At 41.2% G+C, this 104,821-nt stretch overlaps 9 protein-coding genes and 1 long non-coding RNA gene across 14 annotated transcripts; 3 read left to right on the top strand and 7 right to left on the bottom strand.

Annotated features, from left to right (window-relative positions):
• Positions 1 to 1,771: 1,771 nt before the first annotated feature.
• LOC113016336 (granzyme K-like) lies at positions 1,772 to 4,094 on the top strand. Its single transcript, XM_026159100.1, has 5 exons — positions 1,772 to 1,852; positions 1,987 to 2,128; positions 2,744 to 2,882; positions 3,137 to 3,406; positions 3,519 to 4,094. Exons 1-5 carry the CDS (start codon positions 1,789 to 1,791, stop codon positions 3,666 to 3,668), a joined length of 765 nt encoding a protein of 254 aa, XP_026014885.1. The 5' UTR covers positions 1,772 to 1,788; the 3' UTR covers positions 3,669 to 4,094.
• Positions 4,095 to 7,149: 3,055 nt separating this feature from the next.
• Positions 7,150 to 10,768, bottom strand: LOC113016315 (uncharacterized). The gene is made up of 3 exons (XR_003271211.1): positions 10,515 to 10,768; positions 9,808 to 9,870; positions 7,150 to 7,957 (listed from the first exon to the last, which is right to left on the bottom strand). It is a non-coding gene; the product is annotated as an uncharacterized LOC113016315 (long non-coding RNA).
• An 18,387-nt stretch (positions 10,769 to 29,155) lies between these two features.
• On the bottom strand, positions 29,156 to 30,480 carry LOC113016423 (trypsin-like). Its single transcript, XM_026159251.1, has 5 exons — positions 30,360 to 30,480; positions 30,131 to 30,281; positions 29,901 to 30,033; positions 29,515 to 29,772; positions 29,156 to 29,417 (listed from the first exon to the last, which is right to left on the bottom strand). Exons 1-5 carry the CDS (start codon positions 30,415 to 30,417, stop codon positions 29,250 to 29,252), a joined length of 768 nt encoding a protein of 255 aa, XP_026015036.1. The 5' UTR covers positions 30,418 to 30,480; the 3' UTR covers positions 29,156 to 29,249.
• A 9,684-nt stretch (positions 30,481 to 40,164) lies between these two features.
• LOC113016348 (granzyme B(G,H)-like) lies at positions 40,165 to 41,362 on the bottom strand. The gene is made up of 5 exons (XM_026159118.1): positions 41,283 to 41,362; positions 41,044 to 41,194; positions 40,820 to 40,952; positions 40,406 to 40,660; positions 40,165 to 40,299 (listed from the first exon to the last, which is right to left on the bottom strand). The coding sequence occupies exons 1-5, from the start codon at positions 41,338 to 41,340 to the stop codon at positions 40,165 to 40,167; spliced, it is 732 nt and encodes a 243-aa protein (XP_026014903.1). The 5' UTR covers positions 41,341 to 41,362.
• Positions 41,363 to 43,393: 2,031 nt separating this feature from the next.
• LOC113015845 (mast cell protease 2-like) lies at positions 43,394 to 44,837 on the bottom strand. The gene is made up of 5 exons (XM_026158199.1): positions 44,764 to 44,837; positions 44,545 to 44,685; positions 44,332 to 44,447; positions 44,030 to 44,214; positions 43,394 to 43,474 (listed from the first exon to the last, which is right to left on the bottom strand). The coding sequence occupies exons 1-5, from the start codon at positions 44,835 to 44,837 to the stop codon at positions 43,394 to 43,396; spliced, it is 597 nt and encodes a 198-aa protein (XP_026013984.1).
• A 4,758-nt stretch (positions 44,838 to 49,595) lies between these two features.
• LOC113016276 (granzyme B(G,H)-like) lies at positions 49,596 to 55,594 on the bottom strand. The gene is made up of 5 exons (XM_026158984.1): positions 54,906 to 55,594; positions 50,568 to 50,718; positions 50,338 to 50,467; positions 49,884 to 50,138; positions 49,596 to 49,778 (listed from the first exon to the last, which is right to left on the bottom strand). Exons 1-5 carry the CDS (start codon positions 54,961 to 54,963, stop codon positions 49,611 to 49,613), a joined length of 762 nt encoding a protein of 253 aa, XP_026014769.1. The 5' UTR covers positions 54,964 to 55,594; the 3' UTR covers positions 49,596 to 49,610.
• Positions 55,595 to 56,273: 679 nt separating this feature from the next.
• LOC113016912 (galectin-3-binding protein B-like) lies at positions 56,274 to 61,388 on the top strand. Of its 3 annotated transcripts, none has more exons than XM_026160101.1 (6): positions 56,274 to 56,494; positions 57,456 to 57,528; positions 58,498 to 58,689; positions 58,775 to 58,906; positions 59,019 to 59,289; positions 59,362 to 61,388. In XM_026160101.1, exons 2-6 carry the CDS (start codon positions 57,471 to 57,473, stop codon positions 60,383 to 60,385), a joined length of 1,677 nt encoding a protein of 558 aa, XP_026015886.1. In that variant the 5' UTR covers positions 56,274 to 56,494; positions 57,456 to 57,470; the 3' UTR covers positions 60,386 to 61,388. The 3 variants fall into 3 exon arrangements, with proteins under 3 accessions (XP_026015886.1, XP_026015884.1, XP_026015885.1); XM_026160099.1 differs by lacking the exon at positions 56,274 to 56,494 and adding an exon at positions 56,864 to 57,161; XM_026160100.1 differs by lacking the exon at positions 56,274 to 56,494 and having other exon boundaries at positions 56,864 to 57,528.
• A 649-nt stretch (positions 61,389 to 62,037) lies between these two features.
• On the top strand, positions 62,038 to 70,984 carry mpnd (MPN domain containing). Its single transcript, XM_026159700.1, has 13 exons — positions 62,038 to 62,708; positions 63,061 to 63,263; positions 63,363 to 63,584; positions 66,501 to 66,600; positions 66,678 to 66,756; positions 66,838 to 66,934; positions 67,019 to 67,091; positions 67,181 to 67,257; positions 68,690 to 68,858; positions 69,321 to 69,391; positions 69,734 to 69,823; positions 69,915 to 70,007; positions 70,078 to 70,984. The coding sequence occupies exons 1-13, from the start codon at positions 62,705 to 62,707 to the stop codon at positions 70,162 to 70,164; spliced, it is 1,365 nt and encodes a 454-aa protein (XP_026015485.1). The 5' UTR covers positions 62,038 to 62,704; the 3' UTR covers positions 70,165 to 70,984.
• A 983-nt stretch (positions 70,985 to 71,967) lies between these two features.
• On the bottom strand, positions 71,968 to 89,665 carry sh3gl1b (SH3-domain GRB2-like 1b). 2 transcript variants are annotated; one of them, XM_026159291.1, is made up of 10 exons: positions 89,283 to 89,665; positions 83,435 to 83,503; positions 78,252 to 78,324; positions 78,024 to 78,167; positions 77,694 to 77,827; positions 77,341 to 77,499; positions 76,609 to 76,712; positions 76,375 to 76,508; positions 75,780 to 75,872; positions 71,968 to 74,379 (listed from the first exon to the last, which is right to left on the bottom strand). In XM_026159291.1, exons 1-10 carry the CDS (start codon positions 89,325 to 89,327, stop codon positions 74,186 to 74,188), a joined length of 1,149 nt encoding a protein of 382 aa, XP_026015076.1. In that variant the 5' UTR covers positions 89,328 to 89,665; the 3' UTR covers positions 71,968 to 74,185. The 2 variants fall into 2 exon arrangements, with proteins under 2 accessions (XP_026015076.1, XP_026015077.1); XM_026159292.1 differs by lacking the exon at positions 75,780 to 75,872 and having other exon boundaries at positions 89,283 to 89,663.
• A 1,761-nt stretch (positions 89,666 to 91,426) lies between these two features.
• rorca (RAR-related orphan receptor C a) lies at positions 91,427 to 103,172 on the bottom strand. 2 transcript variants are annotated; one of them, XM_026159054.1, is made up of 10 exons: positions 102,843 to 103,172; positions 97,966 to 98,051; positions 97,717 to 97,858; positions 97,159 to 97,599; positions 96,931 to 97,052; positions 96,138 to 96,270; positions 95,702 to 95,809; positions 95,421 to 95,531; positions 94,569 to 94,681; positions 91,427 to 94,446 (listed from the first exon to the last, which is right to left on the bottom strand). In XM_026159054.1, exons 1-10 carry the CDS (start codon positions 102,847 to 102,849, stop codon positions 94,285 to 94,287), a joined length of 1,425 nt encoding a protein of 474 aa, XP_026014839.1. In that variant the 5' UTR covers positions 102,850 to 103,172; the 3' UTR covers positions 91,427 to 94,284. The 2 variants fall into 2 exon arrangements, with proteins under 2 accessions (XP_026014839.1, XP_026014840.1); XM_026159055.1 differs by lacking the exon at positions 102,843 to 103,172 and adding an exon at positions 101,859 to 102,810.
• Positions 103,173 to 104,821: the final 1,649 nt, after the last annotated feature.

Below are 104,821 nucleotides of genomic sequence, written 5' to 3' on the forward strand. Positions count from 1 at the left end.
ATGAGGCTATACGACATGCATCATAGACCACAGAGTATTTGGTGATTAGAAATCATTGATATACATCACCTCTGGTGTTCTGCACAGAGGCCATGTGCTGCACTGAATTCTCATGGGCTTTTTTGCCACGTATAGTTTTACCAAGAAATTGTGGTAGCGTATGCAATGCCATACTCTCTGCAAACATATAGCTCAAAAAGTGTCGAATGAATTCTGTTAAAATGTTGTAGGGGTGTAGAGCGGGGTCATCTTAACAAAGCATTAAAATCTGGCTCACATCCACCGTTGACCGTCTTCAAGGTCAACTTCAAGATTTATTGGTGGAAAACTGAAAAAGAAGCCTTTTAAAATTAAAAGTGCTTAAAAGTAAAAGTGTGGTGTGTATTGTCGACATATAGAAAGGAACACATAAAGACTTAAGGATTTTTCTGGAAACCACACAGCTCCCCTGTGACAGAGGAAGATCGTGACAAAGGAGACTGAGACAATGGCCGTGTTCCAAAATCGCCTCCTATCTCCTATTAATGGCTGTGCCTCATGTTATCTGTCTGAGCTGCTACACCCTTATGTCCTGCCTCATTCTCTCAGGTCAGCAGACCAGATGCTTTTGCTCGTTCCAAACACTCAACGTAAGCACAGAGGTAGGAATAAAGTGCTGCAGTTTGCAGTGCTTCTTACCAAAATAATCCAGTGTAAACTCGGGTTTCAGTCCAGTGGTAATCTCTGAAAATAGGCAGTTCTGATAAGTGAGAGGAGGCTGAAGGAAAATCAGTATATTTTGATATAATGTTACCGTGCCACATGCGTGTGCCAACATTCAGGCATTAATCTAACACAGTAACAGTATTAATTACAGATTCAGCAGAGAGAAGCTGCTCGCTGTGTGCGCACTGCTGAGAAAAAGAAGCTGAGCTCGGTTTATTTCTGCTCTGTTTCATGAAAACTGTGTTAGTGAGGAGCAAAGAGTGGGCTCACCGACACACTCGGCATGAAGACTGAGTGAAGAGTTTCAATACAGAGAGTTCTCTCTCGTTCTGATAACATCTCGCCTCCGAAAAATAAACTCTTCTATTAGCAGCTATTACAGCCATCGCAGGCTGAATACAGGATTTTTTTTCCATGTTAAATTTTGTGCAACTTGCAAGAAACTTTGTGTCATAGACTTTTCAATTCACATTTGCCTGACTCATTTAAATATTCTCCACCTGAAAGTAAAACTCTTATAAATACTTCTGCTCTCAGCTTTCAGTCACCGACTCTTCAGCCTTTTCAGTGAATCCAACAGGTTATTAATGTCTCAAAATCTTTTAAGTCTCAAAATCTCAACCTCTCAAAATCACTGTAAATCAGACACAGCCGTCACAGATATTTTAGAGCTAATAATCAATCAAATATCTTTGCTTTTATGATCCTAACCTCATTGTGTCACTGACACTCAATATTCACATTAAACCACTAGGTGGTGATCTCTGATATATTTTGTGGGCACTGTGTGGCTTCAACCCAGTTCACAGTAATACTGGTAAAACTACAAAATTAATGATGATTATTAAAAAGCACATATGATTAACATGTGAGCAAATTGGCAAATTATATTTTTTAGTTTCAAAACTACTGATGATTGTTATAACACATTAAGAACACTACTGGCTGTGTGTGTGTGTGTGTGTGTGTGTGTGTGTGTGTGTGTGTGTGTGTGTGTGTGTGTGTGTCTGCTCAGCGTATAAAGCTGTGCATAACAGTGGACTTCAGTGAATTCAACATTCGCTCAGCGAGAGTTGAGACAACATGTTCTGCCGGAGGAATTTCAGTGTTTTCATCTTGTTCATGCTTCTTTCCATCATCCAGTCAGGTGAATGATGTTTTGTACTTTAATTTACATTACTGATATCTCTCAGTTGGTGTAGGATGTGTGCTCACTCATCTGTTCTTGACTTAAAAATCTGCTGATTTTCTTATGTGACTGGATTTTTTTTTTTGTTTTAGGTCATGGTTCTGAGATTATTGGAGGGAAGGAAGTTAAGCCACACTCACTGCCCTTCATGGCTTATTTGACAAGTAAGAAATCTATGTGTGGGGGGACATTAATCCACCCACAATGGGTCCTGACAGCTGCTCACTGCACTGGGTAAGAACCCGAGGTTCACTTTTCCTAAATTTCCAAATCAAAATATTGCAGTATTTATTTTTAACAGAAGATGTGAAGTGTAATGCTAACTGATATTTTTTCTTACCCAGAGCGTAACTCCTCCTGACAGGCAGGGGCTGCACTAAAATGTTTCATGCTTTTATAAGAACACAACTTTTAAACCTTTCACCTTGAAAATGACATACTACAGTTGTCTTTACTCATTGTGATGTCAAAGGATCTTGTAGTGAAAAAATAGTAAGTGTGTTGTACAGCTCTCTCTCCATGCTTTGACCTTGGGTGCTAACAGTGAAGGTCAAGGTCAAATGCATAGCCAAACTAGGTACTCATGTCCCCTAAGATGTTTGAAGATGATCCATAAACAATTGTGGGCAATTTCAAGTTTGATGTGGCTTTGACCTGATTTTCACCAACATGAAATCAGCTTTAGTTGTTATTTGTGTCTGACATCACACAACGCTTGAAAACTAGCAAACAGACAAACAAACACAAAGAACCGATTACATCCTGCCCTCCTTCAAGTAGAGAAAAATACACTCCTGACCTTTTGATGTAAGTGAAGTGTCATCACTACACTGAGTTTTTCTTTTGCAGAATGAGCAAGGCGATCCTGGGAGCGCACTCCATCGCCAAAGAGGAAAAAGAGTGGAGGCAGGTCCGAGAGGTTGAGAAACGTTTTGCTCATCCTAACTATTTCAATCATATTGTGGGCAATGACCTCATGCTGCTCAAGGTAAGCTGAAAATTCAGTGTCCAGTAGCCGGTCAAGCAAATATACAACAATGAAAATAAGTTTGTTTCTACCTGATAAAGTGCATTTCTGGGTATGTTTATACATGTTTCAATAATTCGCTCCAACTATTTCCCATTTTCCAAACAAAATATATGAATTATTAAGTAGTGACCCAGACTTTATCACAGTGGCAAGTCTGTAGCATATAGATAGTCACTGTCAAAATGTAACATTTCTTTTCAACTCTTTCTCAGCTTAAGGAACCAGTAAATACAACCAAGTCAGTAAAATGGCTCCAGTTGGGCAAAATTGTCAAAGACCCTGCAGATGGCACCACGTGTCTGGTTGCTGGATGGGGAATAACTGAAGAGAACCGCACCTCGGATGTTCTCAAGTCTGTCCGCGTGACTGTGATTGGCAGACATAAGTGTAACTCTTGTGAATATTACAACTACGCACCTTTAATCACCAGTGACATGGTATGTGCTGGTTCAAAGGGCAAAAAAGCAGCGGATACCTGTCAAGTAAGTATGAAGAATGTATATGAGCATGTAATCATTGAGCTCAGCACCATTTTGACGTTTTGACACCTGTAAGTGAGAAAAAAGGTCTACAGTGCATATGTACTTGCTGCAGGGGGATTCCGGAGGCCCACTGCTGTGCGGCTTTCAGCTGGTTGGAGTTACTTCTTTTGGAGCCGGTTGTGGGGACATTTACAAGCCTGGAGTCTACTCGTTTCTCTCAAAGAGGCAACTCAAGTGGATCAAAGAAACTATGAAGTCTTAAAAGTCATCAGGCATCAGTCCACATAAACTAGGCTAGATGACAATGTTTTATGCTTTTATGATGTTTAATCGGCTGAGCTATCACTTCATACCTTTCACTTGACCAGCATCATTTTATTATCTCATTGATTATGTTATATTTTATGGAATCTTTGTCACTGCTGGCTTGCTCTAATCGTTACAGACTGTGCACATAGCAGCCTGTGGTTAGTCTGTTTATGCACACACAAAAGTAAAACAACAGTGAGACTGTCCAGTCTGTCCCCCAGACACATTCACTATGTCCAGTAAATGAATATGAGGATTTTGAACAGATTTTTTCACAAAGATAAATTTTTAAATATGTTTTCTTGTTTAGTTTTGTTCAGTATTTGTACTTGACACATCCCCTCCCTGCCAAAAGACAAAACAAAAAACAAAATTGATACAAAACAATATTTTACTTTACTTTTACTTTCTGCTTTTCCTACTTTCTAATAAAGCTGAAGTAAAGATATCTTTCCTTCTGTCTGTGTCTTATTTTTTGTACTGTAATTCTCTCAAAGTGTCATGTTTTTACAGTAACTTCTAATTCTCACATCACTAAATCTTAATCTTAATTTAAGAAATCTTGATCAAAAATTGGTAATCAGTCCTTCATTTTTAACCAAATTAAATGTCTTTTAAGCCTAAAAAGGCAGTAAGGCCACATTCTTGATTTGTTCTTTGTCAAACGAGCCCTTTGTGGCTTATTTATTTACATATTTGATGAGGTAAAAATCATTTTGCTTCTCTTACATTTTCAAATAAAATATAGCAGTGTTTTTTTTATCACACTGTCTCATAGGTAATACATTGTGTGATTGTGTGTTTTTTTAAATTGCGATCATAAAAAAACCCCACATAATTAATTTGATTTAACATTTCACAGAATTAACAGGTGCATCAATGATATAATGTTACCATTAATACCGTTACACCAAAATATTTTGCTTTATAGCCTCAAGGTTTTGTCTGGCATCACTGGTTAAGCACTAGCCTGGTTTTCCTCCTATTTTTCTGAAAGAAGATTTTCTGTTAGGGTAAACAAGTTCTCTAGCACTGCTTCTCTAACCTGTGGGGTTCCACAAAGTTCAGTCCTTGGTCTATTGTTTTTGTTTTTTACATGCTACCTTCAGCATTATTCCATTCTTTTGTTTCTTATTTCCATGCCAATGATATTCTGCTGCTTATGTCTTTTAAGCCTTGTCAGCTGGATACACCTTAGTTGATTGTTTATTCGAGATTTGTGGCTGGCTCTCCAATAACTGCTTTGTTTTAAACTCCAATAACACCAAGGTCGTGATAATAGCTGCTCCCGATATACATTCAAGAATCAGTCAAGTGATTACTTTGTTTGGAGCTTGGACGTCTGTGCGTTGTCATAAAATAATACATAAACTAATTTAAGTCTATTAGCAGCATCCAACCAATCATCCAGTTTTTTTATCTAATAAATGCTCATTTGACTTCTCACTTGTTGGTGAGAAGTTGGTAGATTGGATCTGGCTGGTTTACGCTTTTTTATCAGTAAGTAATGTAAAAAAAATATTGATTTTTAGATCTGGTGCAACAGCACGTGCACTAAATATGTTTCCTTCTCTCCTTCATTTCTTTATTTTAACCATTTTTCTTGTCTCACACTTAATAAATACATTTCAGAAATTAGAGCTTTTGATTATTTAATTATCTACAATTGAAGAAGTCAGATGCAAGTCCATGATACTGTTCTTAGGAACTGTTTGATTTGGCCAGTTGTCACTATCTTCAGATCCTGTAGCAAATTGAATGAACCACAGAAACCACAATTTCCAGATAAGATTTAAACTTCAGAGCACTTCCTCAGACTCACGATTATGAAACTTAGCTGTATTTAGACAGTTACCCCATTTCACCATCCTCAGAAGTTTATTGATTAAACCTGATTAAAAATGAAATGTCATCCATATTAATAAGGCTCATGAAACTGTAGACAAGATGGAAACTGAATAGCTGTTAATTGTAAAACTTTGTCTGATATTTATTTATTGCCCCACTGGTCCAATAATTAACACATTGCTTAATATTGACTTTATATTCTCAGTTTGATAGCATAATGGTGGAGTACGATGCTAATAGATGGAATAGTTAAAAGGTTTTTGCTAGGTTCTGATTATGTGTGTAAAAACATTGTCCCTTCAGTCGTAAGTATATTTCAGTCATTATAGAACTGCACTTGTGTTTTACCAAAGAAAGCAATATTTAAAAAAAAAAAATGTATTGACAGCGATTTAACAGCACAAGTACAATCCCAGGGTGTCAAAGCAAATCTTTAATTAAGTAAGATTTAACAAGTCTTTTTTCCTGAGAATCGTGTTGATCCAGTAAAGTTGTTTTGAAATATCTGCATTGTACCATCTCCACCCCAATGTTCTGTGTATTTCCTCAGTGCTCCCTGTATTTCCTACTTCTGTTCCCAGTTTAGTTCCCTAGTTTCTTAGTTTTTTGGTTTGAGTCCCTAGTTTCTTGTTTTTGGTTTTATTTTCTGTATTAGTGTAAGAGTATTCCCAGTAGTAAAAGCTGCCTTTTTGAATTTATTCCCTCGTGCTTGAGTCCTGCTTTGAGTCCACAGCACCACACTGTGACAGCAGCTTGACCAAATCAATTCATTGAAAATGTATTGCAGTTTCTATTTAAATATTAAAGCAATGAATAAACACTGTTCTCACTTGTGTCTGTAGGTACATGAATAAAATGTGATCATGTAGAGCTTTTACATTTTTTAGGCTTTAAGTCGCTGCTAATATTGAGGATTTAGCAAGTACAGAAGTAATACATTATTTACTAATCAGTTATTTATTACTGAAGATCAATTATTTACTTTATGATTGTAAATAATTATTACATATCCATTCATCCATCCTTATCAGGGACGCTGTCCCAGGTTGCTCTGACATCCTGCTACTGTATGTTGATTATTGTCTTTGGCGCAAATTTGTACAGTGTGTAACTTGGAATCTCTCGGCTGTGGTAGACTCCACATGTAGAGGCTTTATTGTCCATGACAGTTCCTTTTCCTCTTTAACTACCTGAGGAATTCTTGGAGCAGCTCATCTCAGGTGCATGTCTTCCTGATGCATTTGCATCTTAGACTGGGCTTTGAAACTCTCTTATCCTCGCCACGTCTCTTTCCTTTGTTAATAGACTTGTAGGTGCTGGACTTTGGATCATGGTTTTCATGTCGTGACATCATGATCATCTATCTCCTACTGTGGATTATTATTCCAGTTGGGTATATGACAGCTGTGGTGATGCATGCATTAGTGGCTTGGATCTTACTTCTACTGTTTAACTGGCATCAAAGCACTTGCCTTACCTACTGTGTTTGGCTGTGATGGACCTTCGAGCATCTTTGTCATGGTTCCCCCATTTAACACAAAAGAAATCTTTATTATAATCAATTAACTCAATAATCATATAAATAGTAACAACAAAAAGAGACAGCACCGCTGCTTTAATGATAAATCAGACAGGTCAACCCAAAGAGATAGTGACCACTTCAACAAAGAAAACAACTATAAGGCTTCAACAGAAAAAGACAGCAACGCTGCCAATACCCAGGCAGGCCAAACAAACTAATGGAGGCCGCCGTCACTTAAGGGAAACCACCGCTCAGTTAAGATCTACATAAAATCAAATACAGTTGCACCAAATCACTGGTAACACAGAGGCACATGGCTGCACTAAAAACTGTTTACACCTGCTGAAACTGCAATATTAATTAATACAATTAATAAAATTATGTTAAGGGAACAGACTCACTTTTTAGACAATAAATATTTCTGCACTGCAATATAAAATGTTTACCTGTGCAGGTTTTTGTATCCCTGCCATTATATAGAGGCAGGTGGTGGAACAAATCGAGCCAACTTCTTGGCCACCCCAAAGAAAACTGCTAGAAACATTTGGTTTCATTAGTCGTTTACATCCTCTAATTGTACTCAAATACTCAAAAGGGAATGTCTGGCCAGTTGACAGTGCAAATGTTCTTCTGAAGATTGCTGCTATTTCTTCTCTAAGTTGTGCTTCAGACCAGTCAGATGTAAAGGAGATCTTCCCAATAAGGCCATCTTGTGCTAGTTTTGCTCGTGAATCTCCTCTCGGTATGAGAAACGTTGATGTTGAAGACAAGGGCAAGCACACAACATCTTTTGTATAGTGTTTGCAGGTCTTGTTTTTTCTCACAAAATGTGAGCGCGTAGCATGAGCTTGAGGAACTGATGGAAGAGGAACCTGAAATGAATTCAAACACAGATACAGATAGACACCTATGCATTACAATACATCCGTAAGGTTTCTGTTATCTGTTCATTAAAAACAAACAAACAAACTGTAGACTCAGACCATCTTACTATTGTCTACCCATTACACAGAAAACTGAACCTTTTGTATCTTGTAGATTAGCATTTGGTGATTGTTGGTCAAGTTGGTGATTCAGTTCCCAGGTGCTCTAATCTAGAGCTCCCAATGAGTTTATCCGACTATGACTGTGTGCGAATGTTGGACAGAAAAAGTGCTTGTATTAATCTGTGCATGTGAATGGGTAAATGAGATCTGTTGTATAAAGTGCTTTGAGCACTCAATTAGAGTAGCAAAGGCCTGCAATTAGGTCAGTGTGTATTTGGACCCTAACAAGTTTTATTTTGTTGCCCGTTTACTGAAACATATTCCAATCAAAATTATATCATGGACATGATGTGCAGACTAAGCTTTAATTTAGGGTATCCATATTAAAATGATGATGTCATTACCAATTAAGCAGATAAAAGGCCTGGAATTGATTTGAGACGTAGTGTTTGCATTTTGAAAATTTTACTGTGAACAGACAACATGCGGTCAAAGAGAACATAACAGAAAAAAGAAAATTAAGAAATTAATACAGCCACTACAGTGACCATCAAAACGATGAAAAATATTGACGTAAAATTTATTTTGCGACACCACAGAACAAATGATAGCGTATAATATGAAATGATAGATGTTTTCATATCGTCATATCGAACAGCCCTAATACAGAGGGTTCACTGCAAGGTGCAAGCCACTCATAAGCCTCAAGAATAGAAAGGCTAGAATGGACTTAACAAAAAAAAAAAAAAAAAAAAAAAAAAAAACATCTAGTAAAAGCCAGCTAAATTTTGGAAAAACATTCTTTGGACAGATAAAACCAAGATCAACCTCTACCAGAATGATGGCAAGAAAAAAGTATGGAGAAGGGTGGAACGACTCATGATCCAAAGCATACCACATCATCTGTAAAACATGGCAGAGGCAGTGTGATGGTTTGGGCGTGCATGGCTGCCAGTGGCACTGGTAGTGTTTACTGAATATGTGACACGGGACTGAAGCAGCTGAATGTGTTCAGATACATACTTGTCTGCTTAAGTCCAGCTAAAAGTAGTCACATTGATTGGGCAGCATTTAATAATAAAGATGGAAGATGACCCAAAACATACAGTCCAAGCACCCCATGACTTTAATAAAGTAAAGAAATAGAATATTCTTGAATGGCCAAGTCAGTCACTGGATTTTAACCCAATTGAGCATACATTTCAGTTGTTGAAGACTAAATTTAGGACAGAAAGGCCCACAAACAAACAGCAACTGAAAGCCAATGCAGTAAAGGCCTGGCAGAGCCTTAGTAAGGAGGAATGCCAGCATCTGGTGGTGTCCATGACTTCAAGACTTCAGGCTGTCATTGCCAACAAAGGGTTTTGAATAAAGTAATAGAAATTATCATTTTATTTTCAGTTATTTAATTTGTCTAATTACTTTAGAGCCTCTGAAATGATAGGATTGTGTTTACAAATTAATTTTTCCCTCTCACATTTTTATGCATTCATTTAGTCCAACCCACTGAATTAAAACTTAAAGTCTGCACTTCAACTGCATTGGAGTAGTTTCATTTTTAATTCATTCTGGTAATGTACAGAAGCAACATTAGAAAATGTGTCTGTATCCAACTACTTATGAACCTGACTGTATATCAAAACCAGTCAGCTAAGATAAGATAACATACCTTTATTAGTCCCACAAGGGGAAATTTCATGATAAATGAATTAAATGATATGTGTAAGAAGGCCTACCGAGCAGTATGGTATCCCAGTGGAGACGGCAGGTCTACTTGGTCCAGGTGCATTGCTGGATTCCTAAGGAAACATTTACATCAAGAACGACTGTTACCTACCTACCAAATAAATAAATAGAGTTGTATGATGTTCGATCTCTGTCTGCTGCCTACCAAATGAAATAATTGAGGACTAGCTAAGTAATTTAGTAGTGATGGGACGTTCTGTATCGAGGCTTCGGAGCGTGTGTCGAGTAATGGAGGGGGCGTTTCCGCGAAGCGCGTATCGAGGCTTGCTTCATTTATGGGAGGAGCTGAAAATGATGACGTCCGAAGCCTCGCTGCCCGGCTGTACCACGTGACTGGTTCATGAAGCGGTTCGAACTTTGCCGCAAATAATCATTTTCCATACTGCCAGCATAAATATACACAGTATACTGCCATCACTACAATATACATGTTTTACACACTCCTTTTGTTGTTGACATTTACAGGCTGTGTGCAAAATGCCACACTCTTCAAATTCATGCCAGCTATTATTTTTACGTCCAGTAGGTGTCCTGCTAGAGCAAATGAAGCTTCATGAAGCTTCGCGTTGGGGTGAACCAATTGGATGAAAAGCTTCAGTGCTTCATGGGGCTTCATCTGCCCATCACTATAATTTAGCTTTGCTAGTTTTGCTAACACTGCTATCAACCCGTCCAAAATGCTATACAATAAACTTACCAAGTGCTGCGGCGTTTGTGAGGTCGAGGGTGCATTACCGCTGAATCGTTGGATGGCCGACAAAACGGCTCTTCCAATGTTTTCAGCTAAATCGCTGGACATGCTGGTAGGGAATAGTCGAAGCAGCTCATGGCAGTCAAAAGTGACCGTAAGAGGAGCACAAACACAGAACCTGACCGCGACCGGCACACTTTAGCGCGGGAGGTTTTCTTGAAGCTTTTATTTTGGTATTTCCGTTGACCCGTACAATAAATTTGCATATTAGCTAAATATTTAGTTTCCCGTAACATTTAGATTTAACATTTAACATTTAGATTTATATATAACATTTAGATTTAACATTTAACATTTAGATTTAACATTTAACATTTAGATTTATATATAATATTTAGATTTAACATTTAACATTTAGATTTATATATAATATTTAGATTTAACATTTAACATTTAGATTTATATATAACATTTAGATTTAACATTTAACATTTAGATTTATATATAATATTTACATTTAACATTTAACATTTACATTTAAATATAATATTTACATTTAACATTTAACATTTACATTTAAATATAATATTTACATTTAACATTTAGCATTTAGATTTAACATTTAACATTTAGATTTAACATTTAGCATTTAGATTTAACATTTAAAATCCTGTTTTAAATATGAAAAGTTACAAATATTTTAGTAAATGTTGTAAAAAATGACTCGAAAAAACATGTTTTTGTAAGATTTAGAGCTAAATGTGGAAAAATGTTGCTGTTAATTTCGGCATGTTTCAGTTTACAAACGGCGCCCCATAGATGAGCAGCAGGTGTGTCCTAAAGGAGAAGGCAGGGGCAGAGAGAGACAAGGGGAGGGGCAAGAAAGAAGGAGGAGGAGAGGGAGAAGACAACACCACGCCCACACACTCCCACAGCCTCACAGGATGTAACAAGGTACTTGCACCTGTCCTGTATATCTGCTGATCTGCATTCTGGTAGCTCCACTCCTACAGTCTGGATCACCTCCCCTCTCATTGCTATCATTTGGCCACACTTGAATTACATCCTGATAGTGATGGCCAAATGAAGCTTTCCGAAGCACTGAAGCTTGTATTGAAAAACGGTTCATTACTCGAAGCTTTTCAACACAGTCCTCTCCGGTGACATCTGGTGGTGAAAATTTTGAAGAGCAGCTTGAATCTGCAAAATAAAACGGACTGCTCAATTATCACTGCTCACTCAAGAGTGGAGTTCTCTCTGATATTGGGCCACCGTTCTGTTGCTTTGAACATGTAATTGGTTTTGTTTTCTCGATTGGGGGGCTGAAAAAAATGTAATGCGTATCTGCGTAATACATTTTGATCAATAAACTTTCCCTATTTAAACATGCACTATGGTGGCCTTTCTTTGCTCATAACTCCTTGATGTTGGTAAATACAATAAGTGAGCAATATATATAATATACATATGATAATGCACAGCACATTATGGAGTATGCCCCTGCTGTGAAGTCCTGCCTCCATCTACTTGTCGTTTAATCACTGGACAGCTGGACAGGTTCATACAAAATATTAGATTAGGCCAATTGTCCTATACATATTTTTGACCTAGGGGTGGGATTGATTGTGAACTGGAAAGGGAAAATGCTTAGGAAGCTGAGTAGGGCTGCATCGTCACTGATTTGTAGAATCATTTTGATTCGATACAGGATCCGATTCAATTTGATTGGAATCTGGAAAGTTTTGCCTCAGTCAGAAATATTACAAGTCTGATCATTTAACAGTATATATCCATAATTTCGTATCTATTAAAAGAAAGCTGACACATGTGAGACTTAATTAGAGATGTAAACAGAGAGTTATGAAACCTGCAGCTGCAGAAGCCAGCGAAGAAAAAAGAGGCAAACACAGCGCGGACCCGACGACACATCAAAATCTGACTCTGACGCGTCGGGTCCGCGCTCTGTGTTCACGTTTGTATGCAGAATCCGTAAACCTGCTCGCAGTTACTGTTTTAGCTGTATGGTGTTTGACGACATGTTGTGAGGTTTAACCTGAGATGCTGGCGTTTCAGGCATAATAACGTTAATTTACAAATCGACACGGGATTTTAATGAATCAATATCACTTTATTCAATTTAGCATGGATTGTAATCAGAAAAGCGATAATCAAAACCCACCCCTAATCAAGAACTTGCAAAGTAAAAACATGATCAATGTAAGGTAGCCCTTTTGTTATTTACAGTTAAAAAGAGGATTAGTGTTACTGTGCGCTGGCTGAGTCTGTTTCTTTTCTTAGAAATAGTTTCTCCTGCCCTGGAGAAAATCCACTTGCATGGAACAGAAGAGGCTGTGGAGTGCAGGAACTACACTGCAAGTTGGTAGATATGCAGGTATTCCTGGGTCCTGCAGACTATCACCTAAAAACAATAAACAAAATGATTTTCTAAACTGTAGCAATGTCATGTACGTATAGTGTCAAATACATTTTTGTAGTCTTCATCAGCTTTAATTCACATGGAAGTGTTCCTAAAGTCATATGCTGTAATGATATTTACATTATGAAAACATGATTTTGGACATTTCAAGTTTTTCACTTCGGCAGATAAAATGAATTGAGCAAAATCAACTCAAAATATTCCCACACGCCAGAACGTCCTCTCTTCCTCGCTGGCTCCATATCTGTCAGTGGAATGATCACCTCGTCGCTATCTGTCACCATCAACACACTCCACGAATCCCGTGGATGATTCACTTCCTTATATCTGTTTGAATCAGGTACCGAAGCAGTTACGTGCGTAATGAAGCTTCGGACGTCACTGGTCACGTGACTTTTGCCAAACGAAGCAAGCCTCGACACAGTGCTTCTGAACCAGTGTGTTGTTTTTTTCGACACACGCTCCGGAGCGTCAGCTTCAAGCGGGCCATCACTACATCCTGATATCTTCACTGTAGATCGTGGTGAGGTGGATCAGTGACGAGTCGATGTCTTGCTTGCTCTTGGTGTACCACTGGCCATCACCTGGTCTTTACTTTGCAGGCGGTGGTTGATGGCCGATATGAAAATTGGTGACTGAATCTTGAGAAAATAGAAAATGAATCTTTAATTGGCACATGTAATTCCTGCTTTAATAAGTCAGAGGTTAGTTTAGATATATTAAATAATTTTATTTCCATTCATTATTTATGGAACACCAGGACTGACATAATGAATTAATTAAATACATTTATTTTATTTATTTTAAATAAACTGCTAAGCTAATGACAAAAACACAGTTTTTAATCCAATTAACACTTGGTGTCATTTGAGTTCTCACTCATTTCCAGCACATTTGCACATTTAAACTTTTGTAAATAAATGACTTGATTTAGAAAAGTTTAAATGTGCAATAATAAGCAAAACTCTTGTAGCTCTAGTGGTACAGCATGTGTACTGTATAAAAACAAAAGTTGTTGACTTCTCTCCCTTTTTAATTATTTGTGGACCATTTTCATTTGGATGGTGAGGCAGCACGGTGGCACGGTGGTTAGCACTGTTGCCGCACAGCAAGAAGGTCCTGAGTTCAATTCCACCATCAGGCCGGCGTCTTTCTGTGTGGAGTTTGCATGTTCTCCCCGTGTTTGCGTGGGTTCTCTCCGGGTACTCCGGCTTCCTCCCACCGTCCAAAGACATGCAGCTTGTGGGGATAGGTTAATTGGATAATCCAAATTGTCACTAGGAGTGAGTGTGAATGGTTGTCTGTCCCTGTGTGTTGGCCCTGCGACAGACTGGCGACCTGTCCAGGGTGTACCCTGCCTCTCGCCCTATGACAGCTGGGATAGGCTCCAGCGCCCCCCGTGACCCTGAAAAGGATAAGCGAATGGATGGTGAGACACCATCTTGTCTCACATTTGTAAACACATAAAGAGTGTTTTTGTTAAATTTGTTCATCTAAAATTGAAGAAGTCAGATGCAAGTCCATGATACTGTTTCTTGGAACTGCTCGACATGGTCATTTGTCACTATCTTTCTACAGCGAACTAGATGAACGGCAGAAACCACAATTTCCAGATAAGCATCAAACTTCAGTGCACTTCTCTGAACTCACAGTTGTGAAACTTTATTATTTAAAAGAAAATACATTTTTGCAGTTTTTTCAATGTCTAAATTAATGAAATGCAGTCTGTTGCTGTGTAGATGGAGCCTAATTACTCTGCCAAGAAAACCAGAGGTGATGTTTCATAGCGTCTCTTTTTTACAGCCATTACAAGGTGCTGTATCTCCTGTTTCAGTCATTAAGCTGTTCGATAACTCCATCAGCATGGCATTTTTTTTTTATCCACACAGGACATCTAAGCCAAACAGTAAGACCTCCTTGACATCCTAAAAATATTATAACTTTGTCACACATTGCCAGCCCTTATAGTCATAGAACTCCTTTTCACTCTGGTTCATTTCTACTTGTTTTTTGACCCCTTTTTCTGCTGTTACAGGCCCTAACATAGAGGAGGCAGGGTTTATGACCTATACTGCAGCCAGACACCAGGGGGCGATATAGATGTTTTGGCTTCATTTTTGGGGTGCTAGTCGTCCATATTTTCTACAGCCATTAAATGGCACAAGCAAAGAGTCACTAGTGCCATGTGCTCTGTTGATCAGAGGGAAATTAATTTAAAACTGTTAGGATGCTAGAGTCTAATGTTAGCCAGCATAATGTTCACTTACAACATTGTGCTTATGTTTAGCTATTTCTTGTTAGCCTTTTGGAAAGGGGGGGGGGGGGCATATGTCTGATAACTAATCAAAATTAAATAAACCTCTTCCTCTTGGTTTTCTCATGTCAGAACCCTAACTTTGGTTTAGGAGTGAGATGGTGATGAGGAGGAGAGTAGTGGTTGAGGAGGCGGATGAAGAAGATGAGAAAGAAAAAATTAGAGAGAGAAAATTAAAATGTAAAAAATGTAAATGTTCAAAAATTGTTTGAAATTGATTTTGATGATTTTCAAAATTCAAATAACTGATAATTACTTATCTAATGCTGGTATATCAATTTTTTTTTTGTTCATCTTTGTTTATCTACATCAGCAGAAAAGCAATTAAAAAAAAAAGGATTCACTTTCTGTCCTTGATGATTGCTGCAGCCAACACAGCAGAAGATAACTAACAAGAAGGAAGTGATAACTAGTTATTGGACGTGAATGCTAATGGTTATCATGTCCAATAGCAGGCAGCCGAGTGTTGTGTGCATGACATCAGATGCAAAACCTCGATAGGCAAATAGCAGTTCAGTTACAGTAAGTGAACATCAGTAATTCAGTCCAAATTGGTTCTCAAACAAAGCAATTATAAAACAGCTGGTGTAGTTACAATTATCACTGATGTTTCCTATCACTGTGGCTTAATCCAGGGCACATTTTTCTATGCACATATTATATATTTCTATGAATATACAGTGGGGGTCTAAAGGGGTTCTGAATAGTCTCGATAATTTCACACCATTTAAAAAAACATATAAAAGATGAAACTGGAGCTAAAATATCAGAATCTCAGGAGTGGGTCCACACCTCCATACACATTTCTTCCAGCTCTCTGTCTGTGTATGACCAGTCTTTTGCAGCTGAGGTGTAATAAAGAACAAAAGCACTGTTGACCTGCCCAATAATGACACCTCCTTGGTGGCTGAAGCTCAGGGGTTAGAGCAAGTCATCTGCGAAGGTTGGTGGTTCAATCCCTGGGTGCTCCAGTCCACATGCCAAATATCGTTGGGCAAGATACTAACTCCAAGTTGCTCTCCGACGAAGAACATAGAGTATGATTGTTGTAAATGTTGGATAGACACTTACATAGAAAAAGCATATTAAACATTTGTGAATGGGTGAGGCTAACTGTGTAAAGCACCATATAAGAACCAGTCCATTTACCAGAGTCATTCTTTTTCACAAATCTTTTAGCAGCCTTCTTGAAACATATGTTATCAGTATTATTGTTACTATTCATAGTAGTACAACAGTAGAGGTGATGTTAGTATTATTACTGATTATTGTATTATTATTGTTATTTATTGATGTGTCATGTAGCATGACAGATGTTCAATGTGATTACACAGACATTATGTAGGAGCGGATAATGGATAACAGGTACTGATCTTTAGAAAACTATTTCCTTTAACTATCTAACACATTTTAGGGTCGACTTGAAAGAAAGGCAAATATGAAAAGTAAAAGTGAGGTCAGAGGTCAAATGTGACATTTGGATGTAAACTATAATGTGACATTTAGAATTCCCATAGTTTTAAATGGCTCTGTACAGCATTATTATCACTTCAACATTTAAATGTCTATTTACCTTGAAAGAGAGGTCAGAGGTCAAATATGAGATGATATTTTAAATCTTTATTTAAAGATTAAAGACTGTGTCGCCCTCTCTCTGCCGCTCCCTACGCTACTTTCTATGTGCTGACAACAGAGGTGGGAAGTAACAAAGTACAAATACTTACACATGAGCTTCATATGTTTCCATTTTTTCATTTTTTCCAGTATTCATAATTTTGTTTCTGTTAGATTTTTGAGTTTTTGCTGCTTTCAGTCATTTAGACTATCGTGCATTTTTCTTTTTTTATGCCTTGTCACAGAAGTATTTGTTTTGTTCTTTGACCATCAGAGGGAGCCAGGTGTGCATCGGTCTGAGGAGAGCTGCTTATTGAGTCTTCTTACTGTACAGGTCTCTTGTTGTAATCCAGGAAAAGAATCATCCCATGATGGATATGAACATAGGTCATTATTATTATTATTTATTATTGTTATTTCAATTCAATTTAATTCAATTTTATTTATACAGCACCAAATCACAACAACAGTTGCCTCAAGGTGCTTTCAAAGGTCATCAGACAAAAATCAAATTGTAAGTCTTGTATGGAACCAGGCAGCAAAAAATTAGGAACACTCGAAGGCTGTAGGCCAATAATTTATTTTGTGAAAAGAAAAAAGGTGTTACTATCTTAGTGCAATCTTTCAAGTACAAACAAGTTAACTGATAACTAAAAATATGTATATTTAAAGGTTTCCTTTATTTGTTTATCCAAAAGTACAAATAATACTTATAATAGGAGACCAGGCAATTTCTTCTTACAGACATTTCAGCCGCCATCAGTTGGTCAACACTTCTGTCATCAATTCTAGTCTTCAGCCAATAAGCCCCATGACACTTAATTTAAATTTTTTTTTCAGAAAATGCGAAGCATTTGTATGATTTTGTTTGCCTGGACTTCCTTAGAGATTTGTAGACAGACACAGCTCAAATGAACAAAAGACAAACAAACAAAAACAAAACAATTAAATCTCTCCAGACACATGAATCATTTAAATTCATGTACATAGAGTTTCTTGACTAGGTGTTTTAAGTAAATAGTAAGTACTGTGTACCAGCACCAGAAATAACACTTTGTTGTTTTAAATGGCCTAAACTACTGTTATTTAGCTAAGTGTAAATGCAAATAGCACACAAAGTAGAAGACATGAGGTAGCGTAGCTCACTGAGTTCAGCAGGTGTCACGTTGGTGTGTGGATGTGGAGAAGAGAGGACCCAAACGCAGGACCCGCAGGCTGGTGAAGCACTTGGATGGTGTTTATTGTGATGACAGGATGAACAGAACATGAGACTAATGAATGGCTGAACTGGAATCACATGTGGGATTGAGGATGACAAGACAACAAACTGGAGGAATCTAAGGACTTAAATACATAGGATGATGATGATTAGAAACAGGTAAGTACACAGCTGAACTAAATCTGACTAATAACACAGGAAGTAGAACTAAACAAACCGGAAACACGTGGAAAACTAAACTGTGAGAGAGTGTAAACTGAAAATGCTGGGCCAGGAACCCTGACAGCTCCAGAAGCTTGGGTTTAAATCTACCACGACGGGCCGTCATCATCATCGTCATTTTCTTTATAAAGCGCTTTAAAACAACCACAGCTGACACAAAGTGCTGTACACTGGAACATGTACAGCACTTTGCATCAGCCATGCTGCATCTCTTGCTCTTGCTTTCTCTATCTGCATTTCTTCTTCACAGCTCAAACTTCTTTATGTTAAAACCTGCTCGTGTAGGATAGCTGAATACGTTAAAATCCAAGATCATCAGTAGATTATATGACGTGGTATCAACAATAAAACAAAAATAATAAATATGCATGTAATTTGAAAGTTTTAAAAAGTGAAAAAAGGAGAAATATATAACTCAAATTATTTTCAGTGTGGAGCAGTGAAAAGTGATTTTTATATCTGACTACTTAACACAAATGTAGCTTCAGTTCTGCACTTGGGTCATATAGAGCGGTGTTCCAAGTGCAAATGTAATTAGAGAAAAGCTCAAGTTACAACGTTCATATTTACACATTGGTGGGCCAGACAAAAAGTGCTGATGTGCTGCTACTTATTATCATCTGAGGCATATCAGAACACAAATAAGTACAAACTAATGCATAGTATGCGCCTCACAAGAACATGATTTTATCACAGCTTGCAGTAACATCCTTTGATGAATGTGGTTTTGCAACTTTCCAAAACACAGACTTCAAGTTTTAGAATAAACACGGAATATTATATACGCCCCTTTCTTACCAAAAGACTTGAATTTAGACGATAAGTGAGCTACTTCTACTCTTCTGCTTACTGAGAGTCCTTATTTCTGTTTTCTCTGGGTGGACAAAAATGACAGCTTGTTTAGCTCGTACCTTGAAGCAACAAAATGAAACTGGGGTTTAATAGAAAATTAAAAATAGTTTGTTATTTAAACTTTTGTTTGAATCAGCTGCAATGCAGCCCGATACACTCAGATAACATGGGTGGGACTTTCATGCCATCATGGGAACTCTTTAATCTTGGTGTTTTCATATAAGTGCTAAGATGCCTCGACAGATAGAGGCTTATACATGTACAGCCTTATTACTTTGTTGTAAAAATGTCCTAAAATTTTTTAATGAGCATTAAGATTTTTTAACAGTTAAATAAAGTCAGTGTTTGGTGACCACCAGCTTTATGTAACTCAGTTAGCTTCAGTTTTATTTATATAGCACCAAATCAGAACAGCAGTTGTGTCAAGGCGCTTTATAATGTAAGGGAAAGATAATATATGTATAAAAATATAACTCCCTATGAGCAAGCGCTTTGGCAACAGTGGGAAGGAAAAACTTTCAAAACTTCTGGATTAGCTGAACGCTATTCAGGGAGTTTTTAGGACTTCCTGATAATAATGAATTACAGTCTTCTAGCCTAGAAGTAATAAATGCATGAACTAGTTTTTCAGCATCACTAAGAGGCAGGATATTTCTAATTTTAGAAATATTGCACAAATGGAAGAAAGCAGTCCAACATATGTGTTTAATATATTTAATATCCTGGTCAAAATGACTCCAAGGTTCCTCACAGTGTTACTAGAGGCCAAAGTAATGCCATCCAGAGTAAGAATACTTGGTAGTACTAGACCACCATTGTGGGGTTTTTTGTTTGTTTGTTTTGTTTTTTTTTAATTTTTAGACTTATCCATAACATTTTTTTTTAATTAAAAAAGACTGAAGCATTATTTAATGGCAGGACTTCTTTGAGCAGCCTTGTAGGAATGGGGTCTAAAAGGCATGCTGATGGTTGGAGGAAGTAATTACTAAAGTTAACTCAGAAAGATCAATTGGAGAAAAATACTCTAAATGAATATCAATGGTACTGAAAGTAGCTGTGCATAATGTTTTGTCTGTGAGATGGTTATGAGTAATTCTTTCTCCAATGATTAAAATTTTATTTGTGAAGAGGTTCAGAAAGTCATTACTAGTTAATGTTAAAGGAAGATAATAACAACAGTGGGCAATCTTATCACTACATGCTAAACATGTCAACACTTATCTTGACTTCTTTTACCACATCCTTAATTGGAGCAAAGATGTAGCTTAGTCAATCACGCTATCTTTGGTTGCTCTGGAACCTTTTCACTAACTGCATTGCAACACAGTCTGTCACATTAATCTACATTTCGTCCTTCATTTCATCATTTTACATTTTATAAAAAATGAAAATAAATCTGGGTTTTATATGATCAACTTTTGGTGAGTGAATGAATGAATGAATGATCCTGAGAAGATGGCAGGCAAAAGGACAGGCAAGTGAGAACAGTGGGTTGTTTAGGTTTCCACAATTGAGACACAAAGTGAATAAAGTGAATCTTGCCGTGGAGGCCGGCGTCCAGATTACTGAGCTGCAGGTGAGTTGAGCAGTGACTTGACAAGGTTACTGGAGGCACAAAGAAACAAAGAGGAAAAGGTAAGTACGAAGCATAGACATGGAAACATGAAACAGTGAGGCCTGGTTACCACCATCAGGTAGCTGATCAACTGGAGGAGAATAGATGACAACACTGGTCTTCAGTACAGCCTCGCTGATTGCCATCAATGGATAGCAGAAATAGAGAATAGAGAGAGACCTGTGACAGTCTGGTGACTTGTCCAGGGTGTACCCTGCTTCTCACCCTAAGACAGCTGGGATGGGATCCATCTTGATAAGCCGGGGGGGGGGGGGGGGGGGGGGGGGGGGGGGGGGGGTCAGAATGACAGTGTGTAGTATTTCACATCAACTTGAAGTGGTGGCCAAATGTAATCTGACCATACTGAGTCGGAACCTTGTAAGTCTCTCTGCAGCTTCTCTTCTCTTCTTTCATCATCTCTCCAAACCCATCACCAAAGAGGCTGTGTCTGCTCCTAGATCCCCCCCCCCCCCCCCCCCCCCCCCCCCCCCCCCCCCAAAAAAAAAAATAATGAGTAGGGCTGCCACAATTAGTTGACTAGTCAAGTTTACGTTGACTATCAAAATTGTCGACGACTTATTTAAACAGTCAACGTGTCGTTTGAAGCTTTGTAAAATCCTGAAAGACGCAGGGATAAGTAGTAGAATTTAAAAGAGTAACAATGGATTGAAACAGAAGATGGCAGCAATGCATCTACAAGGATGCCAGCTGCCGTTAAACGCAGAAGAAGAAAAAGAAGCAGTCTCCGGTATCGTAGCTGGCGGCCACATTTGTAGGCCGATTACGTTACAGTGACGCAACGAAGACCGTTCAAATTTGAAGACTCTGACAAATACGTCCTCCGTTTCCCCAGAGACCCAGAGATGGGTCGGGTGTATTCTTCATGGCCCAACCTATCCCAGAATTCATAGCGCGACGCAGCCAATTCCAGTTTCCAACAATGGAAACTGGAGTTATATATGACACCTATAACTCTGTCTGTGTCACAAAATAAACTTTTAAGATTTTCTCAGGTGAGGATGTAGCTGTGTAAACTTCAAATATCTGCTCAATTTATCAAAACATTACATATTTGCAAAAGTACCACGGAGTTTTCGGAGACGTCTGTTACCCACCAGCTCGGCGACCGGGAGGTCAAGGCTCACTAGAGCTGGCGAGAACAGCGAACTCCTGGCACATCGTTTTCAAACCCCCCGTGGTCTTTCGCTACTCAGGTTAAACGTGATATATAGGCCACTTTGATAACTTAAAAATTGTATTATTTTTACACAACAGAATAAACGTCTGTGCCTATTAATTAATTCATTAATTAATACCCAAGCTTTTAGGAGAAACCATCTGTTAAACTTGTTCACGGTGGTTAGGAACCATAATACTCCCTCTACAAACGCTTATAGCTGCCTATTTAAATAGTTCAAACACCAAATATACCTTAAACTGTGATTGTAAAACACCTTAATATCACTTCAGAGTTTACATGAATATTAATATTTGAAAATTAGGCTCGCAGCTCAGTCCACTCTAGAATCAGAATCAGAATCAGAATCAGAATGGGGTTTATTGCCAAATGTTGAGCAGGTTTACAACATTAGGAAATTGCTGCGGTGCTTCAGTGCAAACATAGTGTCATAAATAACACTTAAATAGACATGGAAAAAATAGGGATAAGAATTAAAAGTGCTACGTGGAAAGATATGTGCATGAGATATACATGAGATATATACATGAGAGTAAGAATTAAGAGTGCTACGTTGAAAGATATATACATGAGTGCAGGTGGTGATCAGTGCCAAACATGGAATGATGCAGTGACACAGCGTAGGGTCATGTGTTAGTGGCGGGGACAGCCATATGGTTATTGTTCATGTGTCCAACAGCAGAGGGGAAGAAACTGTTCTTATGGCGAGAGGTTCTGGTGCGAATGGACCGGAGCCTCCTGCCTGAGGGGAGCAGGTCAAACAGACTGTGTCCAGGGTGAGAAGGGTCAGCTGAGATCCGAGCTGCACGCCCCAGTGTCCTGGAGGTGTACAGGTCCTGCAAAGATGGGAGTCTGCAGCCAATCACCTTCTCAGCAGAGCGCACAACACGCTGCAGTCTCTGTTTGTCCCTGATAGTGGCTCCAGCGTACCACACGGTGATGGAGGAGGTGAGGATGGACTCGATGATTGCAGTGTAGAACTGCATCATCGTCCGTGTTGGCAGGTTGAATTTCTTCAGCTGCCTCAGGAAGTACATCCTCTGCTGGGCTTTCTTGATGACGGAGGTGATGGTGGGCTCCCACTTCAGGTCCTGGGTGATGGTGGTACCCAGGAAGCGGAATGAGTCCACAGAGGTGATGGGGGTGTCAGTCAGGATGATGGGGGGAGTGGGGCTGTGTGCTTCCTGAAGTCCACAATAATCTCCACTGTCTTCTGGGCATTCAGCACCAGGTTGTTGTGGCTGCACCAGGACACCAGACGTTCAACCTCCCTCCTGTAGGCAGACTCGTCCCCGTCCGAGATGAGTCCAATAACGGTGGTGTCATCTGCAAACTTGATTAGCTTGACAGACTGGTGGGTGGAGGTGCAGCAGTTGGTGTACAGGGAGAAGAGCAGAGGAGAAAGAACACAGCCCTGAGGGGAGCCGGTGCTGATGGTGCGGGAGTCCGAGACATTCTTTCCCAGCCTCACATGCTGCTTCCTGTCCGTCAGGAAGTCAGTGATCCACCGGCAGATGGGATCAGGCACATTCATCTGGGAAAGCTTGTCTCGGAGATGGTCTGGAAGGATGGTGTTGAAGGCAGAGCTGAAGTCCACAAACAGGATCCTGGCGTAGGTTCCTGGGGAGTCCAGATGCTGCAGGATGAAGTGTAGGGCCATGTTGATGGCGTCATCTACAGACCTGTTGGCTCTATATGCAAACTGCAGGGGGTCCAGGAGGGGGGCCGTGAGGGTCCTGAGATGGGAGAGAACTAGGCGCTCAAATGACTTCATGACCACAGATGTCAGAGCCACGGGTCTGTAATCATTTAGTCCAGTGATCCTAGGTTTCTTGGGGACAGGGATTATGGTGGAGGACTTGAAGCAGGCAGGCACATGACATGCCTGCAGTGAGGAGTTGAAAATGCCAGAAAACACTGGGGCCAGCTCGTTTGCACAGTGTCTGAGGGTGGCAGGAGACACGCCGTCTGGGCCGGGAGCTTTCCGAGCATTCAGGTTCTTAAACTGCTTCCTCACATCTGCTTCATGAATATGAAGAGTTGTGGTGGGAGGAGGTGGTGTGAAATCCTCTTTTGTGTGGGGTGAGGAGGGGGGTGTTGTAGGTGAACGGTTTGAAGGTGGTGATGGCTCTATGGAGGGGGGAGAGGTGGGGGAATTAGTGTCCAAAGTGCCTCTATTGTTGGGGCCGTTGGAGGTGTGAAGGCTGCCTGATGGCTCGTCAAAACGACAGTAGAAGTCGTTAAGGGTGTTGGCCAAGAGCAAGTCATCAGTGGAGTGGGGGGTTTTAGGCTTGTAGTTTGTGATATTCCTAAAACCTTTCCACACAGAGGCCGAGTCATTCTCTGAGATCTGCTGCTGCATCTTCTCAGAGTGCTGATGTTTAGCAATGTCCACTTCTTTAGTGAACCTGTACTTGGCCTCTCTGTAGCAGTCCCTGTCTCCGCTTCTGAACGCCTTTCTCTTTTCCAGCCACAGCTTTTTGAGTTTAGGAGTAAACCAGGGTTTGTCATTGTTATAACTCACCCTGGTGCGTGATGGCACAATGCTGTCCTCACAGAAATGGATATAGGAGGTGACAGTGTCCGTAAACTCGTCCAAGCTGTTAGAAGCAGCCTTCATTGTGTCCCAGTCTGTAGACTCCAAACACGTGCGAAGCTCCTCCACAGCCTCGTTGCTCCTCGTTGCTAGCACAGCTGGCTGCCGGCAGAGCCTGCGGGAACGGTGGGGGCGCTCCTCAGCTCTTTTCTGGGTGGGTGGCACAGCTGCCCCTCCTGGTCCTCCCAGGGCTCTCATGCTCTGGGGGCCTCTAGATGTCTGGGGGCTGGATCTCATCCATGCCTGCTTCATGTCTTGGGGGGCAGGGCTATGGCTCCCCACACTATTAGATAGTTAGATGGAGGAACTGTTGGGTTTATCTAAGTACAAACCCTGCTGGAACGTAAGACAACCAACTGCAGCAGCAAAACAAGACACAAGACAGAGCTCTTTGTGTGATCACTCACGAGGGAAGCCGACTAAGGTCAAGCGCTGTTCCCTCCACTTGAACCCAGTCAACCTCGGCCGGACTCCTCGTACAGCTACTTTTACTGACAACAGTGATTACATGAATATGCATAGTTTGTGTGTGTGTGTGTCAAAATATGAGCCTGTGAAAACTGCTCAGTCAGGCCTAACAATGTTTTACTATGTTATCTGCAAAGAGATGAAACTCCCATGATGACCGGTGCCAGGAGCCTCCCGGGAGAATAGTGGGAGTCTTCCTTGCAGCAGCCCAACTAAGACAAAAGACTGTTGTAACTGAACAGATACAGAGTGTGTGTTCCGCCATACCATATATCACCAAACAAGATGCGACCTTCCCATGAACTTAACATGTGTATGAGGTATGCCGAAACAGCAGAAGGGAGGGGAACGTCCTCCCATTTCATGGTACACAGAGTGCACACAGAACCTTAGCAGACCTAAATAAGGATGAGACATTTTATCAACATACAAACGATTATATATCTCTAAGCATAAATGATTATATGTTTCTAAGTGCAAATGACAATCTTAAGCTATCACTCTCATAGGAACCTTTTGAATACAAGCACATTCACGTGCACAGGTGCGTGAGCATCAACTTATCCAGGTTGATGCTGTGGTCTCCCTACTGTGTTGTTCTCTTTTTTCTTGGTTTCTTCTTTTTCTTCCAGCAGGTGATCCAGCGGATTTTTAGTCTCCTTTCTCACTGTCCCTCTTGCCCTCTATTTTTCTTTCCCTCTCCTTTTCTTGAAATTCTCTTCTCTGCGTTTTTCCCTTTCCAGTCCCCCAGTCATGTCTTTTCCATTTGTAATTACTTAAATTTTAAAATAAACAAATAAATAAATACATAAATAATAATAATAATAAAGATCAATCAAGTGAACCGGTATGGATAAGCCATAATGATCCACTTGGAAAAATAAATCCGTTGGGCATTTCTCTTGGCCTTCACACAATAATTCTGATTGCCACAGTGCCGAACGGGACAGGCAAAGAAAAAGAAAAACCCCCAAAACAGAAAAATGCTAACTTGTACTGACACTTTTGGATAATGTGTAATGAACTAAAATGAGTTTCTTAACAAAGCAGATGAAGCAGCTTTCACATACACACTCAGTGATACGATACACTCGTGAATCATCTCAGTAATGAAACCTGCATCTCAGCCGTCATCTTGGTGACTTCTGACCTCTCCTTCAAGGTAACTAGAAACTCTCTGAAGGTTGAAGTGATAATGATGTTATATATGATCATTACTGTCACTGTTTGTATTGAGAACATATAGGCATATACGGAATGATATATAGAAATTCCTGGGAAAGCTGGCCTCTTCTTTAAGGTCAAAAAAGGTCAAACTTTTATAAAATGACTTTTATCTTTAAAAATCTGCTTATAATTCTGCTCCCTTTGTTTGAACTGGAAACATTTAGGAGAAGATACTGGTGTATGGGCTATCACATTTGACCTCTGACCTCACTTTTGTTTTCACCATCCAATGCATCTTCTTCCGGGGCTGAGTCACGGGGGCAGCAGCCTAAGCAGAGAAGCCCAGACCTCCCTCTCCCCAGCCACCTCCTCCAGCTTATCCGGGGGAACACAAAGGCGTTCCCAGGCCAGCTGAGAGATAATCTCTCCAGAAAAGACTATCATATAGAGCCTGCTCCACACACAAGCTGCACAGGCACCTGAGAACTGTCCACCCATCAGTGGAATGGGAAGAAAAAACACAGTCAGTTGAGTGTGATATTAATATTTCTAAATGCCAACCTTTCCCTTAATTAAAGATCTGGGCATTCATTTTTTTTCTTTTTGTTTTGCATATTTTAATCAATATTTTATTGTGTTGTGGTTTGCAGTATCTTGTGTTGTTTCCTTTTAAATTTGTTTATAAGGAAAAATCTGAAAATTTGAATAGTTAAAAGTTGAATTGTAAATAGTTGTTTTTTGTATTTTTTGTATTTTTGTAATTTTTTTTTTACATTTTATGTGGAGTGAATAAATAAAAGAATATTTATATAATAAAAATATATAAATAAAAACACATTTTTTTACATTAGTAGTTCATTTTGTGCATAATTTTATATTGTTGTTGATAATAAATTAATTAAAGCAACCAAACAACCTGAAGAGACTCTGGTCAGCTGGCACTAACAGCATCACTGTAGTTTTGTGAAAACAGGAAGTTGAAGGGATAATGGTGATAGCCTTGAGCTTATCTAACATTCACTTGACAAAAAGTCATTTCTTTCTTTTTTTTCTTCTTTTTTTTCTCTCTTTTTTTTTTCTCTTTTTGTACAGTGGCAGGTTCCATTTTTTCTTTGAGGACTAATATTTAAAGTTGAAATTAAAGCCTAACAGGTAGAAAAGAAGCTGACTGGTCAAAATAAATTGTAAAAATCTATTTTTTAGGACATGATTTATGCATCGATGATTTGCTATTAGAACACTCTCTGGTTAAAGATTTTCACTTATGACTGCAAATCTTTTAACTGTGACTGCAGATGTGTCATGAGGACATTTTGAAATGTCACAGGATGATTGAAGATTTGTTTTTCCAGTCGTTTCATCCTGTACCAGCAGCCTGCACTACAAAGCACCTTCAGCATACCCAGGATGTGTTTCAGATATCTCACTCTGACATCAGCAGTCAGGCTAAACAGTCACACGAAGGTAGGTATCAACTCAGGGTTTATCAATCTAGCTGCGAGCGTGTTCACATCAAAGCGGCGGCGTTGGCAGCATCTGACTAATTACAAACATCAGTGAGTACACAGGAAGCGATGCGGCTGATTCATAAAGGAAACTGGAATATTAGGCACATATGAAGAGGTTAAACTCACTATACAGATGAAAGCAACACAGCTGCTGCAGAATAAGCAACAGTGTGAGAGAGGAAATGTTTATTATCAGAGCTGCATGAATGTGTGTGCTTTCAGGGTTTTGGCCAGTATGACTGGAAAGGACTTACCATATTAATAAAGTCTAGCCAATTTGAAGCCGGTAAGGAAATGCAGCAGAACTGCTGATTGTGTAAATTGATACTCATCAGTGTTACGGCTCTGTCATTAACACACAAGCGAAACTGAGAGATTACATTAAAATGATGTTTAGATGCATGTAGGGCAGCTTTATTGTTTCAGCTGCTGTACCAGTGGTGTTAATGGTCTGAGAGCGGGCATATAAATGTTAAATAAAGTGGTTTCTAATAATCAGTTTCTTGTTGATGCTTTTCTCATTGAAGACTTTAGATGATATTGAAAAACTGATATTGAAAGACTTCAGACCCGCATCCAGCTTCTTCTGGGAATATTGGTGCTATTTTCCAGGGGATTGATCGGTCTGTAGGAGGTGGTTTCGTACCTTCTGGTCTCTTACCCAGAGCGTTATCTGTGGCAGAGTGGGTTAGGTCTGCAGCATAAGTCGCCGTGTTGAACTAGGATCTTAAACCTGAGAAGCCAGGGTTAAACCTGTACTTGCTTCAATAAGCACCTTATTGTACTCCGTGGTCAGGCCTCAGGTGTGTGCACTCTGTGGTTGTTTATGTATTACACAAAGATTCGTTCTATCATCTCTTATTGCTTTGTGAAAATATAGGAAGCAAAGGGTCGCGTCCTCTTAACACTACTGAAGAGAGAAATATTAGCCTCTGTTTCTCTCTCAGGCGTCTGCAGGTTGATGTGAGGATCCTGCCTGAAGCCATCTCATACTCGGAGTGTCTGGGGAGTGAAATTGGCCTCCATCAATGCTCATCCCACTCTGACCTTTCAGCTTCATATTTCTGTACGGGTTTGTGCTGTTTTTTCGCAGATTTTTCTTTTAAGCAGCATACAAAGCTTTAATACTGAAATTTTAAGCAGTTTTTCAGTTATACAGTTGGAATTAGAAGTTCCCCCTGTGCATTGTGTTTTTTTTTATGAGGTAATGTGGTGCTTGCTGCAGTGTTATTACTTTAATTTTCAGTACACTTTTTTTTTTTTGTGTGTGTGTCCCGTTTGGATCTTTAGCCATCAGAATTGTTGTCTTAAGGCCAAGAAAGATGCCAAGCGGACAAAAAGTCATTTCACATAGTATCTGAGTTTCTTGTTTGTTTTGTTAACTCATATGTTTGCAATGACACTGAAATAAAGGAAATGAGACTGCGGCTTGTCAGAAGCATTTTTATTTCCATTTTTTGGTCACGATGACAAAGCAAGCAGAGAAAACAACTTCAAAATGTTTAAGTTTCAGTATGCAAAAGACGAACTTTTACACCAAACTGTTTCTGCCAGTCACAGTTTTGTTGATCCATTGAACGTATTTTGTGATGTCGGTGTAGACGTTGGGCTCCTCTGGGTAATTGCAGATACCATTGTGGTTATAAGAAACAATGCCAACAGCTAACCCTTGACACACCAGAGGTCCCCCAGAATCACCCTGTGAGGAGCAAAGATTTCAATTTTTCTATTTAAAAAAAATGATTCTTTTGTTGATGGAATACAAGTTTAACTTTCAGTGAAAACAGAACACATACCTGACAGAATCCTTTGGGTGTGCCATATCCACCTGCACAGACAACGTTGGCAGGAAGATTACCCCACTGGTCCTTACAGATTTGTTTGTCAATGACAGACACGTCCACCACCATCAGCTCATCAGCAGGTTTATTATCATCAGTTTTAGTTTTTCCCCATCCAGCCACCTGACACACTTGGTTTTCTCGAAGGTGTATTTCTTCAGGTGGAAGCTGAATTGTTCGTACCATGTGGCCTAGATGAGCTTTCTTAGACAACTGGAGACAAACACAATAAAGTAAAAATGCCATTTTTCTTATGATTGCTCTTTTGTTGCAATGTAATTAGAATAATAAGACCGCAAATATGTCATCTAAAACTGTTGTGAACATGAATATGTACTTACTTTAATCAGCATGATGTCATCACCCAGTCCAACACTTTTATAATTTTCATGGATGATTTTTTTTTCAATCCTTATTTTTTGATGATTGCCATTCTTGAGATTGTGGTTGCCGAGAACAACGTATGTGGGGTTGCTGAAGGAGTGATCAATGAAAGGAAATCAATACATTTTCTAAATGCATTTCAGTGACATGAGTTAGAGAGTACAGGAAAAGATGTCTGATTACTCACTATTTATCACAGTGTGCAGCCGAGACTACAAAGTCTTCAGTGATGAGAAATCCTCCACAAACATGTTGACCCATGTTGTTCTGCACAGAGGCCATGTAGTGCATTGAGTTCTCTGGGGCTTTTTCACCATCTATGATATCACTTCCATGTGCTGAAAAAAGGAAATCAAAATGAAGTTACTGTTCCATTAAACAATTGGAGTATAATAACAAAGACTTGCAGTTCTTACCAAGTCGCCCGAGGCATGCCAGAACATGGAGGAGCAGGATTTTTTGCAGACTGAGCATGATGCCAGCAAAAAGGTGAAGTTGTGTTGGCAGGACTGTGAAGTGGAGGTTTTATACAGCAGTTGCTCTGTCAAGTCTGATGATCACATTTTGACTTCTAACCGCATCCTGTCTTTTTGGCACCTGTATTATCTTTACATTATCTTGTTCATCAGTATTACACTACCCCATCATCCTGAAACACATGGGCTGCCTGCCTAAACCTTCAAAAAGCTGGGTTGTTGAAACATTTTGCAACACTGTAAAAATTCAAAGTTAAAACAACAATATCCCACCGGGTTACTGATTTCATATTTGAACCAAGACTAATAACATTATGGTACTTGGCTCATAATCTGTCCACCAGCAATGTAAAAACAGGAAGGAGATGCCTTTTCATTTAGCGCCTCCTTGGGACCATTTCTTCCACTGTGTGAACTGTTTATGGAGCGAGGGTTGCAGGATTTGTCCTGTAGTAGGGCACTACGACTCTTCTGTAGGAGGCATTATTATGGAGCATGGTCTCTTGAAGGAAGAATATGTGAATAGTGCTGTGGCGGTAAAGAGAGTGTCTGAAAGAATCATGAGTTTGAAGTTGGAAATTGAAGACGTGATGCTGAAGTCAGTTGGATGAAGCAGCAAACATCAGTGCAGGTGAAGGGAGCAGAGGCAATGAGGAAGTGTTGATCAGGTGTTGATTAGGTATGGTGTTAAGGAGAGAAATGCTGATGGGGCTGGATTTTGCCAAAAGGATGGAAATGACTGTGTGGTAAACCTCGTGATAAACGAGGAACATGTATAAGAGTGGAGCAAAGTGTAAACATGTGGAGTGCATCTTTGCAGAAGAAACAAAAGATAGTAGACTACTAAGACAGGCCCGTTGTGGCAGGGCAGAGTTATCAGATGACTGTAAAAGTCTAGCTGAAGTGCTAAGGGAAACATGCCATACCATCTGTAAACATGATAGCTCAATAAGTGTCAAATGAATTCTGTTAAAACATTGTAGGGGTGTGAAGCGGGGTCATGTTAACAAGCCATTTAAATTTGGCTCACATCCACCTTTGACCGTCTTCAAGGTCAACTTCAAGATTTATTGGTGGAAACAGAAAAACAGAAAAAGAAGCCTTTTAAGATTAAAAGTGTGGTTTGTATTGTCGACATATTGAAAGGACCGCATAAAGATTTAAGGATTTTTCTGGAAACCACACAAGGGAGGACAGAAAAATCTCCTATTAATGGCTGTGCCCAATGTTATCTGTCTGAGCTGAAGCACCATTATGTCCTGCCTCATTCTTTCAGGTCAGCAGACCAGATGCTTTTGCTCGTTCCAAACACTCAACGTAAGCACAGAGGTAGGAATAAAGTGCTGCAGATTGCAGGCCTTCTGACCAAAATAATCCAGTGTAAGCTCAGGTTTCAGTCCAGTGGTAATCTCTGAAAATAGGCAGTTCTGATAAGTGAGAGGAGGCTGAAGGAAAATCTGTATGTTTTGATATAATGTTACCGTGCCACATGCGTGTGGCAACATTCAGGCATTAATCTAACACAGTAACAGTATTAATTACAGATTCAGCAGAGAGAAGCTGCTCGCTGTGTGCGCACTGCTGAGAAAAAGAAGCTGAGCTCGGTTTATTTCTGCTCTGTTTCATGAAAACTGTGTTAGTGAGGAGCAAAGAGTGGGCTCACCGACACACTCGGCATGAAGACTGAGTGAAGAGTTTCAATACAGAGAGTTCTCTCTCGTTCTGATAACATCTCGCCTCCAAAAAATAAACTCTTCTATTAGCAGCTATTACAGCCATCGCAGGCTGAATACAGGATTTTTTTTCCATGTTAAATTTTGTGCAACTTGCAAGAAACTTTGTGTCATAGACTTTTCAATTCACATTTGCCTGACTCATTTAAATACTCTCCACCTGAAAAATCAAAATCACTGTAAATCAGACACAGCTGTCACAGATATTTAACAATCAATCAAATATCTTTGCTTTTATGATCCTAACCTCATTGTGTCACTGACACTCAATATTCACATTAAACCACTAGGTGGTGATCTCTGATATATTTTGTGGGCACTGTGTGGATTCAACCCAGTTCACAGTAATACTGGTAAAACTACAAAATTAATGATGATTGTTAAAAAGCACATATGATTAACATGTGAGCCAATTGGCAAATTATATTTTTTATTTTCAAAACTACTGATGATTTTTATAACACATTAAGAGCACTTCTGGCTCTGTGTGCGTGTGTGTGTGTGTGTGTGTGTGTGTGTGTGTGTGTGTGTGTGTGTGTGTGCACAGTGTATAAAGCTGTGCATCACAGTGGACTTCAGTGAATTCAACATCCGCTCAGCGAGAAGTGAGACGACATGTTGTGCCGGAGGAATTTCAATGTTTTCATCTTGTTCATGCTTCTTTCCATCATCCAGTCAGATGAATGATGTTTTGTACTTTAATTTACATAACTGATATCTCTCAGTAAATCAGTTGGTGCAGGATGTGTGCTCACTCATCTGTTTTTGACTTAAAAATCTGCTGATTTTCTTATGTGACTGGATATTTTTTGTTGTTTTAGGTCATGGTTCTGAGATGGAAGGAAGGAAGTTAAGCCACACTTGCTGCCCTTCATGGTTTATTTGACAAGTAAGAAATCTATGTGTGGGGGGACATTAATCCACACACAATGGGTCCTGACAGCTGCACACTGCACTGGGTAAGAACCCACTCACTTTTCCTAAATTTCCAAATCAAAATATTGCAGTATTTATTTTTAACATAAGATGTGAAGTGTAATACAGATGGAGATAATTAACATGCCCACAAACTGCTCCAATAATATCTCGATTTAGAGTGAGTACAATATAAATGTTATTGCTGGATTTTCATACAGTGCAAAAATAAATATGATCAATATAAAGCTTTATAAAATTAAGTGATGTGTTTTCTTACCCAGAGCGTAACTCCTCCTGACAGCATATAATCAATAAGCAACAGATTGTAGCCAAAAATATCCTTCTCCCCGTCATTTCTATTTTTGCTCACTCAGTTTGGGATTTGTTCATTCCAGGCTTGTTTTCTCTGTGTCACGGTTTGACAGGCAGACCGTGGGGGTGTAGGGAAGGAGGACCCAGGCGCGGTGCTCTGTGTGCGAACAGTGCATTTATTTACAGTGTATGGTGCAAAACAACAATAAATCCCCGTGTTTCCCAAGACTCCTGTGTCGTGTCCTCCTTGTGCTCTCTGCTCCGTGTCTGCACTACCGGTGCTACCTGCCCTTTGAGCCTCCCACGCTCCTCCTGCGGGAAACAATAGCGGCAGCTGTCAGGACACTTAACAATAGCAGGCATGCACTAAAAGACTAACCCTAAACTAGGTGACTAACGTGGAGTCTCACGCAACGATCCCGCGTCGGTGGGAGCTCCAAGACTCTCCTAAGTAGCTCCCCCGACGAGGCCTGATCAGCAGCAGGTGTGTGGCTTCGTGTGTGGCCAGTCCGCCAGCAGGGCCACACCCACCAGGTCTGAAGGCGCCCGCAGAAACAGATACACACACACACACACACACACACACACACACACACACACACACACACACACACACACACACGTGCAAACAGGGAGAAGGACAGCAACACCAAATATACATACAATAATAATATAATTCATAGCTGCTCGGGATCCTGGGTCGCTCAGACCCAGGACCCTGACACTCTGATCTTTCACACAGCACAGTAAAGAAGTCAAACTGAAGACTTAACACATTTAAGTGATATTATCAAAGTGCAGCTCAGTGCAGCAAACTAGATAAAACACAGAAACCACAGCATTCAGATGAGCTGTTGTTATAGTTACTTTAACAACATTTACGCACATACTCATCTTTCACATCTGTGTTCACATTCAGAACACTTTCACTTATGCTGATGTCTCAGTGACTGTGTGTTTGCACTATTAATCTGACTTCATTTCTGATCTGAACCTGTAGACGGCCTCATAAATATCTTTATAAATACTGTATTACAGTGTGAGTCCGAAACCTTTATTATGTGGTGATTTTCACACAATTTCTTAAACAAACTCGTTCTTCAGTTTCCTGCTCTTAATATCATTTGACTTTTGTAATGTTTACACTTTGCTCCTCGTGTTCCTCCATATTTTTAAATCAGGTGACTTCTCTCGGATGCTTTAAACACAGATGTAATTTGATTACAGAAATATCAGTTGGTATTTTGCATGATAACTCATTTTTTACTCTTACTACTCATCCCAAATTCATTCATAACTTAAATCAAGTTATGAAGCTATTATGTTAAGCCAAACAAGCTATAATATATTATAATAAGCTAGATGCTGTTTTATTTGTATTTTTACAGAATTTTTGGGGTATTTTTGGTACCAAGATGCTTAAAGTGGACATAAACCACTACAAGTATTAAGTCTAATTTACACCATGGAGCCCTACTTTAAAAAAACAACAACCCAAAACTGTCATGCGTGAACTCTGTCTGTGAAGCTGGATTTTCAAAATAAGAGTTTAAAGTTTCCATTTAAAGAGTGTATCACCATCTTGTGGCAGTACAGAATGTGAAGTCACTGGGTTGGTTGGTTGGTTCTTCACTGTTGGTTAGCTCATATGAATCCACCTGTTGGCCGTAATGTTCAGGCATTTTAAGAATGCGTTTTATGAATGAGGACTGTGTGGAGGAGACAGTGTTTGAGTCATGTTCCTTGTAGGGATGGGAACTGATAAGAATTTAGCAATTCTGATTTCATTATCAATTCTCAATGGTTCCTCTTTGAAAGTCACCACTATCGCCAAACATCATATTACGTTCATGCAAATTAATTACATGCTGTTGGTCACATGTTTGTGCATGTTGGAGATATGTGCCCTCTTTGTTGTGAGTAGTTACTTAAAAGAATGAATGTATTACACATATTACGCAAAGCACTTTTTACAGAAGTATTAGCATTAATGAATTACTAGTAAGAAAAAGTAATTCAATAGTTACATTACTTTCACGTTAGTCTGTAAAATGATCTGAAACACACTATCTCATAACCATCATGTCACAAAATTAACCCGAGGCTACAGCCCCACACACCAACACAAATCCCTATCCTGATGAGGACACGTATGATCTTTCTTTTAGTATTTAGGTATGAAGACAACGCCCACATCACAAAGAGAAGATGAAAGCCAGCACAAAGAGACTTTAAAGCAGGGGTGTAAAACTCCAGGCTTCAAGGGCCGGTTTCATGCAGGTTTTAGATATAATCGTGGTTCAACACACTTGAATCAAATAGTTAGTTCATTACCCGCCCTCTGGAGAACTTCAAGACATGTTGAGGAGGTAATTTAGCCATTTATTTGCCTGTGTTGGATCAAGGACACATCTAAAACCTGCAGGTTGAGGCCTGGAGTTGGACACCCCTGTTTTAAAGCGATCATCAACGTGATTCTGCTTTAGAAACATGAACAGGTAGAAATGGAAGCTTCAGCCTGACTGCTCATCAGTTTGTTACCTGTTGAACCTCACATTTCAAGACACAAAACTGAAACCAGCTGATTGCAGTTTAAGTACAAGAACCAATAAATCGGATCGATAGACAAGCAGACTAAGAATGACAAGGAACTGGAACACTGGTTCTCGATTCCCATCCCTAGTTCCTTGGTCAGGTGTACAAAACAAGCCACTCAATCAGCTGGCAGAGCAGATGCTCACAAGATGCAACTAAGTATTTTAGGTAGTATTAAAGTATAATTAATATTTAACCCTGGGGGTAAATTACACTGTGATTTTATTGTAAGGTAAAGACTCTACAGTAATACAGAGAAAACCCTCCAAATCAGATGACCCCCTATGATGAGCAAGCGCTTTGGCAACAGTGGGAAGGAAAAACTCCATTTTAACAGGAAGAAACCTCCAACAGAACAAGGCTGAGGGAAAGGCAGCCAAAGACACGCTGTGGAAGAGAGCCAGAGATTAAATTATAATAAGTATGTTTGCAAATACTTGCACTCTGTGTGATCATCAGCCTTCTTAAAATCTCGGGCACCCCAAATAACACTGGATGAATATTCCTGGAAGAATAATGAATGAGAAACTATTGTTTCTTCACTGTTTTCTTACAATACTGCCAATAACAGCGCTGATTTCCCCCAAGACCTTCAGCCTCTTGTGTAGTTTTCTGTACATTTGTAATATTTTGAAAAACACAAATTAGAGCTTGGAACAGCATGTTCTACGCCTGGGAAGTCAATGAAATTACAATTGTTTAGCTGGGAATCATGAACTTTATTCATTACTGTGCAGTCTGTCTGTGCTTTTTATAAATAACTCTTCTTATATATATCACTATAATCACTTTTGTTCCACATATGTCTCTCTTAGCTCTTCCTTATCAGGAAGAACACTCTATATAAATATCATCTATATACAAATCTATAATCTGTGACATTACATATTTATTTTCCTTTTTGTGTTATGCAAAACAAATGTTTGTCTAACAAGTGAAGAAAGCAGAGGCACTACCTGAAATCTCAGAGAAGTAACAAGGAAATAACAGATTTAGATTTAGATATAAGCTCGAACACTCTGCAGTCATAATTATGATATTATAGTTGGAGTTGGAGCACGTGCAGTATATAATCACTGCATTGGCGGTCCTAGCCTGTTTGGCGCCCTGGGCGAACACTCTCTCAGGCGACTACCCCTAGTCCTAAAGTGTATATTTATTTTCTTACTCTACTTATATTTATTGTTTGTTTCCTTGCACTGCAACTGGAGCCTCGTCGTCTCGTCTCTCTATATACTGGACTGTATGTAGCAGAGATGACAATAAAGTTTACTTTGACTTCAGCAGCGAGCAGGCGCACCGAGGGCTCTCGCACTCACTTTTCGCGTATAGAATTTCGAAAAAACATCGGTGCAAATTATAAGTCTGTATCATAATGTCTGGTGTTTTTGTGTTTGTTGGTTTGTTTTTATTTTGTTGTATTTTGCGAGTTGGTTATTAGATGCTGCTCCAGCCAGCCAGAGCCCTCTCCTCCCTGTGCCGCAAGCAGCAGGCACACCTCGCAAACGGAGGGAGCCCTTACTTCCAGCAAATGGGCGATGGAAAAACGATCGGTGCCTGTACCATTCCCAATAGGCGCTGGCTGATGTCGGGGCAGCATGAGTACGAGCAATTTTATTTATTTTTTGCCGATGCCCGTGATGCCGGCCCCCACCACGATGCCGTATCGTATGCCGTGTATCAGAGCGATCCCACGTCCCTCCTGTTTTTGCGTAATATCCAAAACTCTCTGTTGTTGGTCTGTTGTTATTTATAATGATGTTGTTAATTATTATGATTTGGGAAAGTTATATAGTGATGTTTGTGTAGACGGTGAGAAGTTCAAGGGATCAAAAAATATGTGGTTCCTTATTATAAAGGAAGAGCTCTCAATATGGGATTCATAATGTTTACTTGGGGTCCTATCTCCACCATTTAGGACCCAAATGATGTCAGACTGAGTGAGTGATGACTGTGATGAATTGACTTCACCTGCTGTGATGGTACCTAAGTGGATAATAGAGTATGAGATGTTTGGGGAAAGAAGTTTTGCTCCAAGTATATGTGGATGTATACCATCGTATCTGAATGACTGTGTGAGTACTCAGCAGAGGTTGACATTGTCAGTGAAGGAGACGGTGCAGTGGGAGTGGTTTGTGGCTCAGCTGCAGGGGAGGGGTGGAGAAGTGGGTTTCGGGGTGTGGTGTAGGCGGAAACTGACTCCCACAGCTGTTTTCAATCACCTGGTCATGCCTTTGAGACATATCTATTCAGCAGGCAGGCAGGAATGTAATTTAATTACATTTTATATGATGGATTATGCAGAAAAAGTAGAATTGGGCTGAAAGATCTATCGCTTTATTACCTATTCAGGTTGTAAATCATGCTTTTAAAAAGTAACTAAGTAAATAATTACTTTTGAAAATAAGTAATCAGTAAAGTAACGGGATTACTTTTTGGGGGAAAGTAATCAGTAATTACTTACTGATTACTTTTTTCAAGTAACTTGACCAACAATGCTTATGACCATCACCCAGTTGAACTGCTATTGCACTTTAATTTGTTTTTCTTTTAATTAGAAAACAACTACTTTGAGATTTGTATTCCATTGTCCTCCTGCTGTCAAAAAAAAACAACTATTTAACCTTTGCTCCGAGTACATTTTAAATCAGCTACTTTTTATATTTACTCGAGTACATTTTTAGACAGGTAATTTTACTTGTACTTTAGTAAAATTTCATCAAAGTAATATTACTTTTACTTCAGTAGAATATTTTAATTCTCTTTCAACCTCTGTTCATATCCAGCAATAAGAGCTGTGTTTTTTGGGTTAAAGTCCTGCCTGTAAATCTGCATTGGGGTTGACTCCTGCCGGCTTCACAGACAATTTATGACTCTTTTGGGTTGAATAGAGCTTCTCATATCAATATAATTATATCAACACAATTTAATTATAATGTAGTTGGTAGAATTTGGAGGTTTGGACTCTTTTTTTATAAGTATACTGTGTAATATTATATACTTATTTGCCTTTGTGTTTTAGATTAAGAGTCGATGCTCTACACTCGCAGTTACGAAACTATTACTGTGGTTAGTGGAACTGCACTCACAGAGCTTTTCATCTGTTGAATTATCATTCATACAGAATCTGCAGCATTAATGTGAATTTATTATTCATTATCCTCATCCTAATAAATCTGTACTCCAGCTGTAGTAAGATATAGTGCACATAAATTAAACCTTTTGTGTTGTTGTTTGAGCCTCATTGCCCTGCACTGAAGCTCAGAAGAAGATTTGTATGGGTCTCTGTTGAACCACTAGAACATGCTGTTTCAGTAGATGAAGTTGTTATAATGTTTGATAAAATCTTCCAGCACAGGTGTGTGCAGTATAAAAAAAATCCAAGCCACTGAAAACCAGTTCATTCTACTATTACCCTCAAATCTTATGTCTTTTTGCCAATAATCACCTCTCTCCACAAACATCGGGTGGTGACTTGTGAGAGTGAGGACAAATATTGTGTAATACATTTAAGGTAAAAACAAACATAATCTCCACCGAGCACATGTTGGAGCCGACAGTAAGCCGACAAAATCCTCATATTACTTAAATACCAAAAAGTAGTCATTCCCTGAACCCAGCATGTTTTTGAGCTTTACTGTAGTACGCTTCTGTTCATCATTCATAGAGCAACAAACAAGGAATATAAAAAATGAAATGTTATGAAACATGTTTTCTCATTTTCTGGTAGAAGAATGTGGCTCTACAGTCATTGGCCTGTATCCATGGTAACACCTGCAGACTTAAAATTATATTATGAATATAATTTACCAATTTAAAAAAAAAAAGGTAAAATGATAAAGCTGTACCAGAAGAGCTGTTCAAGTCTGAATTTGATTACTTCTTTTGATATTGAACTTCAGTTTAATTGGAAAAAACTGAATTAAAATTTTGAGAAGCAAAAAAACATACAAGGATGCAAATATGTCTTTCATCACAGGCAAACTGAAGCGTGGTCCACTACAAAGGCAGAAATAATATAAAAAATTCAGCCTTTTGGCTGTTACAGAAAGAAATGACAGATTGAGTGTGGGATACGTTTATATTTTTGTTTTTGGTTAAACAGATGAAAGAATCAGAAATTCTCACATTTCAATAGTGAAAAGAAAAACCTTTTTATTTTAAGTGTTTTACTCAAAAAAATGTTTTCAGAAACACTGACGGTATTTTGAGATGTCCGTATAGACGTTGGGTTTATTGGGGTAATTGCAGTTCCTCTTATAGTTGAAAGAAACAACACCAACAGCAAACCCATGACACACCAGAGGACCACCAAAATCTCCCTGTGAGGAGGAAGAATTTTAATTTATCAGTTTATACTTATTGTGTTTATGTTTTTAAGATATGTGAACATGAAACCTGTTTAAACTGAAAGGACAGAAAACATACCTGACAGAATCCTTTGTTTGTTCCACATCCACCTGCACAGATTACATTGGCAGGAAGACCAGGCCATTGTTCCTTACAGACCCTTGGGTTAATGACAGACACGTTCACCACCCTCAGCTCATCAACAGGTTCACCATTAGTTGTAGTTGTTCCCCATCCAGCCACCTGACACACTTGGTTTTCTTTTAGGTTTATTTCAGCAGGTGGAAGCTGAATTATTTCTACTCCGTGGCCCAGTTTAACTTTCTCAGACAGCTGGAGACACAACATGAAGTAAAAAATATATCTATGTTCTTACGATAGTTTTTTAGATATAATCTGAATAATAAAACCACATAGAATAATCCTTTAATTGTCCCACAAGGGGAAATTACACAACATGTAAAACTGTTGTGAACATGAGCATGTACTTACTTTAATCAGCATGATGTCATTACCCAGTCCAACCTGTTGGTAATTTTCATGGATGATTTTGTTTTCAATCCTTATTTTTTGATGATTGCCGTTCTTGAGATTGTGGTTCCCGAGAACAACGTGTGTGAGGCTCCTGAAAGAGTAATCAATGAGAGGTAATCAATACAATGGCTTTTAATGACATGAGTCAGAGAAGCAGAAGCAGAAGATGTTTGATTACTCACGAGTCATCACAGTTTGCAGCCGAGACTACAAATTCCTCAGTGATGAGAAATCCTCCACAAACATGGTGACCGTTGTAGTCCTGCACAGAGGCCATGTACTGCATCGAGTTCTCTGGGGCTTTTTCTCCATGTATGATGGCAATAACATGTGCTGGAAAAAGTCAAATAAAGCAAACCAAAATGAAGTTAACGTTCCATTAAACGGTCGGAGGACAATAAGAAAGACTTGCAGTTCTTACTGAGTCGTCCGAGACATGCCAGAACATGGAGGAGCAGGATTTTTTGAAGACTGAGCATGATGCCAGCAAAAAAGGTGAAGTTGTGTTGGCAGGACTGTGAAGTGGAGGTTTTACACAGCAGTTGCTCTGTCAAGTCTGATGATCACATTTTGACTTCTAACCGCATCCTGTTTTTTTTTGGGCACCTGTATTATCTTTGCATTATCTTGTTTATCATTATAACACTACACTGTCTTCCTGAAACACATGGGCTGTTTAATGGTTGCGAGTTTCTCTCTCACACCACAACTTTAGTACACCATCAGCACATGCACACAAACCTGCCTAAAAAAATAAGTTTGTTTCCACCTTATAAAGTCCATTTCTGTGTATGTTTATACATGTTTCAATAATTCGCCTCACCTATTTCCCATTTTCCAAAAAAAATATATAAATTATTAAGTAGTGACCCAGACTTTATCACAGTGGCAAGTCTGTAACATATAGATAGTCACTGTCAAAATGTAACATTTCTTTTCAACTCTTTCTCAGCTTAAGGAATCAGTAAATACAACAAAGTCAGTAAAATGGTATGTGCTGGTTCAAATGGCAAAAAAGCAGCGGATACCTGTCAAGTAAGTATGAAGAATGTATATGAGCATGTAATCATTGAGCTCAGCACCCTTTTGACGTTTTGACACCTGTAAGTGAGAAAAAAGGTCTACAGTGCATATGTACTTGCTGCAGGGGGATTCCGGAGGCCCACTGCTGTGCGGCTTTCAGCTGGTTGGAGTTACTTCTTTTGGAGCTGGTTGTGGGGACATTTACAAGCCTGGAGTCTACTCGTTTCTCTCAAAGAGGCAACTCAAGTGGATCAAAGAAACTATGAAGTCTTAAAAGTCATCAGGCATCAGTCCACATAAACTAAGCTAGATGACAATGTTTTATGCTTTTATGATGTTTAATCGGCTGAGCTATCACTTCATACCTTTCACTTGACCAGCATCATTTTATTATCTCATTGATTATGTTATATTTTATGGAATCTTTGTCACTGCTGGCTTGCTCTAATCGTTACAGACTGTGCACATAGCAGCCTGTGGTTAGTCTGTTTATGCACACACAAAAGTAAAACAACAGTGAGACTGTCCAGTCTGTCCCCCAGACACATTCACTATGTCCAGTAAATGAATATGAGGATTTTGAACAGATTTTTTCACAAAGATAAATTTTTAAAATATGTTTTCTTGTTTAGTTTTGTTCAGTATTTGTACTTGACACCACCAAAGACCCCACAAAAAACAAAATTGATACAAAACAATATTTTACTTTACTTTTACTTTCTACTTTTCCTACTTTCTAATAAAGCTGAAGTAAAGATATCTTTCCTTCTGTCTGTCTCTTATTGTTTGTACTGCAATTCTCTCAAAGTGTCATGTTTTTACAGTAACTTCTAAATCTCACATCACTAAATCTTAATCTTAATTTAAAAAATCTTGATCAAAAATTGGTAATCAGTCCTTCATTTTTAACCAAATTAAATGTCTTTTAAGCCTAAAAAGGCAGTCAGGCCACATTCTTGATTTGTTCTTTGTCAAACGAGCCCTTTGTGGCTTATTTATTTACATATTTGACGAGGTAAAAATCACTTTGCTTCTCTTACATTTTCAAATAGAATATAGCAGTGTTTTTTGTTTTTTTTTATCACACTGTCTGATAGGTAATACATTGTGTGATTGTGTGTCTTTTTAAATTGTGATCATAAAAAACACCACACAATTAATGTGATTGAACATTTCACAGATACATATTTATTGTATTGTATTGTATTGTATCTTTATTTCAGACATATACAGAAAAAAAACAATATATACACAAGTACACATACTTGCATTTACAAATACGAATATATATGTAAATACACACACGTATGTGCTCAGAATTATAAACAAGTATTGTATCAAGTCAGTCATTCTGGGATACTGATTTGGTCAGTTAAGTAGAAGAGGGGGTTGTTAATTGCTGCTTTGGTGTTAATACAATTAACAGGTGCCTCAATGAGAAAATGTTACCATTAATACAGTTACACCAAAATATTTTGCAAGGTTTTGTCTGGAATCACTGTTTAAGCGCTATTCTGGTTTTCTTCCTATTTTTCTGAAAGGATATTTCTCTGTCAGGGTGAACAAGTTCTCTAGCACTGCTTCTCTAACCTGTGGGGTTCCACAAAGTTCAGTCCTTGGTCTATTGTTATTTTTCTTTTACATGCTACCTTCAGCATTATTCCATTCTTTTGTTTCTTATTTCCATGCCGATGATATTCTGCTGTTTATGTCTTTTAAGCCTTGTCAGCTGGATACACCTTAGTTGATTGTTTATCCGAGATTTGTGGCTGGCTCTCCAATAATTGCTTTGTTTTAAACTCCAATAACACCAAGGTCGTGATAATAGCTGCTCCTGATATACATTCAAGAATCAGTCAAGTGATTACTTTGTTTTGTTCATCCACTGTTCATTATCTTATTGTAAGATTTGACTCCTCTCTTCATTTAAGGAAAATTTCTAAATTGTAAACTATTGTCTCCTCATTTTAACCAGAGGATTACAGTAATCTACAGGGTGGGCCATTTATATGGATACACCGTAATAACATGGGAATGGTTGGTGATGTTAAAGTCCTGTTTGTGGCACATTAGTATATTTTGAGGGGGCAAACTCCCCCAGATGGGTGGTGACCATGGTGGCCATTTAGAAGTCACCCCACTGACAGACACATCCACATCCACCACCATCAGCTCATCAGCAGGTTTATCATCATCAGTTTCAGTTTTTCCCCATCCAGCCACCTGACACACTTGGTTTTCTTTTAGGTTTATTTCAGCAGGTTGAAACTTAATTGTTTGTACCCCATGGCCTAGATGAGCCTTCTTGGACAACTGGAGACAAACAACATAAAGTAAAAATACCAGTTTTCATATGATTGCTCTTTTGTTGCAATGTAATTAGAATAATAAGACCGCAAATATGTCATGTGAAGCTGTTGTGAACATGAACATGTAGTTACTTTAATCATCATGATGTCCAACACCTTTATAATTTTCATGGATGGTTTTGTTTTCAATCCTTATTTTTTGATGACTGCTATTCTTGAGATTGTGGTTGCCAAGAACGACGTATGTGAGGTTGCTGAAGGAGTGATCAATGAAAGGAAATCAATACATTTTCTAAATGTGTTTCAGTGACATGAGTCAGAGATTACAGCAGAAGATGTTTGATTACTCACTATTTATCACAGTGTGCAGCAGAGACTGCAAAGTCCTCCTTGATGAGAAATCCTCCACAAACATGTTCACCCTTGTTGTTCTGCACAGAGGCCATGTACTGCATCAGGTTTTTGGGTGCTTTTTCACCATGTATGATGTTACTTCCAAAAGAACAAACTAAAGAAAATCTAGTTAACGCCATATTAAATGATCAGAGAATAATAACAAAACTTTCTTACCGAGCTTTTCCAAGGCATGCCAGAAGATGGAGGAGCAGGTTTTTCTGCAGACCATATTGACACATCTGACACATATTTGTGGAATATCAGTTAACTGCTTACTAATTAACCATCAATTATTTAGTAAGTACTTCAGCAAATGTTATCCAGCCCTATCAAAACAGAAGTAAGATCATTAGCAGATTAAAGCTTTGTTGTGTCAGTGTTTCTTCTCCAGTTGTTGCTCATTGAACAGTCACGTCAAACTTCTATCTTCACAGAAATTAAGTCTGGTTTGCTTTCTGCTAATAACTGCTAATACCAGAATATGGTTTTCAGCCAGTAATGCAATATATATAATTTTACTTCTCACTTTCTTCCAGCAGATGACACCAAGTTGATAATTGGGACTTATTTCATATTATTGCAAGCTTCCTTATATGTAATCAGGCCCAGTGCACCCGAGAGTTTCATACTAATATAGCTGGTGGATTAACTTTTGGAGGTTTGGAGGTTTTGGAGGTTTCCATATAAAAAGATGACCTAATGTGCTTTAGTTTTACAGTGTGTTGCATGCATTCTTAAGCAACATCCAATCTTACAACAGAAAGTAAAATCAGTACACAGCATATAATCAATAAGCAACAGATTGTGGCCAAAAATATCCTTCTCCCCGTCATTTCTATTTTTGTTCACTCAGTTTGGGATTTGTTCATTCCAGGCTTGTTTTCTCTGATCTTTCACACAGCACAGTAAAGAAGTCAAACTGAAGACTTAACACATTTAAGTGATATTATCAAAGTGCAGCTCAGTGCAGCAAACTAGATAAAACACAGAAACCACAGCATTCAGATGAGCTGTCATTATAGTTACTTGAAAAACATTTACGCACATACTCATCTTTCACATCTGTGTTCACATTCAGAACACTTTCACTTATGCTGATGTCTCAGTGACTGTGTGTTTGCACTATTAATCTGACTTCATTTCTGATCTGAACCTGTAGACGGCCTCATAAATATCTTTATAAATGCTGTATTACAGTGTGAGTCCGAAACCTTTATTATGTGGTGATTTTCACACAATTTCTTAAACAAACTCGTTCTTCAGTTTCCTGCTCTTAATATCATTTGACTTTTGTAATGTTTACACTTTGCTCCTCGTGTTCCTCCATATTTTTAAATCAGGTGACTTCTCTCGGATGTTTTAAACACAGATGTAATTTTATTACAGAAATATCAGTTGGTATTTTGCATGATAATTCGTTTTTTACTCTTACTACTCATCCCAAATTCATTCATAACTTAAATCAAGTTATGAAGCTATTATGTTAAGCCAAACAAGCTATAATATATTATAATAAGCTAGATGATGCTGTTTTATTTGTATTTTTACAGAATTTTTGGGGTATTTTTGGTACCAAGATGCTTAAAGTGGACATAAACCACTACAAGTATTAAGTCTAATTTACACCATGGAGCCCTACTTTAAAAAAACAACAACCCAAAACTGTCATGCGTGAACTCTGTCTGTGAAGCTGGATTTTCAAAATAAGAGTTTAAAGTTTCCATTTAAAGAGTGTATCACCATCTTGTGGCAGTACAGAATGTGAAGTCACTGGGTTGGTTGGTTGGTTCTTCACTGTTGGTTAGCTCATATGAATCCACCTGTTGGCTGTAATGTTCAGGCATTTTAAGAATGCGTTTTATGAATGAGGACTGTGTGGAGGAGACAGTGTTTGAGTCATGTTCCTTGTAGGGATGGGAACTGATAAGGATTTAGCAATTCTGATTTCATCATCGATTCTCACTGGTTCCTCTTTGAAAGTCACCACTATCGCCAAACATCATATTACGTTCATGCAAATTAATTACATGTTGTTGGTCACATGTTTGTGCATGTTGGAGATATGTGCCCTCTTTGTTGTCAGTCAATATTTAAAAGAATTAATGTATTACACATATTACACAAAGCACTTTTTACAGAAGTATTAGCATTAATGAATTACTAGTAAGAAAAAGTAATTCAATAGTTACATTACTTTCATGTTAATCTGTAAAATGATCTGAAACACACTATCTCATAACCATCATGTAACAAAATTAACCCGAGTCTACAGCCCCACACACCAACACAAATCCCTATCCTGATGAGGACACGTATGATCTTTCTTTTAGTATTTAGGTATGAAGACAACCCCCACATCACAAAGAGAAGATGAAAGCCAGCACAAAGAGACTTTAAAACAGGGGTGTAAAACTCCAGGCTTCAAGGGCCGGTTTCCTACTGTGATGACAGCGGCTATATGTGCAGGTTGGGCCGTGCGCGTTTCATCACGTGAATAAAGGTTTCTTCAGCCAGAACACGCGAGGGCGTGATATCCCATACTTAATGTTGTACCTCATTCCTCTCGTTCAGGGAACAGAAGTTATAGACATAACTATTTGTTTTTAAGCTGTGGGCTGGGGGCCCCCTGGTGGGTCACAAAGGTATTGCAGGCGAACCGCAGTAATAACCAAATTCCGTCTGAGATTTTTAGAAGTGTGTAGAGTTACATATTTATATAAATGTATTTATTTATATAAAAAGTGAATCAAAATTGGTTATAGGAGGTGGTTAATTTAATTGTTGTTCATTACTCTGACCTAAACTTACTGCACATTAGCTTCTAATATTCACTCTGCAGTGGTAGCCACCTTGCATATGACTGCGTAGCATTAACGATTTATTACTAACAGTCTGTGTTGGTAATGCTGTTTAAAAAAAACACATTTAAGGAAAGACATCACTTTCTCTTATTTTTTGATTAGAAAAAAAAATAAGATTGGGTAGGCCTCGTGCGATTTTCTGCTTTTGAAGAGAGTCTGAGCAGTCTCAGCTTTAGGAAAGGCTTATATACATCATTACCTGGTTGTGAATCTTCCTACTCTGAGGATTACCCATAATCCTTTGGCATTACAAGTCCGTGCAGAGGGGCCTTTGAGACAGTAGGTGGTGCCATTGCCCTATTTAACTGTGGGGTTTAACTGTGTTGTATTATGTCCACCTGCACAGATAACACTGGCAGGAAGACCACACCATTGTTCCTCAGGCTTGTGGGTTAATGACAGACACGTACACCACTCTCATTTCAGTCATTCGCCCACCTGCCCATGCACATCCTTTTGTTGCAGGTGTATTTAAGCACACGGAAGCTGAATTGTTTGTGCAGCCTATTTGAACTGGACAACCCTCAGAACCTGCCCAGTGGAGACTGGCAGCCTGAAATTAACCTACATAAGGTGAGTGAAGCTACAACGAAGCAAAAGCCCAAGACAGAGTTCTGCTTTGTCATCAATGCACTTTCGTGACGGTACTTCCTGCAAGCCAATGATGTGACCGACATGAGAGACTGGGTGGCTGCTCTCAACAAGGCCAGCAAGATAACAGTGCCTAAGTCTTGCCCTGCATGTGTGAGGCCTGATGTGACCACAGTGTTAAGTGATGCTCACGCCCGCATGGGATCTATCCCCATGCAGTGAAGTTAGCGGGTGATTCTAAATTCACACAGGAGTGTGAAAGGTTGTCTTTCTCTATGTGATAGTCTTGCAATAGACCAGTGATCTCTGGTGACTTTATTTCCTCATCACTATGTACTCTTTTAATCTTCCTTTTGTCCCAATGACCCTTTATTAAACAGTTTAATTGAAATGACTGAATCAACAAATGTTTCACTCTTGTTGAAATCGAGCTGATAATAAAAAAGATCACAATTGTTACAAAAGGATATGAAATGTCTAATGATATTTTTATTTTTTTATTTCTGGTCACACTTACAGTGCGATCAGAAATTACATTTCAATAATGCAAAAGTAAAACTTAATTAGCTTGTCAGTAGACTGACGGTATTTTGAGATGTCATATAGACGTTGGGCTTATCGGGGTGTTTGCAGTTGTTTTTGTAGTTGAAAGAATCACCACCAACAGTGTTTAACAGAAATGAGGAGCATCATTTGCACAATACACTCCCCGCTCACTTTAAAATACTGTGCATGTGTTGGAATATACATATGCTGCACACAGAACACTACAGATGTACATTTATATGTGTTTCATTTATATTTAAGCGTAGATGACTCTGCAAACTTTGAGAAGACTGTGGTTGGTGATAATCATCTGTTGTTATCTGAAGATGACAAAAAAACAGAGTAGAGTGTATTTACACTGAGTGGGTAATTGTTCCACTGGCTGAAGGGGAAAAACAGTGATTTGTAAATGATTAAACAGCATTAATGAGGATATGATTAAATAACTGCTCATTTTCAAGTGTGTAGATTGTGTGGTATATAATTATTCATTGCAACGTGATGTTTTAAGTATCGCAACGCCAGTTACTTAAAAAATAATAATAGTTGCATTTAAGTAGTGTGTAAGTAATTTTAGGTTGTACCTAAATTTTGAGTACTTGAAAGGAAATACACAAATACTGTAAGTAATTGCTAGTACTGTAGGTCATTTTAATTCATGTGTAATTTATTACTTGTAGAAATCTTATATCATAAGTACAGTATATTTTCAGGACATGGGTCATATGATCAAGTGGATCAACCTCACTGAACTTCCAGGTATTTAACAGGAAAGGACACATTCTACAAATTTTTGATGGTGTTTATTTTTTAATGTAAGTTGGTAAATGAGAACAGTCTTTATCACATTTATATGGGTAGGGTTTTTTTTTTACTGTTTACTGTGTTTTATTGTTATTTTTATTATTTATAATGTTCAAACAAAACAATCATTTAAAAAAAGGAAATCACATATTTAATTCTTTTCATTTTTGACTACACTGACAGAGAATTAATATACAAGCCAAATTTTCAGTGAAGTTTTTACTCCTCATATTTTCTGGATTTCACAATCCTGTTGATCCACTGAAGGTATTTTGAGATGTCTGTATAGATGTTGGGTTTATTGGGGTAACTGCAGTTTTCTTTATAGTTGAAAGAAACAATGCCAACAGCCAACCCGTCGCACACCAGAGGACCACCAGAATCTCCCTGTGAAGAGGAAGAATGTTAATTTACCAGCTTTTATTCCATTTATTTTTAAAAATATATTTGTGATGAAGGAGCCAGTTTACACGGAAAGGACAGAAAACATACCTGACAGAATCCTTTGTCTGTCTCATATCCACCTGCACAGATAACATTGGCAGGAAGACCAGGCCACTGGGGCTCACAGACCTTTCGTTGAATGACAGACACGTCCACCACCCTCAGCTCATCAACAGGTTTACCGTGAGTTTTAGTTGTTCCCCATCCAGCCACCTGACACACTTGGTTTTCTTTTAGGTTTATTTCAGCCTGTGGAAGCTTAATTTTTTCTACACCATGGCCCAGTTTAACTTTCTCAGACAGCTGGAGACACAAAGTAAAAATAGAAATGTCTGTTTCAGTCCAAATCAATTTTATTTATACAGCGCCCAATCACAACAACAGTTCTCTCAACGTGCTTTAATTTGTGAGGTAAAGACGCTAAAATAATATATAAAAAAAATACAATTAGAATAATAAGACCACAAATATGTATCATGTTAAACTGTGAATATGTCCTTACTTTAATCAGCATGATGTCATTACCCAGTCCAACCTGTTGATAATTTTCATGGATGGTTTTGTTTTCAATCTTTATTTTTTGATGACTGCCATTCTTGAGATTGTGGTTGCCGAGAACGACGTGTGTGAGGCTGATGAAGGAGTAATCAGTTAAAGGTAATCAATACATTTTCTAAATGTATTTTAATGACATGAGTCAGAGATTACAGCAGAAGATGTTTGATTACTCACGAGCCATCACAGTGTGCAGCCGACACTACAAAGTCCTCAGTCATGAGAAATCCTCCACAAACACGTTCACCCTTGTTGTTCTGCACAGAGGCCATGTACTGCATCGAGTTCTCTGGGGCTTTTGTACCATGTATGATTTCACTTCCATGTGCTGAAAAGGTCAAATGAAATCAACAAAAATGAAAAAAGTCTAGGGATATTCCAGGTTTGGTGGGCCATGTTGTCTCACATATTATGAGCACAGTTCACAGCAAACTATAGATGAACTGCACTGTGGCCGCTAAAGTGATTCTTTTCCAGATGTGCGCAGTGTGTTGGTGGATTGTGGAGCAGCACCAGCTGAGGAGAGTGTTACAATCTTCTTTTACAGAAGTTGAGGACCAGAGACAGACACACACAGGTGAGACGCTCAGCACTGAGAGTTTTCAGAGCAGCCAGCGTTAACTGGAGCAGTCTTAAACATGAGAGACTATATAGAAAACGTGTCACAGAGCCGAGTGTACAAACCACAAACTTGTTATAGTTTGATCACGGTTATCAGTACAAAAACACATGTAAGAGTGGGTTTGGGTTTCAGAAGGCTGCTGGTTTTCTGGTTTCGTTTTCTTCTTTGTCGGCATTTGCTCTTAGAAGAGAGCAACGCAGAAAATATAAAGTTTAATCACTTTGAGAACTTTTGTAAATGTCCTTTTGTGACTCGTAATGAAATCGTTACAGGACAAAAAGGAACCCTGACAGATAAAACTGGCTTTTATCTTCATGTTCAGCTAAAGAGCAAATGCTAATTTAGATGTGAGTGAAATGATTCAATTCAATTTTATTTATATAGCGCCAAATCACAACAAAAGTCACCTCAAGGTGCTTTATATTGTACAGCAGATACAGACTCCGGTTGGAGTGAGAGAAGGAAGACAGGATAAAATACATGCTGTGGAAGAGAGACAGAGATTAATAACAGATATGATTATTAATCTCTCTTTCTAGTCCCTGTCAGGACTCTTGCTGCAGCATTTTGGATTAGCTGAAGGCTTTTCAGCGAGTTTTTTGGACATCCTGATAATAATGAATTGCAGTAGTCCAGCCAATGATGTGGCTGAAGCTTTTGTAACAACAGCTAAACTCAAAAAACACGAAGCTTAACGTTTAAACCTACAGAAGCAGATGTACAAGTACAATAATGCTGTGTGTGTGTGTGTGTGTGTGTGTGTGTGTGTGTGTGTGTGTGTGTGTGTGTGTGTGTGTGTGTGTGTGTGTGTGTGTGTGTGTGTGTGTGTGAGAGAGTCTGTGTATGTTTGTAACATAAGATTTTTTTCTATATCACCAGACACTTATCTTAATTACTTTTGGAAAAGATACACATTTCTGGGACTATGAAGCTGTTTCACACACACACAGACACACACCCTTACCCTAACTGTAACCTAATTGTAACTCTGACACTAAAACCACATTTTGAGTCCCAAAAATGCCTTCAAACTCGTGGGGACCAGGATTTTGTCCCTATAAGGGCTGTTGGTCCACACAAGTATAGTAAACTTTCCAGTTTTCCCCACAAAGATATGTAAACAAGGTCACACACACACACACACACACACACACACACACACACACGTACACACACACACACACACACACACACACACACACACACACACACACACACACACACGCACGCACACACACGCACACACACACACACACATAATCATTAAAAAGAAGTGTCTGTTTATGTAGAGAAAAGCTTATGTTAAACACACACATATATAGATAGATGTGAAATACCAACATGCTCACTCTCACGGTCTGTTTAAATTCTCAGAAAACTGTATCTGAACCACAGACACCGCTGGTTCTAGATTCGCTGATTCTGGATTCAGATATTCAGACTGAGCTGACAGATAAACACAGTGAGTCTCCGACTGTGAAACACAAACGCTCTCTGAATGAGCCAGAACACAGTAAAGTGTCTCAAGCTGAGCTGGCAGAGCTACACAACATGACCCTAGCACATTTTAAAGGAGCATCAGGACTCATCATGACTCTGATTTCTTAGTAAACTTTGTTAGTAATGTGTTTATTGAAAATGAAGTAATGCAGTAATCTCCAGAGGTGGGAAGTACTATACTTGTGTATTTATATTTATGACAACTTTAAACTCGTACTCTCTACTTTTAATACAAATATCTAGACTTTCTTACATTTCTACAGCAGTTTGAACACAATTGAGGTGAGACATTATTTGACGTCACTGCACGCCGCTGAACATCAAACATCGACCCATAGAAGACTCTCCTGCTGGTGTGTCATCGTCGGTGCTCATCACAAGTAGAGTGAAGAGCACCAAAGTCCTCGGTGTTCACATCACAGAGGACCTGTCCTGGACCAGCAACACCAAATCAGTAAAAAAAGCCCAGCAGAAACTGCACTTCCTGAGACGATTGAAGGTGTGCCTCCCAGAAGCCGTCCTTAACACAGAGGCACCACAGAGAGCGTCCTAACCAGCTGCATCACAGTCTGGTATGGAAACTCCCACACGTCCAACCGCAGAGCCCCTCCAGAGAACTGTGCGGACCGCTGAACACGTTATTGGCAGCTCCCTACCCAGTCTACAGGATATTTACACCTCATGCTGCGTTCTTAAAGCCACTAACATCATGGCTGACCTGCATCATCCCTCCCAGTCTGCAGTATCAGGAGCAGGTCGGCGAGATTGTGAAATAGTTTCTTCCCCCAAGCGGTCCGACTCCTGAACACAACACTGGACTCTCTTCTCTCTTCTCCACATACTTCTTAGACTACATAACACTATCCCCTCACTTCCAATACTTACACTATTGTGTATTGCACTGTTCCACTCTGTCAGTGTACTATTGTATTTATTTATTCTCATTTGTTTCTATTTCTATTCAAGTACAACACAGTTGTATTTATTTGTAGTTTATCTTTTTTCTGTACAGTTGTGTATGTATGTATGTATATATATATATATATATATATATATATATATAGCACTTTAAAATGTCTGTGAAGGTTCTCAGTCATCCAGGTCATCGTAGTCAAAGGAGCTTGCAAAGAAAAGCGTCTGGACTTCTTTAAGTTGCTTGAAGACGTTTCACCTCTCATCCGAGAAGCTTCTTCAGTTCTAAGGTCAAATGGTGGAGAGTCCCAGATATAAACCTAGTGGGAGTGACCCCCCACAGAGGGACAAAAGGACCCCCTGATGATCCTCTAATCGCCTGAGCCAAGGTGTGAAACTGGGTGTGGGTCCCAATCAGCCAGGGTTTCGGGTGAGCTCATTGTGAAACCTGGCCCCACCTTATCATGCGAATTCCTGAGGTCAGATGGCCCAGGATGTGAGTGGGCGTTAAGGCGTCTGGGGAGGGAACTCAAAACTGGATTATAGATGGCAGACAGTTGGTGTCGTAAACCACCGCCTCTGTTCAAAGATGGTTGCTTACAGTGGATATAGATGGCTTCTTTCACTCCTCTTTCAAACCATCTGTCCTCTCTGTCCAAAATGTGAACATTGGCATCCTCGAAAGAGTGTCCTTTATCCTTAAGATGCAGATGGACTGCTGAGTCTTGTCCTGTGGAGGTGGCTCTTCTGTGTTGTGCCATGCGCTTGTGAAGTGGCTGTTTGGTCTCTCCAATGTAGAGGTCTGGGCATTCCTCGCTGCACTGTACAGCATACACCACATTGTTAAGTCTGTGTTTTGGAGTTTTGTCTTTCGGGTGAACCAGTTTTTGTCTGAGCGTGTTGCTGGGTCTGAAATGCACCGGGATGTCATGCTTGGAGAAAACTCTCCTGAGTTTTTCTGATACACCGGCTACATTGTCATCCCCTATGTAGCACTTTAAAAGCAACACATGGGCGACCAAAGTGCTGTACAGCAGAAATATACCATATAAGTACCATAAGTATAATAAATACAATGAATAGATTGCAGTAAAACAAGTGTCAGTTACCCACTGAGTTGAAAGCCAGTGTCTAATATTGAGTTTTTAACCTGAATTTATAGACCACCACTGAAGTAGATTGCCTAATGTGAAGAGGAAGCTCACCCCAAAGCTTCGGGGCCACAACAGTCACACTCAGTCTCCTCTAAGTTTCAGCCGCGATTTAGGGACTGAGAGAAACAGCTGCTTAGCTGACTGGAGTGAAAGAGGGGGGACATAGGGCTTCAGCAGATTGGACAAGTAAACAGGTGCCAGAGTATTAAAGAGGGATTTAAAATAAATATGGAGAAAGACGGACAGGAGAGAAAGAGGAGAGCTTATATTTAACAGTGAGGTCTGATGAGTGATATGATCCAATCGTCTTGCAGTTGCAGTTCTTACCAAGTTGTACGAAGCATGCCAGGACACAGACGAGTAGAAATTTCTGCAGACCGAGCATGATGCCAGCATGTGTTTGTAGGAGTGTTGAGGTGAACTTTTATTGAGCAGTTTGCTTCAGTGGAAAGTACGATTATCATATGTGGTAAATGTGGCTTTCAGCTGCATCCTTTACCCAGTGTAAGACTGAAACTGGTGTTATCATCATGTTCATCAGCTTATCGGTGTGAAACACACTCATCATGTTTAGTCGTCATTATTTTAAGCTCTTATAATAAGAAGTTCCCACCCGTTGATCCTCATAGAGCTGAAACACTGAAAGATTAGCTGCTGAAGATGGAACGCATGAGAGCTACATGTCATCCTTTTATAAAATCTGAAGCTTCTGCTTCTGCTACTTTACCACACTGCTCTATACGCAAATTTCCCTACAGGTGTACCTACACAGATAAATAAATACTGCTTATTTAGTGTCTGCAGTGTTAATCAGAAAGTTTTAAATATTCTTCATTGAAATCTTTAGTAGCTGTATCAGTCTGTGATGGCTGGTTGCCCACAGCTGGTTTTGAAGAAGCTGCAGAGGTTTGCTCTGTTTGCTGACTTTTGTATTTGGTGTGACCTTGGGCGTGACCTGATTTTCACTTAAGTTAAATCAGCACAAGCTGCTATTGGTTTCTGTCATCACATACAATTTTAACATTGTTAAACAACTATTATTAATTATTAATTACTCTTTGGTGTAGATCATACGGAGCCCCGCAAGGGACATGGGAGAAAAAAAATTACGATGAACTTTTGCGAGATCCCGAGTTTGTTGAATTCCAACAATGGCAACAAAACAAACTCGGGATCTCCCAAAAGTTTTGTGAGATCTCGCAAAACAAACTCGCAAAAGTCCGTCTTTATTTTTTTCCCCTCCCATGTCCCCTGCGGGGCTCCGTAATATTACAACTAAGTAGCTGCCGCCATTGTTGGAATTCAACTTTTGCGAGATCCCGAGTTTGTTTGCGAGATCTCGTTGCAAAAGTAACTCGAGATCTCGCAAAACTTTTGCGACATCTCGCAAAACAAACTCGGGATCTCACAAAACTTTTGCGAGATCTTGCAAAAGTTGAATTCCAACAATGGCGGCAGCTACTTAGTTGTAATATTACTCTTTCTGGGTCACAAAATACACTTTTAAGATATTTTGAGGCGTGAATGTAGTTGTGTAAACGTCAGATATCTGCTCGGTTTACAAGACATCACATATTTGCAAAAGTGCTCCGACGTTTTGCGAGATCTCGCATAAGTTTTGCGAGATCCTGAATTTGTTTTCTCGCAAAAGTTCATCGTAATTTTTTTTTCTCCCATGTCCCGTGCGGGGCTCCGTAAGATCAAGGATAGTGAAAAACATTTGATGCCTGTGATAAACTGTAGCTGAATTTCACAGTTATGGGATGATGCATTCACACTGGATACAGACTAAAAACCGTGTTTAGTTTGAAACACACATCGAGAAATTCGTGCTGGGAGACATGTTAATGATTGAAAACATTCCAGAAATTCACAGCTGCTCGATCACTTGAAGGTGAAGCAGGAAGATTGTGGAGGTGAGATGATGGAAGCACAGCTGTTTTTATTTCTGCAGCTACGTTCATAGAGCCTGGTGATGGTTTAAAAGCTTTTAGCCACAGCAGGGCGAGCACAGCTCATGCTAACAATGTGACAGTGAGCCTGGATGCTTGAGCATTGCTGAAGTTGTCGTCTGTCTGAGCGCGCTCTTTGGCCTTCATGATGTCGCCATCTGCTGGTGATGGACTCACACTGGCCTCTAAACAAACATCAACTTCTGGCTTTGAAATAACTTTATCTCTAGCTCATGTGCGGGCAGCATGGGGACCCCAAAAGTATGCATGCCCAACTGCTATACATGATCCAACATAGCTTAGAAATGCAATATTTAAGTTTAAAGTCTACATTTCGTCCTGCTTTCTGTTTTTACTATTTTCACTTCTCATTGTATTGAGTATGATCTATCCATAATCTCATGAAAATATTATTGGCCATTAAAATATAAAGCCTCGTTATGAATCTTTTGTGACAAAGTCATATGTTTTGGAACTAAATGTGGCATCATCCCAAGTTGTTTGAAAAGCACGTTGGGTGTGGTAATTCCTGGAAAACCACCGCCTACAAATAAAGTAAGTAAAGTGGCTCCTTCAGTTCACGGACTGACGGACCTCATCACAGAGCAGCTTTTCTTAACCTGGAGCTCTAGTAAGTCCTTTCCTAGCTTTGGTCAGGAATGCGTATGATTGATGATTTGCTGGCAACAAAGAAAAGGACGTTTAGTTTTTCTTTTATGATTTCAGTCGCTGCTCTGCAAAGCTGCATTTGAATGTGATGATGTGCACACAAAACTTCTCCAACTCTTAAAACTCTGATGTATTTTTTTTAAAGCAGAAACATCATTATTATGCTCAAGTGTGAAAGAAGCAGGATGATTGCTGATAAAGAAAAGAACGCATTTTTAATACAGAAACGTGTTGCACTTTTGCCTTTTGTCTCCAGTTTAGAGCCATTAAAATGAATGGAAATGCTTTTTTATTCTGTATTCTTCTGCTGAGCGTCACCTTATCCAGTGGTGAGTAAAACTGATTTCCCATTAAACTCAATTCTCTATTAATATTACAATCTAAGCTGAACACAAGTGTAGTGTTGTTTGTTTAGTATTAGAACACACCTAAAACACATGTGCATGTGCATGCATGTTCTTGATGAGGTTGTCGCTTGTTTCCAAGGTTTCATAACCGCAAGAAACCGTCAGTCGACAGTTTAAGGGTTACTTTATAAAGTTATCGTGTCACAACAAATAAATAAATAATTATTACCAGCACAGAGGATTATGAGCATTCTCAGGATGTTGTTATGAGTTCGTTTACTAACATGGCAGCCAATCACAACCCAACACCAACTGGCTATCACGGTATGAGGTGTGCAGATACAAAGAAAGGTTTCAGATGTTTGCACCTAACATAGCCGCGATAGTATAATGCAAGTGCTAATAATGATGCACTTTAGTTTTATTTAATGCTTTATATATGTGCAATAATGAATCAAAAATTTATAAGGAAAACATTTATGGTCACAGCTCACTTAATTACTTTTCCTGTCCTGGGAGGAAATTCCATCCAGACATTTACTGTAGGGTCTACCTTACAATATAAAGTACCTTGAGGCAACTGTTGTTGTGATTTGGCCCTGTATAAATACAACTGAATTGAATTAAAAGTGATGTTCATTTTTTAAAAACATGTTTGTTTGTTTGTTTGTTTAATAACTGCATGGTCTTAACCCTGGTCACTGTAAAGAACAGCTGATGTTGTAACGCTGTGTACAGTACTAACGCTGTCGAGACGTTTGCTCATATTGCTGTGAATTTCTGCAGCCTGTTACAGTCTCTAGAACAAACCACCGCTGATCTGATATCAGTATTTTTAAATAAAAGTGGGAAAATAGCTATATATCTGTTGTGCTGTGAAATCTACATGATCCTTCATCTTTCTCCATAAATCCCAAATAAATCGATTACACTGCATTGTTGTTCCTTTAGCCTATGAAGAAGGTTACATCAGGCTGGCTGGTGGCCAGGAATACTCCGAGGGCCGTGTGGAGATCTTTCACGATGGAGTTTGGGGGACGATTTGCGACGATGGCTGGGACATAAATGACGCTCATGTAGTGTGTCGACAGCTGCGTTTCCCTGGTGCAGCCGAGGCTCCTGGATCAGCTGCATTTGGCGCCGGTAACGAAACCACGACGCGCCTCTTACGCGCTGCATTTCAGTGGTTAATGGCTAGACTGTAATTGTGTGGCTGTTTTGGTTTTAGGGGTCGGTAACATCTGGATGGACGATTTAACCTGCGGTGGGTCGGAGATTAACCTACTCCAGTGTACGTTTCCTGGCTGGGGGGTCCATAACTGCGGTCACGGCGAAGATGCCGGAGTTAGATGTGAGAAAGGTGAGGATGTTAGCATAAGGACAGAAGTCTCCAACCTCCTCTGAGAAATAAAGGTCAGAAAGACATTTGTCTTAGAAACAGGTGTATTCACCGTGTCTGTGATCTCTATCAGGGGCGGAGCCTCAGAGCAGGGACCTCAACCACGAGTACACGTTGGACCACAATGCCAGCCTCTCTCAGCAGCTAGGCGAGCTGTTTGACAGCAGACAGGACTGTGACGTGGACATTGCAGTGGCAGTGGATAACAACATAGTGGAGACCATCTGTGCTCACAGGGTCATCCTTTCTCTCAATTCAAACCTCAAGTCTTTGCATCCAGACCTCAGCAGCTTGCTCATTAATGTGTCTTCTGATTGCAGCCAACATGCCGACATATTTGTCAGGTATAAAAAGTTCACACTTGCACATATTTCTATGTAAACCTGTGATCTGTCAATCAAATTTTTGAATTTCAGATACTTCTACACGAGGAAGATTACGGTCACATTAGCCTCCTCCCACTGCATCCTGAAAATGGCTTCTGACTGGGGCCTGACTGAATATCACAATGAGGCTGCGAATCTCTTCAGACTGTTTCTCCCCGAGGACCCCACCTTCCAAAGTCAGAACTCTCTTTATGAGTACGCAGTTCGCAGAAGTGACGACACGCTGCAGCAACTATGTCTTCGCTACCTGGCGTGGAACTGCGAGGCGCTGATCAACTCCCCGGCCTGGACAAGCCTTCCTTTTAATCTGGTCAAAGCACTCCTTTCTCGCTCAGACCTCGTGGTGCGTAACGAAACAGTCGTCCTGAGCGGACTGGAGAGATGGGCAGAAGCTCGAGGAAACGCAACCATGCGTGAGATACTTCTAAATCTCGTCCGCTTCCCGATGATACCAGCTGAGGACTTATACAGTCTTGACAGCTCAGAGTACCACGCTAGCAAGCTGGAGGGGTTTCAGTTTAATGCTCTTCCTGTAAAAATGCTCCTCAGCGACCTGACAGGAACCATCTACACACCCAGGATTTACACTGGCAGACCGTGGAGCTTCACCTTCAGCAGTCAGGAGATCCGAGCTTACCAGCACTCCGGGGTCTACATCCTTCGAGGCCAGCGAGTCAGCAGCTTGACGTCTGATTTCCAAACCCCGGTTCATAACAGCGCCTATTTCGCTTTTCACACCATGCGCTGGAAAGTCACGACCTACGTCAGAGAGGAAGACTGCACGAAGCAAAGTGTCACTTGTGCTTCTTTACCAGCGATCAGCTTGAAGATTGAACAAAAGAATTTACCCAGTGAGATGGAGGGCCGCATCCGTTACAGCAACAGGCTCATTCTCATGTGCGCAGGAAGGCACGTGTTCCACGTGAACGAATTTAATGCTGTTGACAGCGACAGCCCCATAGCTGTTCCCAGCATCTCAGAACAAGTCTACCCGTGCCACTCAAACCTGTTCTCCTACCAGGTGGTGGTACGTCCTCAGTACTCAACAGATTAGAACTGACTAGAGAACTTAAGAGAAGGAGGGTGTGCGTCAGCGCAAGAACTGCACGCACATAATGCTTTCGGCTCTCTCCTCCTTACGTGCAGCGGCTGCAAGTGGAAACCTCACAGTGACAATTAAGGTGGATCCTGGAGCAGGTAGAATTGACTTCATGCAAGTTTTCTAAACATGAGCCAGCTTGTCCTGTAGTTGCTGTGGAATGCATCGCTGTGGCTTGTTTGGGCACATGGCGCTACTGTAAACCTGGGCAGAGAGCAGTATCACCGCATTTCTATCTGATGATAAGTGAAAAAATAATAAAAAAAGGTCTGGTCTACTGTTATAATCACTCTGTCTGCAGAAGGTCATGCATTTCTTTTATTATGCAATGTATGTGTAATCAGATTACAGTGTATACACTTCTGTAATGTATTTGATTCACTGAAAATATTTACTGTCACTGCCATGACAACAGTCCAGCAGTCTTAGCACAATCTGTCTGTCCTTATACAAATACAGTAGAATGATAGAATAGAGACAGTTATTAATAATACCTGTTAAAATCCGCTGTAAGTAACAGAACGTTTAAACATACTGCAGGCTGCCTCCTCCTATGGTGTCAGTTTGAAAATCCTTCATCACCCATGTCTCAAATTATCGCATTCACAAGACTTTTTTGAGGTCAAGGTCACTGAGATTTGAATTCATCCAAGATTTTGTGTAGATACAACTGCGGCCCACCCGCCCCACGGTGGGGTGATAATGATACCAAAGGCTGATGGATTGAAAATAAAGATTTAAGAAAAAAAAACAAACTCTTTTGAAATGAAGTTACAAGTAAAGTTATGTAAGTACAAATGTATGATTGCTAAATCATTTAGGAGACGTGTTTTATGTCATCAAATTATTTCAGCTAATTTTAACACGGTACAGAGGCCGGGAGCATTCACATCAACTCTGCTGCTGTTAGTTTCTGTTGGTTTTTAAGTGAAATAAATTCTTCTTGCACTTCTTTAAATGGGACTGGTGTCAAAATCATAAACACTTTTATTTTATGGAGCTGGTTTTTAGATCCTGCCGAGCTTAATTCAACAAAAACAGGCAGAAACCTTTCTGATAAACAACGCTTCTCATTTCCTCACTTTAATGTTTTGAATACTGTGACTAAAGTAAAGGGTCTAAATCAGCGGTCTCAAACTCAAATGAGCTGTGGGCCACGGGTGGCACTGTCGTCTCATTGGAGGGCCACTTTAGTGTTCAAGTAGTACAAAAAACCCAGCCAAACAAACAACAAAACACTTTTAAAAAATCAGATATTGTATAACAATTCAAAACTGCAAACATGGGCTTATTTTTTTTCTCACTCTTAACTAACTGAAGCCTTTCATTGAACTACCAAAAAAAACACATTGGTTCTCTCGTTCTAGTCAGACATGCGGCAGCACTTCTGCTATACTTTTGTTTGTATTTAACAAAATAAAAATGCAGATATAAGTGTACACATTAGTTTTTGTTCTCTCACCTAACTAACACAGCCAAATCCCTCCGCATGTCTGTACTCTCTGCTCATAGTTCCTTCATATGAAATTATTTTTGCCTTTTTAAAGAACTTATTTTAACATTGCACTCAACAACAAACAAATCCTCCCTAACAAAAAAAGTCCCTTCAAGGGCCAAATTGTGTTACATTTCTCACGTCAATGTACGGGCCGCAAATAGGGGTGACGTGGCCGCAAGTTTAAAACCCCTGGTCTAAATGCTTGAGATCAGAGCCCCTCTCCACTGAACACCAGAGAACGGCCAGCTGCGCTCGGAGCTGCCAGCAGGGGGCGGCATACGGTTGGCCCGGTGAGGAGGACAGGCTGCTGGAGGTTTGCTGCCCTCCGCCGGCAGCTTCCCGGTAAATGTGCTCGGTGTCGGAGATAAAGGAGGAACCGCTCGGTCGCTTCCGGTGACTGAGAGCTCCGCGGTTTCTGCACGATCCCGCCGACGCACAACTCACCGAACGGCACCCGCTGCACGTGCACGCGCACGCGGCAGCGCTTCGTGGTGTTGGCGGAGAAAAGCGTCACGGTTCGTGTTTCTGTGAGCTGGTCTGACAGGGTTCCTGCTCCACGGTGACACAAAGCGCGGATAACGGCACGGCACGCTGTGGAACATAAGAGAGAGAGAGCGGGGGGAAAGCAGAGGGCGGTGGGGGGGACGGTAAAGCAGCACAACGAGGAAACCAGCCGCGCAGCCGCGGACGCCTTCAGCTCGTTCTCAACAACCACCGGACACGGACCGGGAACGAGCTGCGCACACCGGGCCGCGCACAGGCTCGCTCCCTGAGACATGGGTGAGGATAACGGAGCTCTTGGTGAGGGTGAGGGGGTGAGCGGCAGACCCGTTGTCAAGTAGCAGGAAACAAAGGCCCGCCGATCTCGTGAATCCACGAAGGGCCAGTTTCGGTTTCCTCTTCGTCACGTGTGCACGCGCTTATTATCATTGAGCTCCTGCGGTTATGGAGGATGCAGGCTGCCATGACGCTGTCAGTAATGCGCGTTTGTTTGTTCTGCCTCTGAAACACAGTCAGTCTACACATACACACACGTAAACGCAGCAATGTGCCATTCACAGCCTGCTGCATGAGAACACGGTTCATGCATTGTACCAAGCCAACATCCCAGTTTTGCTTTGTGCTTCCCTAGGGTCAGAGCCTCCCAGCTCTCCACAGGTGGTGGAGGATGGAGGAGAGGAGGATGAGGAGGAGCTGAGCGGAGGGGAGGAGGCAGACTTGCGGTCCAGCTCAGGCCGGGGCTCCCTGCTCACCCGCAGGGGCATCACCCTCAGAGTGCTCCTCAAGGATGGCCTGGTGGAGCCCGGGGACGGCGTGCTAGCCATACACTATTTGGTAATAACACGTAGCAGTTATGTGAACATGATTCTGACTCACCACAGTATGCGTGACTTGACAGGAGGTCATAAACTCTTGCTTTCTCTCCTCCTGCAGGGTAAGAACTTTGTGGGAGACCTGCTGACTGATGGGAAAATCCGATGGGTGGAGACGGGCCAGATCTTCAACTCCCCCAGCGCCTGGGCGACTCACTGCAAACGCCTGGTGAACCCGGCCAAAAAGTCTGGCTGCGGCTGGGCGTCGGTGCGGTACCGGGGACAGAAGCTGGTCCAGTACAAAACCACCTGGCTGCACAAGTACCAGCCCAGTGCCGACATGGTGAGAGGAGCATGACTGAAGGGGAGCATTCCTAATATTTGGTGCTTCCATTACAAAATGTATTTTGTGTAAAAATGGGTTAGTACAGATTTCTAAGCCTATTTTATTATCCTTGCTTTTAGACTTCAAACTGAGTTTTTAATGTTCAAAGTCTAATAATTAAGTCACGACCTTGAGTTTCCTCTCACCTATGTTACTCATGAACACGTCCCCTTGCTGCTCCTCTGGTCACGTGACTTACAGGAAGTAATATCTGTGAGAGTATCACTGTTTCACAAAGCTCTTTTTCCATGTTTCACTGATGAGGTAAAGCACAACACATCCACCTTGTGACACTTGTTTACAGTATAAACAACTCTTATTTTTAGTGACTGTGATGAATACAAGAAAAAATTATTGTAAACACAGATGTCAAAGTAAAACTCAGAACAGGCATAAGAAATGAACAGTATTATTTAAAGCGTGAAGGTTTAGACATTTCTGAAATGATTACTTAGTAGACGTTATAAACATTTAAACCTTTACAGGATTATAATTTCTTAACCGTGTGAAGAGGTTAGTTTTTCTTTTCTTATCTAATACATGAAATTTCAGCTCTGGCAGTGAAACCACGTAAAAACTGCATGTCATCGTGGTGTAACACAGAGCCAGCATCCATTGTGACATAAGCATCGTTATGTCCTGTCCAGCCTGTCGCCTGCAAATGAAATAAGACACTGAAACGATTTCAGAATGTAAAAATAAAAAAATGGTGGTTAGCATTGTTGCCCCATAGCGAAAAAGTCCTCGTTCAATTCCACCAGGTCAGGGTGTTCCTGTGTGGAGTTTGCATGTTCTCCCCATGTTTCCGGGTACTCCGACTTCCCCCCACAGTCCAAAGACATAAAGTTAGTGGGGATGTTGTGACTCTATTGTACTGTTGGATATTTAAAAAGAGAAAGAAATATATACATATATATATATATATAAACCAGAGTGTCCAGCTTCATGCCGACCACAGAGCCAGCCTTCCTGATTAGTTTTTCCAGGCTGGGCATGTCCTCCTTTGCTGTGCTGCTCCCCCAGCACACCACAGCATAGAACAGCACTCTGGCAACCACCGACTGGTAAAACATCCTCAGGAGCTTCCTGCAGATGTTAAAAGACCTCAGTCTCCTGAGGAAGTACAGTCTGCCTTGGCCTTTTTTATACAGGTGCTGCATGACCAGTCCAGTTTGTTGTTCAACCAAAGCCCGAGGTACTTGTACGTGTTGACCACCTCCTCTCCCTCTATCTGAACTGGCAGTGGACCTGGTCTGGACCTCCCAAAGTCCACAACCAGTTCCTTGGTCTTTGAGGTGTTGAGTTGCATGTGGTTTGTGTGACTCCATGTGACAAAGTTCCTCACCAGACTTCTGTACTCCTCTTCCTGATCATCCCAGATACACCCCATGATGGCCCTGTCGTCAGCAAACCTCTGAATATGGCATAATTCAGAGTTATAGCAGAAGTCAGAGGTGTACAGGGTGAAGAGAAGAGGGGACAGCACAGTTCCCTGTGGTTCTCCTGCGCTGCTGACCACAGTGTCAGACGTGATGTCCTTCAGTGACATACTGTTGTCTGTCAGTGAGGTAGTTGGAGATTCAAGTGACCAGGCAGGGGTCTCCACCTGCATCCTGTCCAGTTTCTCCTGGAGCAGACAGTGCCAGATTTTATTCAAGGCACTTGACAAGTCAAGAAAGGATCCTGACCGTGCCTTTTCCCTTGTCCAGGTTTGAGTGGGCTCTGTGTAGGAGGTACAGGATGGTGTCCTTCACTCCGACATCCACCTTGTATGTGAACTGTAGTGGATCCTGGGCATGTTGTACCTGTGGTCGGAGGAGGTTGAGGAAGAGCCGCTCTAGAGTCTTTATAAGATGTGACGTCAGTGCCACCGGTTGGAAGTTATTCAGCTCGTTGGGCCGGTTCTTTTTGGGGATGATGCAGGACGTCTTCCAGAGGGCGGGCACTCTCCTCAGTAGCAGACTGAGGTTGAAGACTCTTTGTAGCGGCTCCTCAAGTTCAGCAGCACACGCCTTTAGCATCCTAGGACACACCTTGTCTGGGCCTGCTGCCTTCCTGGGGCGAAGCTTCCTCAGTTGTCTCCTGACCTGGTCCACTGTGACACTGGGAGTGGATTGGAAGTTTGAATGATTGTCTGTGTGTGTGTGTTAGCCCTGTGACAGACTGGCAACCTGTCCAGGGTGAACCCCGCCTCTCACCCTAAAGACAGCTGTGATAGGCTCCAGCCCACCCGTGACGCTGACAAGGATAAGCGGCAGAGGATGGATGGATGGAAAATCCTTTTAATCACACTTTGAAATACATTGTGTCTTTTTTTCAGACACTTATTTATTAACAGCCTCTGAACCAAGTCTGCAGGGTGACATCGGGGACATTTTGTCTCTTAGAAAATGTAAATGTGAAAGCGAGCCCACATTCAAAACATTTATTAACTTCCTGTAACAGGAGGAACACTTGACCCGTGTCACATCGTGAGCTGGACCAGTATATATTTTTCTCACAGTTTAAAATCCCCGGTTTGCAGAAATGTGGAGTGATGGTATAAGTACTCGGAAAGACCCTTTTAAACAGATGTGGTGTTAAAAATAAGGAGTGGTTCCAAGGTTTTGTCAAAGGGCGATCGAGCCTTTAAAAGTATTAAAACTGGCCAGGCCGTGAAAATAGAATAAAGGTTGTGGTTTGACACGACAATTAGCTAGTGCTGACTCACATGCTGATGGGAAAAAAGGAAATGTAAAGAAGAAGAAAAATGTGATGGTGAAATCGATTTGGAGTCTCTGCAAACAGGAAACGATGAAACATTCATTACAGTAAGGTAAATCCAGTGTAACCAGAACTTTATTTTGACATTTGTTTTACTTCCTGTGATGTCAGAGCTTGGTGAGTGAGGAAGATGATGACGAGGATGAAGAGGAAGGAAAGGCAGCTGTGCAGGCAGACGACAAGAACAAAAACACCAAACCTGGACTACATGGTATCATTTCCTCCTCTCCTCCTCCTCCTCTCCTTCCCCGTTCCCCTCCTCTCATCCTCATCTGTTCGATGTTACAGATGTGATGGTTTCACGGAGGACTGACAGAGAGAGAATTCCCGTCAGATATTGCACTTTGGGCACCCGAGATGCTGCCAGGTACCACTTTACCTGACTTCTTTCACAGCTCTGTGCATGAAGCGAATCAGAGTACGATGAAAGGTGTGCTTGTGTCCTCAGAGATCCACACACACTAGTGGAGCTGTCAGCCTTCTCAGCCATCAACAGGTTCCAGCCTTTCAATGTAGCCGTGTCCAGTAATGTGCTGCTGCTAATGGTAAGCATTAACACGCTTTCAAGCAGACCAGCTCCACACTGATCACAGGTAAAGAGACTAACTTGCCCACTTCTCCCGCTGTAGGACTTCCATTGTCACCTGACCACCAGTGAGGTGGTGGGATACCTCGGGGGACGATGGGATACCAACACGCAGCGTGAGTGCAACTTTATCCAACAAAAGAGAGCATAGTGATCAAATCCGCAGAACGCCGGGCTAAAGCTGTCCTCTCGCTCTGTATTTCAGTGCTGACAGTCTTGAGGGCTTTCCCGTGTCGGACAAGGCTGGCAGACAGAGACTCGGCTTCCGCTGTTGAGGAGGAGGTAACGCACGCAGAAACACAGAGGTGGAAAAACCCACTTCAAACACTTGCAAGCTGCAGTTTGCAGCCTGGCAGCACGCATTTCCACACCAACCAAAAAATTGCGCTTGAATCTTCGCCTGCGAGCTGAAGGTTGTTGCTGTTGATGTGTCTGCCTTTAAAATGATGTACAACAACACAAGTGTTTAGTAGTTTCCTGCATCTGAGATGCGAGTCTTCGAATCTGAAGTTGAGCAGAAGCTACAGGAATCCAAAGACTCTGCATCAAGTTGTTTTTGGCTTTGACGTCTAGCTGAGACTATCTTAGCTTTTATTTTGCAAATACACATTTTATTATTATATTATTTACTTGAGTTTTAGTGTATTTTTGGATTGTATTGAGTCTTTATTTTAAACATGTTTAAATAGTATAAGAACAATGAAAGAGGAAAAAAGAGACAAAGGAAAACAAAGCAATAACAATAATAAATAACTTACATGTTCAAAAAGGAGCAGGAAGAAGCATGAGCTTATTTAATCCCACCCCCTTTCCACTGTTTATTAACTCATAGTCTAAACTTCTTCTTCCTGTTTATGCCCTGTCCATCAGAAATTCTTCATTATAATTTGCTTCACGTATTTATTTTTTATAACCCCAGTAACACGTCAAATTTGCAAATCTACGTATATGAACATACTGTGCACCCACACACACATATGTACATATATATATATATTTAAACATCCCTATTGTGAAAATAGTGGGTGATACACCCGATCAGAGCCTTACCTTCTCCCTGTACTTTACAAACACCAGTAGCAACCATAGTAGAGAATGTGGAGTGATTTGTGGTCCAGAATGTGTTTTACTTTACTCAAAATTGAAATACTTCTTGAAATGTTGTTATATATATAATTTTATATGAGACTTCAAGCTATTCTATTATCACACAAGGAAACTTATGTTCAAGAACTCTTTCAATTGCCACACCATCTATATGAATCTGCACTTCCCAAATAAGACGATTTTAATTTTACTTGGATTTAGTGATAGTTTGTTCCTGTCGTATTGAGCAGCTCCTTTAGATTCCCCCAGAACAAAAAATATTTGTGCCGTCTGCAAATTATACTAATTTTATATCAGAGACCTTGCAAATATAATTTATGTAAATAATAACTCATTTTGGACCTCGTACAGAGCCTTGTGGAACACCACACACAATGTCCGAGCATGATGAGGAATATTCACTGGGAAATACTGGGAAATAAAATGTAGCTTGATCCAAAAAAAAAAAATCTGCAAATTCGTCCTGTGAAATCACACAGTTGCTTACAAAATACAGCCAAAAAAGTCAGAGCAGTATTTTTTCTGTGATTTCTTTGATTTGATCTGATAAAAATGAAAATTAAACGAGCCGTCCATCATTGTTTCTTTGTCGTGCTTGCCGTCTCAGATTTGTCAGAACCTGTTCATGCGTGGGCTGTCGTTGGTGGGCTGGTACCACAGTCACCCGCGAGGTCCGGCCCTGCCGTCGCTGCAGGACATCGACTCACAGATGGACCATCAGCTGAGGCTGCAGGGCTCAAACAACGGCTTCCAGCCCTGCCTGGGCATCATCTGTGGTACGTCCTTCATAACGGTGCTGCAGAAACGATCGGGTTCACTGAGTATTAATCGGTGCACTGCACTTCAGACGGGATGATGTATTTAAACTATTTTAAGAAAGATGTTAGCAGATTGCAGGATTATACGCACATTTCAGAGTTCTACAGCATAACAGCTTTATAGAGTTCAGGTTTCAGCAGATGTTGCAAGATAACAGGTGTCAATATCAGCCTTTCAAGCAGTGTTGCATTCAAGGGTAATGTGGGAATTTGTCGAGAAAATAAATGAAAAACGAGCCGTAAACAGCCGGAGCTCACCTGACATCTATTTATACCACACCTCACAGTGAAGCCTGTTGATGGTCAAATCTACATGTTGATATAGGTTTGTGTTTGCAAACAGAAAAATATAAGAACTCTCTGACACTGGCTCTGTGTCATCGCATTGGTGGCTGAGCTTTCATCTCTTTTCTCTTTCAGGTCCGTATTATCACGGAAATCAAGGCGTGGCATCAACAATAACTCCATTTTGGGTCGTACCGCCACCTGAGGTGAGTGCTGCAAGTGTTTGAACTGGTCCCCTTCACCTAAACGTACAGCCTGGAGCCAGAACTGGCCCATCAAAGGGTCTCATAATGAGTTGTTCAGTTTCGAAGCCTCCCTGCTCACAGAGACTCAGTCTTTCTTTGTAATGTGGAAATTTCAGATGCGCTGTCGTTGACCTTCTCATGAGGCTGCTTCTCATCAGTTTGTATTAAAGTGTGACCGTTTTCGGAATAGACTCAAGCTTCTTAAGAGGGAATGGAAAAGTTTTTAAGAGGTCAGCAGGTTAGGTTGCAGTGTCAGATGAAATGGGTTTGAGTTTTTCTGACACATGTGGTCTCTTTCTGCAGCAAAGACCTAATGACTACGGCATCCCAGTTGCTGTCGAGGTCACCTACGTACAGGACAACTTCCTCACCAGTGATGTTCTTAATGAGATGGTATGATACTGCATGATGCATCGTATGAAAAGACTGGAAAAAGCTTCTGTGATGCTGTAACTAAACAAAAACAAAAAAAACCTCTGCATAGATGCTGCTGGTCGACTACTACAGGGCAGCTCCTGACCTCGTCCAGTTCAACCAGTACTGGTGTCCTGATACGACCATGATGGACAAAATTAAGGTGAGTTAAAGTCTCACTGTTTACCTGATCAGATTGCAGGCAGGCTGACTGAGCTCGTCCTCCTTCTCAGGGCTCTCTCAGTTGCCACGCTCCCAAAGACCAGGCCTACTCTCAGATCCTGGAGCACGTCTACAGTCAGCTGGGGAGCATGAACTGAGCGGATCACCGTTGTTCACTTCAAACACCTTTTTTTTTTTGCAGAGCTTGCAGGATTGGTGTGAAATACAATGTAAACCCTGCTTTACAAACATATAGATGCCTCGATTGCTCGTACGTTAGAGTGATATTTACCTGTTATACAGCATTATCAGACAAATACATTACAGTGGCTGTGATATTAGCTGCCCCAGAAGGTTGTTTTCATTAGAGGAGACCCAAAAAGCAGCATGTTAGAAAACACAAGACCATGCTCTTCTGCCTCAGGACGCTACTCAGAACCACGTTGCAGAAGACAAATCGGCCTTTCTACCTTCTACACATGGACCTACAGTATGTGCCTGTCTGTGCCAGTAACCTGTGGCAATGAGCAAATATTGACAGATATATACAATGTGAAAATTTGTGTTATAATTGCCTTTTATTGACAAAAGCCAATGGATCGGCGTTTGGGGAAAAGTGAAAAGCAGTGCAGAATCTACGACAGCGACCTGAAGTGTGCTCTGCAGCCGGATTTGTGAGTGCATCAAGTCCGCTGTGCCACACAAGTTAATTTTTCAGTTCCACTAGTGAAGTGAACAGGTGTGTGTCTGTGTTTGTGCCAGCGTGTTGTGAACGTGCCCGTCTACTGTCTTCCTGTCAGGTTGTGTGAAACTTGAGTCCTGTTTGTTAGGAACACACATTTGCTTCCTCTCTACCTGTACTGTATTTATTACTGCCTGTGGATTGTAGAGGTACATCTTTGAGGACAGAGCAATGCCTTAAGCCTGCTGATTGATGATCCACAAAGCATTAAAATATACACACTGGAACTATTTAAACACAAGTGTGGGTTATTTTTTTCCCCTTCAGTCTAAAACACACTGCTCCAAAGAAATGAAGGGACCGGAGAACAGCAGGGCCAACACCAACAACGGATTCTGACCTGCTTTTGTTAGTGTCCTTGTTGTCGGTAACAGGAGATGGTACGTGCAGCCTATTCAGGCTGCACAGGTAGTCCAGCTCCTCTGTGCTGTCCCAACAATAGACCGGGCAGGTCTGTCACGACAGAGTGACGCTCGCCGCAGCATCTCCAGGTTCTTTCACGCTTGTCACATGGGCTCAGCGTGAACCCTTTATACCCCTCTATAGTCCTGTCCAGCTGTCCTCAGTCATCTAGCTCATCGTAGTCTAAGGAGCTCGGAAAGAAAAGCGGGTGTGGGTCACAATTAGCCAAGGAAAGATGATAGGGTGGGGCTAGGTCTCACAATGGGCTCACCCAAAACTTTGGCTGATTGTGACCCACACCTGTTTTCACACCTTGGGTCATGTGATTAGGTAGAAGATCAATAGACACTCCCATAGGGCTTAAAATCTGAGACTCTCCACCAGTTGCTTTTAGAACTGAAGAAGCTTCTTGGATGAAACGTTTTCAAGGAAACTTAAAGAAGTTCAGTCGCTTTTCTTTCCGAGCTCCTTAGACTGCCCATCTCCTGATATCTCCAACCATGAATGCTTCATCCTGGTAGAGCTGGATGGTTGCGCAGGTACTATAGGCTCCTACCAGAGGAGACGAGGTCACTAAGGAAAAGTGAAACTACGGAAAAATGAGTCAGGAGGGATAAACAAGGGTCTGTGGCCACACCTGCACCGGAGTAGGTTCAGTGCTTTACTCTGATGATTCAAAGTTCTCATAATTCTTTTTGAGCAGTGTGAACACACACACACACACACACACACTCGAGTGATGCACCCTTTTGTGTGCGTTTTCCATATAAAATCCAACATTAAAGCCATAATTTGACACCTCACTACAAACAACGGCTTCATTTAAAACTGTATTTATTTATTTATTTATTTTAAGAACAGGGAAATGAGGGGACAGGACAGAAGCATGTACAAATACTGTGATAATACAAGACACAATATTGTCGTTAAATTCTGTATTCATACCAAAAGTAAAAAGCAACTTAAATCTAAGATATACACGTACTAGGTGTAATATAGGACTACATGCAGAGATTAATTTAAAGGTTTTTAGGTCTTGTATATATAAAAAAAAATAATACTATAGAGAGTCAGAAGGATTTAACAGTGAAAAGAGCATTTAAGACCGATGAAACAAAGATGCAACCCTTTACGATGAGTGATCGGTGAGAAATGTTGAAACGGGATTAAAATCTCTGAGAAAGAGAGACAGTTTCCTTTGGTGGCCTGCTGACAAATGTCACATCAAGATATCCAGGAAACTGCATGTAGTGTCATCAAAATGTGCAGAAATATGCACAAGTGCATGTCCCCTTTACACGGGAAGGTGACGACGATGAGAAAACGCAGTAAGACATTGTGACCATCGTAAGTCGTTAGGTTTTGGTTGCTGTGTAAGCTGGGATACTCCCCCTCTCTTTTCCAAAGGCACTAAAACAAAGACTTGGCTCTGATAACAGTGAGACCCAGACAGCACACCTCTGCTCACATTCACCCCGAACCTGATGTGAGCGTCCAAGTGCAGAAGGGTCAAAGATGTAAACAGGTTAGACAGGAGTTGGTGTTTGGCAGCATGGAGTGATGGACCAAAAAGAAGAAACTGCACAGTGTATTCAACATTCAGCATCTGAAATCAGACGCACTGAAGAGAAAGGTTTGCTAACAAAGGTTCTCCAAAATAATCCAAACGGACAACCGCTTACATGCACATTTCCCTCAATAGTTCCCTTTTACTTCCACGTTGTTCCCTCAGACTGTACAGGGTGTATTGGATTAGACTCCACCCACAGGTGTGCACCGAGGCCAAATCCAGAACAAGAAGCCAGCCTTGTCTACACAGTCTGCCTCCATCCGCCCTAAACACACTAACCAATCACGTGAATCAGAGCCCGTGAGGCGTCAGAAAGACGGGCACGAGGACGTTTCTGAGCTAAGACGACGTTGGCGTGACAGAGAGATGGACGCTGCCAGCAGCGTTGTCTCTGCGTGTAGCCGACGGGTGTCTAAAGTGGGCCGAAAGGCTGAGAAAAGGTTAACATACTTAACAAACAGGCCAGAAATGTTATAAAGTATGGCTGTTGTACAGAATCATTAAACAAACAGGCACGCCGAGCGATATGTTTCTATTGCATTTTATAAAGTCTCCTGCATCATCTCCTCAGCAGAACACACCGCTCTGCTCTTCCACACATCGGACACGCGCAACCTTCGGGTCTGTGTGACGCCGGAGATGTCCGTCACACACATCAATCTCATTTGAGGACAAAGGTGCAGTTGCAACATCCTCTCACACGTTACCAGCTGAACTTTACTAAGATACCAAAGTCAGCTGAGTGGACACCGATCAAAGACTAGAACGGAGTAAGCGTGAGTGCTGCTGCACAGCCTGACAGGGATAAAACAAACAGGTCGTTACGCAACAGGGGAAACCTGAAAATGTTCAAAATCTGAGAAGAATTTGGCTCAAGTTTATCATTAAAATATCAAAGCAGTATTTTTTTTTAATACAGCTAGTTGTGTGTGGTTCCATCTCAGTTTACTAATTCTCAGTCATGCCAGCAGGTGGCATCACCAGGCACAAACCAGTCCACAGCTGAAGTGAAAACCAGCAGTTTTCACTTTGAAATGAGGAAAATGTTCAGCCAAGTTACGCATGACCCCCACCCCATCCCTCTTAATCTGGTGACCAACCTGAGTTTTAAACAGACTGAAAATACAAGAAAACGATATGAAAGAGTCACCCCGACCGCTCCAATTACCCACATTAATTTTTTCTACATTATTAATTTGTTGTTAGAAATCCTTACAAATTGTTTCATCAGTTAGTCCTCGATACGCTTCTTGCTGTTGGACAACTCCATGTGAAACGCTGATATTCTGGTCGGGTAGTTCTTCGGGACTCCAGGTGACCAAAAAGTGCTCTGTGATGATGACGTTGGAGCCGAAGGTGAAAAATGAAACCTCTGCGGACCATCCCTCCACTTCGCTCTCTTCTCATTCTACCTTCTCTCCCCTCCTCCTTTACATCAGTCTCCTCCTAGCTCCCTCTCTTTGCATTAGTGTGGCAACGGCACGAGGACCTCGACGTAGTTCAGGGGGAAGAATCCCGACTGGCCGTTCAGCGTGCCCTCGTACCAGTTCTCGTCGATCTGATTGGTCAGGGTGATGACGTCGCCCTCGCGGAAGCCCAGCTCTCCGTCGTTCTCGGGCTCAAAGTCATACAGCGCCTTGCAGCTCGGCTGTTCCGGGGCTGAAAACGACCAGTAAACAGAGCAGAGATGAGGAAGACGGCAGGATATTTGAAAAGGTTAAAGGTCACAGACTGTCAGTTCCAGGAAAAGCAAGTCACATCAAACATCAGTATAACATTAGGAAACTGTGCTCACGAGACGTTCTGAACAGACTAAAGCATAAAGAACTTCCTCTGACAGCAGCTTTCCAAGACCAGATCCTCCCTCTCGCTCTCTGTGACCTCACTGAGATCAGCAGCAGCGAGGAGGCTCCATGCACAGACAAACTGGGCTTTTTCTCTGCCACACAATTTTCTCATTGTATCTGGCTCAACCCGCAGACTACTGGGACGGCTAGAGATGGGAAAAGATTTGGTCAGCCATTCTCTGGTCTTCATCTGTTTACAAGAGCAGCAACACAAACTATAAATGGAAAAGGACCAACTGCTTCTTATATTTACAACCCAAAACACAGGTGCTGATATCTAGAGAATCAGATCAGATGAACTCTCCTTCACCGTCATACTTTTTTCTTTTTGTGATTCAAGCATGAAATTCTTTCACAACTATCTGAGCTCACGTGTTTACAGTAAAGCGTTCACACACGGACACACAGATGATAAATGATGCTCGCTGCACTGTGCAAAACAATGATGAATGGAAAAAAAAACAAGAGTAAATGAAGACAAATGTCAAAAAAAAAGTTGCAAAAAAAAATATCTAACACTGAACACACTGCTGAGACTCTAAAACTGTGCCGAACACGGCTGATTTAGTACCGATTCACAAATGAAAACAATCCTTCATTCAATCAGATGTGTTGTCCTGTAATGTTAACTGGTTAAGTTACATGGGGACAGACATTATTATTTATTAAAAAGGTCACACATAAACAGTCAAAGCCACACCCACAGGCCTTTTCAGGGCCACAACAAACCCTGTCAGTTATTTGTGTTTTATGCTTCCATGACATGCAAATTAAAACATGGAAACAGGACGCTTCGCTGTGCACAAATTAAATATCACATACAACGAACGAGGGCCAACATAACTATAGTTTTACAAACCAGTTATGATGTAGTTTTTCCATGCAGAGACCAAAGTGTCTGTATCTGGGTTACATGTTTGAAGGTTTACGTGTACTCGTGCTTCTGTGTTCACCTCTAAAACCTAACTGAAATGTCATTACAATACAGATACAGCAAAAAAAAAAAAAAACATTTGCAGGTTCAGGAAGTCAGTCATTTTAAACAAAACCACATACTCGCTGCAGTTTTATGCATAAACCACTATCTGTTAAACCAATGAAAAGCAGCTTTTGGTCCACTTCCTACATTTCACCCCAGAAGTGAGCGCAAACGCACACACACCAGTTTAAAACAATTGAGAAACAGCACCACACACATAACCGGTGACTCACACAATCCTTGTGGCCTGGTCAAGTGAAAAGTCGCCTCTGATGATGTCACAAGGAAGAGGAACAAGGTCGGTTGGAGAAAGGCCGGAAAGATGACTGACACACACACACACACACACACACACACACACACACACACACACACACACACACACACACACACACACACACACACACACACACACCAACTCAGTGCCATCATTTTTTAAAAAACCTCACTCACACAGCAGACAAACGGAGATGCTCACTGGACTCAGTGGCGCTTGTTTGTTGAGCAATCCTGTTGGCAATGCCAAGAACTTTCAGTTGACTTTGTGTCAGATTTGTAAGGACTGAAGTTTATTCGGGCACACTGCTTCGGTTTAGCCCATCTGCTGTGTCGGCACAAACAGATGCAGGGTTAGCTGTTAAAATTCTGCCGGGGCGGCTCATTTTTGGTGCTTTAATGCAGCTTTGTAGCTGGAAGCATGAACACAAAACAATAGACAGTACTGCTTTTTCTTTTGCCAAGATGCCATCTTTTGTTACTCTGTTCACTGTAACATGGCAACTTGTTCACACTGAACCTTTTTTTAAGTCCTCTTAAAAGGTTTCTTACCCGAGATGCGTGACGGGGGAGGAGCCATGGGGGTCGAGTAGCCTCCATTTGAATGGTTGTTGTCTCCAAAGTCAAACACGGGTTTGGGTTTGGGTGTGTATTCACGTCTTGTTCGAGACTGAGCTTCATTCATCCTGTTCAAAAACATGAACAAATGCATCTTCCACAGCACGTTGAAAGACATACGCAGAAACCTGCACAGCTGCGCTAAATCATCGGGTTTCATTACTGCACCTGTCTCCGAGTTTGCCTGAAAGCTCCTCCAACACCTGCACGGCCTGTCTGTGGTACTGCAGCTGGGACTCCACCAGAGACGACAGCTGGCTCACCTGCTCGATCTACACACACAGAGTTCATCTTTGAGTTTCACCTCTTTTGTTTATTATGAACTGATTTTTACTGTGAAACAATTCAACTTTCCACCAACTGCTAGTTTCCAACGTCCAAAATTACAGACGCACGCCACAGATCGGAGGACACCAGAGAAATAACAAGGAAATATGAAACTGGCAGACTTCATCCCAAGTAGCCTACTCATCCCCGTCGACCAGCCTTCATTACTAAAATGAATCCTTATCTTGCAGTGATGCATTATTAGTTTGATTATTATGAATAAGAAGTACTGAACCATAAAGGGATCAAAGGTCGTGACTGATAAACTGCAGGCGTTAGCAGGCTGTCTTCAGTGTTGCGCTGAATGGCTGTGCTTTATCAGTTTTTACAGGTCCAGCTACTGGAACGCGTGTTTGTTCTGTGGGTGGGTTGTATTTGACCAGGTCACGGAGCACTACAGTTTTGTATAATACAGTAATATCAGCATCAGATCTAAAGAACCACCAGGCTGAAAATGTCCACAGTTATATTTTTGAAACATGTCTCTATTAGAGACAGAAATAAGTGGATTCAGGAACAGGATTAAGGATCAGGCTTAAGCTCACGTGCCAAACACGTTTAATAAATCCTTACGTCAGTCTCCAGCAGGTTGTACATGCTCATCTCAGCCACTTCCTTTGACTCGTGAAACTTCTCCAGAGCCTGTCGAACCTCTTCGTCTGGGATCTTTCCCTGACGCTTTTTCTTGTAGTCGTAGTCCAGGCGACGCCCTTCCAGTTTCTTCAGATAGTGCTGCAGAAAATGTACTGTTTAGTTATGAAACTGGCCCCACTGACTTTTGTCATTTAAAATGCTAACGTTAGCAGTCAGGAGTTTCAGATGGACGCTTTAGGTATTTCATTGAATATTTTACAGAAACAGCAATCGTGCTGCTTCTTCAAACTTGAAGAAGATATTTAATAAAAGACATTTCCAGTGTATGATACCTGGATTTCTCTCAGGTCCTTGTCACAAAGCCCTTGCAGTGGATCAATAAAGTTCTGTTTGACATCAATGTCTAGAGAGTCTTTGACTTCAGCCAGCCTCTTCATGGCCTCTCCTACATCGACCAGAGCGCCACCTTAACCACACACAGAGACATTGAAAGCGGAGATGTGACTTTAGAGCCGAAGCGTTTCAGCACACTCTGGGTAAGCTTAAATTTATCACACCCAAAAGCACCACAACCACACACATCAAAACCACTAATGACTCACAGAAGTGCTATTCTGACATGAAAATATGACAGTAAACCAGAATACAGACACACATCTTACCAAAGTTAGTGTCCTCTCCAAGCTCCCGCCCGTACTTGGCCATGCACTCTCCCAGCAGCCCTTCAGCCTGAGGATAGCCCGGGTTGTTCACCTGACCGCGAATCTTGGACATGGTGTTCAGCATGGACAGTTTGGCTCGCGATGCTGTGAAAATAAAGGAAATGGAGGTGAAACTAACCGGAGTTTAAATAATCTAAGCAGCTGCAGGGAAACCGGTCTTCTCCTCACCTGGGTTGGGCTGAAGGTACTCTGATGTTTTGGAGATCACCTCTACCACTGCTTTACTGGTCACGTCCACTTTCTGCAGAAACACACACTCTCGTCATACATTTGCATCAGAGCCCCAGGTCAGAGAACTTAAACAGCACAGAGAGAAAGAGTAGGTGTGCTAATTTGTTCGTGTTTTCAAACAGACTTTTGTCACAGTAACAAGATAAATATTATAAGTTTGCATAAATCCAATATACGGCCAATGAATCCCGACTGGAAAGCCTGGATAAGACACCAAGCTGCCCAGGGCAGATCCAAACCGCTCAGCCGTGTGTAGTCCATCCAGCATGCATCTATCAGTTCACTGTGACACCTAACGTAGCACGCAGGAAGCTAACATTAAAGCCAAACAACTTTGGAAGTACAGTACCGTGGAAATGTATTTGGCCCTTCCTTTATTACCTTGGTTTTTCCACGTTTGTCACACTTACATGTTTCAGATCAAACAAATTTTGATATTAGACAAAGATAACTCAAGCAAATATAAAATGCAGTTTTTAAAGGATAATTTCATTTATTAAGAGAAAAAGGTTATGTAAACCTACCTGTCCTTTGTGCAAAAGTAACAGCCCCTAAACCTGATAACTGGCTATTCCACCACCAGGCATTTGTGATGCCTTCAGTGAGTCTTTCACGTCACTGTGGAGGAACTTTAGCCCACTCTTCTTTGCAGAAATGCTTTAATTCAGACACATTGGAGGGTTTTCCAGCATGAACGCCTGTTTAAGGTCCCGCTGAAGCAGTACAGTCTGATTTAAGTCCAGACTTTGACTCGGACACTCCAAAACATTTATTTAGCCTTTCTGAGCCAATCAGAGGTGGACTTGTCATGGTCCTGCTGCCCGAGTTGTTCTAGTTCTTCTGTGACCTCCTGGGTGAATTTTGGAAGGCCGGTCACTCCTGTGAAGGTTCAGCACCTTTCCCAGTTTCTCCATGTGTGAATAATGGATCTCTCTGCTTCACTGGAGTCCCAGAGCCTCAGAAATGTCTCTAAACTTTTTCAGACTGATGGATGTCAGTGACTTTGTTTCTCGGCTGTTTCTTTAGATCCTTTAGCCTGACTTCACTTTGTTAGACAGCTTCTATTTAAGTGATTCAACAGGTCCGACAGTGATCAGGCCTGGGTGTGGCAGTGAAATTAAATTTAGAATTGAGAAATGTGGTTAACAAAGTTAATTTATGATTTTTATTCCCACGTGTTCTGGATGTTTTTTTCCCCTTAACCATTTAAAAACATTACTAGCCCTGCAACAGGCCCATTTTATAAGCCCTCTTTAGATAACCTTAAATAACGTAACTCAGTTACAGTTTGTGCTCCAGACAAAATTCAAACAGTTTCAGAAAAATTTTTATTATTTTGTAATTTTACAGCCAAAATTACTGAATAAGTCCAGGCGACCTGTATGAGAAAGGGAAATAATCATCTAAAAACTGCATTTTGTATTTACTCAAGTTATTTTTGTCTAATATTAAAATTTGTTTGATGATCTGAAACATGTCAGTGGGATAAATATGCAAAAAAGAGAAAGAAAGAAATTCACTCCAGCTACAGCAACAACCTTCACTGTGTGTTCATGTCACGCTAGAGCTGGGCGATATGAGATTTTTTCATATCACGATATGTTTTTTTCATTTCAGGCGATAACGATATCTATCACGATATAAGCCAAATAACTATATTTGTAAGATTTAAATGTGCCGTTGCTCACAAGTAAAATGTGAAATAATCAGCAGCTTGTTTTTATTTAAATATTTATTTCCCATAATAAGTTCAACAGGGTAGATTAGGGCTGAACGATATATCGCATTTGCGATAATATCGCGACATGATCAAGTGCAATTTTCTAACCGCAAAGGCTGCGATTATACTGCGATTATATTATACAATTCATGGGCTGCATCCTCCTGAGGCCGCATTTGTAGACCGATTACGTCACAGCGACGCGCCGAAGGCTGTCCAAATTACTACCATATCCCAGAATTCATAGCGCGGCCCAGCCAAACTCCAGTTTCCAGCAATGGCGGCCGCTACTAAGTTTTAAAATTACTCATACTAATCTTTCTGGGTCACAAAATAAACTTTTAACATATTTTCAGGCGAGAAAGTAGTTGTGTAAACATCAAATATCTGCTCGGTTTATCAAGATATCCCATATTTGCAAAAGTGCTTCGACGTTTTCAGAGGCGTCTGCTACCCACCAGCTCGACAGCTAGCCGGGAGCTCGAGGGTTACTGATGCGGCCGAGAACGGCACAACTCCCGGCACATCATTTTCAGATCACCGCGGAGTTTCGCTGCTCGGGTTAAACGTGATATATAAGTCACTTAGACAACCTAAAAATGTTATTGTTGGGCTTTTTTCAGTGATTTGTTTGTTCGTGAGTAAATCGGTTTGGCTGAGATTAAAGTTATTAGATTAGATAAAATAAAACTTTATTAATCCCCCGGGTGGGTTCCTCCTTGGTTTTCACACAGCTGACTAAACGTCAAACAGAAAACTTATTAAACAGAAGTATGAGACAGTCGAGAATTTACACCAGTGTCTGGTTATATTTTAGATAGCAAGAAGCAGACGGCCGAGTTTATTAAACTCCACCGAGACAGCGGTGACGCTAATCAGAACTAGCCTTCTGATTAGCTAATCAGAAGGCTAGACCGTCCAATTTCACGCCTTTAAACTTTAAAGGCGTGTTTGTGTGTGTGTTTATACAATTGCTATTATGTTTGCACTTTATGTGTAATGTTACTGACTGCAGAGATCAGTAAGATGTGTGTATTTTTTATTTATTAGTTTTATTTATTTAATATTATTTTTTAATTGAATGACTGTCTAGTAGTTCACAGATGTCGAAAAACTGAGTGTGGTAAAGCCACTGATTTTTTTTATGTATATTTCTGCAATCTGCACATTGTACTGACTTTCATTTTAATGTTTACACCAGGGTTCCTTGTCAGCACTTTATGCTCAGATGTTTGTAAGCTAAAAATAAACTATTGTGTATGTTCAAATATACTGTTGTGATTGAAGAAGTTAAATAAAAATGTCAGTCATCAATTCATGCATCACCTCATGTCATCATAACAGAGGTCTGTCTTCCAGGAAAGAACAGTTTAAAATTAATGTAATATAGTATTGGCCATACTATATGATGTATTGCTTGTCTTTGTTTAATAATACAGAAGACAAAGACCTTAAAAAATAATCGCATATCGCATCGCAATCGCAATATTGGGGCAAAAAAAATCGCAATTAGATTATTTTCCATAATCGTTCAGCCCTAGGGTAGATGTACTTAAGGAACATGAGACTTTTTCAGATAAATAAAGGCAAATATTGCAAACTACACAAAAGGCAGCCGCTAAAGCGTTTAAGTTTCAAAATAGAACAAACGAAACAGACTAAATTGTCAATTCCACTTAGAAACAAAATATTAATTCTAAAAATAAATCTTAGTTTGTTTTACAGAATAACAGACAAAACTGACTAACTTTTGTCAATATCAAATAAACTGAGAACTAAAAGGAAATTCTCAATCTCTCCTTGTTGTATAGCTGAGCTTTTCAAACAGTTGTAACAGTTACTTTAGTCTGACAAAAGCCGAATGACGAATTAGCACTTCCAGTCAGAGACTGAGGCTACGTCCACACGTACACGGGTATCTTTGAAAACGGAGATTTTCCGTTTTCGTTTTAAAAAATAATCCCGTCCACACATAAAGGCAGAAATGAAGGAAAATGCTGCTATGAACATGCCAAAGCAGCAGGTGGCGCTAGATTCCTAACCGTGCAGAAATGTTGGCCAATCAGAAGTCTAGAAGCCTCGGTGGGAAAAAGTAAACAAAGCTGGGGCATAGAAGCAGAACCGAGTCGTATGTGTGGACGGACAGTAACTGTGTGTATATGTAAGCATTTAAACACTGCAGAGAGTAGAATTAACAGTATTGTAGAAATTCATTTCACCGAAACAATAACGTGGCGCACAGCGTGACGCATGCACCAGTTTATTGTATTTCCAGACTTGCTTTCGGCACAATTTACAGTGCACGCTACTCTGTTTTTTGTTAGACTTGAAATAGCCGAAATACCTTCACACTACGGAACTTCTATGGCTCTTCCGTTCGACAATCTCTCCGGCATTGGAACCATCATCTGTTTTCTCTTCGGTCACGCTCGGTTGATTTTTCTAGTCGGCACACTCATTTCCTCCATTACCCGCTGGCTGCTTCCCAAACAAACACACGTGCGGCTTGGCACTTGTGCTGTACGTAACAAGTCACGCGACGTGACGCTGCGGCTGTGATTGGTTCGGCTCTGCGCTACTTAGTTTGGATTGGCTGACCTTTTTTTTTATTTTTTTATTTTTATTTTAAGAGGACAAGAGCGGCGAGGTCTATCGCGATAGCTTAATTTCTCTATCGAGTAAAAGTTATATCGCGATACATATCGTTATCGTTCTATCGCCCAGCTCTATGTCACGCTAGTTTAAAACACTCACAGGAAAACTGTGTTTAAAGGTCATGCATAAAAGAATGACTCCCAGGCTCTTCCACAGTTACACTTTATTAATTTAGCACTGGTATGAGATGGGTTTGTCAGATACTGCAAGTAAAGGTATCTCAGACCTGGAAAAAGTTTGATCGGTATATTATATCGTACTGAGATGTATCTACACATGCTGCTCTATGCACTTTCCACTGGATTTATTCATGATGAAAGTTTTGCCCTGAAACATTTCAGATAAAGGTTAAAAAACATTCCCAAAGAGACGTCTTTCACTTGTTTTGTCTGCACAACAGTTTGAAACCCAAGGACATCAGTAAACCTGGGAAGCTTCCACCAGTGACATTTCTTTGCCATTTGTGCCTAAAGTGGGTCCAAATGGCATTTTTCAGCGCCGGTTCTCAATCAGGAACGGTTTATAAGGATTTACTTTTACTTTTTCTTTTTTCTGAGATGTGTGCAACATATAGCAGATAAACTGTTGACCCTGTATGATAGGATCACATAACGCTTTCCATGGGATGTAAATTCAAGTCAAACAAAAATAACACAATAATGCTGCCTGTGTACTCGGTGAAACCACACAGGCCTTCAGCTTCAGCATGTTTCTCTGTTAGACTACACAAGGATGGCTCTCTTACCCGTTCCAAGTCTCTGAAGTCATCATCTAGTTTGGTTCCTTCTGCACCTCCAACTTTCTCACTCACCATCTAGAGGGAGGAAGGGAGGGAGAGGATTGAGAAAACAAGAGCGCAAATTCATTAATGTTGCTCATAAGGTTTTCATTTGAGAAGATAAACAAGCTGAAGCACATCTTTAATTTATCACTGCCTGCTCTGTGATCATACACCCAGGAAGACGGGTCGGTGCCCGCTAGCATGGCGTGCTATATGCCCGGTCCTAACCTTAACCTCGGGTGACTCAGAACAACAGAGAAGCTTGCAGTAATACCACAGAAATCTCACAAATGCATGAAAAATGCAATGTTATGCTATTTCAAAGTAGATCTTGTTGATGTTGACAGCATGCAACTATCTTAGAGAGCTCACTTGGATTTTTGCCTGTGGCCTCTGATCATGCTAAGAAATGAAGGAACAACGTTACTGTGCAAGTACTGCTGTACATTCTGTTTTCTAATAATCTACATTTCTGAGGAGGCTGAATTCAACGAAAGTGCTAATTCTGTCTCTTTAATGAGTCTGCGCTGGAGCGACTTCAAGATAATAACCCACAGGCTACATGATACCATATTGAAGCTTTTCAAACGAACAGGGAGCAAAACGAGGCCTAATATCACCCGGAAGCCCTGTTGTGCAAAGACGAAAGCCAGCCACAATGACTAATTTGTGCTCTGTTTGTGGTTCTGCTATGATTCCAGTCAACAGCAATAAAACTGTGAGAGCAATAAAACCTGGATGTGAAGAATCTGCTTTGCACTTGTTTGCTGAAGTTCTGAGGAAAGCTGCAACAAGCTCTCTGTTAATTGTTAAATATTTCACCATGCAGTAATAACAGAGGGAGACATTTATACCGTCTGCACAGTTAATGAAACACAGGAAACATCACAAGCAAAGAATACGTGATTTTAGCTACCGGTACACATGTATGACCTGGATCTCATTTTCAGCCACCCCCCAACTCAGAGCACCCTTTTAGGGAGTGGATTAAGTACAAAAGGTCAGCAGGATAATTAAGGTAATGAGTTAATGAGTCATGAGGCCTTCATAGCCGGCGTCCGTGCAGTCTGCTGACATTTCAGAAATATCTTTTAAACCTTTTTGATAAGGTACAGTAGATGATAACGCTAAAGACCCATATGCACACAGTGGATCCAGTCTATGCTATGTATCCATGTATATTATTAAAACAGCCCTCACTCCATTAAAGGCTGATCAGTCAACCCTTTCCCACGGTGATCTACTCAGAGACATACAGTGTTCCTGACCTTAAGCCTCTTTGGAACATGAACTCTGGTCGGGACACTGTCCACAGTGACCCTCCCACATGTAGCACCCAGCGGGAGACAGTCTGCCTCAGCTGGAAACACTCTGGCTGGTTTTAGCGGGGATAAATGGTAAATGGTAAATGGCCTGTATTTATATAGCGCTTTTCTAGTCCCTAAGGACCCCAAAGCGCTTTACATATCCAGTCATCCACCCATTCACACACACATTCACACACTGGTGATGGTAAGCTACATTGTAGCCACAGCCACCCTGGAGCGCACTGACAGAGGCGAGGCTGCCGGACACTGGCGCCACCAGGTGAAGTGTCTTGCCCAAGGACACAACGACCGAGACTGTCCAAGCTGGGGCTCGAACCGGCAACCTTCCGATTACAAGGCGAACTCCCAACTCTTGAGCCACGATCGCCCCGGGGATAGATGAAAAACACTGCACACAGCAACCTGCTCTTCCCTAAGCTGGTCATGAAACCATCAGCAGCTGTTTGAAGTCATTTCCTACATGACTCAAAACTGCTGTTTGTAATCTTTATGTGATAACTGGAATCACAGAAACTTCCTCGTGTCCATGACAAACTTTGTCTTTCATCTGTTTCACTGAGGTTATCAGGTTTCAACACACACAGAATAACCACTGCAACACGTCCGCATCTCAGCTGTAGCTCTAACAGCAGTCTGGTATCCTCAGGCTTTACTTCTGTATGCAGAGATCACATGACCAGGGACTCTGAGGTCACAAGTATAGATACAGCCTCAACTCAGGACCTACACAGCACTGCACGGCCCTACTTTAGTAAAGAATTAAATTCATAATGGGGAACTCGGCTATTTTTATTACGTCGCCAAATCTTATTCCTTTGCAGCTCTGTTGGCAACATTGATTGGCCACTAAACAACACCTCAGCTCTTCTCCTGATCCAAGCATTGTCTTTACTGTGAGTGTAACATCATTATTTACATGCACACAAACATAAAGAGAAGAAGCTAAACAGCATCCACAGAAAAACCCTATCACAGCTAGGTTTTGGTATAAACAGCTCACAGTGCTACACAGAGGGATCAGCCTGTGCAACGTATCATGTTCTTCACAATGACTCGGTGTTAGTTATATACCTGCACATTATCACAAGGTTCAAGCTCTTGTTTGGCTTAAGATTACATCAAGATGGCAAATCCCAAAAGTCTGGTTTGCAGTTAAAGAGACAGTTGGTGGAAAAAAGTTATGATTCTCAGGTAGTTGAAACTCAGACACAACGAACTGTTATGGAGTTAAAAGTCAGAAGTCGGATGATGTCTTACGTCATTTTTACTCTAAGTAAAAAGCTTCTAAGGTTTGTGCTTTTAATTATTTTTACATCCTTCTCTATTTAAAATTTAAACTCCAGCTCCCTCCAGGTTATACCTGGTTAATAATTTCACACCTAATGCATACAACAGCCTGCTGGCTCTGCTGGTGGGTAACACGGATATAATACTCATGGTAACAGGCTTGATCAGGAGCCTTTACGTCCTCTAACAGAAGCTAGCTGGCAGATGCACGGCACTCTTCCTTCCTTAAATTAGCTTCCAGTGAATTTCAGATTTTAAACCTTTATCACAATCAGCTGCATATTGGCTAACTGCAAGCAGAAAGAATCCAGGTTCAAGTTCAGACGGAGACAAATCTCTCGAGGCCAGCATCACGAAGGGCATCCGGCGTAAAACTGCCAAATCAAATACAAACAGATCTACTTGCTGTGAAAGAGGGAGCCGCTTTCTTATGTATCAGCTGTATATGAAGCTCTGCATGGCCAGGTTACCGATCTTACTGAGGCCTATTTAAGCAGTGACCGCCTTCAATCATCCAACAAACGTCTTCTGACTTAGAAGTCGCTTATGTGAGACAGTAGCAGCCAGACTCTGCAGCAGCTGCCCTGAAGCCATCAGGCCGTCTGAACCAGCTTTATGTGGCTGCTGAGCACATGATCGTTTGAGGCTATCTTCCTGAAGTTTCACGTACTCATGGATCTTTGTCTTGTCCTGGATAATCATTCTGACACTCTGTCCTCGGCCTCCTGCCTTTTGCTTAGCGTACAGTCTCAGGGTGAAACCCTTCATGCATGATAATACGCTTGATGTCAGTGGCTTCTCTCCTCCTTTGGCCCTGGTCAGGATTCAAACCCCCCGATCTATTGTTCCAAAGACTGTACTGCTGACTAAAGCAGCAAATTAAGCCGATGATGAATCAGAGTACTTTATCACACTGGTGTCAAACTTGTACAAAAATCAGAAGCTGCTAAAAGTAGTCTTACTCAGTGATTCCCAACTTAATGCTCAACTCTTATCAAAAATATGATTTCATAATATCATCATCACGAGTCACGTTTATCCAAATCACATTTATGTAATTTTGTACAAAACAAGTCAAATGTGGGAAAAATCCCACCCAATCATCCAAGAACACTCCGGTTTCTTTTTATTTGTAAGCATTAAAGTACGACTATACTTGAAATTTATTTTGGCACAGAATGAAATGATGGCTAAGAGATGAGCCTGCTATCAAAGTGAAGGTATAAGGGAGGCCTTGTCATATACTATGACTTGTCCCGAGTAGCCACCAGCTATCCCACATTTTCAAGTTTTCTCCAGCAAATACAAAGGATGCGAATGGTTGTTTCTGTTACTTCACGTCACAGACATTCGCTATTAAAACAATGGTTTATCTAATGATAATAATTCTTAGATGGACTAGCTGTAGAAGGGAGTCTTTTCTGTGCCTTTCAGCAGTAAGAACATCATGCACACACAGGCAAAAATAAAGGACGCTGTCTATTTATTTAAACACCAATGCCAGCATCCTTTCACCGGCACACTTTACCAAAAATTGACTCTGAATGATAAAAAGCAGCTCTGGGATTATACGGCAGATGAAATATCGCTCCTATAAATGGTTTTAATCCCAGATGAAGTCTGCATCAAAATGTAATCTCCTTTCACCAGTAATCTAATCCTTTTCTGAATGCAGCGTCTTAATACCCAGTATCATGAGCTAAAAAGAATAACGTTGGCTGATGTTTCTAAGCCTGCGCTGTGGTCCAACAAAATGTTTTTATAGAAACATTTTTAAGATGACAGATAATAATAAGCACTGCATATCAAGACTTTCTCCTATGACTACTCACTCATAATTCCTCCTAACTGCACACTAGAATCAGCCAAGTTTTGTTTTATTAAACTAACAAAATAAACGATGCAAAAGGTGTCTGATATTTGCCTCTTGTCAACCATTAAATCACGTGAAGGCTGATGTATTCAGAGTTACTCTCACATGAAAGTACTTTGCTTTCTAAGTATCTAAGTATTCATTCAGTACTAAAAACTCGTCCCACCCAGAATTTGTACGAGAACATCCCAGGCTTGAAGATTTTATCTCGTAAAACAAGTACAAGTGAAAGAGAGACGTTAAAAGAGAAAAACAAGCAGATGAGAGGAGCGAGGCACAGATATCATTTCCACAGCCAACTTCCTGCATGCCTCCAGTGTAGAAAATCTGAGCTATGTGACTGTTATTGACTCTCATGGAGTTTTGGCAACAGGAGCAGCTGCAATGCAGTCAAATAAAGGGAAAGCGCACTCTTTCCACCTCATTTCTGGGGTCACTTGCTAACGCACCAATCCACTTAATCTCTTCTCCTGATGATTTTCAGTAGAGTAAGAGCTGCTAACCTCGACACGAAGCTTCTAAATCATCTTATTTTCCCCGTTAAACGCAAACCAACAGGGATCTGTGTCTGTTCCTGACAGGAAGCTGGGGCAGAACCCAAATGTCTTTCCTGCTTAGATCAGCAGGGTAGGAAGAAAAGCGCCTCCAAAAAACCCTCTCAAACCGTCCCCTCCCATCACTGAGAGATGGCCTAAATTAAAAACATTCACACCGAGGCTCAGACGCCAGAATCATGACTTTTACATTTCTAGTGCGAGTAGGGGCATTTTTATCACAGTGGTATGTAGTGCTGTGTTTTTTACTCCTCTCAGCTGCCCTAAATACCGATCCGAGCCCAGCCTAAAAATCACCGCTGGAAAAGAGACAGCTGTGCTGAAAGCAGACGTTCTGCAGGTTACACCGATGGAGATGAAGTGGTTTCAGTGCATTCTGCAAACTCGGACTGAGTTCCAACACTTTTGTTTTAAGTGAGAGCTCTGACTCACCCGGAGAGTCCCTGCGGCACAGCTAATGTTTACCACAGGATACCGAGTCAGAAGCTACAGAAGACAGACTCCCTGAGAGTCTGTGATACCTGCGGACCATGCAAGCGGTCTTACAGTTAACCTCACATCGGCCAAAGTTAGTTAGTTAGGATGGTTTAATAAAAGTAGACAGACACAAGCTAAGTGTTAAACCCACAGAAACAGTTCACGCTGACACGGACAGTCTGCTGCTGTCACCACAAACTAACACAACAAACTCTTACAAACATTAGCTCACCGCAAACCGTTAGCACATGCTAACGAGGCTAGCCGCTAACGGCAAGAAAAGTTTTGCAAACCTGGCTGGCTTTGTAAAACTGCTTCTTCAAGCCCGCTACAGACATCTTGAAGCCCGTCTTGTCTTCAGCTTCCAACCGAGGTGAAAAAGGTTGCGGTATACGTGAAGTTGGCGATATAGTTTTTCAGAAAATGGGCCAATGCGAAGAGCGTGTCGGGAAAATCATAGGACCGCACAGCCGTCACTCCAAGTCGGGACACGCCAACTGACCACGTCCACGTCGAGAGACTCTTCGCGCTGTCACGGCAGATAACGGGGCCCACGGAGCCACAGACAGCGGGATCAGCACTCTCCGAGCTGAGAAAACCCACAAACGTTGTGACTCAATACTGCCAGCCCGCCTTACACAGAACGCCAAAGCCGCACGGCTCTTTTTCAAAGAAATAATCAGTTTCCGAGAGTGCGGATGTTTTGTTGGCGAACACTGCCCCCTGCTGGATGGAACAGGAAAACGCAGGCTGCTAGTGCTCTGGTCGGGTGTAATTTGATCACATACACACAATTTTAAGTAAATTCTATATATTTATGTCTAAAAACTACAATTTCCTCGTGGTAGAACCTGAGATTAGGAAATAAACCAGGAGTTTCAAAATGTACTAAAGACGCTCTGAAGAATTTTACATTCAGTGGGATATAAAATATTTATAAAACCAAATGAGGAAAAAATAATGTGTCTGATAAGCAGTAAGTTTACAACGCTACTACCAAATCTCAAAAACATTTATTATTATATTAAATTTAGACAGTGCACTTGTTTATGATTCAAACACAAGTATTTCTGATTTGCTGTACATTTCCATGCTTGTACTGGGATGCATTCTATTCAAGTCAAGTCAGCTTTACTTGTCCAAAGTGCTGAACGGAGGGACAATGTAGTCAAAATAAAAGAAAGAATTAAAATAAATGAGATAAAAAATTATTATTTTTTTTTACATCTATACATGCATATATGTGCACATACATATACACACACACAGGACCACACATGGACATGAATACATATATACATATACACATGCATCCATCATCCATCAAAGACAGAATAGACCAGCAGCCGATTTCAAAGTGATCTGAAGCCTGTGAAAACAAGGAGGTTTGATTTAAAGATTTCCAAATAGGAGGCAAGTCTGTTCCAGAGTCTCGGGGGAGCGGCGGCGAAGAAACTGTCACCTTTAGATTTTATTTGGGAGCGTGGGACCAGTAAAATCATCTGACCGGAAGGCCGCAGAGTTCGAGTGGTTAATGCGGGCTAAGAGATCTGAAATGTAACCCGGAGCCAAGCGTTGGAGAGCTTTAAAAACAAATAACAGAACCTTGAAATCGACTCTGTACTTAACTGGCAGCCAATGTAAAGATGCAAGTATCCGAGTAATACTCTCTCTGGTAACCGTCAGGAGCCTTATAGCTGAATTTCGGACAAGTTGCAGGTGGGACACAAGTTTCATTATATAATTTTTCAAGGGGTCTTATATCTGTTTTCACACTTATATGCTTTTCATACAAGTTTCACACAAGACAGATACAAACTCTATAAGATTTATATATATCTTTTCCATATGGGCAGGGTTGACTGACAGAGAGTTACAGGAATTAAGACGTGCCAAAATCTAAACATGGATAACTGGGAAGTTGGAATTGTTAATGATTTCTCTGCTGCACGTTTGGTGCGTTGGTCGTGCCCTTTGACCTACAGCCTACATTAAACCCTGGGTCATTATGTAAAGCTCTGTATTATATCAGTTCTTTGTTTGTGGTGCACATTTTTCCATCACCTACTCTACAAAATACAGAACAGTGTAAACATCTTCCAGCTCATGAAACACAGCTGAGGAGATGCCTCTTAAACATTATTGCACTTTGCTTTCTATTTTGCTTCTAAGGAGGTTGACTTTCTTTTTTAAAAGTTTTTAAACTGGTCTTCAGCTGTAGTTCTCCAGCCCCCTGCACGGCTTTCAAAGCTTCTCTTTCCACATCAGCTACTTTGAGCCCAGTCCTTGGACCTGAGCATTTTCAGAAGAATGTTTAGTTTGTTAAGCCACCCAACAACCAACCCAACCAAAAACTTAACAAAGAAGCAATTTTCTTACCAGCAGCTTGTCACCAAAACACAAAATCACAACAAACTTTCTTTTTAATTGCAAAAACACTTTTATTACATTCTTAAATCCACATATAGTATCACCATTGTGCAATAACACTTCACTGTGTTAAACCCTAAAGGGCTTTATATTCATGACATGTCATAAATTATTCCATATTAAAATCTATATTGATTTCATAGTTATAATCTTAAAATAGAGTGAAAATATAAACAGAAGGATCATGACAAAGAGAAAGTTTAGGGCGACATGTTTAAAAACGCTCTTTAAAAAAAATAGAATTACATCTCTCCAAGACAAAAGGACACTAAACCGATGAGAAACAAGCACATAAAAGGATAAAAATTTAGAAATGAAAGATCACAACAAAACCAACACAAGAATCCGAGATTATAATCCATCTTTTATATTTATATGTAGATATATATATTTATATATATCCTATTTAATCTACAACTCAAAAAAAACCATTTTGCAATAATGATATTAGACAGGGGTAAAATCTTTGATACTTCTGTAATCAAACATTCACAAGAACATGTACTGTACACAGTGATCAAGGTTTAAAGGTCTTCTATGTTGGTGCAAGGTGTCTTGCTAGCTAGACTGACTGCAGACACTGTAGGACAGAGAGCCCAGCTATCTCCCTGAGTGACTCTAAACAGAAATGCGAGTGCAGAGCGTAACTACTGCCCCCCGGACAGACTTTAGGCCTGCAACCTCACAAAATATACTCAATCTTATGAAGTTAGCGCGTCTAGCGTTTTCAGGCTCGACGCACAAAGTATTGCACTTTGTTACAATCTCTAAATGCCGTTCGGCCATTTTCAGCCGATCTGAAAAGAAGGTGGCTGTGTATTTGGTACATTACATTATAAATAGCGTTACTTGCTGTGCCGCAAGGTCAACTTAGTCAAAGTGCTTATGAAAATATTAGCTATAGTACACGGCAAAAAAACAGCTCAATGTACTGAGAACGATGGGAAAGACAACATTGCACAATCCCACAATGCCTCTGTCTTAAGTACCAAGACAACAGTAACACCCCCTTCATACTAGCTGACAAAATATAGTGTATGGTGAAGAGCACTGTCCCAGCAGTGCAGAGCAAACCTGGCTTACATTTTTACACAAAAGCAGACATCCAACATCTGTCGCGTGATTGTCTTAAAAAATGCTCGAAATAGAACTTAGAATTACAATTTCTTCACAGCCTTTTTAGGATATTGGCAGAATGGATGCTCCTTTGTTTCTACACAAGTCCAATACATTCCCCAGCTATGAAGACGCACCCTCTGTCTGCAGAGTGCGTCTCCAGGATTCAAGATAGATCTGTATCTATCCCGGGCTTCCTGGACCTAAGGGCATGAGTTGCTCTGACAATCGGAGAGGATGTCCTCAGGGCAAGCACATCCAGCAGGTCATTTGCACTCAAATCCTGTCCAGTTTTAAGCAAAAACACAGTACATTTTGAAACAGTTAGCACTGGTGTTCAGATTTTAGCACTAATTGCTGATTTCTAATACGAAGCAGAAATAATAACTCAGGGGGGTAGCTGATGGCTCTGTCAACCCTTTGCTGTGCCATGTAGTGTTTGAAAAGGGTGAGGTAGTAAAGGAGTGGAGAACAAGAAACAGAAGGGTGAATTCTCTGATCAGAACGCCTGCCCGACCCCACAGCGGCGAGGACCTGAGCAGAAAGGAAATCTTCTAACACCACCATCCACCTACCTCCAACCATACTGGTGGTGATACACTAACTGTCACATTCAAGAGCTTTCTTTAATCCCGAGTCTTTTGAACCTGTGGGTGGCGACGGTAAGGAGGGGATCCTCCGGGGGGCACGATAACCTCTCGGGGGCTGGACTCTGGGCAGCGGGAGGGTTTATTTAGTGTTTCTCACTGGTTTAGCATGAGCGCGAACCCGTAACATCTCGTGCCCAGAGGTCATTTTTTGATTCTAAGGAGGACTCGTAAGTGCTAGTTTACATTTTTACATCTCAGCAACAGCCTGTCTCTCTCCGAAAGACCCACAATAGCTCTGTGTGCATCTCTCTAAGTGGCATTCGCAAAGGGAAAAGGTAATAGGACTGAGGTCACTGATTAGATTAAAAAAAAAAATAGAGAGATCACTTACGTCAGTGTCTGAGGGTGTGCTCATAAAAATACCTACGACATTTTCAGCGTAAACGCTAAGTTTTGTACTCCGTGTGCAAGACTTTCCAAGTGCTTGGCAACAGAGATGCTAAATGTTCGCCCATGACCCACACAGTTTAAAAACTCTGTCTGCTCGAGAGTTTGATCATGGTCCCTTTAAACAGTTTGTTCATATGTTAGAAAACTGAAAAAATATGGGTGCTACCAAAAATACTTAAAGAAACAATTAACAGTTACTAGACTGACGATGGAAACAGGCATCGTTACTGCAAATCTCCACAAAGTAGGTGAGGATTTTAGGTATGTACATTCTATATCAAGCGCAGGGCTGTGCTGAATGGTTCAGGGAACGGGGGGTACATTCAACAATAGCTTACAGGAACTGTGAGAGCGGTGAGAGTCCAATTTATTAGAAAAGAACTCAACCTAACGAGAGGTTTAAGGTCTTATAGAAAAATAATTTTGAGAATACAAAGAGCGTAGGCTACTTTTGAATAGTTCCTTTAACTCCCTAAAAGGAGGTAAAGTGCATGGATTACCCAGCAGCACTTCCTGTCGTGTTAGGTTTAAAGGACTGGCTCGCAGAGCAGTGAGAGCCAGAGGTGAGAGGAGTGTGCGCTAAAGCGTAGCATGCAGGATTGTCATTGAGCTGCTGGCTGGTGTTCCTTCAGCTGGTCGCCACATTTGAATCTTCCTCTCCCTGCACCTCAGTGTCACTATATGACTCACAGCACTTAGCTAAATAGCCCTAGCCCTCTGTGGAGTCTGGGAACGTGAGTTCACTGCCAAAAACCTCCCTATACAGAGGAGGGAACGTATACGCCGTCTCTGGGTGAACCAGACGGAAAAACTCCAGTTTGTCAATGTGAAGGTTGCAAATGGACCTCATCGTGGGAAGCTTAGACACCATCTAGAAGAGAAATGTAGAAAAGATTAAGGATTTAAAGTGGACACAACTTCCAGTAAATGTTAAAATATTAGGGTGTTTTAGCCAAAATAATGGTGATACAGGAGCTGCAGCAGGCTTTGTACCTTAGCCAGTTTCTCCTCTGATGTTCCCTGTCGCTGTAAGCAGCGCTGCAGAGCCACGTAAACCTTCTCCTGCAACTTCTGGATCTTCTGAACATCCGTCAGCCAGGGTCGGTCTGAAAGAGAAGGCAGTCACATCGGGTCATTGTTTGGATCTGAACCCAGTAAGTTTTAAATGTGTAACTACATATAAACAAAACATGAAGCTTTTTACAAGTAGTTTTATATTGTTTTGCTATAAAAAAAAAAGTATATATATAACTGTCTGTGTTTTACAGGACTGCACACCTTTTTCCAAAACGTGAGCTTTTATTGACTGTTAAACATCCACAATTTAACCACAGTCGCCATGGTTTCAGTTTCACTTTTATACTATGATACAATGATGATGTAGGCGGGCTGCAAGGTAGGGGTGAAGATGAATCATTCATTCATCAATAGTATGCTTTGGTAAAAGGCCAACAGTAGTTTTCAGCTTGTGCCAGAACATTTAGCAAATTATGGGGTTTATAAATAGCTTGTGAGCGCTAGTACTGTGAGGTAAATTTGAACTGCATTGAAACCTGTTCAAACCCAGCATGCAGACACAGTTCTTATGCTACATTTGTAGGACATCCGGACAGGTTCATTCATTTTTAAGGTAAAAAAAACAAAACAGGGAAGCTTCAATCAATCAAGCAATCAATCCCCAACAAAAAGGTTTATAAGTTTACAGATCCCAGGCAGAAAACCTGTACTGACCCTTCTACGTGCATTAGAAAAACAAAACCAGAGCATCAAGGTGGTACTCGGACGCACCGAATATCAGTTACACCAGTTTAGCATGTGTGAGTGGGTGATTTCCTGTCATCTCACCTGGCGAGAGCAGCACAGCAGCACTGAAAAGAGCAATCTCCTCGTCAGACATCTGTATACGGCTCAGGCTTTTAGCCAAGTCAAACACCGCATTCACAAGGTCGTCACAGCCTTCGGGGACAGAGAGGGAAAAAAATGGCATCAGAACAAAAATCTAGTGGCTGTGATGAGAACGGTAAACAATTTAAAAATGACCTAAAATCCTCCGCTCTTCCCTTCATAAAAGTTGTTTGGAGAGAAAACTAGCAAGCCAGGAAGAGACTGTAAACGTGTGGACTCACCAAGAGCTTTGAAAAGCTGAGGAGTGGAGAATTTTCCATCAAAGAGCATTGTATTATTGATGGGGTTGTAGGCCCGACACATGCGGATGAGCAGGACGTCCATGCAGCCTATTGACACAAACAAAAAGCCATTCAGGATAAACACATTCATACTGAGCAGAGATCAAACACGATAAAACCAGTTACCACAGTCACATGTTCGGTTTATTTCATTTTTCAAATAATCCCACATGTGACTGACACATTAATAACAACAACAACATTTCCAGTAAAGATGCTCTACTACAACAATACACAAAGGCGAAGATTTAGATTTACACAAAACTACACATAAATTATATTGATTTAAAATGCAATGGGACCACTTTGAGCTGCGATGTTCTGATCTGAGAGAGCTAAAATAAAGCGTTTGTGTTTGTGTGTGTCATGTACTGACCTGCTTTGAGGAGGATAATCTGATCATTCTGACAGAGGTCCATGAAGCCAGAGATGCGCTTAGCAAACTCCACCACATACTGGATTGCATTGGTGATGTGAACGGCACACTGTTGCCAAATCGCCTCAGCTGACTGCAAGAGAAAGACAAACACAGGAAGGCCATCGGATTAAAGCAACACATGAGACATTAAACAAGTTGTTTGGCATGGTTACAGTTTTTTGGGGGGGGGTTTCGGTCGTACAGTGTGGTTTAAAGTATTTCACGCATCTCGTGTGAATCTGCAGTGTCCATCTGTGGCCTTCCTGTACGAATGTTCAGATTAAAGCGACAACGAAGAAAGGAACATTCCAACAAGTCGTACCTCTGATTTCTGCGCTTTGTAAAAACTGAAAGCGTTCCTTTGATAACCTTGTAAAGGACAGTGTGAGTTTACAGAGTAGGATTAACAAGCTGGAATCACGCTGCACATCATTTTTGTCCCACTGTGTCAGATTAGCTAATTATAAAGTCATAAAGTCTCACTGTTTCTCAACAAACAGTCGCTCGCTGACTTTCACAATTTGCACGGAGGCCGTGTGACTGATTTCCAGGGAAAACAATGTAAACGCACAACGGCGGCTGAAATGGTGCGCACGATACCAGCTGTGTTGTGTTACTCTGTTTTACAGTTTCACCAACTTCTGCGAGTTTACAGTTGGACTCGCAGCAGCAACAAAAAACCCTCAAAAATGACTCTGCACTCGTTTAGGTCAGCAGCAAATTTGTCAGCAATAATCTGTCTAAAGTTTACCTTGGTCTGGTATGAGCGGGTCTCTTCTGGGCTGTACAAGGTCCACGCCATTCTCTTGAGCTCCTCCGAGGTGTACTGGTTCGTCTCGATGTGGGACTTGACCACATTCTGGGCAACGCGCTCTGAACCAAAAGAAAGTCTTACTTTAGTTTCTGTTTTTAGATTTGCAAGAGCATTCGAGAGGTTTCTAATATTCATGAACGTCTTATTAGAGGGTTTGATGCTGACCTATCTCGAGCAGGGAGCAGCCGTCAGGCAGCGGGTTGAAGATGGCGTGTGAGAAGAGTCCAGAGTCATGCAGCAGCTGGTACTCATGCTTGATGCTGTGGTTTCCGTCACCAAAGTCCAAGCTGGTCTGCTCTGGGGAGCTCTGCGAGGAGGAGCCGCTGCCTGCACTTCCTCCCATCATATCCAGGTTACAGTAGTCTCCTCCGCCATCGTCCGGGGTCAGCGGCAGGTCAAAAAGCAGCCCCTCCGGCAGCGTTGTGATGTCGTCCAGATCGCTGAGCGTGGCGCTGGAGCCTCTCCTGTAGGTACGGCCATGGTCAGCCGTGTCGCTCTTCTCCTCGCGGGAACCAATCCCTCCGCACTCCTGGGACTGCTGGTGCTTCTGGACCTCTGCGTACAGGCTGTCACGCTGCTTTTTGGACATTCGACCAAACTTTACAGCTGCAGTGGGGAAAAACGAAACATTTAAAGGTCTCGGTAAAACAAGCGTTAGCGTCTCACCACTGTGATGGGCGAAAACTGGAGTGAATTAAATACAGATCTTGTAAGCGAACTCACCATCGCGGCTCATGCCCAGAGCGAGACACTTCTGCAGCCTGCAGTGTTGACAGCGGTTACGGTTGGTCCGGTCGATTAGGCAGTTCCTCTGTCGCGAGCACGAGTACATGGCATTGTTCTGCTGGCTGCGCCGAAAGAAACCCTGCAAACAAAAGCAGACGTGAGGGGCGCATCTGACAAAACGCATCGACACTTTCTAAAGATCAGCTCTTCCTGTTTTTAAACCAACTGCTGATGAATGTTGCTCACCTTGCAGCCTTCACAGGTGATGACACCATAGTGAATCCCTGATGATTTGTCCCCACAGATTTTACAGGGAATGACTTCTATTTGAGCTGCAGAGAGAGACAAGTGCAGAAAAACGAGAAACTATGAAATCCACATTCAGAAAACCCAGAACAGAGTCTGCTTTTTAGGGCAGTCATGCTGAATGCAGGTATTGTCAGGCCTTTACTCCAGGCTGACATAACGCTCAGCTTTTTGAGATCGAGTGGCGGCCGTGCATAGGAGACTTTTTGGCGCACTTTTCCTCACAGAAACTGGCATTGCATCATCTTTGCGGCACGATATTTGAAATGCAGCGGATGAAGATGAGACACATTTGTGATTATGTTAGGAGGAGAAGGAACACAAAAGAAACGTACACAGTACACCCGTGGAGTTCACTGAAAGCCTGAGCCTTCTTACCGAGGAACAGGCTGTTCTTTTCATTATGTTGTTTATCTAAGTAGCCGGGCCTCCTTCGAGCCCAGAATAGCAGGTCAATTGCATTAGCTGAGGCCCTGGGTTATAAAGTTTCACAGCTCTTTCTTGCTCTGTAGCTTTTCCTCCAGGTTGAACACAATGTTAGCGGGTAAACAGCAGCTATTACTGCCACGCTGACTGTCGCCGTGTATGCTGTGTGCAAAATCCCATTTTTCTAGGGCTCTCAGCCGCACCAAAAACTCCACTAAACCACCTTTGCTGGGTCACAAGGGGCATTAGGTAACCGGTAAATCACACAAAAGGATTTAACTGGTCTTCAGAGCTTTTGAGAAAATTGCTGTTTTCTGAAGGGGCTGATTTAAACCACTCACAACCAATAAATTTCATGAGTCACTCTGCGTGGGGAGAGACCTGCGTCACACACTGAGGCTAAATTAGACGGATCGGTGACTGACATCCTGCAAATCTTGACTTATTGCCTCATTAATTTCCCCTTATTTTTGCCTTATAGAGAAGTTTTGTGTGCAGCACAGGTGACATATCTTTAAGGATCTGGTTTATCTAGAACGAGCTAGACACTGAAACGTAAGTGTGGGATATAAATAAATAAAAGGCAATGGAAAAAAAAAAGTCCCATTCTCCACTGCTCCCTTTATCGCTCCCCCCTCAGAGCCTTACCCCGCCCTTCAGCCTGTTATATAACTGCATCTGGCTGCATTCCACGAACGAACTCATTCAAAGGTGGTTGTCCCGGCAACAGTGTGACGAAAGTCCCACACCCTCCTGCGCTCCTATTGGCTTTCGAGGGAGAAGTCAGGCCTGTGAGTCGCAGCCTCACCTGCCAGTCAGCTGAGCGGCACAGCCAAGCTCAGCAAACAAGAGCTGCTCCACTGACACAGTTTCCCATTCAGTGGAGGGGAGGCGCCTGCGCTGGCAGCCTGCAAGGAACACAATCCTGCTTCTGGCAGGTTTTAAGGTGGAATCAGATCTGACTCGGTCTTTAAGTACAGGCGGGGTGGATTCCTGCTTCTGGTTTAGAAAGACAAGGGTGTAACATTTGATTATAGAAGGAGACTAGACTGAAGACACAAATATCCAACTTATTTCCAGCAGCATGTCGTACAGTAAAACGCAGGCAGACGCAGCAAATAGTAGGTCTTAACTTGTTACAGCATGTCAGGTGTTTGAGTGAAATCGCATCTGACTTTGAGCTTGGCCATAAATCTATTTTTACCCTGGTGCAGAGTGGCTGTGCAGAGATTTCCCCTGCTCTCAGGGGCTCTTTGCCAAATAAACCAATAAATGTTGCATAAACTAAAATGCTGCACATAAGTACACTTGATTTTGTGTAAATACCAGCCTGTAGATTAATCATGCCAAGCCCTAAAGGCTAACACACGCTGCTGTGATTTGTAAACATGTTGCTGTGCAGGACGGGTCTGAACAAGAGCGTCTTTATTCTCGCCCTGTTTATTTCTCAGCATTCATTTTTGTTCCAGGACCAAACAAAGAAACTCCTCTTTGTTTCAATGCCAGATTGTATGTTTAAGCCCAGAAATCTGTGTGTTTTTAGACACAGTCACATTAGAACCTAATATTAGCTCAGTGATCAGTGGCTTCAGTACTAACTGACACCAGCTGTATAAGTGAAGCTTGATCGAGCTCAAATATGTAAACTTTTACCTCACAGGCTGTGCTACCTGTGGCTGTGCTACCTGTTGGAACCTCCAATTCAAAAAGAATTATTCTTCCATCAGGTTTACGGCCTTTGAAACCTTCCAATTCAAAGAGGTTTTCATGTAAAAGTCTCTTTTGTGCCAGTTACTCAACACTTCTTTCTTTGTCAGCGCTGTAAACAGTGAGCGAGGCAGACTTTGCCCTCTTATCCCAGCTAATCAAATACCGTCCAAGGTCCTATTTGCCCTAGACTTTACATTTACCTGACATATTGTACACTTAACCCATAATCGAACGGGTATCCGGGGCATGCGTGGTATAGCACGGCATATGGTTTTGTGCAACATAGCATGAGGACTGGTTGCCATTGAAGAGCTTGCTGCAGCCAGGTTATTCAATTACCCACTTTCTACAGGTTTCCCATTGAGGGCCCCAGTGGCCACCTGTTTTCTGTACAGCTCCGGTAGATGAGAAGTAATGATTGCCTTTTCTCTTCTTCTCCTCCCACTGACCTACCTATGGAGCACAGTGTGGCCTGACACTAACCCCGAACATTTTAAAAATGTGCTGCAAGCGTAATAGATTGATCTGCGGTGAAATGAAACATTTTATTGCACACAGAGGATGTCACACTCCCACAGTACACTTTTTCTTCTAATTATCTCAGATTTTCAGACAAATGTAATGAGACACATCTGGCTTGAAGTATAACCAGCCTATCACTGGAAGCCAGCCACGTCAGTGCATATACACAATGTGCCGTACACAAGCCTGTCTGCACACGTCAGCCTCGCCAGATTAAAAGGGTGTTTCTCTTCACGTTTTTACACTGGCTGTATTACACTGCTAACAATTAAACATTTAAAGTGATTGCCTTAATATAAATATTTGCACGCCTTCATTCTACTTTTTTGTTTGCCTTGTATTAAATAATTATATGCTGAGCACAGTGCTGCGTCTGCCGAGAAAGCGGGTCTCTGTAATCCCGCACCATTGATCAGAAAAGATAAAGTGCATTCAGCTGGCTGTGTGTGTGTGTGTGCGCGCTACTCCAAGCTCAAACCCAAGTGGGCCTGTGCAACACAAGCAAAGACGGACTGAGGAATTCGCTTCCCAGCATGTAATCGCGCTCGCTGCTGCAAACAGCAGGAACAAATTCAGGACTGTGCAGAAACAATCACAGTCACCTTGAATTAAAATCTCTTTACGTCTGTTCGCATGTCTGTTATCTGCTTTCACAGAAATGCTTATCGTGTATTAGCACACCTATCAAATGATAATGGATTATGATACTTTTTACTCTAAACAAATGTTAAAGAGAACAAAATGATATTTTTAACACAGTGACTGCAGAATGAAGTGCAGTCATAACACACACAGAGCTGTCACACTGTGCTCACACAGCAGCCTGCAGGTTACACGAAGAGTTAAAGCTTTAGATAAGAGGACTGGAATCTTAGCATGCAGTTGTCAGACACAAAGGGCACCTTGACACATACAGTAACTTGCTGTGAACTTCCCCAAGGCTGCACAGCCCACAGATAGTGGCTTTGATGCTGAGCTCAGCACAGCAGTGTCCTTGGACAGCAGAGACGGCGTCCCTCTTTACTGCCACCGTGCCTTTGATTGGGGGGCGGGTAACTGAGCTCAAATGCAGCGGCACCGAGTATGAAACTCTCTGCACCCACCCGCCTCAAACTCAGTTACACTCATGACTCTGGAAAAGGCCAAATTCAAGTGCACTTTAAGATCTAGCTTACATTTGTGTTGTGAGTGGCTGTGTCTTGTAACCCTGCTGTGTCCATATCCTGCCTGTCACAGCGGTGTGCATGATGGTCCAGCATCGCAAAAGCCATTTGAAACGGGCAAAGTCAACTCCAAACACAACACGCACATGAGAGGAGGAGACGCGTTTGTGTCCCATTATTTTTATCTGCAACTTTGAAGAAACCTGAATCTTTAAAGACAGCAGGCTGTCCCAGCTCAGCTCCCATCCGATGAAAACATCCCTGAAGGAAATGATCGACTGTGTTTTATTAGTCTGACAACAGTATCGGTGTACACGCACGCGCACTCACGCACGCGCCGTAATCCTCAATGACAGAACTAGGTCAATGGAGCGCCTCCTCTCTCTCTTTCACAGAAAAACCGAGTCTGAAAACACAAAACTCTCTGATTTATGAATTATAGGAAACACCGGGACAAAAGAGAAACTCAAACAACCTCCATATTATTATCATTATTATTAGTAGTAGTAGTAGTAAACTGTATCACACAGCAGGCAGCTCTAACATGTTAACAGTAAAACTACTTCTAAAGCGTGTCTGTAAGTATAAACAGTAGGAAGGTTAATAATCACTGAGAGCTGATGCTGGAAATAACGTAAACAATCCTGGCTGCAGGTTTTTGTGCAGCCACGAATCACTCCGCTCTCCTCCTCCTCCCTGCCTCTTACATAACCGGAGCCGCTCGCCGATTAGATTTCCTCTAATCACGAATCCCTGCTCGGATCCGCGCTCACGGCCATAATCTATGTTTAACACGACCCTCTTTTTAAAATTATATTTTTCACTCTTTGTGTCAAAAGTGTGCAAACGAGCCTGGCAGTCTTTGAAGTGACAGCTGGTAACTTCACGTCCGATCAGCTGCGCGTAGTCGGAAACTTTCTGCGGCCGCTAGCGCACGAACAAACACGCAAATACACCCAAAAGTCACGTTTTCCACAGTAAGAAAAGAAACCTCACCTCTCATGTCTGCCGTGGGTCTAACCGACTGTTGGGGTCATAAATGTCCGCGTGGAAATGAAGCCAAGGAACTGTGACAGCAACGCGCACTTACTCGCTCCACACCGGAGCCGCTGGAAACCGTCACAACAACGACTCCTCATATGGATCCGTAACCCGCAAGTGTGTGACAGCACGCCTCCGCTATGTGCGTTCTGTTTGCGGGAAACTCCAGGCCTGCTCTGCGCTCTGCTCCTCTCTGCTGCGCGGTTCGCTCTAACCTAGTTTCGGCGCGTGGACTACACATGATCCTCATCCCGCGGCCCGCCCGCCTCGTGCCCAGAGAGCTGACGCGCGCTCCCCCTCCCCCTCGCGCTTTAAGGAGGCTCTCGCGTGCGTGGGAAAGTGTGGCAGTGTGTCACTTCAGACCGGCAGCAGACCAGCGTGGGAACTGTTTACTCTCCTCCTGCAGACCTGCGGCACGCGCAGACTGCCAGGGAGGCCCCGAGACCCCCAAGACCCCCCCCCATCATTGAGTGTGAGAACACTCAGAGAGCAGCAAACACAAAAACTCAAACTATCACAGCTTTATTAGGTATATAAATAATCACACACACACACACACACACACACACACACACACACACACACACACACACACACACACACACACACACACACACACATATATATATACACATATACATATATTTATTTTTTAATATAGTTTTCAGTCGTAATTTAAAGTAAAGCAGCATAACCAGCCATCCATGCAGGATATGCTGGAGCGATGTAATCCTGGGTCTGTCCTGGGGCCTCTTCCTGGAAGGACATGACCCAAACACTTCTCCTGGGAGGTGTTCAGGGGTGATCCTGGTCAGATGGCTGTAACCCAGGAGGCAGAGTCAGTCATCCACTAATTGGAAGGTTGGTCGTTTGTTCCAGTCCAACCCATATGGAAAAGATATATATAAATCTTATAAAGTTTTTATCTGTCTTGTATGAAACTTGTATGAAAAGCATACAAGAGTGAAAACTATACAAATTATATAATGAAACTTGTATGTTTTGTATACATACTAAAAAGATATATGAAAGTAATGAGAAATTGGCCACTTTCATGAGTAAATCATATATGTTTTTACTATTTCTTTTCCATATGGGAAGTGCCTTTATGAAGGAGGCATGTTGCATAGGGCTCTGAGGAAAGCACTAGATAAGAACCAGTCCCTTTCCATTTAAATTCCCATATGACCTCAGCTGGCTCCTCTGGATGTGGAGGAGTAGCAGCTCTACTCTGGTACCTCAGACCACCAAGCTCCTCACCCTGCCTCTATGGGAGAGGGCAGATACCCTTCAGAAGAAGCTCATTCTTACGTACTGCTGGCATTGCAAACCAAGGCCTCTCTACAGATGTACAGGGACCAGAAATGCCCAGGCTGGACACACAGAAGCCAGTTTGCCTCATGTGATGCTTGGGGAATGCTGGTCTTCTAGTCAGCTAGTAGTGAAGTCTCCTTTATGATATTCCAGTCTGTGAAGTTCCCCATCCTGATGAAGAAGGCAGCGCTGGCTGACAGAGCAGCCTCAGCCCCAACCCCCACATACTGTGTGTTACTTTAATTCAGCATCAATGGAAAGCATTAAGTGAAAAAATAGTCCAAATTGGACTATTTTTTCACAGAAGTTTTTGCTTTTGCTCCAGGCTGGTGTCCCCAAATCATTTGTATTTTTAAAAACCACTAATGAAAGCCAAAATACAAAATAATGATCACACATCACATCATTAAGAACAAACTGGCAAAGTCTGTCCAGCCTAAAATTGGACCTACAAGCTAGACCTCCATAAAAACCTTACATACAGGCGAGATGTAAAGATCCTGACAGCAGAGATGATGACATGTGACATTGAAAATCTATTTATTCTTCATGGCTGTTAAAGTGACCCATAATAGGCTGAAAAACATTTTGTCTTTAAATATACTGCAGCGCTGTGACAT

The sequence above is a fragment of the Astatotilapia calliptera genome, chromosome 23, assembly GCF_900246225.1.
Source record: "Astatotilapia calliptera chromosome 23, fAstCal1.2, whole genome shotgun sequence".
Classification (NCBI taxonomy): Eukaryota; Metazoa; Chordata; class Actinopteri; order Cichliformes; family Cichlidae; genus Astatotilapia; species Astatotilapia calliptera.

Coding starts and splice junctions, on each gene's coding strand:
- LOC113015845 (XM_026158199.1), bottom strand. CDS start 44,837: ATGTGTCAGATGTGTCAATATGGTCTGCAGAAAAACCTGCTCCTCCAT. Junction 44,215..44,331: donor AGGTGTTGGACATCATGATG/ATTAAAGTAACT, acceptor TATTTTTACTTT/ATGTTGTTTGTCTCCAGTTG. Junction 43,475..44,029: donor TGGTGGATGTGGATGTGTCT/GTCAGTGGGGTG, acceptor GGAACCCCACAG/GTTAGAGAAGCAGTGCTAGA.
- LOC113016336 (XM_026159100.1), top strand. CDS start 1,789: ATGTTCTGCCGGAGGAATTTCAGTGTTTTCATCTTGTTCATGCTTCTT. Junction 1,853..1,986: donor TCTTTCCATCATCCAGTCAG/GTGAATGATGTT, acceptor TTTTTGTTTTAG/GTCATGGTTCTGAGATTATT. Junction 3,407..3,518: donor AAGCAGCGGATACCTGTCAA/GTAAGTATGAAG, acceptor TACTTGCTGCAG/GGGGATTCCGGAGGCCCACT.
- sh3gl1b (XM_026159291.1), bottom strand. CDS start 89,327: ATGTCTGTAGCGGGCTTGAAGAAGCAGTTTTACAAAGCCAGCCAG. Junction 78,325..83,434: donor ACTTCAGAGACTTGGAACGG/GTAAGAGAGCCA, acceptor GTGTTTCTGCAG/AAAGTGGACGTGACCAGTAA. Junction 77,828..78,023: donor TGGAGAGGACACTAACTTTG/GTAAGATGTGTG, acceptor TGTGTGGTTAAG/GTGGCGCTCTGGTCGATGTA.
- rorca (XM_026159054.1), bottom strand. Junction 97,053..97,158: donor CTGCTCCCTGCTCGAGATAG/GTCAGCATCAAA, acceptor CTTTTGGTTCAG/AGCGCGTTGCCCAGAATGTG. Junction 96,271..96,930: donor CCCGCTCATACCAGACCAAG/GTAAACTTTAGA, acceptor TTTCTCTTGCAG/TCAGCTGAGGCGATTTGGCA.
- LOC113016348 (XM_026159118.1), bottom strand. CDS start 41,340: ATGCTCAGTCTTCAAAAAATCCTGCTCCTCCATGTTCTGGCATGTCTC. Junction 40,953..41,043: donor GCTGCAAACTGTGATGACTC/GTGAGTAATCAA, acceptor TTACTCTTTCAG/GAGCCTCACACACGTTGTTC. Junction 40,661..40,819: donor ATGACATCATGCTGATTAAA/GTAAGTACATGC, acceptor TTGTGTCTCCAG/CTGTCTGAGAAAGTTAAACT.
- LOC113016276 (XM_026158984.1), bottom strand. CDS start 54,963: ATGCTCGGTCTGCAGAAATTTCTACTCGTCTGTGTCCTGGCATGCTTC. Junction 50,468..50,567: donor GCTGCACACTGTGATGGCTC/GTGAGTAATCAA, acceptor CTCCTTCATCAG/CCTCACACACGTCGTTCTCG. Junction 49,779..49,883: donor CAGACAAAGGATTCTGTCAG/GTATGTTTTCTG, acceptor TCCTCTTCACAG/GGAGATTCTGGTGGTCCTCT.
- mpnd (XM_026159700.1), top strand. Junction 67,092..67,180: donor ATGGGATACCAACACGCAGC/GTGAGTGCAACT, acceptor TCTGTATTTCAG/TGCTGACAGTCTTGAGGGCT. Junction 69,392..69,733: donor GGGTCGTACCGCCACCTGAG/GTGAGTGCTGCA, acceptor CTCTTTCTGCAG/CAAAGACCTAATGACTACGG.
- LOC113016912 (XM_026160101.1), top strand. CDS start 57,471: ATGAATGGAAATGCTTTTTTATTCTGTATTCTTCTGCTGAGCGTCACC. Junction 58,690..58,774: donor ATCAGCTGCATTTGGCGCCG/GTAACGAAACCA, acceptor TTTTGGTTTTAG/GGGTCGGTAACATCTGGATG. Junction 58,907..59,018: donor CGGAGTTAGATGTGAGAAAG/GTGAGGATGTTA, acceptor GATCTCTATCAG/GGGCGGAGCCTCAGAGCAGG.
- LOC113016423 (XM_026159251.1), bottom strand. CDS start 30,417: ATGCTCAGTCTGCAAAAAATCCTGCTCCTCCATGTTCTGGCATGCCTC. Junction 30,282..30,359: donor GGCATGCCTCGGGCGACTTG/GTAAGAACTGCA, acceptor TCCTTTTTTCAG/CACATGGAAGTGATATCATA. Junction 29,773..29,900: donor ATGACATCATGCTGATTAAA/GTAAGTACATAT, acceptor GTTTGTCTCCAG/TTGTCTAAGAAAGCTCATCT.